The 144,179-nt window shown below is 39.9% G+C and overlaps 1 protein-coding gene, 1 long non-coding RNA gene and 1 other non-coding gene across 5 annotated transcripts; 2 read left to right on the forward strand and 1 right to left on the reverse strand.

Moving 5' to 3' along the window:
* Positions 1 to 42,350: 42,350 nt before the first annotated feature.
* LOC113600592 (uncharacterized) lies at positions 42,351 to 60,475 on the forward strand. Of its 2 annotated transcripts, none has more exons than XR_008292722.1 (3): positions 42,351 to 42,694; positions 59,666 to 59,779; positions 59,942 to 60,475. It is a non-coding gene; the product is annotated as an uncharacterized LOC113600592 (long non-coding RNA). The 2 variants fall into 2 exon arrangements; XR_003421652.2 differs by lacking the exon at positions 42,351 to 42,694 and adding an exon at positions 54,204 to 54,647.
* On the reverse strand, positions 60,256 to 60,362 carry LOC113600710 (U6 spliceosomal RNA). Its single transcript, XR_003421826.1, has one exon. It is a non-coding gene; the product is annotated as a U6 spliceosomal RNA (small nuclear RNA).
* Positions 60,476 to 77,688: 17,213 nt separating the features above from the next.
* TNFRSF11B (TNF receptor superfamily member 11b) lies at positions 77,689 to 106,967 on the forward strand. Of its 2 annotated transcripts, XM_015072855.3 has the most exons (5): positions 77,689 to 77,867; positions 96,308 to 96,677; positions 100,550 to 100,741; positions 103,289 to 103,513; positions 105,754 to 106,967. In XM_015072855.3, exons 1-5 carry the CDS (start codon positions 77,838 to 77,840, stop codon positions 106,140 to 106,142), a joined length of 1,206 nt encoding a protein of 401 aa, XP_014928341.2. In that variant the 5' UTR covers positions 77,689 to 77,837; the 3' UTR covers positions 106,143 to 106,967. The 2 variants fall into 2 exon arrangements, with proteins under 2 accessions (XP_014928341.2, XP_053064162.1); XM_053208187.1 differs by lacking the exon at positions 103,289 to 103,513.
* Positions 106,968 to 144,179: the final 37,212 nt, after the last annotated feature.

Raw genomic sequence — 144,179 nt, forward strand, 5'->3', positions numbered from 1 at the left:
GTGATTTCCCTAACTTTAGTGTTTCCAACATCCATAATAGTAAAAAGCTCCCTGTACATTCAGGTATCTGTTTCATTTGTGGGTATTTGATGGTTTTGCTTTGTTTTTTTTTTTTTTTTTATTTTGAAAGGCAGCATTATGTAGTGGAAAGATAAAAAGAAATAGAAAAAGATCTGGTGGCCAAGCCCTACTTCCAACTGTAAGACCTTATGCAAATGTTCTCTCTTGGATTCAGTATTTACCCAATTAAAACACAGGGATGGACTAAATCATCATTAAATTTTCTTCTAGCCCTTAATAGCCGAGGGTTTATATGCCCTCCAAATTTCCATTTAACATGTATGTATTTTTATGTGTGTACATATACATATGTGCATATATATATATATATATACACACACACACATGCCTGTATAAAAAATAGAGGTCAATTATGAAAAAATACATAAAGTTTCAAAAATATTAAATAAGAAAATAACCAGTCTTGCGTCTGGAATATGCGGTTGGTAATGTTATCTTTGAAAAGAAAGCGAAATAGTTTATCTATATTGCAAGTCACACCTAGAGACATGATGTTAGAGCAACTTGGTAGTTCAGTGACAGACAGGAAATGTTTTTTCATGTGTGTTTTTGGCAAAACTCTACAGTTTGGGATACTGGTGGTTTTTTTGTTATACAAAGTCTTTCATGTGGCAAAGTCACATTAGACGCTGTCTGGTTGCTCTTGGTTACCAAGGCTTTTCCTATTTGACTCACCTTCAATTTTTAGGCAAATTCTCCAGCTTCCTGCTATTGTTTCTGGATGTCTGCAAGTTCTGGCAATCTTTTATGTGTCTACTGAAAGGAAAGACTAGGTGGGTGATAAAAGACTGTTACATGGCCCATGTAACTTTAGAGGTGCGAATTATTAAAAACATAAAGGTAGTTGGATAAGAAATAGAATTTATCATAAAGTTTAGATCCTTATCTAGTTTAATAAATCCCCCCTTTTAAATTATAAGCGATAAGCCTTATCTGCCTTCTGCATATGTCGCAGGCACAATCTAGGGCAGTGTTTTGTCTTTCCATATTGCTTGTCTGAACTCATTTTGCAACTTCCTCAAGTAATCTTGCTCAGCCAGGGAGACAAGCGCAAGCATGGGTGGTTTCTCCCTTCTGCTACGACTTTTTTTAAAGGTTTTATTTTATTTTAATTTTAATAGTCTCTACCCCCGACGTGAGGCTTGAACTCACAATGCCGAGAACAGAGATCGCGTGCTCTACCGACTGAGCCAGCCAGGTGTCCCTGCTATCACTCTTCGTTGTGAATTTTAGGCACAAGATTGCTTCTTCATACAATTACTATAATATATTCCTACTCAAGCTGCAGCAAAAGAATAGTTTTTTACAAAAGAACTTCTCAAGCTATGAGCTTGACAATGTGTTAAGCATTTTATACAAATAATCTCGGCCAATCCTCAACATGATCCATTACACAGATGAAACAAATAAGGCTCAGAAGTGTCAATTACTCAACCAAGTCTGTACAGCTAGTTAGTGGCAAAACCAGACGCATATGAAATCCAAAACCTGTGTCCTGAACAACTGTAGTATGTTATCTCAGGGTATACTATGCGGTAACAACTCTGTTGGTTACTTTTTGAACAGAATCTCATACTTTAAAAACTCTTACTGGCACATCCATTTAGCATATTTGGTCCTCAAGATGCTCTATGAGGGCAGCATGAAGGGCATGTGCTAAGGTTCGTTTCATAGATGAAGAATCAGTACTTGGAGAGGATGATCCAGTGTCCCCAAAATAGCAAGCCATAGTGCCATCAGCCATCCCTCTGTTTTTGGGCAGCTGCTCTAGTGCAGAAATCCCTAAAACCAGAGTTATTTTCCCAATAAACTAAAAAAAAAAAAAAAAAAGAGGTAAGTAATTAAAACCTTAAAGAGGCCAAAATCTGAAAGCTTAATTAATCAATCTTAAATAAGGAACAATTGCTATATTAATCCCATGCTGGAGGAACCACTTAACACATCCTTCTCCCTCTCTCTTACCTATTTCGCATCCCACACAATGACTGGCCAGTCTGAATTTGTGACAACCCCAGGAATGGTGGTTAATATAACCCAAATCTCTACGATTCCCTGTTTTATCATGCACCAGCTTATATGGAGTAGTCTGGTTTTCCTACTAAATGCTAGTGTTACATACAGAAACCGTTCTTCATAGGTCTTTCCATCGAGTGGGTACTCACTAAAAGTGTGTTGACTAAAAGCAGAAGGTATTTTTACTAAGGCATGTAATAACAATATTTATTAATCCTTAATCTTTAATATATGCCGGAGCTTTGTAAGTACTTTAAGTGTATTAAAATATTTCATCCTGACAGCTACCTTATTTTACCCCAATCTCCCAGGTATGAAAAATGAAGCATAGAGAATTTAAGCAGTTTGCCAGAGTCATAACATACTAAGGGGCAAGGTGAGACTCTGAACACAGTGCAGTTTAGAAAAATTAAGATTTCTAACTCATTGGCACTTAGGGATTCTGTTAGGGAGTATTCTTTTTAGTCTCTGATTCATTTCATAAAAATAGAGACAATGCATTCCAATAGTGTTTTGCTACTGAATTGATGTACTGGATGTAAAATCATTTTTAAAAAGAACTTCAAGTTTTTCTACCAGAATTAAATGGTACTCGATCGTTTGGGGATCAGAGCAGGGGGAAAAAAATGCTGCTTGAACAGATTCTCGGCTGAGTATCTGACAAGAGCTGGGCATCAGGCAGTAGACAACAACAGGGGCCTTAGAGCAGGCGAAGCGAGGACAGGGACTCAGCTCCATCCCTGTTTCTGGCCAAGTTTGCCAGAAGCAGAACCCTTTGGCAAGGATGTGTGCACCTCTTTGGCCTTGTGCCAAACTAAATGTGAAATTTTACTCCAGTTATGTCCGGGCACACAAACTATAATTTTCTGTTTGGGACTCATTCTATGTTACTGATTCTTGATTTGCCCCTGTTCTTTTATCCTGTCCTTTTTAGATGGTAGCACAGGCTCATTTGCCTTGTGGCTTCCAGGTTTGAATTTTCCCAGTAGGGAAGCAGCACTGGTTGGAGATCAGAAGGTGGGAAGAGAGAGAAGTGAGGTATTCCCTCCACACTCGCCCTGTGGGCCAGAGGGACATGTTCCTGCGAAGGACCTGACTAATATATCCCATATCTGAAAGGGTATCCTCATTGTGGATTTCAGCAGAGAGGAGAGCCACCACATGTCTATTTTTTTACATGCTTCTCTTACACCCCGCCCCCTCCTCCTGTGCCACTGGACCAGAAGGAATGGACTTTCCCCCTTTCTTTTGCGATAAATACATCTTTTACATCATATCCTTAATTTCACTTCCCATGGTTTGGAATAAAGCACAATTTGCAACCTCCCACTTGAATCTTCTGTAGAAACAGATGTTTCAACTGCTGCAGGGTGAGCAGGAGTGAACTGACCTTGGGACCGTCAGTGAGATTGGGATTTGGGGTGAGAGAGATCCAAGCAGAAGGAAGAGCTTATTCCAGAATAGAAAAAGGGTCTTAGTGCATTCAAAAGGAGATTCTACATGGCTGGAGCAAAGGCTTAAGGGGGAGTGTGGTGAGAGATGTGGCTGTCAGGGTGAGTAGGGGCAAAGGGACCATGCTTTACATGCTGAGACTGTGACTCCTGAGCCTTTGGGAACAGAATTTTGGTGATACAATTTGACACTATTAGCATGATGGTTACTATTACATATATGTAATCATTTATATTGTAATTTTGTGTATAATACTAATTAGATGGTCATGCAAAATTGCAAAGAACTTAAAGCAAACTAATGTGGCTGGAGTTGGCTGGTGTGGGGAGGCCTCGGAAGGGTTGGTGAGACAGCAGAGCCAAAGAAGGCAGTGTCTGAAGGTTGGGAATCTGGTTCTGCAATCTGGTGATACCACCTCATTCCTGTCAGAATGGCTAAAATTCACATCTCAGGAAACAACAGGTGTTGGCAAGGATACAGAGAAAGGGGAACTTTTTTGCATTGTTTGTGGGAAGGCAAACTGGTGCAGCCACTCTGGAAAACAGTATGGAGGTTCCTCAGAATATTAAAAACAGAACTACCCTATGACCCAGCAATTGCACTATTGGGTATTTATCTAAAGCATACAAAAATGCTGACTCAAGGGGCACATGCGCCCCAATGTTTATGGCAGTGCTATCAACAACAGCCAAATTATGGAATGAGCCCGAATGTCCATCGACTGATGAATGGATAAAGAAGATGTGGCATATTTATACAATGGGATATTACTCAGTGATCAAAAAGAATGAAATCTTTCCATTTGCAATAACATGGGTAGAACTAGAGTGGAGTATGATACACGAAAGAAGTCAGTCAGAGAAAGACAAATATCATATAATTTCACTCATGTGGAATTTAAGAAACAAAATATATGAACATAGGAGAAGGGAAGGAAAAATAAGATAAAAACAGAGGGAGGCAAACCATAAGAGATGCTTAAATACAAAGAGCAAACTGAAGGCTGCTGGCAGGGGGTTGGGTGGGGGCTGGGTTAAATGGGTAATGGGTATTAAGGAGGGCTCTTGTTGGCAAGAACACTGGGTGTGATATGTAAGTGATGAATCACTAAATTCTACTCCTGAAACCGTTATTACACTATATGTTAACTAACTTGGATTTAAATAATATTTTTTAAAAAGAAGAAAATACTGATCTAAAGCTTCACAAGGACTGGTCATAAGATTCACATATGGATGAGAGCGAGGGTGTTTCCTCCCCACTTAGGCTCCAACATCCATTGATCCAAATACAGTCCTAAAACAGTCTTAAGTAACAGCTTGTACAGAGAAAGGGGGAGTGAATGTACATAAACTCCTATGGTAGTTTCTTTAGTTGTTTATTCAGTTAAAATATTACTAACGTGAAATTTCCACAGCCTTAACTGAAGGGCAAACTTACAGGAAAAATGCTGATTCCCATTATGTCATGCCCTTTTTCTAAAATTACAAAGTTCTTAAATCCCCTATTCAAATCCACTGCCCCAGCCCTTGACTTTAACCAGAGCAGTTTTTGATATCCTTTAGGGAAAGGTGATAGAGGAAGGGAAGCTAATATTTCATCATGTCAGTGAATTTACTATTTATGTAATCCTATACATTCTCCTCGCAACCTCAGAGAAGTTGAATAATGCTCAAGGTTATCAAGCAAGGAATGGCAAAACTGTGTTGTGAGCTCAGGTATGCTTCCTATTAAAGCCCAAGTTTATTCTATCCTACCATGTTGATTTTCATGCTTTTCTTCAGCAGCAGAAAAGAGGAGAATTAATTTTCTTGCTGCACATCTGAAGTCTAGGGATATATCAGGAAAAGGGAAGGAGAATGTTGGACTCTTGAATAAATTCTGTTCTATTTGATGAGCCTCTATTACGTGTTGAGCTCCATGAAAAAGATGGAGTCCAATCCCTCAGGTAGCTAGACAACAAAGTTCTATATTTAATACAGTCGTTCAAGGAAAAAATGCAATTCAACATGATCAATGCTTTTATGGAATGAGCATTAACCAAGTCCAGAGAAAATTTCCAAGAATAATAATCTACATTTACATGGGCAAAAGAAGAAAAGTCTTCATCATGAAAATTGAAACTATGGGAGCGCCTGGGCGGCTCAGTCGGTTGAGTGTCTGACTTCGGCTCAGGTCATGGTCTTGCAGTTCGAGCCCTGCATCAGGCTCTTGCTGACAGCTCAGAGCCTGGAGCCTGCTTCGGATTTTGTGTCTCCCTCTCTCTCTGACCCTCCCCCGCTCATGCTCTGTCTCTCTCTCTCTCTCTCAAAAATAAACATAAAAAAAGGAAAAAAATTGATACTATGTATAGATGCTTGCGATGATCAGTTCAGGGTTCAGAAAACTTTGGAGACTGAAGATCTGATGTACAGCATAGTGGCTATAGTAACTATGGGAGGTGATGGATGTGTTAATTAACTTGATTGTAGTAATCATATAACATCATCACACTACACTTTAAATATATACAACCTTGTCAACTCTCAGGAAAGCTGGAGGAAAGTAAAGCACTTTGGAGAGAGAAGGAATCCCTGCCATTACCTAGAATGCCATTTATGCATCTGTAATTATTCCCACCAATTACACTCACTGTGTGGCTAAAATCCCATACACGTGGGCTGCACCACATAGGTGAACACATTGGAGGAGCAGACTTAAGTATGATTTCAGGTTCTAGAAGTCCAGCCATTCTCTAGAAGGAGATTGTTCATCACCAACACTGAAAAGTTCATTAATAATGAAGAGATTGGCTTACTTAACAATATAAAATGTCAAGTTCCAAAATAAGAAATATTTTTTTCTGGCATTTATTTATTCACCCATTTATTCAACCTAGTTATTAAGTGCTTCATCTGTGTCCGGCACTGTTCTAGGTTCTCCCAAAAGTGTAATGAATAAGTCCCTCCCTTCAGACAATTAGTAAAGTGAGATAAGTAGATAACAGACAGGATAATATTGTACCAAAAAAATTTTACAAACTTTGCTTCTCGATGTAGTCTTTATCTGGTTTGAGATGGTTCATTCTTTATTATTATTATTATTTAAATCCAAATTAGTTAACATAGTGTAATAATGATTTCAGGAATAGAATTTAGTGATTCATCACTTACGTATAATACCCAGTGCTCATGCCAACAAGTGCCCTCCTTAATGCCCATCACTCATTTAGCCCATTTCCCCCCCAACACCTGCCAGCAACCTTCAGTCTGTTCTCTGTATTCAAGAGTCTCTTATGGTTTGTCTCCTTTTATGTTTTTATTTTATTTTTCCTTCCCTTTCCCTATGTTCATCTGTTTGGTTTCTCAAATTCCACATGAGTGAAATTATATATTTGCCTTTCTCTGACTGACTTATTTCACATATCATAGTACACTTTAATATATCCACGTTGTTGCAAATGGCAAGATGTAATTCTTTTTGATCACTGAATAATTTTCCATTGTATATATATATACCAAGTCTTCTTTATGCATTCTTCAGTCGATGGACATTTGGGCTCCTTCCATATGTTGGCTATTGTCAATAGTGCTGCCGTAAACGTTGGGGTGCACGTGCCCTCCCAAATCAGCATTTTTTACCCTTTAGATAAATACCTAGTAGTGCAATTGCTGGGTTGTAGGGTAGTTCTATTTTTAATTTTCTGAGGAAACTCCATACTGTTTTGGAGAGTGGCTGCACCATTTTGCACTCCCACCAGCAGTGCAAAAGTGTTTCTCTTTCCCCGCATCCTTGACGACATCTGTTGTTTCTTGAGTTGTTAATTTTAGCCATTCTGACAGGTGTGAGGTGATATCTCATTGTGGTTTTGATTTGTATTTCTTCAATGATGATTGATGTTGAGCATCTTTTCATGTGTCTGTTAACCATCTGGACATTTTCTTTGGAAAAGTGTCTATTTATATCATTGCCCGTTTCTTCACTGGATTATTTGTCTTTAGGGTGTTGAGTTTGATATGTTCTTTATAGATTTTGGATACTAACCCTTTATCTGATATGTCATTTACAAATATCTTCTCCAATTCTGTTGATCACCTTTTAGTATTGCTGGTTGTTTCCTTCTTTGTGCAGAAGATTTTATCTTGATGATGTCCTAATAGTTCATTTTTGCTTTTGTTTTTCCTTACCTCCAGAAACATGTCAAGTAAGAAGTTGCTGTGGCCAAGGTCAAAGAGTTGTTGCCTGTTTTCTCCTCTAGGATTTTGATGGTTTCCTGTCTTATGCTTAGATCTTTCATCCATTTTGAGTTTATTTTTGTGTATGGTGTAAGAAAATGGTCCAGGTTCATTCTTCTGCATGTTGCTGTCCAGTTTTCCCAACACCATTTGCTGAAAAGACTGTCTTTTTTCCATTGGATATTCTTTCTTGCTTTGTCAAAGATTAAACAAAACAAAACAGATGAACATATGGGGATGGGGAAGGAAAGAGGGAAACAACCACGAGAGTCTCTTAAAGATAGAGAACAAACTACAGGTTGATGGAGGGAGGTGGGTGGTGGATGGGCTAGATGGGCGATGAGTATTAAGGAAGGCAATTGTTCTGATGAGCACTGGGTGTTGAATGCAACTGATGAATCACTGAATTCTACTCCCGAAACCAATATTGCACTGTATGTTAACTACCTAGAATTTAAATGAAAATTTGGAGAAAAACAATACCACCTTTGTTGTCTCTGAAGTTTCTATCCTTCATTTACTTATCTGCTAACATTGACTGATACCACACCTTCAACCAGGTGTAGAGGAGGACACATGGATAAAGACAAATAATGCCTGCCTAAAATAAGCACTCTCATATACTCTTAGTGGGAACTCAATTAATATATCTGTCAAAATTTAAAAATGCATTTACCCTTTGCCCCAGAAATACCATGCAAGAAAACTTACCCTTTTCATACAGCATTATTTGTAATAACAGAATACAGAAATCACTGGTTAGATACATTATGGTACATCCAAACAACAAATGATATGCATATGTTAAAAAGAATGTAATAAATCTGTATGTCTTAATATTGAAAACTGCCCAAGATACAATAAGTGAGAAATCAAAGTATTCGACAGTTTGTTTATATACTGTTTGTGTAAAACAAACAAAATATATATGAGTAGGTTTACACATAAAATTTGCTTTGGTTTTGTTTTGAAGTTGGGTATTGGGATGGGTTTGTTTTCTTTTCTTATCTATTTATTTATTTATTTATTTGACATATAGAGAGAGAAATTTTGAAAGGGATACTTTTGGGAAGCAAAGCTAGGGAAGGGAAATCACTACCTCATATTCTTTCCGCTTTCATTATCTGTTCTATCTTTTAAAAACCATGAGCTTAAATTAACTTCATTAAACAACATAAAAATAGGACTAGAAATGAAATCTCAATCCTCTATTTTGTTTAGCTTAATAAAGTAGTTCTGCCTTCCAAAGCAGTTGTAATTCAGAGGAAATAAAGAAAGTCCCTAAAACAAACTTACAAGAAACATCAGGATGTTAAACAACATCACTTGTAAAACCTAAAACAGGAGCATATTACTACACTTATTTCTCATGAAAATCTATTGAAATTGACTTCAAAGGCTGAACCACATGTCCTTGACAGCCACCAGGGGCCTGTTAACATAACCTCGGCTTGTTTTCTCTCATATTATTCTTGCAGTACAATTATAACTGGAAGTCCTCAAACCTTGTAATTGTCAACTAACTTTTGGAAATGTGAACGGTTGACCAAGAATTTAAAGGGAAGGCCCCTCCTACCTTCTCTGAACTTTGTGGTGGTCTTTGGGTGCAAAATGATCTAACTCAAACAATCCTCAAATAGGAGCCAAAGAATAAAATAATTGTCTTTTCAGGAAAGGTTTCTCTGTGGACAGCAAAGTTCTCTGCGAAGGAATCTGTATAAGATGATATCCTTTTCCCAGAAGTTATTGGCATCCATCCAAGATTTTTCTTTGAAAATTAACATCCTCATATATACAGATAGGTTTGCTATCTGAGCTCAGCTGGATCAGCCCATTTTTTGCACAAAGTGTATCAATATTCTGTCTATGCCCCAGACACTCTTATTAATCCAGCACAATTTCTCTTCTTCCTGTGTCTGCTTTTTACAAACAATCATAACCAACCATAGATAGCAAATATTCCCAAAAGTGCACAAAATAATAGCTAATACACGTACAAAGCTGTTTGGAGCTCAAATTGCCTTCAAGAAGAATTCAGATCCTAAGCACTGTAATTTCTGACAGAAAGTCCCATGCGTATTAGCATATTGTGTTAATTATTTTCTATTTTTTTAATATAAGAAATTTATTGTCAAATTGGTTTCCATACAACACCCAGTGCTCATCCCAAAAGATGCCCTCTTCAATGCCCATCACCTACCCTCCCTTCCCTCCCACCCCCCTCTATTTTTTTTTTTATTGATAGAGCAGCATCTGTTGCTATTGTTACTCAGGTGTGCTGTATAGCGACTAAATATGCAAGGTGGGAGAACGTCTTGTAGACGGTCATGCCCAATGGACAGAGCATACTATGCCATTAGTATTACTGCTGCCAGGCACTGGCCTAAGTGCTTGACATATACTATTGCATTTCAACTTCCTGACGATCTTTGAAATAAAGGTGTTGATTCAATTCTACAGATGAGACATGGAGGTTCAAGAATATTATCTGGAATCACACAACTAGTAAGTGTTGTGACTTGAGTGTCTATGTATTTTCTTCGAAACCCCAAGAGTAGGACTAACACCACAGAGCTTTAAATGTCCAAAGTGGCCATTTTTTTTTATCTCCTAAGAAGAGGAATGACCAAAAAGCCCCAATAACTTTCCTGTAGCTGAAATAAAACATCAGTTTAAAGTCCAATGTAAAAGACCAAAGTTAGAAACAGTTAATATCTTCCCCTCCTCCCTTGCTGCCCCCATCTGCAGCTTGAAAAGACCCTTTCTGTGGGTTTTCCTGGAAATATTTATACTCTCCAATTCTCTAGTCAGAAGGGATTTTATTCTACCATATTTGGGCAGCATAACTACAAGGTAAAAAAAATAGATGACAAAATTCAAGAGAACACAAAAAGTCCCAAGATCTTTATTTAAAGGAGAACAAGATTTTCCTCCTCCAGAGAAACTGGTCTCACTCCTTTTCCTATAAAGGAAGTGGCAATAATCCAAATAGTTCCTAGCCAGGGGAAACATTGCAGGAACTTTAAAAAAAATGTCCAAATTAAACCAATGATCACATTTATTGGGCAATGTTCTGCCTTCTTTTCAGAGACATGCCTGTCCCCTCAGCATATTGTGTGGACCAGTCACCATATCCCTTTGAGCTCAGAGTCACTACCAGAATGAACACTCCACCATGCACATCAAAACCATAGAATGCCATCACTTGAAGGGGCTACAGAGGTCTTTGATTTCAACTTTTCCAATGTCTTCCTGCCCTAGCAACTCGTTCCTTGACTTATATTTTTGCAGATGAAGAAGGGTGACATGACTGTGTTCTTGCCAATAAATGGTGATATGAGGACTCTAAACCAGGTTTCTGAATTCCCAGTCCTCTGCTCATACCACAGCATGGGAGGACTTCACTTTGACTCCTGGCTAACTTCTTAACAGTGGGTGATCAAACTCTCTAAGCCTCAGATTTCTCCATCTGTCAATGGAGAGAATACTGGTACTTGCCTTGTAGGTTTGTTGCGAGGCTTAAATGAATTGATGTCTGTGAAGAGCTTAATGTTTGATACACAGTAAGTGCCAATTTAATATCAGTTTGTATTATTATTATTATTATTATTATTAATCCAATGCTTTCTAAATCAAGGTCTTATTCCCTAAGATGTGACATATATGGGCTTTAAAAATTGCATTTACACTCTACAAATGCTCAATTTTCATGGCAAGTGAATTAAGGTCAAGTATAACATAATAGAAATTTATATGTAATTCTTCCTCCTATTTACCCTTCCCATGAATTGATGTGAAACATGATCAGGAGAAAGAATTCTGGATAACCAGAAGAAGTATTTGCAGTAGGTCATAGGTGAGTGGGAAGGCACTCTGGAAATGGTCTAGCCCATCCCCCAATTTGCCATCTTTTTCAATTGTGTGCCCCATGTCAATCATCAGCATCTCTATTTACTAATTTATTTACTGATGTTAGAAATACGGTGATATTCTTTGACTCCTACTTTTTCTCTTTTCATTCAACACTTCTAGAGTTAATCAATGACTTAGTCCTATAAGTTTTATCACTGTACTCTGCGTCTAATCTATCCCTTATCTCCATTCCCACCATGACATAAATGCTAACCTCATCACCTATCATTTTAATTATACAAGAATCACCATAGCTCTCCCCACCCCCACTGCATTTTCTACACCACAACTAGAAGAATCTCTATAAAACAAAAAATAAGATTGTATTACTATTTTGTTGAAAATCACTCAGGGGTCCCAACTGTCCACAGAATAAGGTCTCAACTGCTCAACAAGATATTCAAAACCAAAGCCTTCTCCAGCCTCAATTACCACCAATATCCACTCCAGGTCATATGTCCTGGACATACTGAGACACTTGCAGTTTCCAAATATGGCATATTTCTGGCCTTTTTTCTTTCTAAGTAAAATGCTCCTCTCATGATAAGATCTTATTTAACAATTGACTCCTATTTGTCCTTCACAATTCAGCTCAGGTTCTGCCTCACCCTATTCTCACTTCCCTTGTCTCCTTGTCTTAAATTTTATACACCTCCATTATCATACTGTATGGGAAATTTTTACTTGTCTCTTTCCTCTATTAATTGGAACTTTTTTGGCTAGAGGGTTTTCTCTTTATTGAAACCCTTATGTCTATCCAGATACCTGGCAAAGAGTAGGTTCTCAACAGATTTATTTTAATGAATAAGAACCTTCCACATTTTGGAGACTGATTATCATTTGTTGCCACATGATATTTCATTTGGTCTACAATTTTCAGAGATGGAACTTTGAAGGAAGGTCCATGGGTCCTTGGTTGTGGAGTGCATACAACCATAAAACAGGGTGTGTACAACCACAACTCCAGAAACCTTTAATCTGGTCTGGAATATGACACAACACTGGCACCACCCTACGTCTTTCTTTCCAAAGAATACATTGGACCTTTAGATATGGGTTCCATGTGAGACGATCAGAGCCTAATGTGATGGGCTTCTCTCACAACTTCCCTTTCTGCATCCCAGAGTCATCCATGGAATTTTGAAATCTTCATGTAAAATACAGGATGAATAATTATAAATTATTTTCCATATAATAAGTCAGAATTGTGGGTGAAGAGTAGGGTAATAATTATCTTTAATATGAAATATGGTTAGTTCCACAGGCATGCATTCACATGTTCATAGCTTTATGGAGATTTATTAGCAGATAGGACCACATTTTCTCAAAATTTTCGAAACAATATAATAAATAAGTAATGTTTATGTGTCAAGTATTATTCTAAGCTCATGTATTGACCCATTTAATCTTCCCGACAGCTTAAGTGAGGTGACTACTCTCTTTACCTCTATCTTAGTGATGGGAATTGAGTCACAAAAGTGATAAGTAATCTATTTATGGATTCATATGATGAGTCAAAGTAGAACCCGGATTCAAACTCCAGAGCAAACCACTGCAAAGTACTGACACATTTTTATATTTTGAACTGTATTTTCTTTTTAAGAAACATTTAAGTTGCCTTATAAATATTAAATTATTACTGGTATCTTGAAAAGGAGAAACTGCCTGTGCTCTGAAAGTACATTTTTATTGCAGGAAAAATGTATGTCCAATGACTATATATCTGAGGTTCCTCAAAGTGTTGTTACAAATGACCACAATTAAGATATTTCCACAGTATCTGACCATGTGTCTTCACCCTTCTGCGCTGTCATATCCATTGTCTGCACTGGGGACAAGGAGGTAGATAATGTGGCTTCAAGTCCCAGTCATCTGAATGAGGGTTGAGTCCCACACAGCGAGAGGCTAAAGGAGGATGAATGGGGATATATTCCTATTCTATCCCTGTGTCTGTGAACGCCTCATATAGAGAAGAGGAAAATTAAGCATTTCTTCAGAGCAAGTGGTGGTAGGCCTCCTGGAGAAACTCTTAATACTGGCTATGCACTTATATAGGTTTGTTTAGAGCTGAAGCAGCCATAAAGATTTCCCATTCATCAGCGAGGGCATGGAAAATGTTTAGCTAGTGTAGTGGGAGCAAAATTAGCCTCGTATTCATTCTTTATCTTTGGCTTCAATTCACTTAAGTAGAGCTGTTTGTTTTCTTCAACCAGATTTAATCTTCCCTGGGATTAGGGAACATGCCTTCTATTTCTTTTCTCTTACTTTCAGGACATGGTACAATGTGAAGCACATGGGTTGTACCTAGGGAGTGGGACTCAGGTGAGATACTGGCCTTTGTGAGCCAAAATTTCTCCCTCTGAAAGAGAGAGTCACAGAAAAGACGGTTTCAAAATGCTCCTTTACAGGGGAGCCTGCCTGGAGTCCAAGTTCTGCATAGAGTTCTCCTCTGTCAACGCAGAGCCTGCTTTGGATCCTCTGTCCCCCTCTTTCTCTGCCCCTCCCCCACTTGCTTTCTCTCTCACTCTCTCTCTCTCAAAAATAAACAAATTTTTAAAAAGTATTTTTAAAAATGCTCCTTTACATGTAAGTATTTTTTTCTCCAGTAATCACAGAGTCACTAATTGTCATTACATCTATGGTACCTGCTCTCTATTATTGCAATACCGTAATACTCATTCCTTGGAAGACAGAGAAATAATGAACGGCCATCAGATTCTGAGGCTGAAGACTTGATTGTCCAGATTGTTGGTGGCCTCCCAGATGATTTTTCTGGCTTCAGTTTTGGACTTTTTAATCCAATCTCCATACAGAAGCCAGAGTGGTCCTCACAAAAGAGAAATATGATTATTTTATTCTCTTGCATAAAGTCTAAAGGCTGAAAATGGACGACAAAGCCCCTCCGGAATTTTGTGCTCTGAGCTACTATACTGTACTCTTCCCTCCCTTGACTACCTCCAGACTAGTTAGGCAGTCTGTTACATGGTAGTATGGCATCCTGAACAGCCCTGTGAGAGAGGTCTCACACTTGACTATTGTTTTAACAGTCATCCCCCCAATTAGACTGCAGACTTCATGAGAGCAGGAACAGTGTTTGCCTCTGTTCAGCTTCTAATTGTTCGCACCTAGTATGGTTAACATTTAGCAGATGTTCAACAAATAACTGTTGAGTGAATGAATGAACAAATACCATGCTACCATTAATGAGCCAAAATGACTTCTACTCCTGTCAGCAGAGGAAAATAATGTTTATCTACCTGAGATGACACAACCACATATGAGTTAACCTTTGAAACAGCTTTCATTTTTTCAAAAGGATATTATGACTCATCCTCACTTTAAAATGGAGATAATAACTCCTTAAGTTTCTGTATCATACACTTGACATTTCACTTTTTTTCCAAAAGTCTGTCCTTTACACTGCTGTGCAATTTCAATATGATATACGATATATATCAAACCTTTCTTTAGCCATGTATTCAGCAATTATTCGTTTAATATGCCAGACATTCTCCTAGATGTCAAAGTAATCAAGATGTGTATGATAAGGCTTCTTCTGTCAAGGAGCTTGTACTAAATAAAGGAGACAAGTAGACAAACACAACAATACTCATATCTACTAAATACTGAGTACACACTTTGTGCATCTGGTATACATTTTCTCACTTAATCCTTACATGTACCTTCCAAAGTAAGTTGAGAAAATCAAGAGTGGAACTGGTCAAAGGCCACTCCACTAAACGCTGAGTTAGGATTTAAATCTAGGACTGTCCCATTCCAGAGCTCACCATATCACATTATGATACAATATGTTAAGTGCTCTAAATCCAGACCTGAACAGAAGAGGCAGGGTAACAGAATCTGAGAGGAATATTATTATAAATATTATTATTAAATATCTTTATTTAATAAGGTAATAGAAGTTTTCCTACAGGCAGAGAAAGGAAAGTCTGTGCATTTGTACACTCATATGTATGAGTTGGAGAAGGCTCCATAGAAGAAAAGATATTTTAGCTAATGGGAGAAGTTAAACTCACACACAAAAAAACTGGTTAAGGTCCCAGAGTAATAATGCCAGAGCCTCATAATGTGAGTTAAGAGTAATTAGCTGTTGCTGTAGAATTCGCTGCATACGAGGGAGTGGCAAGAAATGGAATGATTGTCTCTCTAAGAAACTTGTACTTTGTCTTATTGGCAATAGTATTTTAAGTAGGGAAACGATGGTTGGATTTGAATTTGTATAGAAAATCACTCGCTATTAACAAAGAATTATTTGGAAGACAGAAAGACTGGAAGCAAAGACATGGTCCAGACAACAGAAAATAAGGATTTGAACTAGGAAAGTACTGTTGGAACTGGAGAAGAGGTCACAAATCAGAAAAAATATTTAAAAGAAAGAATCCATAGAATTTATGACTTGAACGTGAGCACGAGTCTAGGGCGAGTCCCAGGGTATAGCCTGACGACGGTCTGCTGAATTCAGCGCACTAACACACGCCGTCTTGAGTGGCTATGAAATAAAACAGTAATTTTACTGGGCATGTACTAAATGCCAGATATAATTTTAAGCAATCACAACAAACCCATGTGTTACGTACTATCATTGTTCCTCTTTTGTAGCTGTGGAAGTGAGGCACAGAAAGATGATTTCCTAAAGGATACAGAGCTGTGGTAATGGAAACTGTGAGGCTCTGCCCAGGGCATATTCTCCTAATGGGAGGCAGTGCTGCTGACTGACAGCCCTCGGCACTCAGACCCATTGCCCAGTGGAGACCCATTGCCCGGAGAGCCACATCGCCCAAAGTCATAATGCCCCTTCCAGGGCTCAGCCTACAATCAGTGATCGACAAATACAGGGTTACAAAGGCAAGGCCTCTTCTCCACAGCTGCAGATGATAACTCCACAAGCTTATTCCAGTTTTAGATCCCCACGCGATTACCTTTGATGAGCGACTGCACACAGCTCAACTTCTATTTTTGCCCAATCTTGCTTCCTTCCCATGGTCTTGGTCTCAAGAGCACTCCTTAATAAATCTACAAACGAATCATTTCAGAACCTGCTCTCTGAGGACTCCCTTCTGAATGGCCACCAAGTGGCAGAGCTAGCATTTGAACTCAGGTCGGTTGTAATAGCCATGGTTTTAAACACTTTTCTATGAGCTTCGCAAATTCAAAGATCCTAGGGCGATGCCTGAGACTGCAAAAATGATTCATAAATGGCCAAATTATGACTTCTTCTTTTGTATTAGTTAGTGATGCAGAACGGTCATTCAATAAAAAATTTACCTGAAATGAAAACGAGAGAATGAAGATCAGATGTTGAACCAGGTACTGGTAAAATCAAATAATTAAAACATTTAAAGAAGGAACTAGTCAAATACATCAAATACCGAAGGGAGATTAAATGAGATAAGGACTAAAAATTGCCAATGGTTTTGGCAATGGAAGTTTGAGCAATCTGAGTGAGTTCTGTTGACATGAAATGATGTAAGCATCACCATGTTGCTGCGTGACAGAATGGAGGCAAAATGTAAAGATGATTGATTGTAAACTGTGCTACCAAAGAGCGCAGGTTTCAAGGGAGCTACGATAGAGTCTTGATGGTTTCTAACGTTGCTACCTGTCCAGGTTGAGTGGGGTCCACATCTGCTGCATACACACAGGGAATCCAGAGTAAGTAATAAGGTTTGCAATAAATCTTGAGCAAACATCCAAGCCTCTGGGAACACTCATTCATCACATCTTCTCCTTTCTCAAGAACTGGAGGTTCCCAAAAGTGAATTCTCAAATCCCACACTGTGATGTGGTCAAGCCGTGTGCTTAGTCACTTCGTGCCCAGTGTCCACACTGTCGACTTTTTGGAAGCCAGAGCTTTCCTTAAAGTCTTGCCCTGCCATTACACGATGAAGAACACCAAGCTCTGTTTCAGGTGAGAAGTTCCTGACCTAAGGCCACAGGGGTGGGTGGCCCAGGGAAATCAACCACAGAAAGTGTTTCCCACGAACCCGCAGAGCACAGAATCCATGTTTGAAATGCCCGTGTTCCTCTGTGCTTGTTTATTCTCAGCAGGGTGCAGTACCAGGCATTATGTAATAGAGGCAATGGCAGCTAAAACTTTAAAAAATAATCTCTGTGGTAAATTTGAAAGCAAATGTTGAAGACTGGAACATTTCAGATTTTCCACTCAGAGGATTGAATAGCCAGATACTTCAGTATCACTTTCTCTCCATTTACCTTTGGAAAACAGAGATCAAATGCGTGACCTTGCAGTCAATTTCCACATTCTGGAAGGAATAGACAGTGTAGATTTGAGCCGGAGACCCAAGCTCTGAAAACTGACACTACGTAGATGCCGTTATGTGTTATTACAATTTCTATAAATATGATATAGAAAGTGAGATCTTTTTGTTAGTTATGACAATCCATGTACATTCCCAGCTTACTATAACCGGTCGAGAGATTGCATTGTCAATGGTCTTGCCCAGACCTCTTGTGGTTTAAAAAAGAGTGGTGTGAGAACTCTTAATTCATACATTATAAATCCTCCTTCAGTCTCCCTTTTGAACTATTATAGCAGGTGTAACTTTTGTTCCACATAACTTGGCCAGTAAGGAACTTTATATTGCTCACTTTTGGGAAACTGGGTGGTCTGTTCTGAGCCTCCATGTTTCTGGCAAAAGTGAGCAACGTATCCAGGCTTCACTATGCTCCCTTCTCCTCCTTGTTATGCAAAAAGAGTTGAGGCCTCACACCATCTAGAAAATGCAGTGAAGGACCCTCTGCCCACTATTCTTAAGAGGTGGCCATACGTCATCACAGATGTGTGTGCATGCAATGTGTGCGCACATGCGTATGTTTGTGTGACTGTCTGTCTTTGTGTGTGTGTGTGGGGGGGGGGGTTCTACCCTGGGAACTGGGCCTTGACAGTCAGTGTCCACCATCCCTAGATGCTCCATGCAGCCATTCCCGTTTGAGGCTGCACCCATAATCTAGGCACTACAAGGAGTCCCACTATAAGAAAACCAGTAAAATACAATCTGCCCCAATCTCTGGGGAAGCTCTAAAAATAATAAAAATATTTTTCCTAGTTTGTTCTACTTCCAACTTTCCCAATCCTTGAAGCTTTTCTTTATACAAGGAGAGACCAAACTGTCCCAAAGAATATCTTAGGAATGAATGAGAGATAACTTCTGGGTACCCACCAACTATGTCTTTTGTCAAAAACTAACATGGCCGCCCCCTTCCCAAGCAGAGGCATGGAAACACGAAGTTTAAAACACTTTCTTGGAATTGAGTGCAGAAAATCTGTGAGAACAAAGCAAATTTCCTGTCTAAACTGCACTGCGTTCTCTCTAGCCCTTATGTTAGCGTGTGAACATGTTTCTGACAAACGAGACTGTCCAGAAGGAAGAGGCTTCCGTGTCCATGTGAGGTTTTGACCTGCAGTGCCTCACTCTGGACAAAAGCAGCTGGGACGCAGGGCTGTCACATGGTCTTCTAAAACAAAAGCAGTGACAAAATCCTGCTTCTGCCTGTTCAAAAGCTGTTCTTCTGATTTCAAATGATGGTACATAATTGCAGCTTTTGCCAAATGTATTGACATCGAGTAAGTTGACTGAAAGATCGATATGGAAAGGGCTGTGGCTTTGGCTGTGAGATATGGTAACTGAGGTATAGATTCTAACAGAAACATCATTGTTCTGTTTCACTAAATGTCACCCACTCTTTCAACATAACAAAAATTTAAAACCAGACTGTTTTCCAATTTTCATAGAAAGCACAAAGGGAGAACTAAGCTGAATAATTAATATGTTTAGAAACTGGAGGTTTAAAAGTTTCTGGAACATTTATCATCTCAGTTTTAGTCCTGTTCGTTAAATCTGATGACACCATTTGTCTTTCTATAACTTGCCCTCTGTTTTTATTGGGTTTCCTCCCTTATTTACAAAGTACTCTCCTCCAGGCTCTGTGCTTCTCTCCGAAGTTACTCTTGAAAACACCCTCCTCAAAACTATGTGGTCAGGAATATCATCCAGTTATTCATTCTATAAACTGCATACATACATGAAATGCATAGACATATATATTCTTGCGTTCTTGGAATTTATATTAAGGGAAACAGATAGACGATAGGCAATCAATAATAAACATGATAAATAAGTAGATTATATGGTATATTACATGGTGACAAGTGCTACAGAAAAAGTACAGAAGGGTCAGCAATATCGGGAAGCAGGGAGTGGGTGGGCAGGCTGTAGCTCAGGGTAGGCGTCGAGATGGTGCTATTTAGGCAAAGACTTGAAGCAGGTGAAAGTATGACCAGGTGGGTGTTGGGAAAAGAGCGTGGATGACTGCAGCTGCCTCCAGCAGAGCAAGTGGCCAGCACGAAGGCCCTCAGGAGCCTTTGAGCTAATAAGGGATGATGTCAGAGAGTCAGAAGTGAGGTAAATACTGCCTTCTGGGCATTTTTGGGATTTTGGCATTCACTCTGAGTGAGATGTAAGCTAATGAAGGGTTTTTAACAGAAGAATAATGACATGACTTTTTTTTTTTTTTTAATCATTTTAAAAGGAGTACTCTGTTGCTGAATTGAGAAAAAACACAGTGGGGAAGACTAGTCCGGAGGCTACTGCACCGATCCAGGCAAGGCACTTTCTAATCTATTTTGAAGGAATAGCCAACAGGATTTCCTGAGAGACTGGATGTGGGTGTGAAAAACTGGCTGGCCTTCCTCCGGAGTTGTTACGCTACAAGAATGATGAGCATTTCTTTTATATTGTCCCCATTTTGAGCAGTTTCTTCTGCTTAGTGTTGCATTTTTATGAAATGCTAACACTCCACCCATATTTTTGTATCTTTGCTGTTTCATCCATCACAGACTTAGTAGGAAAAAAAAAAGCTCAAGGAACATAACTGCTAGACAAAGGAGCAGCCTGCCTCTCTAAAAGGGGGTGCTCATAGTCTGTTTCTCATCTGCTCCCCTTAAAAAAACCGGCTATTTAAGCTCTCACAGAAAAAATAAAACCCATACGTGTTTCACAATTTATGTAGCTGATTTAATTTGCTTTCAACAATTCCATCAGAGTTCTGACAGTTACAGCTTTTATTTTCCCTCTGAAACGTCTGGACCTTGTATTTGGATGTTGCCAGGAGACAGGTATGCGGAATCTTGGCATTGAGCAAGATGACTGCCAGGGGCAGGGACACCAACCATGGAATGGCCTCGCCAATTTCTGAGCCAGAGCCAGGTTTACGGGTAATGACGATACCACCTACCAAGTGTATACATTTCTCCTCAGTTGACTGAGCTGTTTTACGCACATTAACCTATGTAATCCTCAAAACCTCGGAGCTCTATGTCATTAGCTGCATCACACAGAGAAGCGTATTGTCTGAAGCAGGTGAACTGATTTCCCCAGGTCGTATCACCGATAAATGGCTGAGCCAGGCTCAAACCTGGGTTCAGAATTTGATTCTAGGCATATTCCCGCTATGGGGCCCGGGCATGTTCCTTCTTGTTGCAGTTGATGGTTCTGCAAAGACAAGGTGGACCGTAAACGAACACTATTCCGTTCCATAGTCTTGCTGTGGACTGGTCTTTCCAAGAACAAAAGGTGGTGGTGTTCAAGAAGTTTCTAGGGTGCCTCAGGCCTTGACCTGAGAGGCAGACTCTGTCAGGATGAAACGCTGACTATTCCATTCCCCTCCAGAGGAAAGCCTTCAGCCTGTACCAACTCCAGTGGGAATAATTGCTGCTAGCTCCTCTGCTTTGATTGTAGAAGACATTCATTCCTTGCCCCTAAACTGCACTAGAGAATCCCTGTCTTAGATATAATTGCGGCTGTAGTTCATCGGCAGGGAGTAAAGATCTGTGATGAATGAGAGGACCGGTTTATGAAGTCTGCAGTGCCACAAAGCCCTTTAAAAAATGTTAAGTCCTGTTAGTATAAATCTAGAAATAATTTGATACATGTCTCCATTACAGGCTAGAAGAATAAAGAGTCACCATCTGCCTTTCCACAAAATAATATTAATGGGGCTAACACCACGGATTTAAATGGAGGCAGCTTCTAAAATTAGGGAAATAGAAGGCACAAAACTCACTCCATCAGAAGTTTATTGATTTTTCAATTAACGTTGAAGGTTTGCTCCCCCAAATTTTGCTTACTGGCTCAGAAATGAAGTGTGCCGGTAGATAATAATTGACATGAATTGCTATATTCCATGTATCGCCCTCAGTGTCAAAATGACTGATAATGAGCAACTCCTAGTTGTTTACACACTCTTCAACTAAAGTAGCATCATTAGAAAAGATAAAGATTGCACAGCATGAAATTCTTGTGCATTTTTAATGATTCCAGCTTAAAACAAACTACAAAAAAATCTATTTCTAGGCGAATTTAATTTAAACATAAGAAAGAGGATTATTTACTTAAGAAGGACGAGGCATTTTTTTCAAATGAAATTTAATTAAGTACAATTTTAAAAACTGGTTCAAGATTGCCAAGCTCTTAGCCTTCTGACATTTTAGGGTGCTTATAATGAAAAAGTGAAGAGCACCCTTACTGTTACACTGATATCTGTGCCCAGAAATTATTTGCTAACTTAGCTTCTTCTTGTATTTCCATCCATTATTAAATACACATTTTCAGGGTACTGAGTTCATCCATTAAGAATACCAGTAAAAAGAAATGCCATTAAGCTTGACTTTTAATCACCACCTTAGAATTCAACACCTAGTATTTAGCAACTTGTACTAGCTGTCTATGTGCATGTCTTAGGTAAACAGCGTTACAAAACAAACCTGGAAACCATTTCTCTAGTTTTTGGAAAAGTTAATAACTTCCAAAATGCTTATTTGCATAGGGAATATTTTATTGATACATTCCAAGCACCTGAAACGTCACCTGGTAAATAGTGGGGCTCTCAATAAATATTTATTGAATGTTGGTTAAATGAGTAGACGTCCTATTTTTCTCACCAAGATTTCAATCATTTCAGCAAATGTGAGTGCTTACCCACTGCTCAGCAATGTGCGAGGTCCTAGGAAAAGTAGACTGAAGCAGAAGAGCCAGAGACCCAGTTCACCACCTTAGCTTGTGACCCGGTAAGACAGGATGAAAAGAATTGAAAAGAAACCCAGGCTGTGAGTAAGCACTGTGTGGTCATAGAAGAGAAAGCTTACTGACTGCCTGGGGAGCCGGGACGGGATCTCCAAGAGGATAGGATCTTGATCTGGACCTCTTGCAAGCCACATACTGAAGAATAAATGAAACTTCAAGAATCAATGATGACTCTGTTTACTTTTTGCTTCAATAGTCAATCCTCATCGTTCTTTAAGAAGCTAGATCACATCATATTGAAATTTCAACTGGGCTGTTTCACTCTATTCATCATTTATTGGGATAGACCTTCAAATGAACGAATGGTCCAGCACTGCCTGTGATGGATGTCAGGCCTCCATCCACATGGGACATGCCACAACCTGTGTCCTAGAGGATTCCCACTCTAGTGTATCATTGGAGCACTGAACAAGTGCACACCCCTTCACCTGGGCTGGGGGCTGGAAGGCCTCCCCTCCCACAGGAAAGCACTTGGAAACTGAGATCTGATAAGTAGAGACAAACAGGGAAAACGGGAGGGGTAGAAAGGAGGGAAGGACATTCCAGGAAGAGGGAAGGGCATGTATGAAACCACCCACTCCCAATAGGATCCAAAGACCAATTTCTTGGGAGCCTTTCAAATGAATGGCTTCAAGAATGAGTGGAAAACTGGTTTTCCTGTCACTCCTCCTCCACTCCGCCTTCTCCCCAGCCCCTTCCATGCAGCCTGCACTGACAGGCAGCCAGGGACACGGGCTGTCAGTTTTCCGGTATTCTCCTCCCACTGACCCTGAATCTGCAAGCCACAGGTTTCTTGGAACTGCAAATATTGTTTGAACTCCAGCTAAAACTGGCCATGTGTTTTGAGTCACATTATGCAAGCATATTTATACCATCTGTTTATGACACTTACAGGTGGACACTATGATTCATCACACATACAGCTCACTAAAGATAGAAGCTTGGAAAATCCTGGGCCCTGGGGAGTCACTGGGTATGGGCCAGGATGCAGAAGGAGAAGGTAATAGGGACCTTTTCTTAAGTTTTATGGCTTTTCACATAAAATCCTTACCTTGGTGAAAATGGTTTTGAGGGCATTTCATAAAATGGATTTGGTAGATAAGGATGGAGGAAAGGAAGTGAAAAAATAGGCTGCTACCATGACCAGTTGTGGAAGAGTTCCCTCTTCTGCAGGGTGTGTGCGTGTGTGTATACGTGTGCACAAGTGTTAAGGAATCGGAAAATATTTGCTAACTATGGAGTCAGAAAGAAGTCATCTTGTGTCAGCAGGAGGGATTCCATTCTAAAACAATTCCTTCCTTCTCCTAAGTAATGTTTCTATATGATTTGGACTTTTTAGGTTGTGTTCCTTATCTTCATATACAAGTCATTCCTTAGTTTTTTAGTTTTTTGTTTTGTTTTGTTTTTTTCAATCTTTCAGGATGCTTTGTGACAGTATACATGGACCTAAGATCAAGCTACAAGATTTATCCATTCTTTTGCCTTCAGAAACCATTCCCCAATCCATAAGTTAGGAATATTACCCCCACAAGCTAAGGCTGGTACCACTGCATTCTCTCTGTTTTAGTCAAATGTGCAAACTTTTAACAGCATCATAAATAATAATGGCTTTTAAAGTCATTTCGATAAGCAAGTATCTCAAAGTCAAGCTGTCCGATCGGGACCCTTCCCCTTGGGGTAGTAGAAACATCCAAAAGAGTCAAGGAAGAAGGAAGTCACTGCTGTATTCAATTAGTTGAGAAACCATCAAAGTAAATAAGGCAATACCTTTAAGAACATACAAAAAGGGAGGCAGTGAAGTAGAACAGATGAAAAGAAAAAGGAGAAGTCTGTTTTAGCTACCAAGTGACCCCAGGGGTGAGGAATAATTTCTTCTTCAGGACAATTTTACTAAAGGTCTCCTAGCAAGATGGCTCAGTGGAGACGATTCCTTTTCATGTCTGTGGGGAACTGATGAAGTTTTCAGGAAACACAGGCAGTGTAATTTCAAACAAAGTACAGTAGGTCAGTTAGAGAGAGCAAATTTAGAAGTCTTTTGTCGCCTCCTAGAATACTAATGGTTTTGAAAAGTCCCAGTGGTCATGAGGTAAGTAAGCCATTTGCATCTTAGGAATCAGATGCAGTGCAGAGAAAAATCTCATTAACTCTATGCCAACTCAAGATGGCTTTCACGGAATTCTCAACCTTCTTAAACTGACAGCTGATAATGCTCATCTTACAAAATTATTTTTAGCTCTAACATGTTCAACAACTATTTATTGAATCCTGCTATGTGCCAGGATTCATGTCAGGCTGAAGAAATATCTGGATACATGAGATCTCTGACTTTAAGAGTCAGAGTAAGAAAAATGTCATTAGATATTTATATAGTTATTAATACAAAACATAGAAGTATGAATCCAGTGATGTAGAATCTCTAAGGGGAATAACTCTACCTGGAAGAAGCAACATCTAAGACATCAACTGCTGGAACAAAAATCTCAATGAGAGGTCCAGTGGATACGCTATGGGTGCTCCCTCAGTCAGGGCACACGTACCTGGGAAGTCGGTCATTGCACTCATTCCCGAAGAGCTGAGTGAGAGCCTCAGAATCCATCTTAACACAATTGACCATCACTGACAGCTAAGAGCTGGTACAGAACCTACTTGCAAATCTGGCTCTTTACAAATGTAAGGCATTGTTACTAGATAGCTTTAAGAGCAAGTGCCCACCTACATTGCCCATTGCTAAAGGGTATAAGTTATCCAGATTATTTAAAGGGCACAGGACCAGGAATCAGATGATCCAAACGCTGGCTAGCTTTGTGATTGTGACTAAACCTTTTACATGAGAGCTTCTTTCCTCATCAGAAATGGCAGAAAATTCCCTCCCTGAGAAGTTTCTGGAAGTGTTAACTATAGAATTGTTACATATGTGGGTACTTTGAAAACTGAAGTGCTAAGCCAACACAAAATGTGAGCTTTTGTGACAATGTTTATTGTATTCTTTATATTATGGTTTTAACTAATCTTTCCATAGTATTCTGGGATTTCTCCCCTGCATGCCTCCCAGCCCCCACCTTGCAAAATCCAAGGTAAATACGTTCAGATGAAAATCAAAGTCATCCTTAAAAGGGAGAAGAAGTTTTAAAATGTGAAAGAAGGAAGAGATGGAGAGTTCCAGTGTAATAGTGTAGTGGTTGGGAGCAAAGGCTAGGGACCAGATTACGTGGGTTTAAATCTTGCATCTGCCACCAGCTGTGTGACCTTGGGCAAATTGCTCAATCTCTCTGGCCTCAGCTTCCTCGTCTGTAAAATGAGGTTGATAACAGAAACTGTTTCACAATAATGTGAAGCGTGAAGGAAATAATTCGTAAACTGTGTAAAGCTTACAGAACAGTGCCCATAGATAGCACATAATAAATATGAAATAGGTTTTTATTAATTAAATAGAAATTCACTGAGCAGAATGTGTTATATGCCAGATCCTTAGCAGCATGTAATGGCTTCCCCGACTCCCACCAAACCCCAGATTTATTCAGTTCGGGATGAACATATTACTATGCTGAAGCCAATAATAGTCTGTGTTTCTCACCTAGAAAGCTTTCCAGCTATGGGGAAAAGATCAAGACTGTGTACAAAGTCTATGATCTTAAAGCTGTCTTAATGTTGTGTTAAAAAGATGTCAACTTTCCTTTCCTTCTTTACTTCTCTTCTTCTTCCCTTCCTTCCCTGATGCCTCCTTCCTGCCCTCCCTCCTTCCTTCCAACAATACTCTTTGAGAGTTCATTGTACATTAGATGCTATGCTAGAAATTTCAAAAGTTTGTGTTATGGTGGATCCGTCAGAAATATATGTAACTTTGATATAGCCCATAAATCCAGTGAGTCTTTAGAAGGCAGTTTAAATCATCCTGTAAAGGGGGTGAAATTGATTCATTGAAATAAAGCATTAAAGGTTAGTTTCCTAAATTCTAGGATCTTTAAAATAGGGATCTCCAAACCTATTTGAATATTCACCTTTACAAAAAAAATTTTTGAGGGTTAATCTCCAATATAGGTTGAATATTAGTTTATAAATTACTCAGAAGGACTACTGTAACAATAAATATTATTTATTAAAAGACAGTAACAATGGAACATTTAAACAAATGATAGAATAAATAGGTGCTCAGGTGTTTTTTCTTATACCTTTGTGGATTGCCCTGTGCAGACTATTGTACTCACGCCGCACGTAGAGGACATCTTCTTTGGGTTTTATATAGGCTTAAAAAAAAAAAAAACATGTAGAAGAAAATGTATCACTATAGAAGAGAAATGTTTTACTTGAATAAAGCCAGCATCTTGTGACATAACTGCCAACGTTTATTCTCTGTCAAGCCAAATAGGACTTTGCTGGAAGTAAAATATGCAACAAAAATTCCTCAAAAGAATGCAGCATATTTTGAGAGGCATTGCCTTTTAATTAAGAGCTGCTACATGAACTCAGCAGTAGGGCATAATGGCTAAACTCAAAGTCTCTGGACCCACCTTTCTTGGATTCAGATTCTGTCCTCGACCACTCCCTAGTAATGTGTTCTCAGACATGTCACTGAGGCTTTTGTGTGCCTCAGTTTCTTCATTTGTAACAGGTAGGATGATAGGATGCCTGTATGGTAAGTGGTTGTGAGGAGTAGATAACTCCCTGGCACATCCTATGTGTCCTAGGATTAGTTATTATTATTAACTTTAATAAAGACAGCATTAAAAGCTAAGCTTTCTTGGCTTCATTTTTGAGTAAGTTGTTAAACTGCGTTACAACCATCAGAAGCCAAAGCAGTCTTCTTGAAGTGAGTTTAATCCCTAATCCGAGGATTAGCAGATCAAAGGTGATTTACCCAGCTCCCCAGAGAAACAGAAGAGGAAAGAAAAACCAGACCCCCATTTGCACTGTGCCCCATGAATCTGTCACTTCTGTAGGATTTATTTTAACTTCGCACAGAATTCTTTCCCAACAGGAAGAGATTTGTACACGGGATCTGAGTCAGTGGTCCTGTCCTCCCTCCCTCACCTGTCTGTATCTGTAGGGTTTTATCAGAAAGAATCTCAAAGGTGAATTTTATGGGTAAACGTTGGCAGAAACATGTATCAAGGTATGAAAGGCATGGTCTGCCTAAAGGAAGAAACTGAACAGTGTATGTTTGTGTTCAAGAATCCTAAGCTGGTACTCAATGAATTTTTTCTTTTATTAGTTTATTTTGTATTAGTTCATTTGTCTGTCTGCTTGTTTAACTAGGCTTCACACCCTACTTAAACTGGGCCCACAACAGGGCTTGAACTCACGACCCTGAGATCAAGGGGTGAGCTGAGATCAAGAGTCAGATGCTCAACTGACTGAGTCACACAGATGCCCCTTAATGATTTTTTAAATTGGACTTGTTCATTAAGGCCATCTCTTTTTACCCTTGCCTAATTCGAATTCGAATGGAATGGAATGGAATGGCATGGCATGGCATGGCATGGGGGGGAGGGAGAAATTGTTACTGAGTACCTATTAAGTGCCAGGTACTGTGCTAGATCCTATATGTATATTCATTCTCTTTCAATTATTACCACAATTTGATGGTGGAAGGCATCGTCATCCTTATATTGCACATGAGGAAACTGAAGCTCTGAAGATTTAAGTAAATTTCTCAAGTTTACAAAGATATTAGGAGGCACAGCCAGGATTCATTGTCTAGAATCCCAGATGTGCCAGAATGTAGGCCACCACACATACTTGTCTCAGTGCCTCCCATGGGAAACTCACCAGGGTCCTGAACAGTTCTAGGAGGCCAGGTTCCTAGAGTGATCATCCCACTGACTATTCTCTAGAAGGCTCTCTCTAAATAAATGCAAACCTTTGAGCTCTCAGGGACCCCAAATGTAAGCACAAACTGAATCCTAAAGGCAAAATATATATAATATACTCTTTGGATAATGATTTTATCAAGTTATTCCTTCCTTGGTCCTATAGTATTACACTTAATAAATTACTCATTTTCATGGGAATCATGACTGAAGAATATTACCTCAAAATATGGGATCTAAGAATGTAAGGAGGGGCATGGTATTCTGGGACTTTCCAGCCTTCACAGTTGTCTGAGTTCCCAGATTACTTTTTGCTATGCCTCTTCCACTCACTGCTTGCAATTAATTGAAGTCACACATGTTACAAAAATGTCTTTCCAGAGAGTCCCAGTTTGAGAAACTATCATTGTGTTCCACAACTCACTTCAAATTCAATTGTTTAAGTCTTAAACTGCATTTTTCCAGAGGATTCATGTTCTCAATTTAGAGACCAAAAATTCTCTGATCTAGAATATAGCTGAAATTTATTTAGTATCATCGTGGTAAAATGTAAATAATAGATATGAATAAGAAATGTTCATTTTTTTGTCATTACAAAAAATCATAATAAATATAATAATAATAATTGCAACCTTGTACCAGGCTGAGTATTTAACATAATCTCATAAAAATCTATCATGGTATCATATCCCATTTTTATAAATGAGAAATCCTTCCTGAACCAGATTAAGTAATTAACCTAAAGATACATAATTAGTAAATCATCCAGATTTGAGCTCAAATCTGGTATGTATTTGGTATTGTGGTTACTCAGTCTCTCTGGATTTTGATTAATAAAATACAGGTGTCAGAAACAGGATATTCAATTTTGCTAATATGCTTTGGGCAAGTTCTTTGACTTCCATAGACTTAATTACTTCACTAATAAGTTTAGCAGTTTGGACAATTGGTATTTATTTATTTATTTATTTAGTTAGTTATTTAAGTTTGTCCATTTATTTTGAGAGAGAGACAGCATGAGGCGGGGAGGGGCAGAGAGAGAGAAGGAGAGAGAGAAGCCCAAGCAAGCTCTGCACTGTCAGCGCAGAGCCTAATGCTGGGCTTGAACCCATGAAGCTGTGAGATCTTGACCTGAGCCCAAACAGAGTCAGACGCTTAACTGACTGAGCCACCCAGGTGCCCTGGTCTTTATTTCTTTAATGTTTATTTATTTATTTTGAGAAAGAGAGAGAGGGAGAGAACATGAGTGGGGAGGAGCAGTGAGAGAGGGAGAGAGAGAGAGAGAGAGAGAGAGAGAGAGAGAGAGAATCCTAAGCAGCCTCCTGCTGTGAGCACAGAGCCCACAGGGGGGCTTGATCCCATGAACCAAACTGTGAGATCATGACCTGAACTGAAATCAAGAGCTGGATGCTTAACCAACTAAGCCGCTCAGGTGCCCCTGGACAACTGGTCTTTAAATTCTAGGCCAACTAAGCCCCCCTGGTGATAAATTTCTCATCATTTCTATAAGCAGCCCTATACCATTGCTCCATGGCTACATTTTTTAAAACACTTATTTTTCCTAGTCAATCAAAAGACATCTCTCAATGATTTCTAAACATTTTTGTCCTAGAATCATACAGAATAAGTCTACATGCCCTTCTCCATCCATTCATCTAATCGGTAAGTATGTAGTATCATACCAGCATTAGAGAACCCAAAGATGTTGCATTAAATGGATGGAAATGAAATGAAACAATTAGAATTAAGTATTTATTTAATATAGTTACATTCTGTTTGGAATGTATTAGTTATGATATGTTAGGCTATGCTGAAGTAGAAATAAAGCCTGACATGTCAGTGGCTTAATATGAAGAAAGTTTATTTTTCACCCAAAAGTAAAGTCTAATGAAGAGTGGGGATATTTCTAGGCAACTCTCCTCCAAGTGATGAACCAGGAACCAAGATGCTTCCAGCTTATAGTTTGGCCAAATTCTATCCTTCATTTCCAATGTATGGACAGAAATATATGGAGAATGGAAAATCATGCAAATTGTTTTATGGCTAGGGTTGTAAATCACTTATATCACCTCAGCCCACATTTCCCTGGCTAGAACTCAGTCACATTGTTCAACAGACATACAATGCTGACTGGGAAAGGTGTTCTTCCAGTATCTGCAGAAATCAAGCTGTTTGATGAACAAATTGCATTATGTTTCCTATAGGAACTGAAGAGAGTTTACATCGTAGACTTGCAAACAAATTAAGATTTGACAAATGGGTAGGAGTTTTATAGGTGATAAATCTGATGGAAGTGCTTAGGACAGAAAAGAAGTTGCTGAGCAAAGAGCCAGACAGAGCCAAAGATACAGAAAGAACATGGCATGTCCAGGCACCAGCATTTATCACATAAATACTTATTGGGTCTGTACCCTGTGCCCATCGCTTCCCTAGGTGCTGTAATTATTTTGGTAGTGTTGTTTAAAGTAGATGCCTTAGTAAATTTTCCCCCAAAAAAGTTCCTGAGACAGATGTTTTAGTGAATATAGTTTATTTAGAAAACAATGTCAAAAAGAAAATGTGATGGACACGGGAAAGCAACATAGAAAAAGAAAATAAACTGCCAGTTTGCATTGTCTAGTAGGCCCTGATACAGGCAACTGTGGCTCGGGCCTGAGAGTCATTACTGGCAGCTTATGAAATGTGTCTCATAACTGCTCTAAGAGGATTTGAAGTGGTGCGCAAGATATATCCAACACCATCCATTTCCAGCGCCATCCACCTCTTATACTTGGGTCTTCCATTAGTCAATCCATTGCAAAGCCCCCTCTAAAGTAGAAGCCAGTTATTAAAAGTGGATTAGTGGAAACAGCCTCCGTCCCTGCTACTTTAACTCTCCTGAATCACATACTTCAAATGTATTCTCTTACTCTTACACTGTGCTGGGGACTGTATGTTTGGGTCCCTCCCAAAATTCATACATTGAAGCCTTAAGCCCCAACATGATGGTATTTGGAGATAGAGATTTTAGCAGGTAATTAAGGGCAAGACCACATGAACACACAGTAGGAAGGATGCCACCTGCAAGTCAGGAAGAGAGCTCTCACAAGGAACCAAGTGGGCTAACACCTTAATCTTGGACTTCCAGTTTCCAGAACTTTGAGAAGTAAATTTCTGCCATTTAAGCAACCAGTCTATGGTGTTTTGTCACGGGTACCTGAGAGGACTAATGCACTATTTAATATTGTTTTCATCCTTAGCCAGCACTTTGGCTGGTCTAGTAGTCTTTCCTGTGGTCTAGGCTGCTTACCTAGAAAGATGGCCTGCACCTTCAATTCTGAGGGTTTTGGACTCATTGTTGTTATACTTGCCCAGTCATTGCTTTCAGTGTGTAGAGAACAAGTAGGACATTTCCAAGTAATTCCCTGGCTATACTTCAACTTATAGCAGCAACCCTAGCTCCTCATGGCGATAATGATCAATTACCCACACTAGTACTGTAATCATTCCTTGTTTGCTGGCCCACTAATATTAAGAATCCGGAGTGACAAAGTGGTAGTCCTAGCTTCAAATAGAGTGGAACCCTTCCTGTGGAGGTAAACTCTTTAGGAAAATAGGGCCTTGGGTCCAGCAGAGCTTAAGAACAAATTTTACAGGTTGGTAAACCTGTAAAACCACTCAGAGAATGATGATCAGAGTGCGTAATTTTCTGTAAACCTCTTGCTTCCTGAATCCATGTATTCTATGCACTGGGGACCCAGCACCATCTTTTAACCATTGACTCAGTACATTTAAAATCCTAGGGTCAATAGTATTTATCTAACATATTACTTGAGTTTTTAATAGACCTTTCCACTATTAGGCTACTTACTTCCCGATGACTGGGTATATAATAATTCAAGTAGATCTCATGGTTATAATGATATTTCAGGCATTCTATAAGGCTCCAAATTGTGGGTGCTACTTACAGTATTGAAGAGATATAAGGCAACCCATATGCTTCCATTTAACAATTCCAGCAAAGAAAAGTCATCAAAAGAGGTTTGATGTAATCAACCAATCACCAAGACACTGGCTGGATTCATTGAGTTAAAGTACCATTAAAAAGGCTCAGCATTGGTCTATGACGCTTGCAGATACAGAGGTATCCAGATCAGCCTTTGGGAAAGGCATCTCATGTTATTGAGTCTGTACATATAGACTTTATCTCTGCCACCATGGCCACTTAATTCATGAGCCCATTGTGTCATCTCCAAGCAGAAAATGGAGCTAGCTGTCATCTTCTCCAATTATTATTAGGTGTCTCTTCTTTGGTTTATGCTCTTCTCATGGTTTGAGTCTACTACCAGAGGTCTATCTGTATGAATCAATGAATCTTATGAAGACTTCCTTTTTTCCCATCTTATCTTACTCATTCTCTGTTGATGACCAATAGGCAAGCTATTTTCTAATAGCTATGAATTAATACATATCCATACTTCAAGTCATTTCTCCATCCATACAAAGTAAACAAACCAAGCATTTTACTCAATCTCATTTAGGAATACCCATGACTGGGTCTATGGTGTGGCAGCTGTCCTTTTAAAGTATTGTCCATATAACATACCAACACCAAAATATTCATTAATATGTCAGTACTCTGAATCTTTGTGGAGTTTATTTCTCATCCGCTGGTTCTGGCTCACATGTCTCCTATGGGAGTATTTATATTTCTGGCTATTCATGATCTCAAGGTCCAGCTACACAAAAGTATCCAATGCAGTGTAATACAGAGAGGAATCTTTATGATTTAGAAAGCTCTAGGCAATGCTTCAACTACTCTATAGCCCAATGTTCCTTCTTCTTTTTTTTTTTAAAATTTTTTTAACGTTTATTTATTTTTGAGACAGAGAGAGAGCATGAACAGGGGAGGGTCAGAGAGAGAGGGAGACACAGAATCTGAAACAGGCTCCAGGCTCTGAGCGGTCAGCACAGAGCCCAACACGGGGCTCGAACTCATGGACCGCGAGATCGTGACCTGAGCCCAAGTCAGATGTTCAACCGACTGAGCCCAAGTCAGATGCTCAACCGACTAGGCCCCTTTAGCCCAATGTTCCTTCTACCCATACTTCATCACAATCTACCACATGTGATAATCTTAATAATTATGTTACTGCATGCCAAATATTATCACCACCCACTTCCCACAAGTAATTAGAGTTTTATTTCTTTCTTATGTATGAGTGATTCAGCTTCAAAATCTCATCACAGCGGTTTGCTTTATAAGAACTTTCTTAGTAACTACTAAGTCTTTCATATTTCTTTGAAAATAAATCCTCATTCAAAGACTTACATAAAAATAATCTATTTGGGAAGTAATCTCATGTATCAAGAATTATGGAAAGAAGGACCAAAAAAGGAAAAGAGAAAAATAAATTAACATGAATTGTTGCACTGGCCATTGGCACAGGTGGAACAATCTGAAACCTTCATGACTGGCAGTGGAAAGAGGCTTATAAAATATCTCTCTGAAATTTTGGCACAGGCTTCTATCCCCTGTACATCAAGGTAGTTCCATGTGTATGAATATCCCACACTTTGGGGCTACATCCCTGATAATGGGAGGCTTTCTCAGGGAGCCCCATGTTTTGATGACAGATATGCCCCAGGGAAGGAAGAGCTATGTGGCTTGAGCACAAGGTGAGGCACTTTCTGGATGCACCTGAGTGAAACTAGTCAAGTTCTATATAAAACTGGTCATGGTAACACCTCTGGAATAAGAGGTGAGGGTTGAGGAGATCTGACATAGTACACAACAAGTATCTGATGCAGTGTAATGTGAAAACGATTGAGAAAAATTAGGATTGGCACATAGAGAACTTATCCCAAGGATATTTCTATGAGATGAAAATTATTTCACATTTTACCCTTTAGCAGGTGTCATTGAAGGATTTTGAGCATGGAAAAATTGTGCTCGTATCTGAATGTTAAAACAATAAAAACAAGTTTGTAGGCAGAGTGAGCAGTGCTGGAATCAGACGTATAAAGACCAACAAATAAGACTTCTCAGCAAAGAAGTGAGATTTGATGATAGTCAAAACCTGGACAGTAAGAATTCAGATGGAATACCCACTTAAAAGCTATTTTGGGGGAAGAGTCAGTGGACTGGGTTTGGGTTGACCAAGAAGAGTATAGGAAAGAGGAATCTAGGATTACTCTGAGGTGAGCTGCTGTGTGATTTAATTGTGTCATACACAAGTTAGAAACATATGCTAGGAAAAGTTGGATGGTATAGGTGAAACTGGAAATATGGGGTTCACTTTGGGTACATAGAGGTTAAAGAATGGGTTGGAAATTTGGATGTGTATATTCAAGATAACTGGGAATATTAGTGTGGAATTCAAGAGAGAGACTTGGGCTAGAGTGGGATTCACAGCATACAGGTGGAATTCTGAGGAAACTAAAAACAACAGCTTCAGAAAGATTATGACTCATCATGGGGTTCCCTCAAGGGTAGTTCTCGGCAGCTATAAGGGAAAAGGGAAAAGATTGAAATTGAAGCAACAAGTCCATGACACTAGAAAAAAATGGCCTAGGATTCTTGGGATCATAGTTGTTGGTTTTCCCCCCTTGATTCTATAGTTGGAGTTGCTAGAATAGATGGTAGGCATCATGGCTGAACGAGTACCTCATTTGGAGAAAATTGTTTTCCTAGGGGTCAAAACAGTTCTTCCCACTTAGACTGTCCATAAATAACAGCAGCTAACCACTTTTTAAAAACTGAAGTGTAGTTGACATACAATATTACATTAGGTTCAGGTAAACAACATAGTGATTCTATAAGTCTATAGGTTATGCTATGCTCACCACAAACATAGCTACCATCTGTCAGCACACAACACTATTGTAATACCATTGAGTATATTCCCTATGCTGCACCTTTTATCCTTGTGAGAATATATCAGGTATTGTTTGAGTCTAGAGCTCCCCCAAAATGATACTGCTTGCTATGGATGGGTTATAGTTAGATTAAACATATGTCCTGGCTTGCCCAGTAGAATCTCAGTTTCTGCCTAATGTACTAATCCTAGTGTTATTATTACTATGCCCAATTCAACTCTCAGAAGCATCCATATCTGCATGATAAATTATACGATCCTCCTAATTATCAATGTGATGGAATATTGATCTCCTTAAGAATGCTAACCAGCTTAGCATACTTGAAAACCTCGAACAAGTTTCCTCTGGCCTTAACCATTTGCTTCACTGTGCCCGGTGAATATCACAATTCTCTATCTGTGTTAAGATGTGGAAAAGGCGGAGAATCTGGACAACTTGTGTGGTGTTATTATCTCAACTTTAGAGATAAGGATATATGGTAAGTGGCACAACCATGATCAAACAAGAGGAGAGAAGATAACAATGCCAGACCTCTCTAAAGTGTCCACACTCCTTTCCAAGCATCTTCCATAAAAAGGACATTCTGTTAATTCAGGTTATGCTCAATGATGCCAATCACAGACTCATTCTGTTTGTGGTAAACTTATTTTGTGATGACGACGTCACAAGGTCACCTTTTAAGAGGATTGTTTTTGGAAGCCATTTTGCCATTTGAGGCCCAACCAAATATTTCAGGGAGTCTTAAAACCAGTGAACTAGAACCTGATACAGGGTATAATTTATTCTGTACACCATTTTCGTTTATGTGGTTCAAGATTTTGAATCTTCAAATAACATTGAAATATAGCCTTCTTGTCAAGCATAGTCTTAAAGTCATCTGACTTAGGAGGTTTATAAAAAGCAGCTGAAAAATATAATTTGGTAAGAACTTAGACTTCTCTCTGTTGTACCTGGTCACACATGAGTTTTTCCTAAGCATTTACCTATACATTTCAGTTCCTAAAACTAGTTATGACATTCAGCCAGAATATTTCCCTTTGCAAAGTACAAATTCAACTGGAACTAAGTCTATGAAGAGACAGTTAAATAAATATGTTTATGTAAAGAACTTTTCTACCCTAACTTATTCAAGGTCACTCAGTTATTAAATGGCAGATCAGGGAATCGAAGCCAGGTTTAGATGATTTCAAAAGACCAGGGTTTTGAAATGGTGTTCATAGCTGTCTCCAATGATTTAGTCACTCACCCTTATGACACTTAGTTCTCTTCATATTTCTTTCCGTTAGTGAAAACAGGTACAGACTAATGTAGGTCATTTGCAAAAACAAAGTGGTGTAACTCAGACTTTCAAAAGCAATCTGTAATCTGTCTAGGATACACTTCAAATAAATGGAATGGATAGCTAGAATTCGAGCCTGGCTCTCTTGACCCACATACCAAGTGCTTTTCACTCTCTACCTTATTTTAACTGTATAAAACCTCGATTTGAGTCCCACATCAATTACTCCCTGGGCGGGCAACTTTGGGTACGTCAACTCACTTCTCTGATGCTCAGATATCTTTTCTTAAAATAGGGACATCTAATTTCCTCCTGAGGCTTTAGAAAGAGCAAACGGTAGAATGAATATCTGGATACCAGAGTTTTATTTTCCTGTTCCTGACGTGAAACATTTGAAAGTCAAGTAAGTAGAGGCTGATTGTCTAGCAAAATGGAAAGAGCGTGACCCCTGGGGATTTTCAGATCTAGGTCCAAGTTCTTGTTTTTGCCTTCCTAGCTTCACAACTTTACCCAAGTCCCTTATTTTCTGAGTCTCGGTTTCTTCGCCTGCAAAACTGGCACACACAATAAATGCTGCTCCAGGATCTACCCGTTATTACTTTTAGAAAAATGAAATGGCTATACACAGGTTTTAATTACATTCAGGATATTTGTTCCAAGAGACATTTAGTATATACTCAGTACAGGCATATTTGCTTTCTTGAGAGTGACTAAATTTCATTTAAAAAAAATTTTAATGTTTATTTTTGAAGGACAGAGGGACAGAGCATGAGTGGGGGAGGGGCAGAGAGAGGGAGACACAGATTCCAAAATGAGCTCCAGGCTCTGAGCTGTCAGCACAGAGCCCGACATGGGGCTTGAACTCACAAACTGCGAGATCATGACCTGAGCTGAAGTCGGATGCTTAACGGACTGAGCCACCCAGGTGCCCCTAAATTTCAGTTTTTAACTGCAAATCCCACTTTATGTTACAGACAGCCATATCAAATTGAGTTTAAAAAGAGGCCATTTATGTCCTTCTCAGTTAAAAACAAAACACACCAAAACCTGAAATCCAAGCAGATGATAGACCTAAGAGAGAAAAGATCTGTATGAAAATGAAAGCTTTGCGCGGCTGTAAAAGTACGGGGAGAAACACAGAGGCTTTGATTGCTGTGTGAAGGACAGGCTGCTGGTATTGTTTCCTTGTTCAAAGCAGTCCATTCGGGCCACCTGGGGAGGCATGAGGCCTTGGAGGAGCCCAGCAAGCCGCAGAAATGACTCAGGTGCTGTGAAAGATCGCAGAGTAACGTGCTGATGTGAATTAGATTCTTCCCCAGGCCCCATTAAGAAGGCCACCCACGGCCAAGTTCAAGCATTAAAATATATATTTGCCTTCCCGGTTTTGTGTTATTTGATTCTCAAACATTCCTTCTTGAAAAGTCTGTAAATACAGCAGCAGCCAGGATTCATACCTTGCGATCACTTTCCCAAACTACTTTGGAGGGGGACCTGTCATATCCCACCCATGAGACCTCCTGCTGAGACGCTGACCAAAAAACAGATTGCTTCACACATCAGCAGCCCAGAGTTATTTTGGGTCTGCTACTTACCAGCAATGTGGCCTTGTATGGGTCACTTAAACTTTCTGGGTTTCTGTTTTCTTATCTATAAATCTATGAGGCTAAGCTGAATGTCAAATATCTGCCAGACCCCTCCTGTCCCCATTTTCTCTGATACAACGTATGAACTGATAACAAGGATTCCCAAATGAAAACAAATTCAATGTTGCATCCAATTTGGAATGCACTGACGTGATGTGACTAGATTTAGCCTATCTGTGGAGAAGGGGAAAAAAAAAAAAACACCAGAGTTTACTGGCAGCCTGGGTGAGTCAAAAGGCCAAGCTATTTTTGGTAAAGACCACTAAACTGGTTCGGGCATTTATATGCATTTTCTCAGCAAAAGGACACAAGCATCCTGCTCAAATTCCAGGGAAAGACCTACCTACACTTTGGTGCAATTCAGTAGTAAAATAAATGTACTTAGCTGAATAAGGACAACACACACTGAATGCTGGCTTTGTAGCATTATTTGTTAGGCTTCTCAGTCTGCTGGTTGGTAAGGTCATCAAGTGACCTAGTTATATGGTAGGATGCATAGCTTCAGTAGGAAATAAATAAGCATTTTTAGACTCTTTTAATTTTTTTCTTTTTGCCCACGTTGAATTAATAACTTGTTGCCTTGCAAAGACATCTGTGGCCAGCGCTAGGAGATATAATGACCATTATTTGAATTTGGAAGGCAACTTTGCAAACTAAAGTCTTTCTAGTGCATGTTGATTAATGCTAATAAATAATAGTACTTCCTATTCATCCTCGACATGGCTGTCATAATAAAACCAATGAAATAAAACCAGTGAAACCTAATTTCATAATAAAACCAATGAAAATGATTTCACATGTGAAGCAATCAGCATAGAGTCTAACACATATACATACGCATATACGTATACACATATATGCACTAAATCAACAGTAGTATTATTAGTCGATTGCTAAAGTAGACTTACAATTATACAAAGTATACTTTGTATCTTTTGTATTAGATCACGTGACAACTTACCCTTCAAAGGCTGGAAATTCACATATTCTTATCCCTTCTCTATTTTGCTACTTAGGGTCTGTTTTTGCCACTTGACATTCATTTTGCCACTTTTCAGGTAAAAAAGTTAATCCGATTTACCCTTAACCCCACTAAATATGAACCTCTGAAGATGTAGGGCCTGGGTGAAGCCATCTTCCAACCACACGGGGACTGAGAAATGGAGACAACATCGAGAAAGCAGATGGAAGAAATGTAAAAAGAGAAGCCAGGCTATTATGGTATCATTTACACTATAGAATGAGGTTATGGTACCCTTTAGGCTCTTGATCCAACCTAAAACCTTACTCTCCAAATGCTCAGTTATTCGTTTTGGTCGATCCAGCTTGAAATAGGTCTTATGCCATCTGCAAAAGAACAACTCCTATCAGACACTTGTTAAAAACGCAGTTCCCTTGACTTAATGAGTCATTCTTCAGTAGTGGAGCTGAGGGATTCTGAATCTCTAACCAGGACCCCAAGTGCTTCTCCTGTAAAACTGGTGTTATGGACTGAATTGTGCCCCATCCTCCCCAGGACCTGTGCTGAAGTCCTAACCCCAGTACCTCAGAAGGTGACTGTATTTGGAGATAGAGTATTTAAAGAAGTTATTTTAGGTGCAAATTAGATATTAGGGTGGGTCCTAGTCCATTGTGACTGGTGTCTTTATGACAAGGGGTGATTGGACACAGACATGCATGGAGGGAAGACTGGGTAATGGATGACACAGGGAGAAGATGGCTGTCTACAAGCCAATGAGAGGCCTCAGGAGAAGTTAACCCTAACCTTGACCTGGGACTGGAGGAAATAAATTTCTGTTGTCTTGAGCCACCCAGCATGCGGTCTATGACATGGCAGCCCTTGGAAACACGTATAATCACTTGGGGAAACATCAGTTCTGGGACAACTCATCCTATGCTAACATCTGTTTTGCAACCTTCCAGGCAAGCAATCCTGCAGCCTTTCTTTTCCCTGCAGAGGGAATCCATAAAATTCCAGCATGGCCTGGTCCAAATTGGAACTGCTCTCTCTGTGCAAAAGTTGTCTTTACTTTATGCCGAAATTTATGTCGTGATAATTAAGGTTCATAATGATGAATCTAAAGTGGTTTCAGAACAGTCAAAGACAACAGTTTACTCACTGAAATCCTGACATTATGTATTCTCTTTACAGTATAATATTTGATATGTATATTCTAGAATTTAATTTAGGACATTTGACAAATATTATTTGGTTATAACTAGCACTTTCAATGCACTGATCATTCTGGATAAAAGGTAGTTGATCATAGTTTCTAAAGCAGAATGAGATTAAAATGTTATATGTGAAGTTTTCCTCCCCTAGGGATTTTGAACTTCTGAAGTGTAATCACCAAATGATGATAAAATCTCAATAGGTTTAGCTTCCCAGTCCCTTTTGAGGGCAGATCTTTTAGTCTGAGAAGAAACATTCCTTGCATACAGATTTCTATCTGCACATCACATGCAGGTAAACTTAGAGGCAACACTCCTGTTAGGAATTAATATTTTTACTGTTTTATTTAAAACAGTTCTACCAACTCTTTTACTGAAATAATGAGTATTTTGGACAGGTGCTATCCAATGGAGTTGTAGAAACTGATTACCTGTATAAGTGACCCCCCAAAACCTTTCCACTTTAGAGACGATATTTCTCACATTAAAGCAGACCCTGACAGGCTTAAGTTTAACAAAGGTCCTTTCACTTCCGCTAACTGTATTGAAACTCATATTAATAGTGATAATAAAGTAACAACAATAATAATAACTAACATTTACTGACTGCTTACTGTGATTCTAGTAGAAGGCTTTAAATATATTGCCTCATTTAATATAATTATCAACCGACAGAGGCTGTATTTACTATTTGCATTTTACAGATGAAACTCAAAGAAGTTTAATGACTCAAAATCATGCACTTCAGTAAGTAGCAGAACCAAGTTTGAGCCCAGCTGACACACAACGTTACATTAGTTTCAGGGGTACAACTTAGTGATCCCACGAGTCTATAGGCTCTGCTGTGATCACCACAAGCATAGCTATCACCTGTCACCATACAACGCTATCATCATCTTATTGACTGTATTTCCTGTGCTGTGCCTTTTATTCCCGTGACTTATTAGCAATCTTTTTTTCTTTAATGTTTATTTATTTTTGAGAGAGACAGAGACAGAGTGTGAGGGGGGCAGGGGCAGAGAGAGAGGGAGACACAGAATCCAAAGCAGCCTCCGGCCTCTGAGCGGTCGCTCAACACAGGGCTCAGACTCACGAACCGTGAGATCGTGACCTGAACCGACGTCAGACGCCTAATGGACTGAGCCACCTAGGCGCCCCTCCCATGGCTTATTTATTCCACAGTTGGAAGCCTGTATCTCTCAGTCTCTTTCACCCATTTTGCCCATCCCTCTCCCCTCCCCTTTCCAAACTCTGGCAACCCTCACTTTGCAGATCCAAGTTTCTTACCAAGTTTGATTTGTCTTTAAAATCCTGCTCTCAATTACTGTGTTCGTTCCATAAGGAGAAAACATAGTCTGAGGAAAGAAAACAATCATCCTCTAGGCAACATCTGTAAAACATCTGTAAAACAGGGATATTAACACCTGCCCCTTGAGAGTATGGTAAAGATTAAGTATAAATGTAATTTATCTCAGTAGCCGGCCATAGTTCTTGGCAGATATTTCGTAAGTGCTTTATAAATGTCGATTTCCTCTCTTTCAGCAATTGTTGCCATGTATTTCCAGGACACTAAACTGGGTCACACCAAAAAACCTGTACCAAGTGGAAGGCATAGTTGCTCCTGCCTTTCTAGAGTTTATATCCAAATGTAAATTCAAAAGACTGTGAAAGGAACAGGTTACAAAATACTCTATTTCAATGAGTGCTTCGTGTGGGCATTTTGTAGCCAGACTCCGCTGGATTGGCATCCTGTCTCCACAATTTTCTCTCCATCATCTGTAAACTCGTGGGCCAGTTACTTTCCCTCTCAAGATCCTTATCCATAGAATGAGGATCTACTTCATGGGGTTGACATGAGGCTTTTAAAGGTTATTCCTTATTGGTGTTAATTTGGACTAAGGAGGGTTGTGAGAAATTTGATTACTCATTGATGATGTCATTCCATCCTCACAATGACTTGGTGAGATGTGTACTAGTTAACTCCTCAGGTTGAGGTAACCAAGGCACAGGAAAGTAAATAGGTGACCAATGGCACCCGGCCAATTCAGTGTTGTAGCCAGGATACCATTCCAGGCAGTGTGGCTGCACAGCCCAGTCACTCCTCAAACCACACAACACTGACTTACAGATCATAAACGAGGTATGTGAAGTTCCAGAAATATTCAAATGCCAAAAAAGGAATATTTATTATGTTATCGATGTGTAAAAAATAAAAACATACTGATGAAAAAGTTTTCTTTCCCTTGGGCTGAAAGGAGAAAATAAAATGTCCAATTTGAGAGAATAATAATGCCCTTAAGGTACGCTAAACAACATTATGCTTTTTTTTTTAATTCCCTAAAAGAAAGGCCCAAGTACATGAAATTGATGACATTTCCAGACTCTTTACATTTTCCTTCCTCATGTCATTTCAAAGGATGACTTCTAACTTGATGACTTTTCCCATTAGCTCTGGGCCACTCAGCTGGCTTTTTCTGACAAAGGTCCACAGATAAATCATGTGTGGCTGACATGATTTCCTTGAAGTTCTCAGTGGTCTAATCTGCCTTGATGTGGCTCCTTTCATGGCTTCATGTGGCATTTGTGGTACATGAGTGGGCATAAGGCCAGCACGGTCATATTGCAGCCACTTGTTGTCTCTTCAAAATGAAGATTGTGTTTAAATGAAAAATTGTATTCCAGGCACAAATTATTTCTCTTTGAAGCTCTATCTCCTAACATGACATTTAAAGGTTTTGTGGAGAAGGGCGCCTGGGTGGCTCAGTTGGTTAAGCCTCTGACTTTGGCTCAGGTCATGATCTTGTGGTTCATGAGTTCGAGCCCTGTGTTGGGCTCTGTGCTGACAGCTCAGAGCCTGGAGCCTGCCTTGGATTTTGTGTCTCCCTCTCCTTCGGCCCCTCCCCTTCTCACGCTCTCTCTCTCTCAAAAATAAATAAACATTAAAAATAAAGGTTTTGTGGAGAGAAATAATTTGTACTTTTACATATTCATCAATGTTAATTTTGCACTTCAATTTACAGTGAAGAAGGAGAAATTCAGACCATCCTCCTTTCTTCAGTACAATCCTTATTAAAATTCCAATGACATTTTTCACAGAAATAAAACAAACAGTCCTAAAATTTGTATGGAGCTATAAAAGACCCCAAATAGCTAAAACAATTTTTTAAATATTTATTTATTTTTGAGAATGAGAGAGAGACAGCATGAGCAGGGGAGGGTCAGAAAGAGTGGGAGACAGAGGATTCGAAGGAGGCTCAAACTCACCAACCGTGAGATCATGACCTGATCATGATCTGAGCTGAAGTTTGGCATTTAACTGACTGAGCCACCCAGGCACCCGTCTCAAGCAGTCTTAAAAAGAACAAAGCGGGAGATCTCACATTCTCTGACTCCAAGTTCCAGCACAAAACTATAGTAACTAAAGCAGTGTCACGCTGGCATAAAAATAGACACATAGATCAGTGGAATACAATCAAAAGCCCAGAAATAAACCCGTGCATTTATGGTCTACTAATTTTTTGAAATGTTTATTTATCTTTGAAGGAGAGAGACAGAGCATGAGTGGGGGAGGGGCAGAGAAAGAGAGAGGGAGACACAGAATCAGAAGCGGGCTCCAGGCTCTGAGCCAGTAGCACACAGCCCGACGTGGGGCTCGAACTCATGAGCTGTGAGATCATGACCTGAGCAGTCGGTGCCTATTCTTGAGTTTTCTGTACATATTTCTGTAACGAAGTAATATGTTTATGACACTTAAAAAGAAAAGAAATAACTACTAGGATTGTGGTCATTTATGAGAGCCATATTTTGAAAGGTTCAATAACCACATATTTTTTTAAGTTTATTTATTGATTTTGAGGGATGCAGACAGAGGGGGAGGGCAGAGAGAGAGAGAAAGAGAATCCCAAGCGGGCTGTCAGTGCGGAGCCCAACGTGCAGCTCAATCTCACAAACCGTGAGATCATGACCAGAGAGGAGATTTAGATTTGGATGCTTAACCAACTGAACCACCCAGGCACCCCACCAAGTGGTATCTTTAAATAGGATAATGATCTGTGAGAGGAGGGCACAGTTCTTAAAACAATAGCATGGTGTCTTACTACATTCTGACTACTGTAACAAAAATACCACCAACTGGGTGATTTATAAACAGCAAACATTTATTTTTCACAGTCCTGGAGGTTGGGGGTTCAATATGATGGCACTGGCAGATAAGGTGTCAATTGGGGACCCTCTTTCTCATAGGTAGCATCTTTTGGCTGTGTCTTTACGTGGTGGAAGGAGCAAGAGAGCTTTCTTAGGCCTCTTTTTTAAGAGACTAATTTCTTATAAAAAGCTCTGCTCTCTTGACCTAACCTACTCCCAAAGGTACAACCGCATAACCTCTTGGGCATTATGATTTCAATGTATGAATTTGAGAAGAGACATAAACATTCCATTCAACATTCTACAAAACCATCATTGAAGTCAAAAGACAAACCAAAAGCTGACAAAGGATTATCATCTAGAAGACATAAAGAACACTTCTAAGTCAATTGTGAGTTCCAAATCCAAAATTTTTTAAATGAGCAGAAGATTTGGGCAGATACATCATAAAAATAAAAAAGATATTTGAAAGGTTAGAAGGCTTGTGGAAAGAGGCTCAACATCATTAGTCAGCAGATAAATGCAAATAAAAACACCAGTTAAATAAAATGTCGCTACCAACCATTAGAATAGCTAAAATAAAAAATACTGATGACACCAAGTGGTGCCAAGAATTTGAAGCAATAGAACTCTCTACATTTTGGGGAAAATGTAAAATCATACAGCTGTGTCTTATAAAGTTAAATAGACGCTTATTATATGTCTCAGCATATTGCATTTCTAGGTGTTTACCAAAGAGAGTTGAAAACATATGATCACACAATGACTTCTACGTAAATTTCCACAGGAATTTTTTTCATAATAATAAAAAAGCTAGAAACAACCCACATGTCTAACAGCTAGTGAGAAGATAAATATTGTGGTACATCCATACTATGGAATACTACATAGAAATAAACAGGAGCAAGCTACTGATACATATACAGAATAACATTGATGAATCTCAAAATAATTATGCTGAATGAAAAAAGCCAGGTATGAAAGAGTGCTTACTTTGTAATTTCTTATATTGAAGCAAAATGAATCCCCAGTTACAGAAAACAGATAAATGGCTGCCTGGGCAAGGGTAGAGAGATTGACTGAGATCAGGCACCAGGAAACTTCCTTGGGTAATGTATTTATTCTATATCTTGATCTTGATGGTGATTACGTAAGTGTAGATATTTATCAAAATGTATTCAACTGTACACTAAAGAGTATGCATCTTGTGTGTAAATTATACTTCAATAGAGCTGATTCAAATAAAAACAATAGCCTGGGAACAAATAAAAATGCAAATGGTTATCTTGGAAGAGATAGAAGGTTTCAGGAAAAAGAATCCTTTTTATGTAATGTTTGATTGACTACCATGTGTTGGATAAGTATTCAACTCGTTCTGTGGCTCCTCAGATGATAAATAAGAAGAAGAACTGTCTTAGGAGAACATAAGTAAAATATTCTGAAAACTGGTAACTTTTGAGTTGGATGTTTGAGAACTTTTCAAATTTTCTGAGTTGATAAAATGCAAAAGTCTTCTAACGTGAAAAGTTTTGACATCGTATTGACTTAATATAATCGCGTTACAACTTCCTTTGATAACATTGATGTTTTGTGATTTCCCTTGAAATACCTGAATTATGAAGCCAGAAATTAAAATTGCATTAAAATATGCATTAGAATGGGAAAATAATGGACCATGTTCCATCCTTGGCTCTGTGCTGGACTAGATATATGAACTTGAAATGAGTGGCCTTCATGCAACTTCTTTTGTAAGTTGTAAAATCAAAGTACATGTTAAACTTCTAGGTCCCTCCAGCTCTTAAATACCTCTACTAGTTGCCCTAATTAAAGACTGGGATTTTATATTTGACCCTAAGAGGATTTGTGGAACCATAAGAGGGCAGCATTCCATTTACACAATTTCTTACACAATTTTCTATAAATGCTCAGTACACTAAAATTATAGGACTTTGACAACAAAAGACAACTGACAAAAAGATTCTGTCACCATGAGAGGGATTCCTATGTTTTGAATCAGTGCTCCAATTGTTAGCTATGTTATCTGCCTTACAAGTTCATCATCTGACAAGGACAGAAGGCCATGGAAGCTTGCTCAGTTCAAGGTTACAATAATAAATTCCAGATTTACAGACTGAACACTGTCTTCTCTTTGTTCTGTCCTGGATCATCATCTCCTGGTCACTCATCTTAACCCGGGGATTGGAAGGTCCTTTTTTCTCTCACATTGGCATTCAGTTCATCCTTCTATACAACGTTGAAGTACCTTCTCATTCTCTTAGGAAATCGCCTCCATCTTCCATAGTTAGAGGAAAAGAATGTTTAATCATTGGGAAAGAAAGATCCAAGCACTGGGAAATTGGGGAAACTACCAGTTACCAGCTATGTCCATGCCCAAAGGACAATCTGTCATTCTGTTGGCTTCCATGTGTATCTGAAAGAATGCATTTGATTTGCTTCAAGTCACTACCTTCATTATACTAATTTGAGTATATAGTGTCTCATGCTAATGGAGTAAATACAAACAAACAAACAACACAACGAATCATAAAGCTTTTATTTGACATAGAGAAACTTGCTTGGGCAGGCAAAATAATCCATGAGATAAGACAGCAGAATTTACAAGTTGGGGGAATCTAGAAATGCTATATAAATCTGCACCTTGCTACAGGACCAGAGCAGTCATGCCTACAAATGAAAAAAATGTCATTTGATTACAAATGCTTTTCTAATTACACTCTGACTTCATTTTAATATGTAAAATCTATTTTGATGTAGTGTTAGGATGTTAATAAATGTAAATTGCTTTTATCCTGACCTTCTGTTTTATTGTTTCTCCTCAGCTTTTATTACAGAATTGTTATTGCTATGGAAATGTTAACTTTCTGTTTGTATTTCTGGAACCCTGAAGGGCATGGAAGTTGGCCAGTTTAGGCTTTATTAGGTAGCTACTGAGAGAAAAATGTCTGCAGCACTTTTGTCTTGTTTTGCTGCAGTTCACTAAATGAAAATCTGCCCATTAAAAGTAAACTTTGTGGTCAGTGCCTCAGAAATGTCTCCCTTCTCTCCCAGTAACAAACCATAAACCTTCAGCTCATTTAGGTTAATTCTGAAGATCTGCAATTGCTGCTTCTAAACAAATATGAACTTAAATCTAACCATTCCCAAAATGTACACGTCTCTCTGGAATACTGGATGATAGGAGTAGTTAAAATTGGATGACTTTTCCGGATGTGTTTGATCATGTCTGCCTCCCACTGGAGGAAGATTACAGTGAAGAGTTGAGTCCTTGGCTTTTGAGTTCATAAACTTGATTCTGTGAGTTTACTTAAATTTTAGCTCTGATACTACCTCATAAACAGGAATGTCGCTTTACTAATTACTAAGGGAGATACTGAGAACAGTAAGAATGAACAACTAGCTCTCTATTCACAGTCTTTCCTCAGAACAAGGCAATTACAAAACTGAATTAGTGATATAAAGCTGTTTGATGAGATAGCAGTAAAGGGAACTGAATGCCCTTGAAGGAATTCGCATCTTAATTAAAGGAAGATACACCTCTCTCTAGTGATTGGAACATAGTATGTCGGTCTCCTCTTTTGGATGATTACAGGATAATTATTAGAAGAAATTTGTGCTTTCTTTTTTCTCCTTCTGTAGTGCTTGCATTTGTTCTAACTAACATCCCCTTTATTTCACCAAATAGGTCATTTTCTGTATATTGCATGGACAAAATAGACAATCTTTGCTCCATGGAGCTTTAATTTAAATGATGAAAACAGACAATTAAATGTGGTATGTAATATTTTATGTGGTTAAAAAACAACATTGGGAATAAAAATAAGGAAGGGTAAGGAGGGAGACAGCAATGAAGGAATTATTGTTTTAAATAGCATGGTCTAGAAAGGCCTCTCTAAAAACATGACATTGAAGGAAAAGACTGACTTAAGTGAAAGGCAGGCCATATGTGTATGTGGGCAGGAGGGCTCCAGGCAGAATAATTTACAGTGCAAAGGCCCCCCAAATGGGACAGTGTTGTGTGGGTTTGAGAAACCAGAAGGAAGTCAGTACATCTGGACAAGAGAATACAGGGGGAGTGGTTTAAGATGAGATACGGATGGAACAAGGTCATGATGAAGAATTTGGAGTGTATTATGAGTTAAATAGGAAATACCTGGAAGGTTCGGAAGAGAGATATGACACAACCTGATTTGTGCTTTAAAGGGTCTCTCTGACCATTGCATGAAAAATAAACTAAAAATACGTGGTAGGCAATTTCTCAGATGCACCCAATGATTCTTGCCTCCTTCATGCTCTTATATAATCTCTTCCCCTTGAGTGTGGGCGGGATCTGTGATTTGAATTAACCAATAGAATATGATAAATATGATGGGAAAATTGCTTCCATGATTAGATTATATGAAATTGTAACTTCCATCTGGCTAGCAGACTATCTAGTGCCTTCTTGACTTACACACTTTGATGAAGAAAGAAACCATGTTGGAGAAGTCCATGTGGCAAAGGAGGGTGGATGAGGGTGGCCTCTGACTAGCAACCACATAAGAATTGAGACCCTCTGTCCAACAGCCCCTGAGGAACTGAACCTTGTCTATAATCACGTGAGCTTGAAAGTGAATCTTTTCCCAGTCATATCTTCAGATGAGACCTTTGCCCTGGATCACCTTGACTGCAGTTTTATTGGATTCCCTGAAGCAGAGGACCTGATGAGCTGTGTCCAGACTCCTGACCCACGGAAACTATTAAATAATAAATGTAGGTTGTTTTAAGTCAGTACAAACTGTGGTGATTTGTTATCCATCAACAGATAACTAATAAAGGAGATAAAGATAAAAGCTGGGAGAACATTTAGGTGAGAGGCACCAGTAACCTGGAATAGGGCTACTGTAGTAGGGAAGAAGATCGATTCAGAATGCAGAGCCCATAGTTTTGCTGATGTTTCAAATGTGAACTATAAGAGAAAAAGAGGAGTCCAGGCTAATGCCAAGGTTTTTAGCCAGAGCAATTCAAGTTCCTGTTCACTGACCTAAGGAAAACTAGAAGAAAAGTTTTTTTGTTTTTGTTTTGTTTTGTTTTTGTTAAGTTTATCTTATATTTGACCTTTGGGGGGGGGGGCGGTGAAGAGGGTACGTGTTGGAAATAAAAGTTTTAGCTTAAATGTGCCAAGTTTGAGATGTTTGTTAGACATTTCCAAGTAGATGTTAAATCTAGAGTCAAAGGGAAGGCCCAGGTTGGGTACACAAATTCAGAAGTTATGCAACTCATTCTCACATTCTCCTTGGGAAGTAGTAAAGAAGGAAAACCCTGGAAAGTAAAGAAGAAAGTAAAGCATGAAAATAGCTTTTTACTTAATTCCCTGAGGGTCATGGATTGAGTAAAACCAGGAGAAGCTACAGAGAAGGGCTCAGATTCCATTACTGAGAGTCTCTGGTTTCTTCTAGTTGATGAGTGGGCTGGGTGGGAAATGAAGATAAACAAATAAATGAATGGTAAAGTAAAAAATTTAGTTATAAGCCCAACATAATTCTTTCCATTCAAGAAAATATGGCCACAAAGTAATAAATTAAAAGTTTCAAGTCACCAATCAGGTGCCATTTTGTGAGGAGGGGTTAGGAAACAGACACACAAATGGTATTAACAAAAGAAGTGTGGAGTGCCTGGGTGGCTCTGTCAGTTAAGCCTCCAACTCTTGGTTTCGTCCCAGGTGATGATTTCACAGTTGGAGTGTGAGCCTTGTGTGGGGTTCTGCACTGACAGCATGTAGCCTGCTCGGGATTTTCTTTCTGCCCCCTATCCCCATCTCTCTATCTCTATCTCAAAACAAATAAATGAACTTTAAAAAACAAAACAAAACAAAACAAAACAAAACAAAAACAGGTGGTATCTGAGTTGCTAAGTTTCAGTAGAAACTGTACTTTAAATTTTGAATTGGGATCATTGCCCATTCCCCGGAGGGTACAAGCCTCTCTTGTGATACTGGGCAGGGACAGCAGGGTGCAGCCCCCAGTCAGCCACCTCATCGTGGGGGTAAATAACCCCTCCACTGACAACCTATCTGTACGCATACGACCATTCTGCTTTTCACCTTCAGTACAGTATTTAATCAATGGCATAAGATATTCGACACTGTATTATAAAATAGGCTTTGTGTTAGATGATTTTGCCCAACTGTAAGCATTGTAATGTAACGTAAGTAGTAGGAGCACATTTAAGGTTGGCTAGGCTAAGCAAGCTATGGTGTTCAGCAGGTTAGGTGTATGAAGCGCATTTTCAAGGGGTGCCTGACCGGCTGAGTTGTTAGGGCATGTGCCTCTTGATTTCAGGCTTGTGAGTTCAAGCCCTGTGTTGCGCACAGAGCTTACTTTAAAAAATAAAAAGAAAGAAAGAAAGAAAAAGCATTTTCGACTTAACAGTATTTTCAACTTACTATGGCCTTATGGGGATGTAACCCCATCATAAGTCAAGGAAGATTCATTCATTTAATTTGACCAGTTCTTGAGCTAATAAGGGGATGAGCTGGGAGTGGGGGTGGGAGGCAGTAAAGTAGGAACTCATCCTAAGATAAGAGAGGCTGGAAGTCTGGTTTCAGACGGCAGTGTGAGACAGAAGTATCTGAAAGCTGGTGATACAGTCCCCTCTAGGAGTTTTTATCCTAACATGTGGGTGATACTCTGACATTACTGAATAAGGCACCAACAGCTTCCCTGGAACGTGTTATATTTCTCTGGCAGAAGTCACTAGGAGGTGGGGCGCCTGGGTGGCTCACTCAGTTAAGCATCTGACTTCAGCTCAGGTCACGATCTCATGGTTTGTGGGTTCGAGCCCCGCATTGGGCTCTGTGCTGACAGCTTGGAGCCTGGGGCCTGCTTCGGATTCTGTGTCTCCCTCCCTCTCTGCCCCTCCCCTGCTCATGCTCTCTTTCTGTCTCTCAAAAAATGAGTAAACATTAAAACAAAAAAGAAAGAAGTCACTAGGAGGTGAGGCAAGGACACATACATATGAAATCATTCCAGGACAATTCGTGAAATGTGCTCTCTGTTTTGCGAAGCAATATTGCACAATAATTAGCATATTAACAAGGTGTCTACAGTTTCCATGTCACTTTAAAGGAATGCTGCCTGGTCCTCTATCACTCAGAGCATTTCAATGTTTTTGTTTACTTTCACCCGTATTCCTGAGGCACCTCACATACAAACAACTTCAGGAATATCTAATGGGCATATATTAGTTCATTTAATTCTTATAATAACTCCACTAAGCAAGATCTATTTTTTAATAGATGAAATTGAGGTACAAAGAGGTTAAGTAAACTGGGATTAAACAATTAGCAAGTGCTACTACTGAAATGTTCAACCGAGGAGATCTGACTCCATTGTTCTCACTACAATATTGCAATGGACTGAATGTTTGGGTCCTCCCAAATCCCCATGTTGAAGCCTTAACCCCAAATGTCACGGTATTAGGAGATAAAGCCTTTGGGAGCTAACTGGTCTTTGATGAGATCATGGAGGTGGAGCTTCTAGGATCAGTGTCCCTTATAAGAAGGGGAAGAGACCCTAGAGCTTGCTCTCTCTGCCATGAGAGGACACAGCAAGAAAGTGACATCTGCAAACCAGGAAGGGAGCCCTTAGCAGAACTCAACCCTGATGGCACCAGCTTGGACTCCCAGTTTCCAGAACTGGGAGAAATAAATTCCTGTTAAGCCACCCAGTCTATGGCATTTTGTTACAGCACCCAAGCAGATGAAACCAATTATATTCTACTACTTCTGAAGGTCAGCTGGGCAGTTGTTTGAAATTAAGTTCTATCAAAAATTATTGTGTCCACAGCACCAGCTCCCAACACTTTTTTGTATATAGGGAAAACCAAATGAAAATTACTACTTAGGATAATCTTAAAAGAGAAAAACCATCCTAAATGGATACAGTGCAATTGAGGACTTTGGTTTGGTGATGGGCAAAGAAACTGATATTGATGGTCCTTATCTACAGAAGGTATGTTTTTCTTATACTATTTGGAACTATCTATTGTGTCACTCAAGGTCCTATCAAGAAATTAGGCTAAATTGAGGGAGGTATAGTAAAGCATCATTTACCCTAATGTGCAGCACCCTGAGATTTTTACCAGTCCTAGGCCTCCTAAAATGAGGAGATGGCATGATTAATGGAACTCAGAAGAGAGTTAGACCTTGTGAGAAGCTGTGACTTTGAGTAGAGAAACCCAACCATCCAGAGGGGAACCTGCAAGGAGGGGTGTACTCCATGCCGATCAGCATCCCCAGGATGGGGTTGGGGTTTGCAGGTGACGGATGGGTAGATAGCAGACACATCTTTTTTTCCCCTTTAGTTTGCCTGTCAGAGGCCCTACCAAGTTTAAAATGTGTGTCCCAGTCCTACAGAATAAAGGGGCTACACTCAACCTAATACGTACACAACTCCCCCTTTCCCAGTGAAGGTTCAACATGTCTAGAGTTGACTTTAGGTCAAGATATTTCTAATGGCAGTGGAAATAGGAAAAGTAGCAGGCAGAGACAGTGCTAACCTGGCTTGATCTTTGGCCACTACAGATTTCAGGCTCCATGCAAACCCTGCAAATGTCAAAGAAGTAGTAAGGACTATGAAGACAGGGGGTTCTAGGTCCAATGACTTGAGTGCAAGCCATCCCTGTGACAAGTATTATCTCTGTGATCACTGGTCAAGTTGCTTAATCTCTTTGTCAGTTTCTTTACCTATAAAATGAGCATAATTTTAGTACTTACTTATAAAATTATTGGGAGAATGAAAAAATATGTATGTGAAAGAACATATGCAGAGAGCCACAGTGCTTTCTGATAAACTCCCAGAGACATAAGAACAAAAGCACTTAGTTAAACCTGCATTAGAATTCCAGAAAAAGGAGGGGCACCTGCGTGGCCCAGTGGGTTAAGCACCTGGCTCTCAGTTTCAGCTCAGGTCATGATCTCATGGTTTAGAGATGATCTCGCAGTTTTGTGAGTTCGAGCTCCTCATTGGGCTCTGTGCTAACAGTGCAGTGTCTGCTTGGGATTCTCTCCCCCCTCCTTTCCCTTTCTCTCTGCCCTCCCTTGCTCATGTTGTCTTTGTCTCTCTCACTTGATCTTAGCCAAAAGGCCAAGAAGTAATGTCTTTGTCCCAAAATAAATAAATAAATTTAAAAGAAAGAAGGAAAGAGAAAAAGGCACGAACATATATTGAGAGTCCGCTATGCTTCAAGCATTACTAAATGTTTAACATATACTATCTCACTCAATTCTTTGAACACCAGCTATCAAATAGGTGTTGATATTACTATTTTACAGTAAGAAAACTGAGGCTCAGAGACATCAAACAATTGGCTCTAGATCACACATCTTATAAGCAGGAAGGTCAGGATTTATACTAAAGCAATATGAATCCCAATCCAATGTATTTTGTTTGTCCCCCACCCCCACCCCCACCACATCACCAATCCTGCCTAGCGCTGCATCAGGAGTACGGAAAAATCACGTCTCTCATTTCAGAGTTCTCCTGGGCATGAAGAAGGAGACGGCCACCACCTGCTTCTGTGTCTCTGTGTGGTACCAAGAAAAAACCCCGGAAGCCCCAGAGCCCTCTGCTAGGTAGCAGCCAGGGCTGTGGCATCTCTGCCCAAGCTTCTCCCTGCTGGATTCAATATGAAAGGGTGTTCTGTCTCGAGTTTCAAAGTCCAACACCACCAACACTCCTTCTCATGTGGCAGCAAAAGTACAACAGGGATCTCTGCCTTCCCACCTCAGTGCAATGAAGCCCCACACCGCAGAGCTTAGGAACCCATGGGAAACCCATCATCACCATGCTTCACCAAATGCCATTTGTTTCCAGAAAGGAAGCGAAGTAAACAGCCCTTTGATTTGTTGCTTCTCAACTTCTAAAGAAATCTAGCCTGAGAATCTAGTTCAGGTGGGTCTAACACACCCAGAGTGGATGGGTGGTAGATCAGGAGGGTAAACATTTGGTTTTATTTTGATTTGGTGAATGTGAGTTCCTCCAGATGAATGAGGCATGAGTTCTATAAAGGAGGGCCATTTTGCTAAGTGCAATAGTGACATGTTGTGTTAGGGAACTCAGAGCAGAAGCATCAGTCAATAATGGTGCTATTGGCTAGGCAGGATGGCACTTTTAGGCATGCCCAGAACCAATATCGACCAGGTTACATCCTTATACGCATCAGATTTTGTCAGGCATAACTATTATTTGCCCTTATGTCCATGTATGAAGAGTTTTGGCCAGCCCATTTTCATAGCTTTTCCTCTCCCACAGGGATGTGAAATTTTCTGATTGCTTTCCTCAGTTTTCCAATGATAGTGAGTGGGCTCAGCAAAATCGAGAAGCTCATGGATATAAGGACTCTATCTGGCCCTCACCATGGAATTCATCACGTGTGGCATAAAGGATATAATCAGTAAACTTTTGTTAAATTAGTAAGCTAATCACCCCTGTGACCTCGCTTCTTATCCAAACTGACAGGTTACTAAGGGCTTTACATTTGGTTCCAGACTAGCTTGTGTGGTAGATATAAATAGTCCCCAAACATATCAATGATTTAAAACAACAAAGGCTTATTTCAGATGAGCTGGGGGCTCAGCACCATACTACCCTCACTTAAGGACCCCAGTGAATGGGGAGGCTACCATCTGGAATGCTGATGTTACTTGGAAGCAGACAATGAGACTGTGAATCTAACAATGGCTCTTTTTTTAATAGATTTTTATTTTATTTTTTTAATGTTTACTTATTTTTGAGAGACAGAGACAGAGCATGAGCAGGGGAGGGGCAGAGAGAGAGAAAGAGAGAGACAGAATCTGAAGCAGGCTCCAGGTTCTGAGCTGTCAGCGCAGAGCCCAATGCAGGGCTTGAACTCACCAGCCACGAGATCATGACCTGAGCCGAAGTCGGACGCTTAACTGACTGAGCCACCCAGGCGCCCCAACAATGGCTCTTAAAGACTTCTCCCAGAAGCAACAAATGCCAGTTATGCTCATATTTCATTGGCTAAAGTCAGTCACTCGCACTCTAAAAGAGATGAGAAAGTTCAGTCTTACCTACAAGGAGAAGAGAATGACAATATTTATAATGTCTCTATGACTGTCATCTGAGTGTTAGTTCATTTAAACCTTTTCAGCCAGAATGCAGACACTATTTTTGTCCCACTCTAAGGATTCCACTGAGGATCTTGAGGCTTAGCATGATTAACTGTGTTGATCAAGGAAATCAGACAGTGGAGCCTGAACTCAACTTCAATCATTTAACCAACCTGTTGAATGTTACTATTATCTGGCAAGTTCTATATGGAGTGACAGTGAAGTCACAAGGGTGTGTGTCTAGGACAGAGTCTGTGCTTGAAATCACTATGAAAGCCTCATAGATCTGTGCCCATGCAGGCGGTGCCTCTGCTCTCTGATTTATCCTCTCTCTTTACTGGAAGAACTTACTATTCCTTGAGCAGGGTGATAGCTGCTTATTTAAGGCGTCACATGCCGGCCAGCATCTCGTCCATGGCTATTTTTAAAAGCTAACCAACAACAGCAAATTTCCTTATTTGCCGATGGTAGATAATACTCATGGAAATTATTATGAAATTCATATTTACAACACAACTATTATTTCCATAACAAATTCTAGTAGCTCAGACATCAGAAGATTGCAAATTCAATCTGTGGCTCACATTTTTCTTTCCACATAGACAAAGAAAAATATTTCCCAAATGCTGAGATTAGGATGTGGACTTAGCTTGTTGAGGATAAAACATCAGTTGGCTAGTGACCTACAGACAGTTTCTGTGAAATAAAATGAGCTCACTAAAAATAAATCATTGGTCTAAAGTACTGTCAAAAAACTTGGACATGATCAGAGGACACTATCAAGTGACTCTTTAGGTAATTTACCAGAGTGGGCATAATGGCCATAAAAACACTCTTGCCAGCTTGCATAAATAAAGGAATTTATCATAAGGACCTGAGTGGCTCAAAAAATCAAAAGAAAAGCAAATTACCATACCTCTGGAAGGAATGGAAACAGCACAGCTCTGGGGATCAGGTGAACCACCATCAGAATTCATCAGTTCAGGGGTACCTGGGTGGCTCAGTTGGTTAAGGGTCTGACTATTGGTTTCGGCCTGAACTCATGGTTCGTGGGTTCGAGCCCCACATTGGGCTCTGGGCCGGCAGTGCGGAGCCTACTTAGGATTCTCTCTCTCTCCCTCTCTCTCTGCTCCTACCCCACTTGCACTGTCTCTGTCCCTCTCAAAATAAATAAACTTAAAAATTAAAAAAAAAAAAGAATTCATCAGTTCAAGCATCCTTCTCCTGAAGGGTAGTCTCTGTCCTGCACATTCTGATTCCCAGGGTCCCGAAGAAAGCTTCAGAAAGGCATAGCACGGGTTATATGCTTACTGTTAACAGTGTCTGGCAGATGTTAGCAGCTCAATAAATTGTTGTTGAGTGAGTGAATAAATGAATGACCAAGTTCTCTGGGCCTGCAAGAAATAACACCATCCTTAATTATCCAACCCAGTAATTTCTAGATGTCATTTTATGGTAGCTTAGGGTTTTATTAATGCCATTAAAAGGGACTCTGGCATTCTCAACGCTAAGATAATTACTTAATTAAAATATGGCCCCAACATTTGTAATACCATGGTCCCCAAACAAAATCCCGCTTTGTATCTCAGGTTCTTAATGTTCTATCTATCAAACAAAACACCTTTATTTACAATCATTCATGTTTTTTCATTTTTTAAAATCAGATGTACTATTAACTTCAAGTCTGAGCCTCTGAGCAGCCTGAAATAATAGCTGGCACTGTTTGAACAAATACTTTATGCTAGTCTATCAGCAAATACTTTATCAGTTTTAGTCTTATATGTAATATATAATTTAGCCCCCAAATGACTGCAAGTATTATTGTTATATTCATTGTAAAATGAGTAAACTAAGGCATAGAGTGGCTACTTAATTTGATGCAGGTCACACAGCAGAGCAGAAATTTGAATCCAGGGAGTTGATCTCTTAGCCCTTATCCCATGCCAATTCCCAGGGCTGCCACTCTGGTTAGGTGTCATGGGAGTCAGATGCAAGAAAGTGGCTATGCAAGTTTTGCTTTTCTTTCTATTTCTTTTCATTTTTTTTTCTTTTGGTTTCTTTTGCCTTTTTTTTTTCCTTTGAGGATAAATTCGATTTGAAGAGACTAATAATTCAAACCAGACCTGTACATCAGAATAATTCAAAGAAGTATTTCCAGGTATGTTCGCCAAGTCTAGCCCTAGAGATTCTGATTTGCTGTGCCAGGGCAAGTAGACACCTGTGTGTACGTAAAAGCTGCTTGTGTAACTCGACACAGACTCCTGAGGAACAGCCGCTGCACCAGGGTTCGTTAGGTGCCCAAAGAAGTGCAGAAATGACATCGTTACCTCCAACGACCTGGAGGAATCTAGGAAATCTAAGTGATGTTAGAAAGTTGATAAACAGGGGCACCTGGGTGGCTTAGTCGGTTCAGTGTCTCTTGATTTCGGCTCAGCATGATCTCATGGTTCCTGGGATCGAGCCCCTCGGTGCTGTTGGAATTCTCTCTCTCCCTCTCTCTCTGCCCCTCCTCTCTCTCTCTCTCTCTCTCTCTCAAAGTAAAGAAATAAACTTAAAAAAAAAGTTGACTAACAAAAAGCGTACCACAACTCCAAAACGATTGTGAATCCAGTCTAGGTGGGAAGAAAACTTTACAGCAGAAATGTGGTACAGCGCACTATGGTATACAGCATACCGCTATGAAATTAGAAACGTTTATAGAGGAGGCAACTGCCAATGGTCCTGTGTGGCCCCTTTTCCCGTGTTAGGGCATGCCTTTGTATTCATGAGAGGATAGGGTGGAGTGGAGCAAAATAATAAAACTCCAGATGAAAAAAACACTGAAAGTATATTGTGGTTAGAGTCAAATAGCCTCAGTCATTTAAAAATGGAGCCATCTCCTCCAAGAAAGAGCAGTGGGAAATAACTCCATACCTTTTATTCATTTCTAATGCTTTGCAGTCTCCAGGCAAGCTCTCGCTATTCTGCACAAGGGTTTAATGGACTTAAAAAGAAATGCGAAGAGTCATTTCAAAGGATCAGTGTGCTACAACGTGCTCATACTAATTTTGAAGTCTCTCTGCATTACTTCATATGAATTATTTAAAATAATTCACCCCCCTTTAACACGATGACTCATGTCTCTGTCAGTCTCTATGTGGTATTCTTTTTTGTTGTTGCTATAGTCAGAAGACAACTTTTTGGCTTTCTGCTTTATTTGTACTTGTGAGAAAGGCAAAGGAAGTTTTTCAAACATGTTAATGGCTGCTTGTTTACATAGTCAATTTTTTCAAATAGACTAATTTCATGCCCTCTTCCTTGTTGTGAGTTTCCATGTGTAATCAACAGACACTAAGTACTTTATTAGGATGTACTGAATTTTTTCCATAGCCCTGGGGCCATCTTACACTCTGTTTTTTTCATTAGAACTTCACACATGGTGTTTTCCATAAACTCTTACTTCCTAGGATCTGGTCTTTTTCCATTTAACTCAGGTTTGTCCCTGATTTGCTTTTAGATTATATAACTGTTGCCAAATAAGACATGGTTTTGTAAAACCATCACCACCTCTCCTGATGTTGAATTAATATTTTAGTTTACCCACCCAGGAGAAATATCAACAGTTACCCATTTGAGTGACAAAATTAAAAATTTTTTCATCCAGTCTTGGACTGGAAAGAATAACCTATTTTACTATTCACTTGCCTGACCTGACATTGATTTTCCATTCCCATGACAATGATCCTACAATCAACAAATATCAGTTGAATGCCTATAATTCAGAAAGCAAAGGATTGTGCCAGAACCTGACTATGAGATCCATTAATAACTCCCACACCTTCTTTTCCTGTTTTGAAGATGATGTTGAAGGCTGACCCAGCAACCACACCATTTATCACCTCCCTGCTTCACACATACACCTCCTCCTAGCGGACAGAATCTGCCATGTCATATGGAGACTGCAAATGACAGGTATATATATTATATATATATGTATATATGTATATATATTATATATATGTGTATATATATAAAATATATTTAAATTATATAAATATATACTTATATTATATACAGGTATATATATATATATATATATATATATATATATATATATACATTTTTTTTTCCCAGCTTTCCTTGCATTTGGAGCACGAACATGCAGCCCGCCATGACCACTGGGATCCGAAGGGAACTCTACTGAGAAAGGGGTGAGAAATGGAGGAAGCAAGGCAAGAAGAGCATAGTTCTTCTCTTTAATAAAAAGGATTTGGAGAACAGTTGTCCCTTTCAGCCTTTTTATGTACAATTGCTTAAAATACTATGCCAAATGACTTGGCTGCCATCTTGCAATCACGAGGGCAAAAAGCTCAAGAACAAAACCCAATATTCTGAAGAAGATGGAACAGAAGGTAGAAGATCTTGAGACTTCAATGATTTTTTTTTTTTTAAATATGGAAGGCTTCATGAATTTGTGTGTCATCCTTGTACAGGGGCCATGCTAATCTTCTCTGTATCATTCCAATTTTGATATCTGTGCTGCTGAAGCAAGCACTTCAATGACATTTTAAGCCATTGAACTAAACCCTTGCCTCTGTATTTTATATTATGTGGAATAACTATTGTACTTCTTATCAAATCCATCTTTAATTGGGTAGTCTATTTTGCAACTGAAGGCTAATATATAAGGTGATTAGCCAACTAATAGACCTCCTTATTATTCTTCCTTCAAAACTCAACTGAGACATTAATGCCCTCCAAAACTTCCCTCAAAAGCGTCTTTGACAACCGCCCCCCTGGCACTCCCCCCCCATCCTCTTCCTAGTGGAACAAAGCAAATTTTAGTTTCGATTCCTGTTACCCTGGCATACAGACACTTATTTTCCTACAAACAACTTAGGTTCTCAAAGCCACCTCTCATCTAATAGCCCTCAAATCCAATGCAATAGTGTCTAGTTGATATGACCACTTGCCCCAACTGTGGGTGGCGGGCGAGTTAAGTTCCTTTACTAAGAGGGGGACTTTGCTCACACCTGGAAGGGCAATAATAGTAGTTTAAAGTTCAGAAACAGAGGAAATTTTATGCTGCATTATATTTAAGTCATCAGTGTCCCAGTCTCTTCCTCAAGGTCCTAAATATCTTAAATGAATGTATTGTGCCTTTTTTCTTTCTTTCATCTCAATTCCTCCAGTGCCCTGTAGATAGGTTAAGAGCCTAGCACAGTAGCTCCTCAATAACTCTGTTAAAACGGACCAATAATTAAAGAACTTAAATGTTAAAGCTCAGTAACACTTTAGAGATCCTCTAATGTAAACTCTTAATTTTACAGGTACTGAGATCTGGAGAGTTTACACAACTTCTCCAGTATGTAAAGTAGGAGCAAAGCCAGAACTACCACTTAGGCCTACAGTCTCTTAATCCAGCGTTCTTTCTATTCTACCAGAAGCTGGATACATTTGTAATCTAGATGAACAGAAAGGATACCTGCGAAAATGTAACTACAAGTGCATACAGAGACAGTTAAGTGCCATCCATTGTTTCGAGAGGGGAAAAAATATTTTGGACTCTGATGGTCAAGATTGGCTATTATATATGTCAGGTAGCACAGTAGTCTGGATTCTTGAATTTATTGCCTTCACTCTTCTGACATCAGCTTGGAGAGGGCCTCTCTGGCTTCCCAGTCTAAATTTGGAAAGCACCCCATATTTTCTCTCCAAGCACCTTTAACATTTTCACTTCTCTCAACTCCCACCTCACATTTATTTATGTCTTTGTTTGTTTCTTTCACTTGAATCTCCTCCAGAAGGGTAAAGGCCATGTCTACTTTATTCCCCACTGTATATTCAGTGCCTCACACAGCTACTGATACATAAAGACACTCACTATCTAATTGGTCATTAATTTATTCAACAACATTCCATGAGATGGGAGTACAAAGATGAACAAGGCAGACAAATGTCCTGTCCTCTTAGAGCTTATATTCTGCTGGAGGAAGATAGAAAATAAGCAATATAACATAAGCACAATACTGCATATGACATCAACTTGACGCACTGTCATTTTTATGTCTAAACAAAGAAAAAGACATTACAAACTTTGCCATGCTATTGATGTTTCGATGAATAACTTTAAAGATACAAAAACACGAATAAAGGGGAATCTTAGAAATGATGAATATAGTATATTATATATTATATGAAGACAAACGCGACAGTGAAAATTAAAAGCAGGCATGGTGTGTCGAGAGAGTTCCCTGAAGTGATGAGTGAATTAGATGGGAATGAGATAGAGAGATAGTGGGATATCAAAGGAGCAGGTAGTCGTAGAGAATTGATACATGAATTAGGAACCAATTTTGTATTTACATGGTATGTAGTAACTTTAGTGGCAGCTATAGCTTAACCCCAGTCCTTCCAATCATTTGTTGTAAGGGCTTGAGCAAGTTTTTGAGCCAAGGTTTCCTAATTTGGAAAACGGATATTATAAAATGTGATATTTGAGATGAAGTATGTAAAAGACATTGAATTTAAGGGATACTTAATAAGTTGTAGTGTTTATTACTTTTATCATTTTATTCAGTAACTCCTGAATTGAATTCTAGTTGATTTCCTGCTTATTTGTTTGTTTATTTGTTTGCTTGTTTGAACTGTTAGACCCTCTCCTAGACTTGCAGTGCTGGGCTATTTCCCCCCTCAATAAACACTGTGTTTGTATTTTGCACCTTCTGTTTCAACTTGTCACTTATCTGTCTTCCCTACTAGATTACAAATTCCTTGAACGTGTGAACCCTGATCTACTCATATCTGTGATATTTGGAGTACAGTACTTGGCACCTAGAAGGTCCTTATAATGTTTCTTGACTGAATGTAAGAACAAATGTGTTGGGTAATGGGCCTTCCAGGCAAAGGGAAAGTTTTCAATAAAGCCCTGGTGATGAATGCACTGGGCATCCATCCATCGCTCAACAAAACTTCTTTTGAGTGTTAACTGGCAATAATTTCAGAGAATACTGCTCTTTGGAACACATAGGAATATCCCATGGAACGAATAGGTCAGTACCCTATCAGAATAGGGCTTTACCCATCACACTAGTTAATCTCAGTTACTCCTTTCAGCTTGATTTAGATGACCCATTCTAGCAGTATCTTCTCATGGTAAGCTGTTAACTTTATAAGGTTCTAAAGAGATTGCAAATGTTTCTCAACATTTTTGTATGTGTGCCAGGATTTACACCCGCCCCGTGGGAGGGTTGCCTTTTCGATATTGCAAAACAACAGGGCAATGACTGCTTTCCCTGTGTCATTTAGACAAGTATGCCCTGGACAGCATGAGCTCAGCTGTAGGCCCATAAGCTGACATGTCAACTGCAAAGCCACTTCTTTGAAAATGATTTAACTTTTTCATTTCTTAAGAACTGAGTAGGGCTTTAGAAAATGTCCAAAACCAAACTCCTCATTGAAATTTTGAGGTCTCTAAGCAAAAATAACCTCATTCTGGCTTCACAGGTCAAGAAACCATCAGAAAGAAACCATCTCAGCTGCCTGAGGATGGTCTTAAGTCCAGCCACCCAGGCGCCAAAGCCAACACCAGTTTGACGCAGATGGGTATTCTGCCAGAAGAGGTAGAGCTCCAGTGTCAGACTCTCTCTGCTTCTCCAGCCTAGGAGTGAAGGGAGTGCATGATGGGAAGAGAGGAATGCGGGCCAAAGACTCAGCAAATTGCAACATGTCTCATAGCCAACTCAGCTGGCAGAGTCCCTTAATGCTACTAACCAGTTTGGGCACCATGCGGAGAGCCAGCTCCTGTATCAGATGAGCCACTTGTAGTCTTCCATATTGACACCTGCCCACAGGCCTCAAATAATTAGGAAAGGAAGAATTCTAATAACAGTTGAAAATAACCTTTAGTCTACAGAAGTTTACTGTCAAATGATGGAATTGAATTAAGCAGAAATAGCTAGCAAAAGAATGTAATGTATATAAATATCAAATCATTATGTTGTACACCTGAAATGAATACAGCATTGTACATCAGTCATTCTTCAATAAAAATAACAAAAATATGATGGAGCATGAAATCTTTGAAATAATCGAGAGTTCAAGCTCTTTATTTAATTTTTAGCCCATTACTTGCTAACTGTGCCATCTTGGACTGGCCACTGGTCCTCAGAGTGTAACTTTCCTCACCATAGAAATACAAAGCATGTTTTAACCAATCTACCTGTCGGTTATTGGGAAGATCAAATGATTAAATGATCTAATGATATTTTGCTGACTTAAGAACACAGTGCACATGTTTGATTTTGTCTTATGGCTTAAATGATAAAATGATGGGTATATTTAAAGGTACTGTGACAATATAGATATACTTTATGAATAAGAACATCATTCCTATTTAAACATTTGACCCAGTTTGAAACAAAGGCAGATTCTGTTTCCAGACAAGTAACTTTGCAAAGTGGTCCACAGGTGGTCCACGTCATCCAGTCCCTTTCCTCCTAATCCTTATCTGGGTGTGAACAGGACAATATCTTGCTTTTTGGCTTTATTTGCAACGTGGGTGACATGGCTGGGCAGATATGCGACAAATAATGGCTGCTTTCCTATTGCATTGTCTCACTCTAAGCACTAAAAGAACTGAAGTATGTAAAGTACTTTAAAAAGAATAAAGTGGTTGGGGCACCTGGGAGGCTCCATCGGTTGAGCGTTCAACTTCAACTCAGGTCACGATCTCATGGTTCGTGAGTTTGAGCCCTGGGTCAGGGTCTGTGCCCACAGCTCAGGGCCTGGAGCCTGCTTCGGATTCTGTGTCTCCCCCTCTCTCTGCCCTCGCCTGCTCACACTCTCTTTCTCTCTCAAAAATATACTTATTTATATAAAATAGCATGCTATAAATAGCATTAAAAAAAAAGAATAAAGTGGCTTATAAACAGTGCCTTAAGGGGTATCTCAAAAATCTTCTGAGCCTCCACTGTTCATAAAGCAATAGTAGCACCTGGCATTCAAAATCATCCCCATTTTTCCTTCAGCCCCTCTCTTCCCTGCAGTTTCAGCCCCAACGACAAGGTGCTGTCCCACCTGCGCTGCTCACCTTCTCTTTGCTGGGACCATGCATCCCGCAGCACCAGCTCAGCCACCACCACCACTCCGACTGCCACACACACAACACCCCTGCCTGTCCCTGGGTCTTCAGTAGCCTCGTGTTTCCTGCCGGGAACCATTTCCTTCTCATATCTGTCTCTCCAAAGCCTGCTAATCTTTCAGAGCCCCTCTCTTTCAGGAAGCCTTTCCGGGTGCCTCCAATCCCATTTCAAATGCATCCTTCATGCCCCCTAAACTGTTAAAGACTTCATACCACGTTCACATCACTATGCCATCTGACCTCGTGCAGCACTTCCTTCCTGTAATTTTTTAAAAAGCATGTGTAACCGCATAAGCCAAGTTCTCATTAAGAGACCAAGTAATAAATTCCCAGAAGACAAGGAAGACACATGGACATCGGTGTTTGGTCAGTTTCCACGGTGCTCGGTGCAGGGCTGAACACACTGTAGGCACTCTCGGACACGTGTCCCAGCTGATTTCACTGCCACGGTTGCCAGATTTTCTAATTTGAATGTCTAGTTTATACTTTTAAACAGGTGGCACAAACAGTCTCTGGAACTATAAAATCTCTCCATTCAATGGCCTAGACAACCATGTCACACAGCCCAAGGTACAATCATTCTCAAGTAAGACACCAGTGAATTTGATTATAGATAATCGCTGAGGTTTGTGGAGAGCTTACTGCTTGCTAGGCATTGCTCTAAGCGACTTGCATATATTTGCCCATTTTTGGCAAATTTGCTCAGAAAAATTCTAACAGGTAAATAATATTACTAGCTTCTCCATTGTACAGATGGAGAAACTGAGACACAGACAAATGAAAGGGTGTAGAGCAAGGCAGCGAGGTTTCAAATCCTAGCAGTGCAGTTTCAGAGCCAGGGCTGAACTCTTGTTTTTCACCTAAAAGGGTCCCACATGACTTGACCATATTCGCTACTAAACTGCCAGATCTTCATTCTTTGCTATCTGAACTTTATCTTCCATGGTGTTTTGAATTTTTTTTATTTTAGAGAGTGTGAGCAGGGGAGAGGGAAAGAGAGAGAGAAATGGAGAGAGAGAATCTTAAGCAGGCTCCATGCTTAGCATGGAGTCTGATGCAGGGTTTGATCCCACTACCCTGGGATCATGACCTGCATGGAAACAAGAATCGGACGCTTGACTGACTGAGCCACCCAGGTGCGCCTCATGGGTTGTTTTTGTTTTTTGTTTTTTAAGGTGACCAAAACCCCTTCTTTCACTCTTCTCACTGTGCATGCCCCTTGTGACTTATGCTTTTGTATTCCTTTCACCTCCCTACTTCCAACAACCACTAAAGGAGCAGCAGAGTCTCCTTCAGATGTAAACTGTGGTAAGTACCAGGTTGTTAGGAAACCCAGGAGCTACTGAATCAGTCACTGTTTGCTGCTCCCTCTAACAACTATCTCTTTGAGATTCTAGAATGACTCAATCACACATCCCACACCTGCCAAATAGAATCAGCTACCCTGAGATCTGAGCTGTTCTGAGTGTACACAATTTCAAAGGGCAAGCCCATTTATAGTCTCGGTCAATAAAATGATGCACTAGGGAGGAGAAAACAACTCTCATCTATTAAACATCGAAAATTCAGGACAGGCATCTTAGACAAAAACCCAGGAAATATAAATATTGAAATATGACAAATGACAATACAACGATATTATTCTTAACCAAGGTACATCTCTTTAAAACTGAGCAGAAAAGAGTTTTATCATATTCCAAATCAATCTCCCTCCTGGAGTCAGAAGCCAGGAAGCTTCTAAAATTCAATGCAAAACATAGGTGAGCCCATGTACATATTTTTGGCCAGAAGTCCCACAGCCTTTGTGAATTTGAAAGTCCCAGCTGTGAGGCTTGCTCTTGACAAGAAAGCATCCCTGCTGCACTATTGACTGGAGTTAGAACCACTAAGTCGCCATTTCTAGGTCCAGCCTTTGGTTGCACTGTGCCAATTCCTGCCAAGTGGCCAGGTTTCGAAGTTCAAGAGTGCTTTTACCTCTACTGGAACTCCTTCCAGCAGAAGCAACATGTCTTTTGAGAGAAGAAATCAAAGCACAGATAATGTCCTTCTTACTGGGACCCAAAAGGTGACCTTAACTGTTTTTGGTTTTCATTGCTCCCACCTGCCTAATTCTCACTGACTGCCATGTGGCGCCCACGGAAATATGAACCTTCAAAGGCCATTTCACATACGTGAGGAGAAACGGTAGTGACAGAATTTGGGTTGTTTTTCGTTCACACATTGTTTATATTCTTCCAGAGCCAAACTCCATCCTTTTTCTCCTGTATTCTGAGCTACTTCCTGCACACAACTCTTTCCCCTGTCCACTCCCTTGCTCTGGGTTCTTGTTATTATGTCTGTAATTTATTTTAGAATATTTCAGCACAGTGTGATGTTATATACACATTAGTCAGGTTAATCTACCCTCTACAGGTAGACAGTTGACTTAACTAGGATAGCTACATTCTGAGAGGTGAGTTAGCATTTCAAGAGAAGGTCCACATTCCAGCAATTCAGCTCTATCCATCTCCTGACACCACCAGACTCTGTTACTTAGCATGATGGTGGTAAAATGGGTTCTTATTTGGTGAAATCGTGGATATTCAAGGCCCTGGATTGGCTAAAACATGCATTCTTAGTGGGAGCAATATATCCCACAAGCAGACAAAATTTGTTAGGGGGGTGGCCTGAAAAAAGTCTGAGATTTTGCAAGGGTTTTATGTTTCTTTGGAGAAACATAGGCACAACCCTACCTGAAAAAATCTTTTACCTTGGTATTTAATTTCTTTCTTTAAATTAAGTTAAATTAAAGTTTTCTCCTTTGGGGGCAATAATGAAAAAATAAGTGGGGAAACACTGGGCTAAAGTATTTTGGCCCCCTCTATACCCTTGTAGGAAGACAGAATGTAGCCAGTTCTTTGCTCTTTCTTTTTAGAATTGGTGAATATGATAGCTGTGGGTTTGTCTGTATATGGCCTTTATTATATTGAGATACTTCCATTCTATACCTAATTTGTTGAGAGTTTTTATCATGAAAAGATGCAGAATTGTGTCAAATGCTTTTTCTATAGCTATTGCAATTATCAAGTGGTTTTTATCTTTCTTTGTATTAATGTGGTTTATTAATTTGCATTAGTCAAAACATTCTGGCATCCCAGGGATAAATCCCACTTGATCATGGTGTAAGATCCTTTTAATATGCTGTTGAATTCAGTTTGCTAATATTCTGTTGAGGATTTTTGCATCAATTTTTATTAGGGTTATTGGCCTATACTTTTCTTGCAGTGTCCTTGTCTGACTTTGATATCAGGGTAATGCTATATAATATAATAAGTTTGGAAGAGTTCCTTTCTTTTCAATTTTTTTTCAAGAATTTGAGAAGGATTGGTATTAATTCTTCTTTAAATGCTTGGTATAATTACCTGTAAAGCCATCTAGTTCTGGGCTTGTATTTTTTATTACTGATTTGATCACCTTACTAGTGATTGGTCTGTTTAGACTTTCTATTTCTTCTTGATTTGGCCTTAGCAGGTTGTTTGCTTCTAAGAATTTTTCCATTTTTTTCTAGGTTGTCCAGTTTATTGGCATATAGTTGTCCAGGATAGACTCTTATAATCCTTTGTATTTCTTTGGTATAAGTTGTCATCCTCAATGGTTCAACTTTTCTTTAGGATCAGGAACAAGACAAAGATGCCCAATCTCACCACTCCTTGTCAACATAGGACTGGATGTTCTAGCATCAACAATTAAGAAAAAGAAATAAATAGGATATAAACTGGAAAGGAAGAAGTAAAATGATCTCTGTTTGCAGATGATATGATCTTATATATAGAAACCCCTACAGAGTCCACCAAAAATCTGTGAGAACTAACAAATAAATTCAGTAAAGTTGCAAGATACAAAATAAATACACAAAAATCAATTTCATTTTATACCCAAGCGATGAACTATCTGAAAAAGAAATTACAAAAGCAATCTCCTTTTCAATAGCACCAAAAACAATAAAATATTTAGGAATAAACTATTTTTAGATCCGTGCCCTAGGTTTGATCCCTGAGCAGTGCTGTATTCTTATGGCTGTATCCTCCCACTGGATATTGTCACATTTGCTTCAGGTCAACCTATAATACAAATTGTGCTTAGAAGATCAAATATTTGATGAGATCTGAGCCTTCATTAAAGTATAAATTCATGGGGCACCTGGGTGGCTCAGTTCATTAAGCAACCGACTTTGGCCCAGGTCATGATCTCTTGGTTCATGGATTTGAGCCCCCTGTTGGTCTCTGTGCTGACAGCTCAGAGCCTGGAGCCTGCTTCAGACTCCATGCCTCCCTCTCTGCCCCTCCCTCACTCATGCTCTATCTTTCTTTCTCTCAAAAATAAATAAACATTAAAAAAATTGTTTTTATAGTATAAATTCATATTACGTGACCATTGAGGGTCTTCTTGGTTATAAATATCTCTATATAGCAGATTCTGATCTAAGAAGAAAAGATAACCCTCATCTACTTTTAACTGTTGGCTGTTACTGATACACCAAATACCTAATTTTTCTGCAGGACAAAATTTACTTCTAGCTTTAGAAAATCCTCAAATTTATTCTAAGCAGCAGAGCTAGTTAGTTGCTGTTGATCTTGTGCAAGTTTCTTAAACTCTCAGAGCCTTAGCCCTCTTTTTAGTAAAATAGGAAGAATAATAGTTTCTGTATCATGGAAGTTAATAAATAGAAGACACTTAGCACAGTATCTTAAAAATTGTAGAAAAAAATGCTGCCATTATTATTATTATTATCATTATTACTTATATTACCATTACTTTGGGGAACAATTAAACCTCAAGTATCTAGAAAAATATGTAGAAACTTGAACAAATGTGAAAGTTTAGGTACTCAGCATAAATGCTTCTTTTTGCATATTTGCTTCTTTTGCCATTTAGTTCTCTTGTTTCCTTCTTACATCTTAGTCACTTACTCCAAACATAGGACACAAGGAAATGTCCTTTATTAGTAGTATTGGAAATTTACATAGCACTTTAAAACTAATGCGCTCTTCCACATATGTTATGATTCTCCTGGTATCCTTAGGAAGTACGTATAGATACATTAGGTAACTAGAATATTCATTTTACAGACTATGAAATCAGAGGCTCAGAGAAACTAAATGACGTGACTGAAGACAGCTGGATATAAATGATGAAGCTCAGGAGTTATGTCCCCTCCTTGGGCTGCTGAGAACAACAGACACTCTGTTATCGTCTGTTGAGATTTTTGTTCCTTTTTCCCAACTTCCTCACCCAGAAATATCAGAAATTTGGCACAACCTTTGACAGACATTGCAACAAGGAAATTGTGATGTGTGTTGTAAGCTCAGAAAGACTTGACATATGTTTTCCTCTGCTCAAGTGGGCAGGGTATACTTTTTAATGTAATTGAGCTCTTTTATTAAAAGCCTTTATCAAAGAATGTACATCTCAGGACCTAAGGGTTTGATGATGATTGTCCTGGTGACAACTACCTTCCTACTTCCTGTGGTCCTCTTGCTTCCGTTCTAGCGCATTACCACCACCAAAAACAATCCTTTTGCACGTATGTCAAATCACTTCACTCACATCTTGAGATAGGCCAGTGGCTTCCCTGCCCTTCAACTGAAGTGCTCGATCCTCACTGGGTATTGTATGAAAGCGATGAATCATGGGAATCTACTGTATGTTAGCTAACCTGACAGTAAATTGTATTTTAAAAAATAAAAATTAAAAAAAAAATAAAGTGCAAGGTCCTTACTCCGATCCTTTTGACACTGCATGGTGTGGCCCTGCCCACCTCTCTGGCCACATAGGGTTAAAATCTCCCTCTTCTTCCCTTAGCTCTAGCCCACTGATGTTTCTCATCTGGGGTACCCCACTTATCCTTCTCTTGATCCGGAAGACTTTCACCCCACCTCATGGAATAGACCTCATCATTCCACTATCTGATCAGAAGTTGCTTCTTCAGAGGGTTCTTCCCTAAGGAGAACTTGGTGAAAGCAGCCCCTTCTTAGCTAAGCACCATTGTACCAACTTACATTATGGGCTTCAACCCTCTTACCACTCTCTGCAATTGGCTCATCCACCATCCAAAGAATTTATTTCCAGGTTTACTTCATTACTCTCTCACCCTAACTTCACAGGAAACTTCAAATGTGTGGGAACTATTTTTGTCTATATCAGGGGTACAATGTCTGGCAGCTACTAGGTACTAAGTAAATATTTGTTGTATAAATGAAGATAAGTTACTTTATTGGTACTGAAATAGATTTCCTTTCTCGGTTTTCTCAATGGTATCCCTTCAGCTGAATATTAAATAATTACCTTCTGCCCTTTAGATTGTATTCACCTAAAGAGACTCCTTTAGGCTAAACGTTTCATAGGCAAACTCTGGTTTCAGGAAGCATTTCTCTCTTGCAGGCTAGTTTCTCTGAAGACTATCTCACCAAAAGCTTTATTTCTAAAGGTTTGTTTTAGTTAAAGGAGGGGAGTTTCCCAGGTAGAAGCACCTAATTGACTATTAAGAGAATAGTTCTAAGAGTTCTTATCTATCATATTTGTATGAGCCAGGTGCAGACAAATTACAGGGAGGTTGGAGAAGGGGGAAAATCTTTGCATTGACGCTACAGGTGACCAAATTTCCTGAAGAATTTTTGAAGAGGAACTCTGAGTGCGTATGCAGTATTCCCTAACCCTCTTCAGATATAAACATTTATTTGTTCAGCCTCCCAGTGAGTAGTTGTTTGGGATATGCATCCCTGTTTAATTAAGGAACCAATTTCTTGGGAATGAGTAGGCACTGGATGTATATCTGAGTTTCAGGAAACCCTAGTTGAAGTGACTAGAACAACTGGCAGATAAAGGTCAAAGTATTTATAAACAGGAGTTATGTCCCTTCCTTGGACTGCTGAGAACAACAGATACTCTGTTATAGTCTGTTGAGATTTTTTGTTCCTTTTTCCCAACTTCCCCACCCAGAGATATTAGGAATTTGGCACAACCTTTGACAGAAATTTCAATGAGGAAATTGTGATTTGTGTTGTATGTGCAGAAAGGCTTGACATATGTTTTCCTCTGCTCAAGTGGGCAGGGTACAGTCTTTAGTGTAATTGAGTTCTATTAAAAACCTTTATCAAAGAGTGCACAAGATTTCCTCCCAGCTAGCGGCTTCCTGACCTCATACAGTCAGAGAAACCAGAATCCATAAATGGGTGATGTGTTTTATAAGATGATGTAGGCATAACTTGGAGCTTCCAGAACTATGGAGGCTATTTCATTAGATGGAAGAGGGGGAGAGTCCAGAGAAGGAGGAAAAAAGAAATGTAAGAGAGAGAAAAAGATTGACCTTACAGTTATATATCTATAACAGTAATGGAGACTTGTGGCAAAAGTCTAACTTCCCTGGAAACTTAAGCATGGGGTTGTGTCAAGAAAGAGGAAGGTAGACCCTATGTGGCTAAGGACTGAATTGCATTTCCCCCAATTCATAGTTTGGAGTTCCAACCACCAACGTAGCTGCATTTGGACATAGGACTTTTAGGAGCTAATTAAGATTAAATGAGGTCCTGAGAGCGGAGCTCTAGTCCAATGTGATTGGTGGCCTTTTAAGAAGAAGAAGAGAGATAGCTCTCTGAACAGGTACCAAGAAGAGGTTATACGAGCACACAGTGAGATGGTGGGCCACATACAAGCCAGGAAAGAGGACTCAACAGAAGCTGGCACCTTGATCTTGGACTTTCAGGCTCCAGAACTATAAGAAAATAAATGCCTGTTGTTTAAGCCATCCAGTCTATGGCATTCTTATATGGCAGCCCGAGCGGACTAAGACATGTTTCTACCCTCCACTTCTTGATGTGCTGAAAGCAGTTGCTGAGCACTGAATTGTGAATGAGGCAGCTTTCCTTATAGATCTCATTTTGAAAGATCCAGTTTTCCGCTCAAAATGTGCAGGGATCCTTCCAATGCCAGGGATAAGGGGTACAGGCAATAGTATTAACTGGTTTTACCGATCCCCCCCAAAAGTGGTAAGATTAATATTAAGAATAGTGACGTATTTGGGACACAATTTGGCAGCAGCTTTTGTAAAGGGGTGGGGGAGGTCTGAGGTGAAATGGAGATTTACCCTCCATTCTAGATGTGTCCATACTATTTGAATTTTTACCACCTGCAGGGATTTAAAAGGTTGAAACCTAGTTAAATTGATACAAATACTTGTGCACGTGTGCTGTGATTTTTCGTGTCAGAGGACTTTTTCTTGAGTGTCTATGTTTGGACCTAGAACCCTAAGAAGTTGGTAGGGAGAAGTTCAAAGAATTCCACCTCATGGCAGCTGTATTGATCATGTCACTTTCATGCCTAAAAGCCCTCTGTGCTTCCCACGGTCCTTTGGAAAAATGCAAGAATCGATGACACTTTGCAGCCTGACCACTGTCCACTCACCTCTCCAATCTCACCCAGTTCACACGATGCTTTGCCTTCTGTGTGTCAGCCATACTGGGCCACTTCAGGTTCTTTTAAATCGCACCCTGTTTCCTCCCGTCTCCAGGTCAGCTGGCCCCTGGCCTCCCTGCTCAAATGCTCTCCTTCCTACACCACCTTCTTAGCACTGATTAATACACATTTTGTTGTTTAAAATCATACTGGGTCAGGTGCTCCTGCTCTAACTTATTTCTTTCCATGTAGCACACCATCCTATTTATATTTATGCATTCGTGTGATTCTTTGCCAGTTTTCATCGAAAGGGTGATTACAATCGAATGAGTGACAATGCTGGTGTCACACCACTGAGTAGGGGATGTGGCAGTAATGGCTACTGACACCGGGTCTGACACTGCCAAGCAGACCCTTAAGTAACTGATGACTTACTCAGAAAGTGCTTTTGGTCCTCAACCTTGCTTTTTCATACATTATTTTATTGCAAAGCAAATACACGTTCTCTTCTGTACATAGTTTATAACACCTTAAAAGTCAAATAGCTTTTGTCTAGAATATTAACATTCTGAAAATCATGTGTGTTAGTGAAGAAATTGGCAAACATTAATAAGACAAAAGAAAATCAATAGGCAGGCTAGCTGCATCGTATTTCTCCTCCTTTCCTTCTGTTCTTTCTCCTGTGAAATCAGAAAGGGCTTCATTTTAATAGCAATGAAATAACAAGGAATATGTTTCTCTTCTCCAAGTTAATAACCTTTCATTTACATAACTCAGAACTAGTCTTTCCAATTTTCAGATGAGGGAACTTAGGCACAAGATGATCTAGACACTTGATTAGTCACTTCAGAGCCCACGGCATTCCTGGTCTCCCAGATGACCTAAATCAATTCCCGTCCTAAGTTTCAGGCATTTCCATTATGATGATGGTTAAGTGGCCTTCTGTAGCAGGTGCTTTGATGCTGTGCTAAAGAGATGAAGTGTCTTCCTCACGGGAGCTCCCAGTATGCGGGCGCTGTTTCTTAGGAGTGGCAGAAATGAAGGCAGGGGCAATCAGAAATACAGGCAGTGAAGGGGCGCCTGGGTGGCTCAGTCGGTTAAGCATTCGACTTCGGCTCAGGTCATGATCTTACGGTTCATGGGTTCGGGCCCCACGTCGGGCTCTGTGTTGACAGCTCAGAGCCTGGAGCCTGCCTCAGATTCTGTGTCTCCCTCTCTCTCTGCCCCTCCCCCCCTCACACTCTGTCTCTCTCTGTCTCTCAAAAATAAATGTTTAAAAAAAAAATACAGGCAGTGAAAATGTGTGCAACATGGGGCCTAAGTCAAAGGGTTCAGGCAAGTGAAGATGAGAGTTATCTGAAGAGGTGTCACCTAGAAAGTCAGCATCAGACATAATCTCGTGACCAAAAACAGAAGGTTAAATTTACGGGACACTCCATTTAATGTCACGAATGGCCTCTGCCAATGAGGGATCCATCACAGGAAGATGAACGTAGTCTGCCAAGTTACTGTTCGTTCAAACATCCCCCCTTGGGTTCAGACCCAACTCCCTGGGTCCATTCTAACTCAAGCTTCAGATGAACTCTGGCTTCAGAGTGTTCAGGGCCTGCTGCCCATAGCAGTGGGTCACATGGGATCAGCCAGATTGCTCCGGGAATATAACAAATGAGATGACCAATAACTCAGAGTGTCTGTCTGTTTCCTGTCAGTCAGTGATTAATAAATGATCCGGAGTCAGGCCCTGAAATATGCATACAACAGGCAACACAAGGTCGATTTTGTGATTCTAACCAAATGGTGCCCCAACTTTTCTCAAGATTACAGGTAATTATACCTCCCCACACACCAGCTGCCACCATCGCTATTCCCGTTACTATTATTTATAGTAATTCCCCATAGTTATAGGGAGCCAGATGCTGAGCTAAAAGCTTCAAGGAATATCACAAGAAGATACATGATTTCGGCTGTCAGGAGTTTATAATCTTAACTCACCCTGTGCTCGTATAAATGTACCAATGAGAACCTCAGATAAGAAGGATAATAATAGCTGGCAGGTAATGAGCACTTCCTATGTGCCAGGCACCATTTTGAATGCTTTACATGTTTTATCCAATTTAATCCTCATTAACAACCTTTGTAATCCTCCGAAGTAGGTGAGATTTTTATCCTCATTATACAGTTACAGGAACAAAACAGAAACACAAATAGGTTAGGGAAAACTTGCCTGAGACCACAGAACTGGGATGTAGTAGATCTGGGGTTCAAGGTGAGGTGTCTGGCTCCAAAGATCAGTTCTTAGATGTTGCTAGAAAAATCATAGCTGTAACTTAGTAAATATTTCCTATAAATCAGGCATTTTGCTAAGTTATCTTACATACATTACTCTATGTGATGCTCACCATGAGTGAGTAACCTCCTTTATGTAAGACCTGTTGCATGCTTTCATTTGTTCTCTCTTACATTTCTGTAATATCAGTATTATTTTTATCCTACAGATGAGCTTAGAGAGACCTGGAACTACCCCACAGTTGACACTGCAGGACTCAATCCTTGATCAGTTTTCTCCAAGGTTTGGCCCCTGCATATTGGCATTATATTTCAAGAAAAATGCCTTAAAGGGGCGCCTGGGTGGTTCAGTCGGTTAAACGTATGACTTCAGTTCAGGTCATGATCTCCTGGTTCTGAGATCGAGCCGCACATCAGGCTCTCTCTCTGCTCTCAGTGTGCAGAACCAACTTCGAATCTTCTGTCTCTGCCCCTCCCCAGCTAGAGGTCTCTCTCTCTCTCTCTCAAAAAATAAATCAACTTAAAAAAATGCCTTCAAATAATATCCTAGACAAACATCACCTTAATAAAAACAATAATATTGTAGTTTATAGAGTGGCTTCCTACTGACATTTGAATGTATTTGAGTCCCACGGGTAAGTCTGTGTTAGTTGCACACGCTGTAGACGTCAAAACCGAAGTTCCAAAGTTGAGATCTGAGATCACAGGACTTTGTCCTCACTCACTGACCTTCATTTATTCATAGTTCACTTAAGAAACCATCATGATGTTATGCTCCAGCACTGGGGAGACAAAGCTGAACAAGACAAGACCCTCTGCCCTCTGTCTTTTGATTCACAGACCAGAAGAGTTGCCATTTTCATCCTGTATGTTCTACTCTGTGGATCCTCTTTGAACTTCTGGTAGAAGGGCCTCCATTTGAAGGGGCAGATGCTCTGATCCCTGTGGGCAGTATTTACCCCTAGGGGGCTCCTTTTGTGAGTCATCCCCTTCCATCCTGGAACTCTGGCAGAGAGTAGAATTTGCCCATTTCACGAAAGCTATCAGGGAACACTTGGTCCTGATGGGGAAGCCGGCTCTGAAGTGATGTTTTCAGCATCTGGTGAAACCCTGGGAATCCGTGAACTGCAGGACCCCTCAGGACCGGACTAACTTTCAGACAAGCAGCTTGTGGGAGTCAGTGAGGAAGACAAGAGCCCTTTACGCAAGCACCAAACTTCTTTCAACAGCTTGGGGGTAGTGGAACGACCTTGGAGAGCTAATTCCGGAATTCCAGTACTTAGGATACTAAGGCAGCAAGAGCCCTTTGATGATGACGGTGTTGATGAGGAAAACAGTGGCCAAGGTATCCCACAGACTGCCAAGCTTTTTCCTGTCTTAGGCGGGAAGTTTTTCCTCTGCTGATTCTCTCTGTCCCGAACTACCCCAGACAGCAAGAAGTGCATGGGAGGAAGGTCCCAGCTCTAGAACCAGACAGAAGTTAGAGACGGTCCTTCCGCATGGTCTGTGCAACCTTGGAGATTCAGGACCGCTCCCAACAGGGCCTGGGAGTGCGGTGCGTAGAGGAGAGGTCTTGTTACCGGAGCTCTCAGAACCCGCAGAGAAAGGGCCCGGACGGGAGGGGATCAAGTGTGGGGGACGCACGCCTGACTGCGCCCCGATCTCGGCTGGGGCGGCCGTGCAGGGCGGACGAGAAGGGTACCGCGGCCCCCGGCGTGCGCCGGGCCCTCCCGCCGCCGGTGGCTGCTGCCAGGAGGCCGCCCGCTGGCGGGAAGCGGCCAGGAAACCTCAGGGCCGCGCGGAGACAGCGGCCTCCTTGTTTCGCAGCCTGGTGGCTTCTTCTTTTTTTTTTTTTTTTTTCCCCTGGGAGGGCCAGACATCCCCGCCCCACCCCCAGCCCCCACCCCTCCCGGCGGTTCTCCGCCCTGGCTCTGAAAGCGTTAACCCCGGAGCTCTGAGCACACCCCACGGCTCCCGCCCAAGTTCCTAAAAAAGAAAGGTGCAGAGTTGGGTCCAGATAGAGAATGGATGATCAAAGCCAAGCCGGTACTTCCTGTCGCCCGGACGCTATATATAACGTGATGAGTGCACGGGCTGCAGAGACGCACAGGAGCGCTCGCCCAGCCGCCGCCGCCGCCGCCGCCCAGAGCCTGAGGTTTCCCGGGGACCGCAATGAACCGGCTGCTGTGCTGCGCCCTCGTGGTAAGTTCCCGCCCGGGACGCGGGCGCCTGGGAGCCCGCCCGCCCGCTGCTCACCGACCTCCCCGCGGCCCGACGGGCCCCCCAGCTCAACGCCTCCCGGTCCCAGGAAAGATCTGGGCTCAGGTTGGAAAGGGGGACCTTCCTGGAGAGCTCATCGCGTGGCTCCTAGGGTGTCCCTTTGCCCTGGAAAGTTCCTGCTGGGTTTATGGAAGGGAGAGAAGAGTTCTAGACCTCTTTCCTTTGAATGATCTGTATCCATTGTATTTACTTTCTTCATTGCAGCTTATTTGACGCCCTCAAGGCGTTCATACCATCTTTGCTTAGTTAATTGGATATTATTATCATTATCGTTAGTATTAAAGTAGCCCCTTAGTAGCAGAGTAAGGAGATGGCAGTCCTTTTAAAACTATTATAACTAAAATAATATTTGGATGCAGTGAACACAATAGGGTACATGATCAGGCTCATTCCCTACTTAAGCAAATGTTATGGGAAATTTTGCATAAGTGGCACCAGAGAAAAGATCATACATACATATGTATGCACACACACACACACACACACACATTTCATAACTATGCGATTTAACATTCTAATAAAATTTTATTTTTAAAATGGTTCACTTCAGTTCTCAGTTCAATATAATGTGGTGGCTAATGTTAATTATGTTCTAAACTAGATTTAAATAATTGAAGGTCAGCACTAAATACAGCGACAAGTTATTTTTTTTTTTAATGTTTATTTATTTCTGAGACAGAGAGAGACAGAGCATGAGCGGGGGAGGGGCAGAGAGAGAGGGAGACACAGAATCAGAAGCAGGCTCCAGGCTCCGAGCTGTCAGCACAGAGCCTGACGCAGGGCTCGAACTCACAAACCATGATGAGATCATGACCTGAGCTGAAGTCGGTTGCTCAACTGACTGAGCCACCCAGGCGCCCAAACAAGTTATTTTTAATGTAGTGTTTGGAAAGAGTCTTTGTGACTTCACTTGGCTTTTTTTTTTTTAATTTAGATTTTTGACCAATCAAGTTAATAAGATTTGTATGTAGATCATTCTACACTATTGACTCATTTCCTTTATGTCGCTAAGGTGTAGAATACATTAAGATATGAATTGGACATTCACAAAGGCATAGGAAAACCCATATTTAAGTCACATGTGTGTTTTGAGCATGTTCGAGTAAATGCTTGAATTTCAACATCTAACCATGAATAGTGAGTAGTAGGCTAGGAAGTCTTCCAGTTAGTTCCCAGGATACACAAGCATAAATAAGTAGATAAACAGCAAAGTCACTAAAGAAAATGTAGGTGAGACAGGAGTGCACCAAGAAGTATCTTATCTACCACTACATGTGTAAGATGCAATATAAAAATTGATCCACCAATATTGGTACCATGGAGAACTTTTGAAAAAATAGACTTCATTAAAACATAACACACATAGGGAATTGCACAACTCATAAGTGCCTAATAAAGTTTCTCAAAGTGAACACTTGTGATCTAGCACCCAGATCAAGAAATACGGCATTACCAGCAACCCAGAAGTTCCCTGGGCTCCCTCCCTATCACTACTATGTCTAATGCCAGAGTAATCAATATTCTGACTTCTAACATCAAATTTGGACTTTATATAAATGGACTTTATTACTTTTCTGTTTCTGGCCACTTTTACTTAAGTTGCATTATGAGATCATTTGACTGTTGGATGTATAATAATTTATTTTCATTGGGTGGCATTCCATTGGATGGATGTACCACAATTAATGTAATTATTCTAGTGTTTGGCTAGTTTACGTAATTCTGCTCTTAATATGGGGACATTTTATTCTTCCTTGCCCTTTGTATTCTGTCAGAGATTTAATTAATAACAAACATATTACCAATGACTTTTAAATTTCAGAATTTCCACTAGATAATAATGTATGTACCTAATAATAAGTGTTCCTAAACAATACGTAGGTGAAAGTTTTGATATGTAGTCTATCTAGGGAGATAGATGTGTGCCTAGCTAATACTAATTGTAGATGATGCAGAATTATCAAAAGAGAAGACTTCATATGTTGTTGGAACATAGTACACACTTTCAATGGGAAACATTCTTGTTTCCCTTTCTGTAGTTTCTGAGATTGACTTTATTTGCTAAATGATCGGAAACGAACACTTGGAACTTACACACAAAGGGTCCAGATGCCCTTTTGCAGGCACCGAGGAGCAGCTGTAAGAAGTAGAAGCGTTATAGGAATTTGTCCTTTGTAGCAGGCGTGCCCCTAGGCACCAGGGACAGAATGGAAAGGAAGATGGACACCATTCCTGTCCCCGTGAACCTCCCAGTCTAATGGAGAAGGCAGACACTGGACTATTAATTCTGTGTCTAATGAGAATACCGAAAGGGGAAGTGCTCGGTGACCTGGGAGTATAAAAGATTCTGCTCTCCAGGTTCTTCTAAAGGAAGCCGCAGTACACATGAGTTATCAGTTGCACCAAACTTCAAATCCCATAGCACCACTACTTGATCAATGACTGTGGGCAAGTTACATCTTTCCTGAGTTTTAGTTTTCTCCTCAGTAAAATAGAGCCAATGATATGTACACATGCAAGATACCACATACATTTCCTGCTTCATGTTAGCATGAAGCTTCTAGCTTCTAGCATTTTGCTCACAGACAACTGTAGCTAAATCTAGACCCAAGTGAATCATGGAAAAGAAATGTTGAGGATGCTCAGTGGAGAGAGAAGGCTTGAAGAAGGAGTGGAATGTTTTCATTGTTGCAGATAAAACCCACGTGTCCTGAACCGAAGAAGTGAGAGAAAGGAAAATCGTGTAGCAAACTGGAATTCTAGATTCTTTTGGGGATAGCAGAGGATATACTGGTAGGCAAGGAATGTGGGGGTGTGGCCATGAAGGCCAATGCCAAAGTCCCCTCATAGGCTCTCCGGGATGCTCACCAATGTGTCAAGCAGGGGCCTGCACTGCAAAGTGAGGTAAGCATATCACCAGGCCGTTCCGTTCATGGTTGCTCAAGGGCCGGCTGAGACCCTGGGAACATCCTGGCCTAGGCCTAGATTTTAACTGGTGGCTGAAGCTTCCCATTGTGTAGTGCCCAACCATCCACTGGCCTTCTCAAAGCTAAGCTCCTAATTAATGTCTTGGTGATAAGACTTGGGGTGGAGTGTGAGGATGCTGGGTTTGGGGGAAAGCAGAGGATGGCTTCTCGGGACTACCGCCTGGTTGGCCTGTACTTTAGGATAATGCCTTTTCCGGTTTGTTTTGTTGTTGTTTATTTTGGTTTCCTTCCCCTCGCCCGGTGATTGAGGGTGTGTATTTGTCTAGCCTTTATTTGTTGGCTTATCTACTTATTTTAAGAAAATGATCACTCTGAAGTTTCTAGGAGAATCTGACATATATTCAGTCCAAAACAGTTCTGATCCCTGCCCCTAGCAACCTTCCTGACCTTTGTCACCTAGCAACCTTCAACACAATTCCCTAATTTATTAAAGTAAATCTTTAATTTTACTTCTAAGGCTTAAACCACAGTTGTCAGATTCCACTGGTTGGGGAAGAAAGCATTCCGTGCCAGATGTTTTATCCACTTAGTTCTAGAAGGAGAGCTATGGCCGTGTCTATCAAAGGGGCACTAAGCACACACCCAACTATTCTTGCTCTCCTATCCACTAACTTGCCTGCTGGGTTTTGCCCTAAGCAACCCTCAGCCCCCCTGCCTGCATGTTCCCTGTTCTGAAAGCTTCTTGTGAAAAGCATTATTTCCTTCAGCATCTCATTAACCAATAGCGTTTTCTTTAGCCTGAGTTTCTCCTTTGCAGCTGAAAAAAGTGGACTGGGAAATAGATTGCAGAGAAAGAGTAATTGTATAAAAATTTATGTTCGCGTTACTCACGGCCTTGACTAATGATGCCTGGCTGCCTATGATGGAGCTATGAAGGAGCAAAAACGCCCACATTATCAGTGTATTTGTATGTTTTGCCCTGTAGGGCAGTAATTCTCCATGCTATCACTTCTTCCATGCACTTTGAAAATAAATCCTTTGTAACAACTCTCTTGCTCTCCTGAAATGAAATTTAGAGTACATATATTTTACCTACATCCATAATTTTTAAAGTCAATATACTGGCATAACTATAAAGGAGAAATAAAAGGAAAGTAGCTAATAATAAAATAAGCTTCACCGTAAGAGATAATGAAGCGGTGATATGTTAGCATCTTGATGTGATGCCATGAACAGGCCACTAGGAGCAAAGGCTGAAGCCCATGTGATACACTGGGGTTTGAAACCAGGATCAATATTGGCTTTGGTGCTGTGCTTTTCTGAAATGGTGACCAAACCTTGCTAAAATTTTAAACAAAGCAAAGTACAACCTTCAAACCAATTTTATGTTGTTAAATCCTATAAAATTTAGTATGTGTAAAAATCATGCAAACACCACTTTGTGTATATAGAAAATGTAATCGGAATCTAGGTCAGGATAATGATAAATAGGTTTTTTGTTTAGATCACTTAAAAAATTTTTTTTTAAGTTTACTTATTTATTTTGAGAGAGAGAAAAGCAGAGAGAGTGAGTGAGTGCAAGTGGAGGAAGGGCAGAGAGAGAGGGAGAGAGAGAATCCCAAGCACACTCCGCACCATCAACACGGAGCCCTATGCGAGGCTTGAACTCACGAACTATAAGATCATGATCTGAGCTGAACCGAGTGGGACGCTTAACCTATTGAGCCACCCAGGTGCCCTTAGATCACTTATATCAGTTGTCAATAGGACATTTTAAAGGGTGTGAGACGTGAGATTATTCTTTATTGTCCAGGACACTTAGCAGTCTATAGTGATTGTGACAACGAAATCCCCTAGAAATTTTTCCAGAACTGAAAGGGAATAACATCACCACTTTCTGAGAAACAAAGTATAAGCTCTTTGCAAACACAGATTTCCATTTTCTTCATAACTGTACCCTCCCCAGGTCTCCACAGTGTATGATACTAAATGTCTGTTTGTGGAATCAAAGGAACTATATAGTGAGATTTGGTGGGGTGTTATATAATCTACCGACAGTTTCCATGAGTGTCCCAACAGAATTTAGCTTACTGCCAGAGATTTAACATTCTAATGTTGGCTTTGATCTCTTTCAAAATATAAACATGACATCCTATCCACTTGACCAATATTTTAGATATTCTTTTGTACATTTCTACTATGAAAATACCTTAGTGAAGACCCATTCTTCTTTTTTATTTTTAATGTTTATTTTTGAGAGAGAAAGAGAGAGAGCAGGGGGAGGGCAGAAAGAGAGGGAGGGGCAGAGAGAGAGGGAGACAGAGTATCCCAAATGAAGCGGGTTCTGTGATGACAGCAGAGAGCCTGATGTGAGGCTGGAACTCACAAACTGCAAGATCATGACCTGAGCCAAAGGTGGACGCTTAACCAGCTGAGCCACCCAGGCGCCCCGAAGACCCATCCTTAAGTAAGCAACGGAAATGAACTAGATCCATGTAGTGACCCCTGGAGGTGCTACCTAAACTCAGTCGAACCCACTTTCTGACCTACCCATATGGTTGGTTTGGACATCAAGTATTTGTTTTTTGGTTGATCAGTTTTACATGTTTGTAAAATGTGCCAATGGAGATGTCAAGTAGACATTTGGATTCAAAATGTCAGAGCACAGGAGAAGCCTGGGCCGAAGGTAAAAAAAATCTGGTCATCGGCATACAGCGGGTGTCTAAAGCTGTAGATGTGGGAAGGGTGATTTCACACGGCGAGAGAGGAGTGGGGGAAGCAGCCTCAGCATGCGTTTCTGATACTGATAGTCCAGTAAACAAAATGCAAATATGAACAATAATAGCAGCCATGTTTAGAAAAGAAAACAAAAATCAAAATAAAACTGAGCAACCCACAATAGCAGGAACTAGTGAATCGGAAATCCTAGCAACATCTGTAAACTATCTGTGCAAGAAGAAAGACTGAGGTATGGCCAACTTGAAATAGATACAAGGACGGTATTTTTATGTGACATGTAATTAGTTTTTGGAACTCACTACCACAGAATATTTTGGGGTGACTAGCATAGAAAGTCTAAAAAAAGAATTCTTTTAAACGGTTGTAAGGGATAAGAATAGTGTGACAACACATTAGGTACGAAGCTGTGTGGTACCCACTCCCTCTCACATTTACCTGGCTTCTCTAAATTAACCTTCCGAAGGCCAGAACAGTCTTCAGACACACTAAAATGGTTCCTCCCAACTACAAGGTGACATGACTTCCCTGCCTGGGTAGATTGTTTTCACCCCAATTTCTGAGAAGCACCTGAATCAGCCAGACCATTATAGGTAGAGGATGCAGGAGAAAATGAAATCTCTTTCCTAAAAAAGTAATGTGCTCTAATGGCCTTGATTTATTACTTTCTTATTTTGATTTTTTAAAAAATTTGCCTCTCTAAAATTATGTTTTAATACTGTGAAGACATTGTTTAATTTCCTTGAAGCATCTTGTATAAAAATAAAAAGAACAGCCTTGGGATTTTTACTTCAATTTAGTCTGTACCTTGGAAGCATTTTCTGTAAGAGTTTCTTAAATAATCAACTATAAAATAGGGAAACGGGTGTCAGGATGAATTTAGATTTAAAACAAGACAGTAATTCATCTAAACTTTCTGACTGCCTTTAGTCAATTCAATTTTCTTCTCTGGTCTTTGATTCAGAAACTTCAATTCCCTTCCCCATGTAATGTTGCTTTCTTGTTCAAAAAAGTGATTTCTTTTTTTTTTATTCTTTGAACATATGGATATCAGGAACCTATTCTTTAAAAAAGTTCCCCCCCCACCATCAATTTGCAGTAACAGCACCACCACCACCAACAACAATGTAATTTGGGAACTCATTTGGACATAGTGACAGTAAGATCGCTGCAGTGGCAGACAGGAGGCAAAGGCTCTAATTTCTCAGTTGTGCCTTAGTCTGAGGTCCGGTTGGTGATTCCAGCGCTGTGAGTCTTGGCTTTACCCATCTCTAAAAATTGTTGCATCATTATATTGTATGCCCAAAACTAATACAACCCTGTGTGTTAATTACACTTGGATAAAAAAATCATAGTAATATATATAAATAAATAAAATAAAATAGGGGTATTGGACCAGGTGATATGTGGGAGGACTGCTTTAGTTTTAAGCTTTTGTCATTAAAAAATAATAGTAAGAAATTGATGATATACTACTCGACACTCCAAACACGCAAAAGTCAAAAGGACTTATTTATCTATAAAAAAATTACCTTTAAGGCATGGGCTTTTTTTTTTTAATCTATTTTGTTGCCGTTGTCTGTTTCTTCCACCCAGCTGGTTTCACATAGAAATTCTGTTGAAGTCCATGAGATCCCAGAGGACTTACTAAAGAGGTATAATTTTGGTTGCTAGCAATCTCCTTAGACTCACTGGGAAGAATTTTCTTTGCAATTGTCTTCACAAGGAAGTACTTGTCAACTGCACATGGCTTTTTGGAATAAATGTCAAACCTGCGGGCAGAATAAGCATGATAATGGGCTAAATACTACCCTTGAGAATTACACCAGGCTGGTAGACAGAAATCCTGCTCCCACATTTTCTGTTTTCTGTCCCTTCTTTTAATATTCAGTAAAAAGAAGAGAAAATTACCTAGATTGTGCTAAAATAAAGGTCTATGAGAAAGTATGAGTGATGTTTATTGAGCAATGATGTAGTTGTTAGTGCTATTTGTAAATTGTTCTCAGTCCTCCCTTCCGGAAACTTGTTAAGACTGTGCTTTCCAGCCTCCTGGTGAGGGTTGGGGGTTGGGAGAGGACATGAATAGTTCTGGCCAATGACTTGTGAATTAAAAGGGTATGCCACTTCCAAATTAGAATACTTAACTGTGGACATATGACCCCTTCCCTCAGCTTTTTTTTCTTCTCTTTCTCTCCTCCACAGCCAACCAGCCATGTTCTAGACATTAGTCGCTTTATCATCCTAGGTCCTGGACAAAGGACAATGTCAGTTGGCTTCCGTGGACTCACTAGGAATGTAGCATGAATGAGAAATCAACCTTTGTTATTTTTTTTTAAAAATTTAAATGTTTTATTTATTTTTGAGAGCAAGCAGGGGAGGGGCAGAGAGAAAAGGAGACACAGAATGGGAAGCAGGCTACAGGCTCTGAGCTGTCAGCACAGAGCCCACTCTGGGGCTCGAACTTGTGAACCTCAAGGTCATGACCTGAGTCGAAGTTGGGCACTCCACCAACTCAGCCACTCAGGCACCCCAAACCTTTGTTATTTTTAAGCCACTGAAAATTTGAAGTTGTTTATTAGCACAGCATAAAACCCAGCCAGTCCTAACTGACACATTAGCCAAACCCCAGGTCTGTCTGATCACTGACAGGCAGGAACTTTATGGAGCATGTAAAATCACAAATGCTTAAACTTATGATTTAAAGGCTTAAATTCCTTCTTCGTCAAAGATATTAGAAGTGTTTATGAGGAAGGACCTCTTCTTTCTTCTGATGCTGCGCGTTCAAAATTTAGTCAGCTAAAATTACACAAAAGCTTAGCCAGGCTGCAAAAGGGAAAGGTGAACAGATACTTAACAATAGCCTCTAAATGAGACACCCTATTATGCAAGACTAAGTGAGCAGGGATCATGTTTGTTCCTCTTTATCACTTCCAACGGATCCTTCCTTCATAGAAGTTCCCAGTCATCTTTCATCAGGGTAACTTCCACCCATTTAAGCTGAGCTAAAGAAGGAAATCATAAACTAGAAAGACACTAATGATTCTTAGAACGTGTTGGTATATGGAAGTCACACATAATATTTCACTTAATTTTCATAAAAATGCAATAATGTGGAGATTAGTGTCTATTTTACAGATGAAGAAACTGAGGTTCAGAGAGTTTAAATAAATTTCCTTAAAGTTACCTAGCTGAGTTTTTTTGCCCTATAGGAATTTATATATAGTAGCTGAGTCCAGTGGGGGAGAAAATATCCATTAAGTCAGAGCCAAGTTTCTGTGGGTGCCTTCAAACCCAGAGATCTCTTCTCTGCTGAGGTTAAGAAAGCCCCAGATGGGGTTCAGGAGGGTCAAATCTTTGGACAAAGATTTCATCCTTTTTCAGCTCCTCCCTCAGCTCCTGGGGGTCACCATGCTTGTCTTCTTTTGAAATTAAATGTCCTGATCTCCTTATTGGACATGAGTTCTAAGTCCAGATGCTTCAGGAAACACAGCATGAGGCAAACACTTATGTTTTAGTACCTTACTAGAAAGTGCAATCTTAGGGAAAGAGAATGCATGAAAGAAGACTAAGGCAGAAAAGGAAGGAGAGCAAATTCAAGAGGGTGCATTACCAAGAAGCTACTACTCAGTATAAAGTACTGCGGAGTGTCACAGAACCATCCTGCAGAGAGGCTGCGTGAGTTACTGCATTTCATGATAAGAGAGGGAGAAGAAATTATTCAACAGGATAGATAGATGTCTGGATGGACAGATAAACAAGCCGGACAGATAGATAAGATGGATAGATAAAAGATAGATCTTATCCAACTTTATATTGTGTTGCAGTTGATTATTTATATGCCTGTCTCTTTCATCAGACTGCAAGTTCCTAGAGGGAAGAATCATTTGTTAAAGGCTGAGATTCAGAGAGGATTGGCTTGAATCCCGGCTCAAACGTGTGTTGGCTCTGTGACTTTTGACAAGTCACTAAACTTCTCTGACACTCTGTGTCTTCATCTATGAAATGGGGGTAATCCTGACTCCTCAATGCTGGTGGAGGGGATGGGTGATAATAGCATGGAAACAAAGAGCCCAGTATATAATAATATAATGTACTGTGCTGTTATCATTTCCATGTCCCCGACTTCTAGAATTTCACATGTTGTAGGCACACAGTAAATGCCTCCAGGTTTAACTCACATCCTATTTGGTTCCATTTTGATTTGTAGTTTCTGTTCCATTTGATAACCACCATGGCTTTTCATTTCTTTTTCTCACCAGCTGCCTTTAACCATATGGTGATTGGACCCCAATCCATATCATTAACAACCAAAAGAGACTAATAAAATGATGGGAGTGATATATTATCATCAAAGAAAAGCACTGTAAAAATAAAATGGAATTTAAAAATTGATGTTCAAAAATATCAGCGTACCAAATGTATTGCCAATTCTGAGCCCCAATGCCAGGCACCATCGCTGGAATACTCTGAAGTAATGCTTATCAAGTGGGCCTGAATGGACATAATTATAGAGAAAACTGCAGCCAGCCCTGCTGTTGAGCTGAAGTTTTCAGAATTCATGTTCAATCTCAAATCTGGTGATTAACAGAAGCCCGAGAGAAGAAATGTTAAGATCCTGGGGGCCAAAATATGTGAGATCTCTGTATAGCTTTCCTGGAAAGTTTTAAGTGTACCTGTATTACTTTTTTTCTCAGAGATTTTTTTCTCCTTTTTATTTTTTAATCCATCAAACTCAATTGTCTGTAAAACTCCTCTGAAGCACCAAAAGCCTCCTCAGCAAATCTGTCCTGACAATTCTAGTTGATTCCAAACATAAACAAGGTACTGCTAATTAACTTTAAAGGCTTCAAACAGCTAAAGGAAAGCTCTGAAGGGAACGCAAAATCACATTTAAAGTTAAAGTTTACTTGAGACAGTTCTTCAGCCCCAAGGGAAGCAAAATAGTGTAGAAACTGGCTCAGCGATTCATCTAATAAATCATAATTGCTGTGTTTCCTTTCCCGATTGCCTGGCGTTAGCTGTTGGCAGCAAATGAGTTCTGTAGAGATGAGCAGATTTAATTCATTCATGCTTACTTCTTGGAGACCTAATTCTCAACCAAACAACTGGCTATTGTGAAAATTATTATGCAGTGGGAGAGAGACCCTTAGGTGTGGACCTGGCAGCAGCAGATAAACGTCTCTGATGAACTACCTGCTTTTTTTCTACATTCGCCTTTAAAGTGGAAGCTAAATGCAAATAGAACAGTACCTATAAAATGCCATATAAGATGAAAGGTGCTTTAAACATTTTTTTCCTTCAAGGGTGCCTAGGTGGCTCAGTCGGTTCAGCATCCAACTCTTGATTGTAGATCAGGTGGTGATCCAAGGATCGTGGGCTCGAGCCCCAGGTCAGGCTCCGTGCTGAGCGTGGAGCCTGCTTAAGAGTCTCTCTCTCTCCCTCTGCCCCTTTCTCTCAATTGCACGCTCTTACTTTCTAAAATTAAAAAAAAAAAAATTCCTTTAGGTAAATTCTGTCGTCAGTATTATTTTACAGATGAGAAAATTGCAGATTTTTTACTTGTTCTTGCAAATTTACTCTTTATATATTGGATATTTGTCTGCATGCATATATCATCACCAGTAATCCTAATTACACATAGTAAGCATTCAATGTATCTATTGAATTGCATAAAATTAAATTAGATATATTGAATACCTGATATGTGTAAGATACCATGTTAAGCTTGTGAGGAGTATGGAGACAAATACTTTTCTATCTGGTCCCTCTAAGCAAACCCATGAAACTGCCTTGAAATATTTGATATGGAACAAGAAAATGATATCAGATGGGCAGATACTGAAACTAATTTAAAAAAAAGTCAGGGGCATCTGGATGGCTCAGTCGGTTGAGCGTCCAGCTTTGGCTCAGGTCATGATCTCATGGCTCGTGAGTTCGAGCCCTGCTTTGGGCTCTGTGCTGACAGCTCAGAGCCTGGAGCCTGCTTCAGATTCTGTGTCTCCCTCTCTCTCTGCCCCTCCCCCGCTCATGCTCTGCCTCTCTCTCTCTCAAAAATAAATAAACATTAAAAAAATTTTTTTAAAAATCAGAGACACTTTTTCTAGAGACAAGAATAAGGTAGAGAATCAACTTATGGCACATCATAGGTGTGTTACTTCCTACTGAACAAAAAACTTCAACATGTCTTCAGAAAGAAGTCTGGTTCAATATGTCTCCCATTTCCCCCCTCCTATGTAATTAGTATATGTAATAATGCCTCCTACGTGTCTGGAAGCTTATTTACCAAGTGTATTTGTGTCCCTCCTTTTATTCATTTGAAATACAACAGTTGTACAGGGATAGTTAAAATAAGGAGTATCCTCATCTTAGATGTAAGATAGTGGCTCAAGGTTACTAAACCTGGTGGTTGAACTGAGCTTGGAACCCCAGTATTTACATTCTAAATGCAAATCCCCAGCTGAAAGTGCTCTTCATAATTAACATTGATCTAATGGCCAAGCTGTATACTTTTTAGAACTTATTAATTATCCATTTGGCATTCTTTTTGAAACACTGTGATATCCCTATCTTTTTCATCTTCTGTTTTCATCTCATCTTGCATATGTTTATAAGTTCAAGGGTTAACTTTTTGTTCTTTTATACTTATATGTAATATCCCTGGGTAATGCCATCTGATCTCTCTGCTTCTAGAGCCATTTGTGTGCTCTTAACATTGAAACCTATGTCTTTAGCTGCCTTTCTGTCCTAAGTTCCCAATACATATATCCACTTATCTAGTAGACATCACTTGAGTCTCATAGATGGAAGATGTTCCAAACCAAATTCATTTTCTTTCTCCATAACTGTCTCCTCCTATTGCTGTCAGCAATTAACGACAATACTTCGTACCTAATAGTTAAAATTCATGGGCATGTTCGTCAATTGCTTTCTCTAGGACATCCCCCTATGCAGTCAGCCAACAGATCATATCTATCCTTTCCTCTCCTCTATCACCAGTGTCTAACTTAAGCCCCTCATAATTTCTGACCTGTTGCTCTGCTGAGTGTTTTCTTGATCCCCTATCTCCTCTCTTCTGTTTCTAATTGTTTTTCACTGATTTATGAGTATTTTACATCAGGCTGGGCTTTTAGTTGAATGTTCCCATGAAACAGGAACATTAACTTATTCAACTTCATTTAGTAGTATTTCCAGAGCATAGTAATTGTTTTGTGTTTGCTGAATGAATATATAAATGAATTATTTAAGGAATAGAGGAAAAAAGGGAGTGGACTACTACACTATAAAACTATAGAAAATCCAATACACTAAACTTCATGAGAAAATAGTTTTTTTAAAAATAAGCTTTATAGTTTATACTACGAGAGATCTTTCGGAAACTGAATGACTGTGTCCCTTCTTGGCTAAGTTGAACTGTAAAATGGCATGCTTTCCAAACTACCAGAGGTTTAGCTAACTCTGCATAGTCCTCAAATATTTCTCTGTGGCAAAGATCATGACAAGAGATCACAAAAGGAACTCCCAAACCAAGTAGTTATTTCAAGCTGTGCGTGGGCTCCTTTTAATGAATTTTCCATAAATGGAAACCCACTAGGTCACTCATGGTTCTGTATACCAGGGAGCAAGCCCAGTAGTATGGAATTGGCTGTACTGCATAATGCAAAAATAAATTTGCTGGAGGAAGTATATTCTTCGTTCGTCCTTTAGGATGAAGCATATACCAGTAAAGTGCTCTAGTCAAATCACCATCTGAGAAATTTCTATCTTGGTAGCTTTGGATGAGTAAGAGCTAGTCTCTGTACAAAAAAAAAAAAAGAAAAAAAAAGTCAGCATCAGTTCATCTGGACTTCAGAAAGCCTTCGTTGATGTTTTGTGTTCTCCTAACTCTATGCCCTTGAGTCTAAATGAAATATTAGTGTGTTAGGTCTCAATTTTAGACTATAGCATAAATGAGAACATTTGGTAAATGTTAAAAGGTTTGACAAAAAACCCCAGTATTCTATGGAACATGCTCTGGGTTTGAATTGTGCTTCCACTAGTTAGCGTGACGTAGGACAGTTACTTATTCATTCTAAGACTCATTCTTGTAGCTGGTAGAAACTTAATAATAATAATAAAACATCCTAATGTAGATACAAACCAAATATCCTAAAGATTGTTTTTTGTTCTACTGCCTATCACAGAGTAGAGATTTCATGCATACATGTTAGAATGGAATAGACAAACCAGAATTCCATCTTCATTTTGTCCGTTTTTTGTTGCCTGCACATACCATTACTATACTACTCAACTTCCTAAATATTGGGAATTCTAATTAGAAATTTTGTATATTTGGGACTAAGAGTTAGATGATTAATAGATAAATCAATTAAAACCTTTAATAATTAAAATTGTGCACATATATCATAAACTAAAACATTTAAATAAAAATTTATCCACCTGTGTTTTGAGATTTGGCCAAGGCTTTTCCTGGAATCTGTTTGCTAACTGAAATCCTATGTTGTCTTTCTTCCAGAACCCTGATCTATGATGTATTGCCCATCCATTTCAACTCTGGTACTTAAAGACCAGTTTATGAAACAAACTGATTACTCTAGATATTCCCCCCATTTTGTTATTATAATTGTCTCAGCTACTCCAAAGTCTATAGTAGATTTTTGTTTTTGCTTCTTTGTGGTTCCTCTTTATCAAGTTATTCCCAAATCTTTTTCATGGAAAAATAATTTTTTCACACCCATGTTTGTTGATTTACATAACATTTCGTTGAATTACCTAAGGATAATTACAACTAGAGCATATACAGATATATATGTACAACTGGCATAAACAGATTCAGCAACAAACGTACAACTGACTTTGGTGAAGTACCAACTCCATGGTAAAAGCAGATGAAAGATGGTGTGTTAGAGAAGTACCTGAGAATTCAGGGTACTGGGGCATCAGTTGGTTCTACAGAGGGAGTAGAAGGCATGCGTGAGTGTAAGAAATGCAGACTGGAAAAGAGGATTCTCCTGTAAAAAAGTGGTTTCACAAATAAACTGGTGCAAGAAGTAGGAAGGGAGTTAAAGCAAGACACTTGTTGCTAAGTCCATTAGCTAATTAAGTGCTATCAAAGCACAGAATCTTACAATGGTAGAGCTCCAAAAGGCTTTGGAGAGCAACTAATTCAAACCACTCTCCACCATCCTCCACTAACATTTGATAAATGAGGAAAGATGTTTGGGTTGAGATAGAAAATTCTTTTAACCACTGTCCACCAGTGGCTTCAGATCAGGGCGGGGTAGGGGAGGAAGCATGAGATTGGAGGCCTCTCAGATTCCCTTCAAGCACAGGTGCTCTACACCAAAGGATGGATGGATAGAGAATGGGAGGAGGAAGAAAGAAAAAATAGAGAAAAATCCCATTTACCTTTTCTTTAAAAGTCAAACATAAAACACCAAAACCAGAAAACAGAAAACCCTTCTACAGAAAGCACTTTGTGCTTCTGCAGACACACCTATGCATCTTTCCTAGCTTTTGCAGATGTTCATCAGTGGTTATGCATTTTACACAGAAATTTATTTTTGAACTCCTATATTTAAGTGCCACCAACTGACAAAGGAGATGGAACCAATGTTAAGATGATGTGTTCTCCTCTGGCATGTTTTTCATTGCTTTTCCAGGAAGTGCTGAAGAAACTAAGAGACAGGACTGAGATGAAGAGCCCTATTGATCTTGCCCATCCTCTGTCCAGTAACTAGTTCCAGAAATTCTGTGCGGGAATTGGGGCTAACCAGAGATTGAGACTTAACCATCCAGTTTTGGCCACACAGTTCTGTCTTTTTACCAAAGTGGAAAAGCTTCAAATAAAACACAGAGGCCCAATAGAAAGTTGCTAAAAACAAGTTATTTTGTAGTTCCTTAAGGCTTTCTGATTTTTAAAAATATATATGATAATCCCATGTGGTAGCCTTGGAGAAATGACCTTCACTAATATAATTGCCCTCTAATCCTTAAGTCAACCTTATTTATTCATTTCTCTGTGGATTCCTCTTACCTCAACTTCCCTGTATTTTGAAGAAATGGCAACCAATTTCCAAAGCATGGTTTCAGGAAACCAACAGTGTCACTTCCAGTTGCCTAGAAAAATATAAATTGCATCAGTGTTCTTGGTCAGATCTTCTATTTGTGTGGCTCCTTCTAGTGAGGAACACAGGCAGCATGTGGGGGGTTTCCCATCCCATACTCGTCACATCTTGGTCAGGGAGAAAAGAGTCAGCTCGTGAGTAAATGGGCACAAGTCAACCATGTTGAAGTGAGAAAGGGGGAATGCTGGGGAGTCAGGCTGGAGGATGGTCTTTCAGGAAATCAAACGTGAACAGCAAGAGAGAAAAGCATTTCTTCTTGCTTCCGTGCGTCTGCAAATCGAATCAGGAAAACTTCATTCCCTAGCATTGAAGATTTTAGAAATATTTAAGCCAAATCTACACACGGTAGCATAATACATTCAAATGACCAGGTAGCCACAAAGCTTTTTCTTCTTGCCTTGTTTCCTTCAAAACGTTGAGCGCTATTTGTAATTATTTATGTCTTCGCTTCTTGCCATCTGCCCCCTCACTAGACCGTAAACTCCTTAAAGGCAAGGACCATCTTTGTTTTGTGCATCATTATATGCTGAGTATGCTGAGTTATGCCTGGTACACAGCCAGTGCTCAACAAATGTGTGTTGAATGAAGAAATGGATTCCGTATTTCTGAAAGTCTCAGAGCAAACCAGAATTTCCACCCACTACTGGCTCATTTTTTCTGTCTCCTAATGTCAGTGTATTTCGTTTGTGCCAATAGAAAGCCCCAGGGAAATTCAAGAAGTATTTTCCCCAGAAACCCTCAGGTCATGAGGGTATCTTGAGAAGGCCCCTGGAGCAGCCCTGATTTTGCCCTGTATTCTACTTTTTGTTGGTTAGGAGTCCTTTAGGTCACAGAACTCTGAAAATTACTCTTGGTTCAAAGGTCCATGGCCCAAGGTGAGATATTTTTTTCTTTTCTTCTGGTTTATTAGCTCACGTTGGGTTCAGTCAGCCCTGACGCCTGTCATGTTCCAGTAAGAAGTGAATGATGTTAATTAGATTAAAATGCCCAAATGCTTATGCAAAAGGCCATTCTTCACCTTTGTCACTCCTACTTCAAAAGGGAGTGCTGTTTCCCTAGCTTGGCATACTTTTCCCAGGTCAAGGGGCTCACTTCTGTGAGATTTTCTGTGTTCTGCAAAGAAGAGGAGTTTGGAAAAAATTATTGTGTTTGGTCTGCCACCTCCCCAAAGCCTGAAAATAGTCAGTGTCGATCCCTGTACCGTAAACAAACAATAAAAACCAAATAAACCACCCCTACACACAGACAACACTGTTTCTTCTGAGCGTGTACTTTCTGTAGTTAGTGCGAAGAACTACTCCAATGTTCCCTTGAAGACATTTTCAGATCTAGAATACAAGACAGAACACCCGTGGGCACTCTCCCCCACAAAATTGTCTCTCTCCTGCTGCACTAGGCCTCTTCCTGACATTATGTATGGAAACTTCCAGAACCCTGGCTGGAAAACCCTGAGGTTTTTCCCAGTCAACATGAAGAGAAGTGGTCATTTAATTTTCGAGACATTATTTACCTAGGAGAGTCCAGAGTAGGCCATATGATGTTCTGGAGGAAATATGAATCTTAAAATTCTAGGAATCTTTCCAGCGAATTGCAGGCTCCATGAGGACAAGAGTTAGGTCTTACTTATCAGCACATCCCTGGTATATTCCTGATAGGCATTCAGAGCCTAGCTGCTGCATGAATGAATGAATGAATGATCAGGATGACTGTTGATGTAATCATGCAGTCTTCACACATCACCAACTCTTTATTTCACTATACATTCAGAATCAAGTCTCGGAATGGGAAAACTGAAAGAGAGATAGCATCTAGTCCTAAATACAGCTACTGTGACCTCCCATTTAAATGTCATTAATCACCCACCTTCCCTTCCATGTTTCCAGTCTCTTTGCCTTGCTTGTTTTTTGTGTTTTTTTTTTTTTAACAACACTTACCTTCTAGCACATAATTTATCCATAATTTGTTATTTATTCTCTTGCCCACCCCCCAAGAGCAGGGATTCCTGAATGTTTTACTTACTGCTGCATTCTGATTGCCCAGCACAGAGCTTGGCACATATTAATGGCTCTGTAACTATTTATGAAGTGGATAAATGAAAGAATCATTACTGAGGATGGACTCCACGCATCGGAGTCACTGCGGGAATATTTTTAAGCCCCCTGATCTCACCTTCACACCCGTGGAATCTGAATGGGCAGTAGAAGTATGAGTGCCAAGAGTCTGCATTTTATCGGGGAGTCTAGGAGATTCTGGCATAGCTGTTTTGAGAACCACTAATCCATCCAACTCACTAATCGAGACATAATCCTGAAGCCCAGGGAGATAAAGCCTCCTGTCACCCATGAGCCTGGGTTTGCTTACTATAATGTGTGTTGCCAGCCCCGTCTTGGCCTTTGAGAGTAAGCTACTGGAGGCGAAAATCATGGCTTCTGAACTTACTTTGTGTGGTGCAGCCCTGCAGGCAGGAAGATAATGAGGCTTCATGTAGTAAAGGACTTTGGAGTCTGACGGCACCTTTGCCCCGAAGAGCCACCCTGTCTCCATGCTAATGTGCCGCCGTTTCCCTCTCTCCTAGTTCCTGGACATCTCCATTAAATGGACCACCCAGGAAACCTTTCCTCCAAAGTACCTTCACTATGACCCAGAAACCTCGCGTCAGCTGATGTGTGACAAATGTCCTCCCGGCACCTTCCTAAAACAGCACTGTACGGCCAGGCAGAAGACCATGTGTGCGCCTTGTCCCAACCACTACTACACAGACAAGTGGCACACCAGTGACGAGTGTCTGTACTGCACAACGGTGTGCAAGGAGCTGCAGTACGTCAAGCAGGAGTGCAGTCGCACCCACAACCGCGTGTGCGAGTGCGAGGAAGGGCGCTACCTCGAGGTTGAGTTCTGCCTGAAGCACAGAAGCTGCCCCCCCGGGTTTGGAGTGCTCCACGCTGGTACGCATTGGCTTTCAGCGCGGGCAAAATTAACGAGATCGCACAAAGCCAGGTAGTAGCGAAGGTTTAAGGGAACACTTCTGCCCCGATGATATAGGATAGCAAATTGCAAAGGTAATGGAACCTGCTCGGTACGTGCTATGTGTCTGGATTGCTGCCAGAGGACCATTTCTCGGAGGAACACTTTGCCACGCTGGGGCAATTTGGTGACCTATCTCAAGTGTGGCAAACTGCCCTCTAATGAGATGCGTGATGGATTGCTCTTTTTTAAAGGGGACACACTGTGAGTTGCACTGTTCATAGCTGATATATGATACCCCTATGTTTCCCTTCAGCATGGACAGCTTCAGACTGCTGTGCTTTTTGACAAACATCAGAAATGATAATTGATACCAAGAGAGTAATTAGACTGATATTAATGAGGCTCTGGAGTGCTAACAATGAGCAGTTACAATTAATTATGTAAAAAATGAGAATGGTTAGGGGAAATGCATTTCATCATTAAAAATGAAGCTAGTTCTTCCCTTGGTGTGGGAGTCGAGTGTCTGTGAGGGTAAAGACCAGCAGCATCTCTAAAATGAGCTTATTCTTTATCTGAGACAAAACAGATTGTCAAGTCAAGAGTAAGTGCTTGTCTACAAACGAAGTACTTTCTCGTTTTGCATTTTGAACAGCGTAGGTTAAGATCAGCGTGCATTGAATCTTTTAAAGCTGCAACCTACATTTTTCCCTATCACATTCATGAAGCTTCCGATGTAGTGTGTATTCTCGAGTGACTTGGGAAAATTAAGAATATTCCCTTACTTTAGCAGTATCCCTGGTCTCTACCCACTAGGTGCCAATAGCACTCTTCCCCCAGTTGTGATGACCAAAAATGTCTCCAGACATTGCCAGTTGTCTCCTGGATGCCAAAACTGCCCGAGGTTGAGGACCACTGGTTTAGAGGATGCTAATTATTTGTAATTATTTTAACGTTCAGAAGTTGTGATACACACAGCCTAAATTACTGGATGGCAGATACTTTCGGTTTAAAGGCATACATAGGAAACATGCATAAATTGAAATCTGTTTCGTTTCCTAAGTTGTGAATCGTAGACAAACAATTGTAGGAGGTGCACACCGAATGAGTGTTCCTTAAAATGTCTCCAGCGTGACTATTTGAGGGAGAAATTGGTGACACTTCCTAGCTTTTATCAGATGATTCTTTCGGATTCAAAAGCTAAGCCAAATTGTAGGGGGTAAAACTCACCCAACAAAAACAAATCCATTTAATGCAATTCAGTAAGTTGCATGCATATGCAGGAAAATTAATTAAGCAGGGACCATGCAGCTTGGAAACTAGAGAAGTTTGGGAAATAATGGCAATATAAGGAAATTTTCTCACGTAAGCGTGAAAATGTGTTTGTGGAATGAAGTCAGCACTCAGTCAGAAGAGTTAGACACAGATACACATTTTATTTTGTGGCACCACCATGGGGTTTATTTACCTGTCCCTCCCTGAAAACCCACGGAGCAGTTCCTCAGGGAATATAAGAGGTTTCCAGCCCGAAGAGAAGGAAGGACTATGTGGTGTTATTCCAAAGAGTATTAGCCATTCCGTGCTGTTGTTGCTTTGAAGTCAGATCATCTCCTCTCCACGTTTTACTGACTTTATTCTGTCTGTGAGTCCTGTAATTCCTGTGCCGTTCCTTATGGCTGGAATGGTGACATCCTTAACTGGAAAGCAGAGCTCCTCTCCCCATTATGGTATCTCATATTTTGCCTGTCAGATTATACCTTTTATATTTCCACTGATATTAATAAGGCAAAATCATTTACTTAGATAGATAAATCTTTATTTTTCCATAAAGCTCTAACAATGGTAGAAGAAGGAAGTCCTGCTCAGGAAGGCCATTACATAAGGCCTCCAAATGTATTAAGAAACATTTACTTCCATTAGTCTTGGATTCTGTTTGTTAAAGAACTTTACAGGCGACATCACCTGAAAGAATGTCTTATATCTTTGACTTTCTCATCGGGATGCATGGCCAGACCCAAGCCCTCAACACGTATCTGAAGAATGACAAGATTCTTCTTCGTGCAGTTTGCTTTCCAGAACATGTGGCAGTTGGCAGAGGGAGACTTGGATCCAGATGGCCAAGTCCACTGATTCCCAGTGTGTTAGCAATGAAAGAATACTATGGAATTCTCGCCCAAACACCTCTGCTTATGATTTTGTAGGAACTGGTGTGGAGCTGGATCCCACTTAAGGGGAGAGGTGTAGTAAGAAAGTACTTAAAAAATTAGACCTCTGTGTAAGTTTTTTTCCTAACACGATGTCACTGCAAAGATGGAAATGGCATGTGAAAGTTTTGGGCTTGTAGTTTGACCCTTCCTCTTTTTTTCCTGCCAGCCCTTTGTCATTTTTACTGGTCAATGCATCATCATCAATCCCGCTAGAAGAGGCAGGAGCTAAAACTAGAGCCAAATCATTTTGCTCTTTTCCTTCCTTCCTTCCTTCCTTCCTTCCTTCCTTCCTTCCTTCCTTCCTTCCTTCCTCCTTTCTTTCTCTCTTTCTTTCTTTCTCTTTCTTTCTCTCTTTCCTTCTTCCTTCCTTCCTTCCTTCCTTCCTTCCTTCCTCCTTTCTCTCTTTCTTTCCTTCTTTCTTTTTCTTTTTCCTTCCTTCCTTCCTTCCTTCTTTCTTTCTTTCTTTCCTTCTTTCTTTTTCTTTCTTTTCCTTCCTTCCTTCCTTCCTTCCTTCCTTCCTTCCTTCCTTCCTTCCTCCTTCCTTCTCTTTCTTTCTTTCTCTCTCTCTCTCCTTCCCTCCCTTCCTTTCTCTTTCTCTCTTCTGGTTTTGATACAATTAAGTGGGAGGTTTGCATCTTTAATAAATGAAGTTTATTAACTTTCTGTAGCTTTCATGGTGTCTCTTTTGTATTTGTTATCTCCCCTGAGCCAGAATTGGCCTGGAAAAGCTACATTTGAATACTGAAGTCTGAATCTGTTCAACTAGCTTACACTAGATGGAGGTATTTTCATATGCAAATACCCTATAATGTATAATCTAGCCACGCATAATAGAGCCAAGGCTTTGAAGGTATTTATCTTTAGTTGTTGACTGGTTGAAATTTTTCTAATCAGTGAGTTCTCCAAACTTATCAAGTATCTTTCCACCATGAAATAAAATGCCCTTGCAGTCACCCTTCCCAGAAATTTTAACGACTGTGCTCTTTTAAAACTCAATAGTTTAAGCAAACGGTATATCATCTCCCATTTACCGTGTAGCTTAACTGCAGTCTTAAGCTTTGGAGTCACTGACCAACTTTATTGCCACCTTCAAAAGTTTATTATAATGTTGTAAATTTTTACTTCTCAAGGTTAGCATACTTATGCGTTGCTTCACAATTAGGATTCAGGAAAGACAACTTCAGTGGGCACCGCTTGGAATTTAACGACATGGCATTCAGTGGGTACTGATCTCAAAGAATGACATTACCGCAGGTACACAGCAGTTATCTTCATGATTTTCCAGCAGAAATGTGTGAAGAATTATGGTTGACAACAAGACTTTACCAATGCTTCGCACAGGCAGGACAGATGAACACCCCTATTCTTTCCTTTCCTCTTGTTTCCTGTTTTGTAGGTAACAGCAAAACACATTTGTGTTTGGATGACAGGGATGGGAGAGGCTGTAGCCTGAGGGGCTACTGACTGCAGAAGTTTTGTTCTCTCTGTCTAATGAAGGGAAAAATCAAAATGCCTCAAGTCTGTGCAACATAATAGTAGCAGTAAAAACCAAGTGAAAAGTCTTTCCAAGACTGTCTTTATTTAGAGAATGTCTGCTGCAAAAGTGTTTGGGAAGAGGGTGCTAAATTGCTTGGTATTTTCTGTAGGAACCCCGGAGCGAAATACAGTTTGCAAGAGATGTCCAGATGGGTTCTTCTCGAATGAGACGTCATCTAAAGCACCCTGTAGAAAACACACAAACTGCAGTGCATTTGGTCTCCTTCTAACTCAAAAAGGAAATGCAACTCACGACAACGTGTGTTCTGGAAACAGTGAATCGCCTCAAAAATGTGGAATAGGTAATTATATTTCAAAATATCAGCCTTGTTGTACCGCTTCTGAATTGAATTCAAGACCCTCTGGCTCCCTTCTTAGCGAAACTCCTGTTTTCCCATTCTTGAATGTTAACCAGAGAAGATTGTTCTCTGTTCTCTATGGGTGGCTGCTAACACCCTAAGTCAAAATCTCCCCAGAGGTTTCCCCATGTCATGATCGCACTCCCAAACTTGACTTTCTGCCTTTCACACTTGAATCAAACCTTACCCATGGGGAAAGGGGTGGTGTAAAGATTATGTCCAAGGCCAAACGAGCAGTCCAAATTGTAGAGGTTTTTGGTAAGTTCTGCATTTTCATCACTTTAAAAAAAAATTTTTTTTAGCGTTTATTTTTCAGAGACAGAGATAGTGAGCAGGGGAGGGGCAGAGAGAGGGAGACACAGAATCCCAAGCAGGCTCCAGGCTCCGGGCTGTCAGCACAAAGCCCGATGAGGGGCTTGAACTCAGGAACCGTGAGACCATGACCTGAGCCGATGTCGGATGCTTAACCGACTGAGCCACCCAAGCGCCCCATGCATTTTTATCACTTTTAAGAATAAAAAGTGACAGCTAAGAGGCACCATGACATAAATCGGTAACAAATCAGAAAATGCAAAAATCGGTTTTGTCATGTATGGTGTTATGGCCTACTGCCATATGGCGCAGAGAGGTTCTAAGTTCCTCTGGTTGTCCTAAACTCTGTATTCATGAAAGGCCACTAACTCCAAGCTCATGTGAATGCATCCCATGTTGGTGAGGACGCTCATCAGGATGGTGTCCTCACCTTGTCATTCTTACCACTAGACTAATGTCAGACCTTCCATGGAGGGTGCGGCACACTGACGATGACCTGCCTTTCGGCATTTAACCAGCTCGACTCTCCCCCAGCATCTTTTTATCTGACACAGAAGAATATGGAACATGGGAATGGGGCTGAGACATTTAAGATTCCAACCCCGTTCCAGCATTTTTTCCCCATGGAGTCAGAACCTTAGACAGATCATTCTTAAACAGTGGAACGAGGGAAGGGGGGACAAGAGGAGTGACTTCTAACTTTTACATTCTCTTTATTTCATTCATTTATAATTTTATTGTTTTAAATCTTTTTTTTTTTTTTTTTCAGAGAGAGAGTGTGCACATGTGTGCACACATGAGCAGGGGAGGGGCAGAGGCAGGGAGAGAGAGAGAATCTCAAGCAGACTCCATGCTCCGTGCAGAGCCTGATGTGGGGCTTAATTCCATGACCATGAAATCAACACCCAAGCTGAAATCAAAAGTCGGACACTTAACTGACTGAGCCACCCAGGCGCCCTAATTTTTAGTTTTATCATTCATTGAGCACTTAGTATGTGCCAGGTACCTTTGCTACATGAGCTTTAAACTTTACGAAAACATGGTGAAGTTTGCTCAGGTTCAATATTGGTGGTGAAGAGACAAAGTCAGAATTCAGACCCACGTCTGACGAATCCAAAGACAAACGCTTAATCCCTGGGATAAACAGATTCTACCCCCCTCAGGCCATTGTACCTCTTTTCTTTAAAAAAAATTTTTTTTTTAAATTTTTTTAACGTTTATTCATTTTTGATAGAGACAGTGAACGGGAGAGGGGCAGAGAAAGAGGGAGACACAGAATCCAAAGCAGGCTCCAGGCTCTGGGCCATCAGCAGAGAGCCCGATGCGGGGCTCAAACTCACAAACTGTGAGATCATGACCCGAGCAGAAGTCAGATGCTTAACCGACTGAGCCACCCAGGTGCCCCCATGGTACCTCTTTTCTAAACAACATATTTTTTGTGTTTTCTTATTTTGCCATGGAATATATGCTTATACATCTATATCCCTCCTTATTCTTAAAGGTAAACTATGTGTTTATGTGTGTGTAGAAAACAAAATACTACTCCAGATTGCTTTTCCAGGTCCCGTAAAGACAGTAATTATATTTGTTTTGACATTGATCTTGAAGTAACCTGTGGATGCCAACTAAACCTTTAATAGGATATTTAAGGTCTACATTAAAATATGTTAATGTGGGGCACCTGGGTGGCTCAGTCAGTTAAGCGTCTGACTTCAGCTCAGGTCACGGTCTCACGGTTCCTGAGTTCTAGCCCTTGTCGGGCTCTGTGCTGACAGCTCAGAGCCTGGAACCTGCTTCAGATTCTGTGTCTCCCTCTCTCTCTGCCCCTTCCCTGCTTGTGCTCTGTCTCTCTCTTTCTCTCCAGAATAAGTAAAAAACACTAAAAAAATTTTTTTTAATGTTAATGTGTACATTAGAATGTTCGCTACAATTCATTCATAGCAATATTTTTATTAGACATTTGTTTAAACTATCCCCCACAAATGCCCTAAGGACATAAGCCCATTTGGGTTGACATTCAGCTACCAAGACCAGCCAACAGAGGGTTGATTTTATTCAAATTTCACATTTTAACATACTGTATTTTGAAAAACCTTATGGTGCTGGCTTATTTATTTATTGTCCACTAGACTTCCAAGAATCCAGTTGTTAAGTAAATCTTGGTTTTCCCACCTTTAGATGTCACCCTGTGCGAGGAGGCATTCTTCAGGTTTGCTGTTCCTACAAAATTCACCCCTAACTGGCTTAGCATCCTGGTAGACAATTTGCCTGGCACCAGGGTAAATGCGGAGAGTGTGGAAAAGATAAAGCGGCAATACAGTTCACAAGAACAAACTTTCCAGCTACTGAAGTTATGGAAACATCAAAACAAAGATCAAGATATGGTCAAGAAGATCTTCCAAGGTAGGGTAGCCTGAAATAAGCAGATTGATCAGAAATCAAAGACACTCATTTATCATAAACAAGAAGACGACAATGTACATGTTTAGTCGTGTGGATGGTGTTTGCCTTTCGGAATTATTCTTGGATTAAAGATGTTTTCACTAAGTGATCATGTAGAAGCTATCCCTAAAACAGTCCTGCATTGTCACCTCCTCAACACCCCAACTTTTTTTGTTTTTCAGCTTCTTTATTTTGAGAGAGCCAGAGCGAGTGAGAACAGGGAAGGGGTAGAAAGGAAGAGAGAGAGAATCCCAAGAGGATCTTTTCTCACTGGCAGCGCAGAGCCCCACGTGGGGCTCAAACTCACAAACTGCGAGATGGTTACCTGAACCCAAATCAAGACTTGGATGCTTATCCGACTGATCCACTCAGGCACCCCTCTTTTTTCATACCCCAACTTCTTTTTTAAGTGTATGAACACTCTAAAGTGAGAGACAGTTCATGTCAAATACTGGACCTCAGGAATCGCACCTCCACATCCCTTAGCAGTCTTATTAGCATCCCCTCTGTCCTACCTGGATGTCCTTTAGACACGTTGGATTTTCTCTTTCATTTCCACCAAGAAGCTATGCTGTATTTATTTGTTAATTCTCTCCAGAGAGCCTCCAAGTGTCTTACAGATGTCCTCTCATTAATCCTCACAACATAGCCTATTTTAAAATTACCATTTTAATAGCATATGTTGTGAGGATTAATGAGATGAGGTCTGTAAAATGTTCGGGCTTCTTAGAGAAAAGGGCTGGTGAAAACCAAGTGCTCTCATGTTTTAAAGTTTTATAAAGAATCTTCTTTAGAAACTGCGTGTGGGCACCTGGGTGGCTCCGTCAGCTAAGCGTCCAACTTCGGTTTGGGTCATGATCTCACAGTTCATGTGTTTGAGCCCCACGTCAGGCTCTGCGCTGATGGTGCAAAGCCTGCTTGGGATTCTCTTTCTCCCTCTCTCCGCCCCTTCCGCACACACACTCTCTCTTTCAAAATAAACGAATAAAAAAAAAAAGAAAGAAAGAAAATAAGAGAAATTGCATGGGGTGTGTGTGTGTGTGTGTGTGTGTGTGTGTGTGTGTTTGTGTGGACAGAATCCAAAGGGGAAAAGGAAGCTGCATGCAGTGTGGACTATAAGCTTTAGGATACACAGTGGAAAGAGTTCTGACTTCAGTTAGCATTGGGAAGGCATGCCTGAAAGAAGGAAGAAGGTTTTCATGATGCAGACGATGTCAGTGAGAAACCCATCTGCTCTTTACCTGTCACTAGTTAGATGACCGTGGAGTCCTACACTTCCTGAAAAGCTTCCACCATCTGAAACTGAGGCAGCAGATTTTAGGACACTGAGATCTTTGACAGCTGAATGCTTTCACTTGAGCAAAGAGTAAAGTTTTCTTCTGTTTTTGGCAAACAAAATGTATTCTTTGAAAGTATAATTAGCCCCGAAGCAGGAAAAAAGGGGGGGGGGGCGGTGAGTGGGTGGGATACAGAATCAGAGACTGTTAGAATTGGAAGGGGCCACATTCTGTTTCATAAATAAGGACATTTCATCCCCAAAAGATGAACTGACTTGCCTTAGGGCTTACAGACAGTAAATGACTCATGTCATTAATGGAAATGTTAGATACTCCCTCTTAGGTTTATGTCCTAGCTCGTTACCAAATTATTCTCTAGGCCATATGGATCCTACCATTCTTTGTCCTCATATTAGTGGGTTTTCAGATCTTCTCTGTAGTAATCCTCAGGTACTATTTATTTTAAAGACCATTCGTCACACCTAACTCTTCAAATATCAACTAGTATATATCAAATATCAACTAGTGAAAGTTTATATTACAAAATTGCTAACTTGAATACTTATATTTCTACTTTTCTGAAATGTTATGGTTTTAATTTTTCTTAGAAAACAGAGAGTGATGCATTTATAGTATTTTACTGTTCATTTCCAAAATTAGGGCTTTTCACAAAGCTTTGTCGGATGCCTAGAATACATAAAGCATATTATCATTTATAACAAGAAATAATATTTAACTCATTTCTCACCAATAACTAGCATTACTTAACCTTCCTTTGCCACCATAAAAAGGAAGGAGAAGGTTATCCTTAAAGTAAATTTATGAAATTCTGGGAGAACCTTCTTTTGCCTCACAGTAGTTTTGTGGTGGTGGCCTTGGAGTATGCATTATGTGAACGTCTCTTTGGGCTTTGGCTTTCTACAGATATTGACCTATGTGAAAACAGCGTCCAGCGGCACCTCGGACACACAAACCTCACCTTCGAGCAGCTTCGCAGCTTGATGGAAAGCTTGCCGGGGAAGAAAGTCACCACAGAAGACATTGAGAAGACAGTGAAGACATGCAAATCAAGTGAGCAGATTCTAAAGCTGCTCAGCCTGTGGAGAATAAAAAATGGCGACCAAGACACCCTGAAGGCCCTGATGCACGCCCTGAAGCACTTGAAAACGTACCACTTCCCCAAAACGGTCACTCAGAGCCTGAAGAAGACCATCAGGTTCCTTCACAGCTTCACCATGTACAGATTATATCAGAAGCTATTTTTAGAAATGATAGGGAACCAGGTCCAATCAGTAAAAATAAGCTGCTTATAACCGGAAATGGTCACTGGGCTATTTCCTCACAATAGACCAGATCCAAGGAATGAGTAAACTGTTTCTCAGGCACTTGACGGGGGTGCAATGATTTCTTTCTCATCACCAAGGACTAGATTTGGCCACAGGGCACAAAAAGAAACAATGGTGTGGAGAAAGAACTAACATCTCCCCCAAAAGTTCAGTAAACCCCAAATGGTTTATCCAACTGATAGATCTGGTCCACTATCTACTGACTATATTTTCCCTTATTACTGCTCGCAGTAATTCAACTGGAAATAAGAAACTAGATTCCATTGTGCCTTACTAAATATGGGAATGTGTAACTTAAATAGCTTTGAGATTTCAGCTGTGCTAGAGGCTTTTATTAGAAAGCCATATTTTTTTCTGTAAAAGTTACTAATATATCTGTAACACTATTACAGTATTTCTATTTATATTCATTCAGATATAAGGTTTGTACATACTATCATCCTAAGGGGAAACTGTGTAAGACAATTTTAGAAAGGAAAATATATATTCTGTTTATAATTATGACAAATGAGAGATAAAATATATTTTTTAATGGAAAGTTTATAGCATTTCTTAATAAGTACTGCCATCCTTCCTGTGTGGAGTATTTTTGTAATGTACTTTTACTTATATAAGTTGTAATATCATTTTTTAGAAAATGCATTACTTAGTCAATTGTTTAATGTTGGAAAGTATATGAAATATAAATTATCTGAATATTAGATGCTCTGAGAAATTGAATGTACCTTATTTAAAAGATTTTATGTTTTTACTATATAAACAATATCATTAAAGTTTTCAAGTTATTTTTCATTGCTTTTCCTTTTGCTTTTATTTGAATTGGACGTTAAAGGGTCTGAGCCTTCGTAATTTTTCCTGTTCTTTTCTCATTGGACCACCTGAGAATTGTTAAAATGCAGATTCCTGGACCAATTTATTGAGAAACTGGGGTGGAAGGCAGAAACTTGCACTTTCAGTAAGTTCCAAGGTAACACTACATTGAAATTGCAGAATTTCTGAAGTCAAGCTTAGTATACAGGTGGTACAAACCACTTACAACTGTCATGGCTAGCATCGAGAGACCCTAAACTAATTTTTTTTTTTGGTTGCAAGTGATGGAAACGGGCACTGCTTAGTTTGAGGAAGTAATTGGAAGGGTGGGGTATTGGATTCAATGATGGTAGCCCCCCCAAAATACATTCACATCAGAACCCCCAGAACCTGTGAATGTGACTTTATTTAGAAAAAGGGTCTTTGTTGAGGTAATTAAGTTAAGGATCTTGAGATGAGGAAATAATCCCGGTGGGCCCTAAATCCAATGGCAAGTATCTCTATAAGACACACATAAAGGGGGAAAGACACGGAAGAAGATGATGTGCAGACAGAGGCAGAGATGGGAGTAATGGAGCCATAAACCTTGCCTAGGGAAGGCAAGGAAGAAATTCTCCCCTACAGCCTCCATAGGGAGTATAATACTGCTGACAACTTGATTTTGGACTTCTGGCCTCCAGAACTATGAGAGAAGTATTATTAATGTCTATTAAGGAACGAATTCATGTTTTTTAGCCACTCAGTGTGTACTAATTTGCCACAACAGCTACAGAAAACTAATATAGGCTGTATCCAAACCACAGAGAAATAACAGAATTAAAATAACTCTGGCAACTTTAGGGGCAGAAGTTCCTACACTTTCTACTAGTCTTTCATTTCTGTATCTTTCAGCTCAAAATTTCAAACTCTTTGGAATAGACACTCTGGTTGTCCTAGATTGGCACTGGTGTAGAGACATGGCCAGTGAGGGTCTGTCTTCTCAGTTGCAATTCCCAAGAAGGGAACATCGCTGTGAACAGGGTCTATTCCATTCCATCATTTTGCAGGCTGCAAACGTATGACTACGACTTAGAGCGTGACATTGGCGCTGATCAGCCCTACCTTTGTGAGATCACATCCGTTATGGCCACTTTGACAGAAGGGCAGATCCATGTGAATGCCACACAAACTCATAAATCTGGGGAAATGAAAAGCAGAGGCAAAGTCAAGAGACTCAAAACCTGGAGAATCAGAACCCCATCACTGCAATACTTGAAGTGGAAAAAAATCGTGGGAATTAAGTGCTGAAGGTTTAAGCAGCAGAACATGAGTTAGCAAGGAGCTTGCATTTCCCCTTCAGAAGCTCCAGTTCTTCCATCAGAGTTCCTATTTACAGAAAATGAAATGGCCCACTGGCACCAGCTAGGTTTAGGAAACATTGGAAAGTTAATGGCATCAAGTATAAATCACTGAAATGCTAATTTGATGGGCTTCCCTGGTTGCTACTTTGGGTTCACTCTACCTCAGCCTTATCCTCAAAGGGAGATATGGTGTATGACTTCACGTCTGTTTCTCTTTATTTCTTAACTTTCCATTTTAAAACAACTTTAGAGTTATAGAACCACTGAAAAGATGATTTAGAGTATCCCTAGTGAGCTGTTTTGTAAACTCTGTCTCAATATCGGTCTTTCTGATGTTTTCTCACGAATAGATCAATGTTACGGATCTGGGGGAAGAATATCGCGTAGTTAATGGCCCTTTTCGCATCGTATCAGGGGCCAGTGATATTAGCATGAGTAATTACTATTAACATTTACCTTTATAACTGAGTTAGTTTCTATACAGGATGTGAGATATGCATTGAAGCCCTCCCACCCACCTTGTTTACATACGGTTTGGGTTGTTTCAACATGATTTGTTGAAAAGATGAGTGTTTCTGCATTTAATTACCTTTGCATCTTTGCTAAAAGTCAGTTGATTATATTTGTGTGGGTCTATTTCTGGATTCTCTATTCTGTTCCATTTGTCTATAAATCTGTCCTTTCACCAATACCACTCTGTCTTAATTACTTGCAATTTATAGTAAAGCTGAAAATTATTTCTGATGATTACTCTGTCACGTGGTAGTATACTGGCTTTTTCTTGCCTTTTTGTATGTCTCATTTTTTTTTTTTTTTTTATTAAAAGCCAAATGTGTTGAGTAGGTCAGTGGAAATCAGGGTAAATAGTTTATATACCTGGATATGGGCATGCCTTTCCTTCTTCTAGAATTGTAATGGAAGGCTTTGCATTAATCGAGTTAGTAATTCACCAATTTTGTCCAATTCTTTTTCTTTCTCTTCCTTCCCTTCCCTGCCCTTTCCTTCTCTTTCTTTTTTTCTTTTTGCAATGGTGATACTCAGTGCATCAGAGGTTTCAAATTCCTATAGATAGTTTGTTTCTAGGGTGGTGGATGTGTATCAGGGCAATACTTGTTTGAGTTTTAGATCTTCCTCTTGAGCTGCTCCAAAAATCTTCTGTCTGAAAACAAACAAACAAACAAACAAACAAAACACGGTGCTTGGGTGGCTCAGTCAGTTGAGCATGGACTTCGGCTCAGGTCATAATATCATGGTTTGTGGGTTCCAGCCCCACGATGGGCCTGCTGCTGTCAGTTTGGAGCCCGCTTTGGATCTTCTGTCCCATTCTCTCTGCCCCTCCCCCACTCACACTATCTCTCTCAAAAATAAACATTAAAAAAAAATGCTCTGTCTGCACATTCTTATTCCTTTCCCATCCCTTGCCCAGCAGCATTTTGCTGTTACTTGTCTTTTGACGTTCACTGATTGTGGGCTGCACTTAATTCTGCCCCTTGTCCCAAGAATAGACTTTCCTCACATCCTGCTCCCTTTCCTCAGCTATAATGAGTGGGCAGGACCAACATACCAGAACCAGCCAGTTTTCTCTTTCCCCTGCTACACTGATGTTTTCATTCGTCTGTCTGGGGGGTCTTACTTCTCCCTACAGGGCTACTGCCCCTCCCTTCAAGATCTTTGGTTCATTCTGATCTATTCTGTGAGTGCTCAATGGAGTTCATGGAGAAAGAGCCTGCAAAAGTGCTGAAGGAGGTTATCAAGTGGCTGTGATCACTGGTTGACCTGAGAGCTGAACAGAAGGCAACTGGAGACTCCTCACCTAGTCCCCTGTCCTTGGAACATACGTTCTTCCCACCATTGCCACACTAGGAGCCATTTCTAGGGTAGCCCAGGAGAGCAATGGGTTATTGGGACCATCTGGGCTGAATGCACAACAGATCCCCCATTAAGGCCTCTATATAAACGTTAAGAATCTGGCGGGCAGGTGCAGAGATCTACTTATCTTACAACTACCCAAGACAAGCCTTGTATGTAATTCTCTTACTAATTAAGACTGACACCTACCACCTAGAGTGGTCTGTGTCTTTCTTCAGTCTCCCCTCACTCTCCATGTATGGGGACCAATTTCTGATTTCACCTGAGAAGCTCCCAAGGTTGCAAAGCAACAAAAAGGGTGCAGACCCCTTCAGTTTCTGCAGCACCCAGTTCCACTCTATTCCACCAGCCCACACATAGCCTTAACCAACTTCTGAGCTATCCTAGCTGAGCTCTTCCAATTCATGTTCAGTTGCATCTACCCCCCAGAGAAGCACATATTTGTGTGCCCTCTCTCCCTGGAATCACTATCTCTTTTTAGATTTGGGGCCATATTTGTTCTGTGACCTCAGGTCTCTCATGAGTGGTTGGCTTGTTTGTTTGTTTTAAGTTAAGACTATTTTTTAAGAGAAGTTTTGGGTTCACAGAAGAATTGAGAGGAAGGTACAGAGATTTCCCACATCCTTCCTGGGCCTGCACATGCACAGCCTCCCTTACTATCAACATGCCCCACCACACTCATGCATTTGTTGCAACTGATGAACCTACACTAACACATCATTATCACCCGAAGTCCACAGTTTACATTAGGGTTCACTCTTGGTGTTGTAGAGCCAATGGCTTTTTTTTAAGTCATGAAAGTGAATTTAGTTTGTTTTTTTGTCATAAATTTGAGAACAACACTAATTCCATGTCTCTACATTCTTCCCAGGAAGAAGCTAGAACTGGTCAATTCTGTTGTTTAAAAATTTGATATGACAGTTTGGGTGGGAGTTTAAACTATCCTCATGAGTACAAACGCACTGTGTCCCCTTGTTCATCCAGAAACCTACACCAGTTGTGAAGTATTTTTGATGGATTAGTATTGTGGACTAAAGAATACAGACTGAGAAATAGTTTTGAAATCCTTATTCTAGACTGGTCATGTAAAATATTATATGAAGTTTTTACTTATGAACCAGGATTTTCTATTCTACTTATTTTATTAAGTATCTTATTCAATAGACTATCCAGTATTTTATTCATATGTTGAAAATCTAATTTGTTAATTCATTGAAAATAATATTTTTGAGTGCCAAATTATAGTACTCAATACAGTGCACTTTGTACCCAGTTCTTTTTTTTTTTAACATTTATTTATTATTGAGAGACAGAGAGAGAGCATGAGCATGGGAGGGGCAGAGAGAGGAGGAGACACAGAATCCAAAGCAGGATCCAGGCTCTGAGCTGTCAGCACAGAGCCCGACACGGGGCTCGAACTCACAAACCGCGAGATCATGACCTGAGCTTACCCAGGAAGTTGGACTGAAGTCGGATGCTTACCCAACTGAGCTACCCAGGTGTGCCAATTTTATACCTAGTTCTAAGCAAGAGATAAAGTGGCAAGCCATCATTACTCCCAGGAGCATAGTTTTGGGTTGTTTTAATTTGCTATTGGTGAAACCATCCCTGTCAAACACAAAAGTGTTTATGCTCGGGTGTAGAAATCGGTGTAAGAGAAAGGGAGAGCTTTGAGAACAGAAAACTCTATGCTTTTCTTTGCCAATGGGGAGACTGATAGCCCTGGAAGTAGCTTCTTTTCAAAATACTTTGTGCCTTTGGAGATGTTTCCTAACCGATACCCAAACTCAATCTAAGGGATAAACTTTTATTATTATCTTCCCTTGATCAAAGCTCAAAACAGAGGCTGACACCAGTTCAATTACTGTATGATTGTTGATATTGAATACAACTATACTATCTAATTCTTTGACTGTCTTGCTGTTATTTTCCAAATTTCTCTTTCCTCAAACCTAGGAAACTATAAAACAGGAATTTAATAGTAATAATAACCAGAAGCAATTATTTCTGCAGCTGAGTTTAAACACATCTGTCCTGAAGATGGTTCTAAGAGAGTTGGAGAGAAAGGATATACACGTGGCAGAGTAATTTCTAATACCAGATGATATATACTTAGTACCAATTGAATTGCATAAACATGGCACATTCATCAAATGTCATCTCTGAAGCCCAGGGCAGGCCAAGAAGCAGTAACTTCAGCTAGGTCTTGTGGTCACATCTAGGCAGAGAGAAGGAAGTGGGATGTAGACATAAGGAATTGTACTGGAAAAGCCATAGTGGCTAAAATGTACATAACATGTTGAGGAAACATTGTCTAGACTCATGTAGTTTATATAAAAATTCAAAGAGTAGAATAAAATAAGCTCAAAGAAGTTTATTATAGCACACTGTGGGTTGTAAAACTAACTTCTTTATCTACCCAGAACTCTTTGGTTTAGTCTGGTCAGCACCACCTTCTTTTAGGGAATTGCTCTCTCCCACCCCCACCCCCAACTCAACCACATAGTTCCAATGGGGTCTGACAATAACAGCCTCTGTTTCTGTGCACCCAACTCTTCCCATTGTTACAGCAGGGCATTCAGTGAGAGACCTTCCTTAGGATGTCTGCATTTGGAATTAAAGGCAATTTTTTTTTTTCTGTACAATGAAAATCTATAAAAGTGTGAGCCTAAAGTTGCCAGAGGCCACAGAGAAAGGGAGCTATCAGAGAGAACTAGGAAAAAGAGACAAGCAAAGAAGTCTGATGATGTTCAAGCTCCTGGTTCCAGCCACATCTTTTCTTCCTGTTAGTTTCATGAACCATTGACCTTCCCTTCTCACCCAAGCCAGATTCTGTAATTCATAAACAAGAGTCCTGATTAATATATAGAGTAAATAAGCTGTCCTTGATTGCCAGACAAAGGTATTTGGATTTGGGGAGCTAACTGCAATGACTGTGAGGTTCTATCCTTCTGATAATCTTCAATTTCATAATATTTACTTATAAACACAGTAGGAACCATTGAAGTTTTAAGAAAGGTATTGATGTCTGCAAAGCAGAATTTCAAGATTATTGTGGCAGGAGTGTATAGAATGGATTGGAGTGGGGATAGGCTAGAGACTATTAAACCAGAAGAGCTGACCATTCGAACAGTTCAGCCACGAGGTAAATAGGCAACTCAGACTGCAGGTGGGAGCCCAGAGTGGAAAGGAAAGGTCACAGTAAAGAATCATTAATCTTTCCAGGATAGTCATCAGAGGTGAAGCACCATCACTGGGCATTTGGTTATGACTAATGGATTGAGATTCCTGTCTTTTTCCAAATATTTAATACAAAATAAGTCTCCCATTTCCTTGGGTTTTCTTGAGTCTTTTCCCAGGGAAATCCACCTCATCTTCTGAGACACAAAAGCTTAAGTCATATTTCCACAAAAATCCTTCTAAGTAAAACAAAGACGTTCTTCCAAATTGACATTTCAATAGCAATTTTGGTTTTTCATGACTCACTGACTTCAGACAAGAGGAGGTAAACAGGACAGATCATGCATAAAACCTGTGTCGTTCTCATGGAATCACAGGTTTCTGAAAGACAACACGAGGTCATCTGTTTATCCCTCCTGCCTTGTCCAGCCATTCCTAAACCCTCCTGGAGAGTGATGACCTCTGATTTAAGCATTTTTAAAGCATCTTATTGCTATAGTGATTCCCCCCAACACACACGCACACATGTACACACATGCACACCACACATGCATGTGCACACACACACACACATATACACATGTCCACACACGTACACAAGCACACACATACACACACACACACACACACACACAGCCAATGGAACCTAATTTCAGGACTTAACAGCTCTCATTCTGATGTTGAGATTGGGTAAAAAATGGTGTCTTTAATAGAAACTCCTGCTTTCTTAGGATTTTAGAGTAGGTGGCCTTTATAGATTGTTCCATCCTAGTGTTTACCAACCTGACCTAATCAAAGGCATCACTTGGGATGTTTGTTCAAAATGTACATTCCCTAGCATCCACCCAGGATGAATTTTGAGTCACGGGTCAGGACTGGAGTGCTAGAGCTCTCATTGGGAAATTTTGGGGAATACTGTATCTAATCCTTGAGGATCCAAATGAGGCTGCAAGAAATTAAATTGCACAGCAGCTGTCAGAACTCAGAGCTCCTCAGTCCTATCAAGATTCTTGTTTAACTTTGTGCTTCTCATAACGAAAATGGGGAACCACCAGTTTTCTCTCTTGGAGTGGGTTTAATCCCACTGTGCATGTAACTATCATTGCACTTCACACCTGACAGTTTAACTGTCTCCCTTGATGCTGATGTCATGGCAATAATATCAACAGCAATAATAATACTCTCTACAATTTACGAAATACTTTCCTGTTAGATCTGAATCCATTTAGGTTCTGAGAAACAATGTTCTATAAAGGCAAAAGCTAGGAAGTCACTGATTCATCTGATTTGCCCTTGTTTCTACATTGACTCTGGTACTCACAGGAAGGGCCCTTTATTGAGAACTTGTGAGGAACAGAGCCCTACACTTAAGACCATTACAGACATCATCTCATTAAATCCCAATAACCCAGTTATCATATCATCATCATTTTCCTAAAAGCCTACTTCAGCTGAATTCCCCTGACATCCACCATTCTTTTACTGGGACCTCTATTATTGTCTACTTCTTGGGCTGGATGTAATATTTGCCTGACCTAGTCATAGCTATCTCAAGTCTTATACATCCTTCCAATGGTCTATCTCGATTACATCTTTGGATTTAAGCTTGAGATACCAAACATTACTCCTGAGACAGAGGGACAGCAAGAGTCAAGAAGGAAAAAAAAAAAACCCACAATTTTGAAAAACAGAAATCCACTAGCCAGGAATCCAAGAGTAATGGTTTTGCATGGAAAACTCCATCTGTTTTTTGTGGGATCTGGATTGTATTTTTCCCTCCAGCCACGGGAATATGCCACTCAAAAGGATCTGCCTTGGATGGTGACAAGATGTACTCTGCCATTAAGCACTCGTGGCAAGGAAAGCATCCAGGATTTGCTTACTAAGAGGCGATGGCAAAAGAAGTAAGCTGTGCTAAAGCCTCCAGAATAAATTTCTGTTTAAATCCAAGCCATGGATTTGAGACTGGGTATAAAAAAACTTAAAGCCAACAGACTGGCACTTGGGTGTAGCTGGCACTGTATGTTCTCCTAATTATTTGAAAATATGCTCTGTTGACTAAGCCACACTTAAAGAATAGGGAATGTCATCATAAAGGTTCTAGAAAAAATAAAATCTGATCAGGTCTTGGAATAAAAGAAAAATAAGAGCAAATTCTACCTCCAGATGAGTAGTTGTCTTTCTCAGAAGCAGGCCCATGTGGGTTAATGAACCTTCAGTAAAGGAAAAAGGGTTTGGAAGTGAGACGCACCTAATTTTAAATCCTGTCTCTTCTCTAAATAGTGTAATTGCTTTGGGGCTCAGCCTCCCTGTCTGCACAACTGATAGAATGAAACCACAGAAGCTTATCCAGTCACCCCACGGAAGTTACTATCACAGCACTTGGCATAGTAGGCAAGTGTTTTTTAAAACCTATTCCTTCACAAGAGAGAAATTCACATGAGGGATGGCACCCAACCATTTTGTGTGATCATTTGAGGGAAATGAAACACGGGCGTTCCTCCAGGAAACGATGCTGGTTATTTGGTTCAGAGCTGAAACCACTTTACCACAAAATGGAAGAGAGGCGAGATCGGAGGAGGCAGCTGAAGGGACATGGAGGCATCCACAGGCCTGGCTTTCATTCTGGGCCCCAGACATGCTGGTCCTCCCTGGGCAAGTCACCGAAACTTATGGTGTGCCGATGGCAATGGTGCTGTTCAGAGCATCCACACAGCGCACCTGCAGCCGGGATGAGTTTGGACAAATGTGGCACCAGGCCGTTGCAAGCATCGCAGAGACCGCAGATACAGGCGCTGTAGGGATGTTCTTTCTCCCTTCCGACGCGTAGCAGAGATGGTGAATTTTTCAATTACAGTAAGACCCTCTTAAAGACAAAACTCTCTAACAGCCACTGACATTTGAGAGGTTGAGTCAGCATATCCCCCCAAAGTCCGACAGTTCGCTGAGTGTTCAGTGAAGCCACATCAATCACTTTGACTTCCTTTTGATAAACTGGATAGAAGGAAATCTCGCTCAGAAAGAACCATTCCAATTGGAAATAATCTTAAAGGACAGCTGAAAATAACAATCACTGAACATCTCTCATGTGCCAAGATCTTACCGTTTTATGTTCATTCTCTTAACAGTTTTCCAAATTAGGGCTTAATATTCCCATTTTAAAGATAAAGGGCTATGGCCCAAAGAGAATAAGTTACATGCCCACCATTTCACAGCAAGTGAGTAACAGAAACTCCATTTGCACTGCATTTTGTCTTTAAGACACCCTGATATCTCATTCCATCACACTGGCTCAAGGACATTGGGGAAGTCAGAATGGACAATTAAGAAGTACGATGTGAGTATTTTAATGTTGTATTTAATGTTCTCTGCATTTTCTTTTGGCCTTAGTGTTGAGGGGGAAACTAGTTTCACATACTTCTGAGTTTTGCCCACGGATATTTATGTCATGTAGTATCTCCCAAGAAGGTGAGGAGGAATTCAATTCTGACACTAACTAGCCGGAGGCAGCACAGACCTCGCAGGTTAAGGGCAAAGTCCTCCACCAGATTACCTCCATTTCAGAGGTTAGCCACCAGCCGCAAGTCTCAGGGATCTTCAGGCCACAGCAACTTCAGACAGACTGGCTACAAAAGAAAGGGGTGCCCCATGCCCCCAGATTCAACGATTTGCTAGAATGACTCTCAGAACTCAGGAAAGCACTATACTTATGATTATACTTTTTATAAGGGATCCCCCTAGAGGTTAAGATCTGGGAAGGTCCTAGACGTGGATCTTCTGTGCCTTTTCCCAGGGGAATCACAGGCATCACCCCCCCCCCCTTCCCCAAACACACACACACACATCACAGCAATAATGTGTATACTAACCAAGAAGCTCCACTGTCTAGTTTTTACTGGGGTTTCATTCCATGAGCATGATTGATTGGGCTCAATTTCTAGCCCTCCTCCATGCCATAGATGTCAAGGAAGCTCAAAGTCCCAACTCACTAATCAACATGGTGGGTCTTTCTTGTGACCAGCCCCTATGCTACAATTAAGTAGGGGCCTACTGGGAGCCATTTCATTAACATAAAAATGATACTCTTCATCACTTGGGATAGTCCATAGATTAGAGTCTCCTTCCCAGTCAAATTCTTTATTGTAATGCCATCACCCTGTACCATCCCAGTCCCCAGATTTGTTCTGTTTTCTAGCACCTTCAATTCTATCAGAGATACTGCCCACCACCCTTTAAGCCTGCCACAGCTGAAAATCTGTAGATTTCTTTGGCTCTGTCTTTCCTTTGTCCTTCTCAAGTAGCCTAATTTCCCCTGGGCTGATTTTCATCTCTAGGTTTCCTGGATTCATCCTCTCCTCTCCACTTCTACTACCACCATTACCACTGACATTTAGGATCCAAACCGTCAGGATCCTAAGTTGTTGTGGAACTTCCTGAGGAAAAGTACACAGTATGGTAATTGGAAGGAGTGCTGATTCTAAAGTCTTGAGTGTGAAGTCGAGCTCAACTGCAGGCTACAGATACATCGTAGAGTCACTGCATAGGGCAGAGATGTGAAGGGTGCAGCACATAGATACTTATACACAGAAAGTCAGATCTGCAGTTAAATGGGTATTTTTCACACTCACCACACATTTCTCTAAACCCATCCTTTTTAAGGCACTGTATTAATTTCTTATTACCGCTGAAACAAATTAGCATGAACAGGGGTTTAAACAATATGAATTAATTTTCTTATAGTTTTAGAGGTCAGAAGTCCAAAATGAGTTTCACTAGGCTAGACTGAAGGTGTTGGCAAGGCTGTGTTCATCCTGGATGCTCCGGGGTAGCACCTGTTTCCTTGTCTTTTCCAGCTAGAGGCCACCTGCATTCCTTGAGTCTTTTCTCCATCTTCAAAGCCAGCTGAATTGGGCCAAGTCCTTCTCATGCTACCATCTCTCTGGTTCTCCCTCCTCTGCCTGTTTCTTCCACAGTTAAGGGCCCATGTGATTACATTGGGTCCACCTGAATAATCCAAGCTAACTCCCCATTTTAACATCAGCTAGTTAACAACCTTAACATCTCTGCACCCTTACTTCCCCTTTGCCATATAAGGTAACAGAAATTATTCCCAGAGATTAGGAAATGGACATCTTTGGCAGGGGAGGGCATTACTCTGTCTCATGCCAAGTTCAGGTGAAATATTACCTATGAAGCTTATCCTGATGACTCTCATTTATATTGCTCTCTTCCCTCTAATTCAGTAGTTTCCAATTTTGTCAGCTGCAACACTTTAAAAAATATTGATGTTTGGGTTCCGTTCTTGAGTCTGGGGGATTAAATTGGTCCAAGGTGTGACCTGAGCAAAGGACATTTTTACAAAACTCCCTTAATCATTCTAATTTGCAGCCAAGATTGAGAACCACTGCTCCAGTAAATGTCTGTGTTTTCATCTTATCTGTCAATGCAGAGAGGAGGTATCATGTGATAATTAAAAGGAAGACTGCACAATGCCTGCATTCATATCTCTTGGCTCCACTTCTAACTAGTGGTCAGACCTTGAGCTGTTTAAGCAATCCCTCAGTGCCTGTGCTTCTTCACTTGTAAACTGGAAGGAAACATAAGGCCCCCTAGAGTTGTTGAGAAGGTTGAATAATTCAATGTATATAAAAGTGTTTAGTAGCCTTATCTTTGAAACTCACCTAAAAGCTTTGCCTGGGCATAACCAGCCACTCTTTCTGTGGTTCTCAAAAAATACTTGTTATTTGATGGATAGAAAACAAGCAAGTGTGGCCAAACCACATGATTGCAGTTCTTTGAGCCATAAATCTTATTTTAGTTTATTTTTAGAATAGTTCTGTCATATCTTTGCTCTCCAAATATCTTTAACCAGTGTAAGCTGAATGCACATTAGAATCTTTTTGGAAGCTTTTTAAAAGTAGTAGGCCCAGGATCCCCCTCCTCCCTGAGATATTAACTCAACTGGAGCCCAGGCATCAGTATCTTTTAGCTCTCTAGGTAATTACAATACAGAGCAAAGGATTAGAATCTCAGACCTGGACTAGATGCCCACAACTGTTGTACTCTGAGTACATGTAACAAAGGTAATGACTTATGCCTGGGAATGACTAGGAAACAGTGTAATAAAAGGGAAGTAGGAAAGGGAAAGGATTTAAAAAGAGAAAAAGGAAGGGAAAGAGGGAAAGGGAGAAATAGAGGGGAGAGAGAGAGGGAGACACACGGAGACACACACACACACACACACACACACACACACACAGAGAGAGAGAGAGAGAGAGAGAGAGAGAGAGAGAGAGAGACCAGAAACAGAGAAAGTAAGGAAAGAAAGATGGTCAAGTACACCTAAAAGGTATGTCTTGATGACTTCTTCATACTCATGCTATGTGTTAACTATGTTCTTCCATCCCAACTGGGTCTTAAGGAGAGATGGGTATCCATGAACAGAATCTCATTAGAGAAGTGGAAATTCTATGCCCTTCCAGAGTATGTACTCAAAATATATTTCAGCAAACATGAATCCAACAGCAGCACAGATTTGTTCTGTGGCTATTCAGGTAAGTAGTTCTAGAAGTTGTGTTAAAAAAAGACTAAGCTGAAAGTTTGGGGCCATCCCTTAATTCCAGAGAAGAAATTCCTTGCTCATCCTGAGTAGCACACAGGTCACTCTGGGGATCGCAAGGAACATGAGTCAGAGGAGACAATTACTCAAGAAAGTTACCCAATCTCCTAACATCCGGTGGTGGAGAGAGGCTTTGAGTAACCTCAAGGTGACTCCCAGACAGGTGGCCACAGCACAAAGACATTTCCTATCGGCTGCAAAAGGATCTATACCAAAAATCATGTCATCACTTGAATTTACTTACCTGTTATGATTTAGAAAATCTTTTCCCGCTTATGATCTTACCTGATTTTTTTTTTTCAGGGGCAGAATAACCTTTGTAAGACACATGGGTTAAATATTATCCCCATACTGACAATGAAGACTCAAGTCTTAGGCAATGAGTGACTGAATGATAGAGATAATCCTCTCTCTTTTCAGAATGCACCCTTCCTTAAGAAAAGCATAATTAATCATGGTATAGATGATTATAAAATAAACAGTAAGAATTCAGCACCAGGAGGGCACTGGTGAGGGTCCATCTAAGAAAACTCCCTAAGGAAAGGTGAGCCTGGGGAGGGGTTTTGATACAGCAAGTTCCACTGGGAAATGGAAACTTAATATAGACAGTATATTTAGCCAGCAAAAGATTATATATAAGATACCACTACATATATATTTCTGGAGTGAACATGAAATCTCACTTACCAAATGTTACCATGTTAAAAGTCAGTCACTTTATTAATACTAGTGACTGATTACTAAATATCTGAGTAGCAGAATAGGACAAGATTCTTGACATGCACTAACAGTCCAACTCTAACAACTGCCCTACGATATGGGTCTTTATTAAATTATTCTCTATTCATGTACAAGGAGACTGAGACCCACCAGGCCAGGGCCCCACAGCTGGTGGACGGCAGGGCCATGATTCAGACCCAGGTCGCTCTGACTCCCGGCTCATGCTTTTTCCGCTGCTCTACGCCATCTCCTCAAAGCCCATAATTAAGCAAAATAATATGCTCTTCACAAATGAAAAGATCTCATGCATGAAAGTGACGAGACGACTCGTTTGGTTGATGGGCTTCCAAATATGCGGCGGATCCTTTTTCTGGAAACCGCATTTGGCATAAGGGGGCCTAAAGTCCAGACGGTTTTCATGACGTAACTCAAGGTCTCCGTGAATGTCAGCCTTGAGTCTGAAATAGCTCTGAGCCCTCCCATCCTGGCATCTTCCCTGCGACACCCCCCGGTGCCCCCGGCCGAGCTCAGACTGCCCACGGAACCTGCGGGTGGGTGAGCGGACAGTGCCGGCGGGGGTTTGAAACAAGGTACATCGTGGTCCCCTCCTCCATCCCAGTAACTATTTCCGACGCTCTCACTCCCTCTCGGAGCTTATTCTCGGCTCCGTAGGACTTCATGTTTGTTTGTTTTGCTTTCAGGTTTAAAAAGGACTCTTAGCAGCAGTTCAAGATTTTTATAAAATTAATCCCTTGTCACTTAGAGCAATCCAGAGGGCTGCTGGAAAGGAATGGCACTCTGCGAGGTGGTGCCTGAGATCGGATTTTGAGTGTGGTCTGGTCTTGCATAAAAGTCATTTTCAAGGTGTTTCTGTCTCCATTCCTATCTACCTCATCTTAATCAAACAGCATGTTCTCTCAAGTCATAAAGTCACCCAACAGTACACCCCAGGGTTCTCATTGCACCCAACGGCCTTACCTGTGAGCCCCAGTGATTCTGCAGCTCCAGTGCCTCGGCAGGTCGCTGTCTCCCTCAGTCTTCCTTGGCCCCATGCCTTGTCTCCCTTGGGACCCTTTTCCTACCAGGGTTTAGTTTCTGTCAAATGGAAGCAATAAAAAGTAGTGAAAAGGGGCACTGGGATTACAGCCCTAAGAACTCGGTCTGAGTTTACTTGCCTCTGCCCTCACATAGCTGACAGGCGACCACGGACTAGTCAGAAACTCCTGTTCTCATATAGAAAGCAGAGATCACAGTCATATGCGTCTTACTTATCTCACAGACCTATAGTAAGGATAGGAGGACAGAGTGGACAAAAAAGAACTCGGAAAATGTGAGGTAAGCATTAGTTCATTCACTGCCACTCCTGTGACTGGAGGCTATCTCTTTGACAGAGGGGAGGCAGAACCGGAAGAGAATTATTGTGTGTTGCCATGTGATGGAATAAGGTTCAGAGCGTCAAGGGGGCCTGGAGGAGGGATCCTGGCCAATGTCCAGGGTTTGGGGATGCAGCCAGGTGCCAGGAACTATCCCCAGAGGAAGTCAGATATGAGCTCGGCCATGATGGCTGAGTGGGTGAAAACAAAGGCCCAAAGAGTATCTCAGGACAAAAGACCAGCACATATAAAGAGCTGCTGGGGCGCCTGGGTGGCGCAGTCGGTTGAGCGTCCGACTTCAGCCAGGTCACAATCTCGCGGTCCGGGAGTTTGAGCCCCGCGTCAGGCTCTGGGCTGATGGCTCAGAGCCTGGAGCCTGTTTCTGATTCTGTGTCTCCCTCTCTCTCTGCCCCTCCCCCGTTCATGCTCTGTCTCTCTCTGTCCCCAAAAAAATAAATAAACGTTGAAAAAAAAAATTAAAAAAAAAAAAAAGAGCTGCTTATGCTAACGTCAATTTCATCTCCTAAGTGCCAGGGAGGGCACAATGGCTTCAAGTAGATAGTGGAATAAGAAGAAGCATGTTTTAGGAAGATGATTTTAGAGGCCATGGGGCAAGGAAAACATGAGAAAAATTAGTTTTTGTTGTTGTTATTATTATTATCATTATTATTATTATGAGATTATCTTTCACATGAGCCTGAATAGAAATTAAGTATGAATTGAGTCAAGAGTTCAGTTATCTAGTCTCTGCACGAAGGAAAGAGAGTGAGCCCTGGGGCAAGACTGGGGGGGGGGGAAAGAGGATTGGCCTTCGTTCCAAGGTCAGGTGACACCCTGGAGTAGGATAAAGGCTCCCTTTCTAGGGAGTGGAGATTTCTACTATCAGTAACCTCAAGGAGGAGTTGATGTTGGAAAATGAAATGGAGCCTGGGATGACAAAACTTACCTCTGAGCCTGGTCTCAAAGGAGTCTAGATAAGTTCAAGGACATCCTTTTGCAGCAAAAACATTTTTTGTCATAGAAAGACAGCCCTGAAGGCATGCCAGGAAGCCCCTGAGAGGGACCCCAGGAGACAGCACTTGGGTCTATCATACCTGAGCATCTCCATATCAAAGAGCAGTTGCATTTCCCCCTTTCTCTTATCCCAGAGCCATCAACCATGTCATGAAAACTTGTTAACTAACTGGTCTCAGCTGTGCTGAAGCCTGAAGCTTGCCCAGGCCAGAACCATTATTCTGTGAGAATAATATTGTTCACTGAGCATTTTCTATGTGCCAGGAATAGAGTTAGGAGCTTAAGTGGATGACCTTATTTTCTCGACAATCTTGAGACTATAGAACTCCAGTTAACCTCATTTTACAGGTAAGAAATCTAAGGTGTAGAGCGGTTAGAGAACATGCCCAAGTCCCACAGCTGATATGAGGCATTCTGTCCAGAGATAATTCCATTTGCTGCTACCCTAGACTACCTCCCAGCTATGGCCCAAGTGAGCAATGGCCATACCCGTGCATGGAGTGGATATGAAGGAGACTGGTAGTGTCATGGGGAGCTGTCTGAGATGAAGCAGCCATCGTGGGTCCATGGCTGAAAGATGCCAGTACAGGCAATAACATGCATTAACACTGGGGACAGAGGCAGATGTGGCCTGGTGCTTCTTTGACAGCCAGAAAAAAGGTCAGGAAATCTCAGAATGAAAACTAAGCCCCTGGTCACGGTAATGAGTGGCACCAAGCTGCCAGACTTTAGCCTAACCAATGTGGCCGTCTTCATGCCTACTAGCTGGTGAGCCCTGAGGGACTTCCAGCTTGCCATTGTATGGCCATGAGACCATTTTCACAGAGGAAAACATCAAGAAGTTACAAAGTGGCCCATAATCCAATTTCAAACTTGAAAATTCCTGAGAAAATGCTCCATTCTACTTGGGCCTAAACAAATTACATGCTGACAGCATGCTGTTTTTAGAGTCCTCTGACTTACTGCACTGTTCTATTATCAACTCCACTGTTACTAATGGATTTTCTTTGGAACTCAATACTCGCAGGGCAAGGAGGAAACTAGCAGCAGCACCAGATGCTTCTTTATTTTATTAAAAAAAAAATTTTTTTTTTTACTGTTTACTTTTGAGAGAGACAGAGACAGAATGTGAGTGGGTTAGGGGCAGAGAGAGAGGGAGACACAGAAGCAGAAGCAGGCTCCAGGCTCTGAGCTGTCAGCACAGAGCCCGACACGGGGCTCGAACCCACGAGCTGTGAGGTCATGACCTGAGCCCAAGTCAGATGCTCACCCGACTGAGCCACCCAGGCGCCCCGTCCAGATGCTTCTTTAAAGGCAAACAATATCAATGTCTACCCCAGGGGCCTCAGAGACATGTGGTTGCCTTCAGAACCAGGCCCAAGGGAGCTGTCTGGAGTCTTAGCCTCTCAAGGGGAAGCCTCTTCACTTCCACAATCCCTGTAGAATGTTCCACAGTTCACAGATGACCCCACTACGGGGAACTTTTCCAAATAAGGCAGTGGAATCTCAAGATCCCTACCACTCAAAATACAGAAATCCAAATTGTCATCAGCAGAAGCATCTGGAAGCTTGTTAGAAATGCAAGATCTCAGGCCCCACCAAAGACATAATAAATCAGAATCACATTTAACAAGATCCCCAGGTGATTTGTGTGCATGTTAAAATTAAGAATCCCAGCTTCAGATTGCTTGAGATCTCTAAAGAGCAAGCACCACATGGATTGTAATAGCCATATTACAACATTCACTTGCGTATGGGATTGTGCTGCTCAAATAATTAATGAATCCATTAACTACTGACATCTCAACATGTGTCCCCTGCTCTGCTAAACACTGTTGGTGATACCAAAAAAAAAAAAAAAAAAAAGTCAAGATATGATTCCTGTTGACTGCATGCTTACAATTCTGTCAGAGAAAGAAAATATACACATGCTCAGAATGACCTTTCAGAAAAGGAATAATGACCCTAGCACCATCCTTCATAAAATAACCAGGATTCCCCAGTGCGAACTGGGTGAAGTCTACCCTACAACAGAGCATCAGAAGCCTTCAAGAGCTCAAAGCACACCTTCCTCCCCCACCTTATCCACGGCCACAGCCTTCCCCCCGTGCTTTGCCCCAGCCACACTGAACTTGAAATTCTTAGAAGGTGAAAACCTTGCTCCTATGTCCATGCCTTGCCCTTGCAGAATGACCCACCCCTTTCTGCCCTTCCCTCTTTTTTATGATCTCATCATTGAATTTTTTAGACTTAACACGAAAAGCTTTTCTTTGTTTTCAAATTTGAGGGAATTGTTGCCCTTCTTGAGTATTCCCACTGCAAGTTCTGTTTATGACTGTTTCCTAGGTATAAAGGTCTGATTGAAAGAAATAAAAATGGTATATGAAACAGCTACAAATCATTAATGCAATCCATCACATCACCATCTTCACCTCAGACACACCTAAGAGCCCAGTCCCAGGATGTATGTGCCCTGATCCTTCTCCCTCAGACGTCCCTCCACATCATCTGACTGGTGGCTAAGTCAGTCCCTCCACATCATCTGACTAGTGGCTAAGCCCAGTGGGAACTAGAAGCTCAGTCCTAGGCCTGGGATAGCCTCCCACACCTTCTTATTTGGGAGACTCCTGCACATCCTTTGTATCTCATCTCAAATGCAACATTACTGAGCTTCCCCCACTTCCCAGAAGCATACTGGTCCTTCTCATCTCAGTTCCAACATCACTTCGTACCTGTCTCTATCGAAGAGCTTACCTGCTTGATTGTGTACCTTTGCTTGCCTGTCTCTCCCACCTGACTTAGTTTTTCTAGGACAGAGACTTGTCTTCTAAGGCATGAATAGGACTGCTTGTGCATTCTCAGTGTTCTGCAAATGTCTGGCACCAGATAGACCAGTGCTTCCCAACCCCTGCTAATTAATCATCAGAATCAACCACATGTCACACCCATATGCTTGTGCTTCATCCCAAAAGATCCTGCTTCCACAAGTCTAGGATATGGTTCGGGTATCTGTATTTTTCAAATGCCCCCCCACCCCCCGATAATTCTATGTGCCACCAAGATTTAGAAACACTGCAGTAGGCCCTTACTAAAGTTTGTTAATGACGGAATTATCCATCCTCTACCCCTGAGCATGACTCCTTGCTTTTCTAGATAAACCTGAGGTCCCTTGATTGGATTGCCTTGGTCCTTCCTGGCTAGATACACACCTTATACCTATTCACATCCTGATATCACTACACTGATATGTACTGAGCAGTATATGTACCTATGGGCTCAATTGTGTGTGGCCATCTTTATGTGTAATTGGAGGCAGACAAGAAAATGATGGATATGTAATTGCAGTAGAATAATGGCAGAGACCTTTCAGGCACACCTAGTTTTCCCTGTCCAATGTTCTCAAGATATCATGCCCATACTTCTATAACATCATCCCTTAACTTCCCTAGAATGAGCATATCTGTGCTTGAAGTAGACTGTGCCCCAGCTAGACTCCTTGAAGGCAGGCTCTTCTCTCTGGGGCTGTTACCTCAGCTCCTATCCCAGTGCCTGCCACAAAATAAGTGCTCAGTAGAGGTCTAATGACTCCCTGATTCCATGAAAACTGAATGTCTGAATGAATAAATGAATGAATGAGAGGATTTGGATTGATGGAAAGGAGGAAGAAAAGCATTCCCACAGAAGTGAGGATTCAGAATCAAGGTGTTCACAGGTCTGGAGAAGAGAATGAGCTTGGTACATAAGACAACTAGATAAGAGTTTTTGAAGATAGCTCCTCCTCTTTGGAGAAAGTCGGAGGCCTCTGTTGTTCCTTCCCATGGGATTTCTAATAATGGACTGTTGTCCTGTGCAGGAGGGAGGTGTCCTGGGAGTCAAGCAGAGTTATTCCTAACTCTGCTATAGGGTTTCTGTGTTGCTATTAATAAAGGGAAGAAAGAAAATGAAAAAGAATATTTACTTAGTATCTATTTTGCCTCTGACGCTTTGCTTATGTTGTTTCCCTGGATAGCTAGGACAGCTTCTTGTGCTATTACTGCCACTTGTCTGGTGATGGAAATTAAAGTAAAAGAGTTTAAATGACTCTGACAACTTGTTCTTTTCCCTGTGTACTTTGCTGCTTCCATTCACTTAAGCTATCTGGGCCTCAGTCTGTACTTGAAAATGAATGGATTGTGTTACATGATGTCTTAGGCCTTTTTAGTTCTAAAACCAATGGGTTTACCTTATTGTGGGGTTTCTCAACCTCGAGGCAACTTCCTTTGAAGCCTGTCTATTACTTAGTACTACCCTATGTACCATTCAATAATTGTTTACTGAATGCAAGAATTGAGTTTAATCACCTGGGCAGCTCTGAGAGATAAAGACAGTATAACATTTTGCTCTAGTTAAAAAAGGTTTACTCACCATCCCTAAGCAAACTGCATATTCCTGTTTCTTCACTTTTGTTTGTAATTTGCTGTCCACTTATCAAAATGCTACTCTGTCTTCAAAGTCTAGCTCGATTCTCCTCCTCCACCAAGGCCTCTCTGGCTGCCAATGAACCAATCAACATGGAAAGGAGGATGGGATTATCACAGTTAATCTGGGGATGGAGTCAGTCACATCTAAACCTTGGGCTATTCCATAGTTAGGGAATGATGATGGGAGGCTACCTCAGGGTCCGATATATTTCCTCAAGGGGATTTAAAGAAAGAATAGTTGAAAATTGTTCTTCTCTAGACTCTCCGGGCTTCAAAGAACCCCACTATTGCCTTAGAAATAAAATGACTATATCTAGTTTTAAAATTTATATCACCTGTAGCTTTTAGAATTCTTCACAGACTTTTCACAACCAACCTCTGCCGTCACATACCATTGAACTTGCACGCACCCAGCTTCCTTACATAGAAGGCATCCCTTCTGGGGTAGTGGTGGAAAATTCCTGAAGAGGACTGACTTCATGCATTACATCTCTGCCTGAGGATGTCCTAAAGAGGCCAGGTCACTATCCGTGCAAGCAGAATCGCCTGCCTTATGGAAACATTTCTTCCTTTTAATGCACCTTTGTTCATTCTTAGTAAAACAAGATGGACGTAGCATTACGTACCTACAACCAACAAAACTGAAGTGCTTACTCCCATGTACACACGTGTATTATGATCTCTGACATTCAACATAGATGACTAAGTAATATGTTAAATATTCTGGCTCAACGTGCTATATGAATCATAGTGCACAAAGCTCCTGAGAACTTTAAAATCAGACAATAATTTTTTGTTATCATTTAACATTTGCTTACTTCTATATCCCCGATACACGGCCCAATGACAAAACGAGTCATTCAGTAAATATTTGTTGACTAAATACAACAATCAATGGATTCATCTCTATTTCTTTTATTTTCTCGCCCCTAATATGACTCTGAAAATGTGTCATCAATATAATAAACACATTAATTTAATACTGGAAAACCTGAGTCACATAATGGAAGAAACCTGTGTCCCCAGGGCTTTGCTAATGTTTCTGTAGTAATTCTTGCAATTAATCTGTTTTTACACAGCTCTCTCCTCCACTGGACATGTGTTTTTTAAGGGAGGTGACTGTCTTACTCATCTCTGTATCATCAACATTTATTACAGTGCCCAGCTCATAATAAGTTTAGTAATTGTTTGTTAAATGAGTGAGTAAATATATTTCTAAAATGATTGCTGTGCCTCCAGTGACTTCCTGGCCCCTCCTCATCCCTGTTCTAGTATTTTTTTTTTTTTAGAATTCTCAGCTACTTCTCTGTTATATTTAGACAAGCAGCTTGTGGGAAAATTAAACCCCTCTTACAAAAAGTAGAAACTCCTGATAGAAATAATTTTTAAATGCCTTTTAAATCACAAAATTATAAGGCTTGAAGGAACATCACAAATCTTTCAAACATAGGGGTGCCTGGGTGGCTCAGTCAGTTAAGTGGCCGACTTCAGCTCAGCTGACGATCTCACCATTTGTGAGTTTGAGTCCCGCATCGGGCTCTGTGCTGACGGCTTAGAGCCTGGAGGCTGCTTCAGATTCTGTGTCTCCCTCTCTCTCTGCCTTTCTCCAGCTTGCACTGTCTCTCCCTCTCAAAAATAAATACACGTTAAAAAAATTTTAAAAAAACAACAAATCTTTCAAACATAAATATCAAGAAACTTCCCTAGCAATAAGGTGAAATTGGTATAGCTTTTTTACAAAGAATATGTGAGATACATTAAAAATGAATACTTACAAAAACATATGAACAATCATTACACAGGAGAAATGAACACACAAGGGATAAGCATATAGAAAACCTTTCGTATGGGTGTTGGTAGGGAGTGGACGAGGGGTAAAAGAGCTCTCAGGCCCTGTTTATAGGAGGACAGGCTGGTGCTGCCACTCTAAAGACCCAAATGGCATTAATGGCTTTATAGGCATATAACCCAAGATCCTGAATGAATACCCCAAAAAAGTTCTTCCATAACAAAGGAGAAACGAAGAGAATTTAGCAGCGAGTCAGAGGCAATCTGAACATCCATCTGTTGGAGCATGAATAGGTAAAATATGATACACAGACCCCAGGAAATTTCGTATTGCAGTACAAGCTACAAATCAGATGTTCACACAGCAACAGTACTTATTGAGACACATGATACAAAATCACTTATGTAAATGAATCATATATGTACATGAAACAAATGATCTTTTTCAATAACATACACAATAAAAAACAAAGCAACCCACTTTAAATACATGATGATGGCAACCTATCATGGGAAGGGGTTAGGAATATGGAATAACAATAGTGATAACTGGGAACAAATAAGTTTAAAATAAGAGGGAGCCCACATGGCCCATAGATGACAAAGTTCCATGAACTAAGCAATGTGATCAACTCAAGCCCAATACAGGAGGTCCAACAGAAAAAATTAAATGAAAAGAAAATGTTAGAACTTGCTAGTAATAAAATTAAGGTAAATTAAAACCAAAATAATAAAAGATGTATTTCACTTGAACCAGCAGCTCCGTTTTTGTCATTATTCAGGATAAATAATGATCAGCACAGCTATTTAACTTTAATTCTGTAAGTATAATCCAATATAATTAAGCAAAAGAAAAATTAAAGGTGTAAAAATTAAAAATGTTGTATTTATTATTTTATTGTATATTTGAAAAACCAAAGAGAAACTGAAAAAGTTTTTTTCATTTTTTGTAGGTTTTTTTGGGATAATTAAAAAAATATATTTATTTTAGAGAGCACAAGAGCATGAACAGAGGAGAGGGGCAGAGGGAGAGAGAGAGAGAGAGAGAGAGAGAGAGAAAGAGAGAGAGAGAGAATCTTAAGTAGACTCCATGCTCAGCCCAGAGCCAAACATGGGGCTCAGTCCCATGACCCTGGGATGACTTGAGCTGAAATCAACAGTTGAACACTCAACAGACTGAGCCATCCAGGTGCCCCGGTAATTTTTTTATTACAAAGAACAAACAAATTTGCCAAGAAAACAGGGTGCACATTTCAAATCTATAAATTAGTAGCCCTTCAGTTGGAATCAACACTAGTTTGTGGGTATAAAGAAAAAAGACTCCATCCACAATGGAATGACAAAAACAAACTTACCATTAGTGTTTAAGATCTAGATAAAGAAAACAGTAACATTCTTCTGAGAGACAAAGAGAAAACGTGTTCAAATGACAAGGCATGCCATGATCCTGGATGGAGAAAACCTATGTCAATTCTTTCTAAATCAATCTATATGTGTAGTGTCATTTTACTGAATATACCAACAGACTTATTTGAGAAACAAAGAGCTGATTTCAAAGCCAATACAAATGAATAAATAATAACATCCAAGTAAATTCTAAAAAGGAAGAATATTGAGAAGGGACAACCCTTAATGTTAAAATACTGTATAAAGCAAAATGATTTGGAAAGATCATAGATCATAACTACATGAATAGACACACCCGGGAAACAGAAAACAACTCAAATAAATGGTCCCAGATGTACACAGGGATTAAGTATAAGATAAAAGTGGCTTCAAATCAGTAAGGAATAGAAAGATTATTCAACAAATGGTACAGAATAACCAGATGGCTGTGTGAAAGAAAAGACTAGTTGGATCAACAGTATAATTTAAAAATGAAATTTAAGAGTACAAGAAAACATTGTAGTGATTTTTGATAAATAGTCTCTAAGTGGAAAAGGTCTTCCTAAACATGACCAAAAAAACAACAAACAAACAAAAAAAAAACCAAAAAAACCCACACCAGATGTAATGAAACAAAAAAAAAATGTGAAAAATTGACAATGAAAAATTTTGGCATAGCAAAGCCCACAGTAGCCAAAATCAGAATTCTCAAGGGCAAAGTGAGAAAATATTTGCAATTTATATCTTAGGAAATGAGGACCCACTTCCCTAATATATAGTTAAAAAAACAAACAAACTCCCATAAACATTAAGAAAAAGATCAACAATCCAATAGAAAAATTAAAGGGATGTTTCAAGAAAAAATAATAGCCCTTAAACATATGTAATTATGTTCAAACTTTTAAGACAATAAATACAAATACAAATTACAGTGAGATACCGTTCCCACTCATCATATTAGGAAATACATTAAAAATGTGTTACTACATGGGTTGTGAAGAATGTAGGAACAGCCACTTTCCTACACTGATGGCGGGAATGTAAACTGGTGGCACCTCTAGGGAGGACAATTCATCAGTAGCTATCAAAATTACAACTGCCAAGTATTTTTGACACAGAAATACCACATCTATATATTCCTCTACAAATATACTTGCACAAGTATATTCACTGTTGCCGTATTTATAAGAGCAAACGATTGAAAACTATGTTTTTTCCAATACTCCACTGAAAATTTTTTCTCTTTATTGCTTTGGGCATGGTAACAATGTTGATTTTCAAGTTAGTCTCTGAATTTCTGGGACCCCTCTGGATCTGTGTTTATTTCCTATTGTTTCTATTAATTTTTCTTTGGCTTTCTTGGTTGGTTTGGGTGGCTGGGACTTTCTATTTGTAAAACTGTTTCTAAAAATAAGGGGAAGCCATCTGCGGTTCTATTCCAACAGAGAAGATTTACCTTTGCTTCCACCAAGAGCTATTAGCAATCTTGAATCATCTCAATCCAATTTCAGAATTAGGAAGATGTGATCAGTCCCCATGAGGGCTTGTCACTTGGGGTTCATTCATTCCTCAGGTTCATCCCTTTGCAGTCTCAGCCCAAAGTTGAGAGGTCACCTTGGAGTGTCCATAACTCCTTCTCGTCCCAAGAGGTTGTCATGAAGTCCTCAGCATTTTTTTCATTCAGGTATAAAGCACCCTCAGAGGCTGGGCTCACTCACAGTCCTGGATTTCCATTCCCCTCAGCTCCTAACCAAGTAATTCCTGACTCTCTTTTTAACCCTCTACTATCTTCAGGTAGACATTTTTTTTTTTTTTTAACATTTAGCTAGCTTTTCTGGTTGTCCTAATGGTTATTTATTCCATATTATCTTTCATGATGACGGGACAAAATTCCAAAAAAAACCCATAGGTGTTCTTCAATCAATAAATTATGGTACATTTATACAACAGAATAAATTATTGCATATTTATGGGTAAATAACATTATGGTTAAATAACAAAAATGTTAAGTCAATTACGGTACATTTACACAAATACAATGCTATTTGGCTACAGAGACTTTTAGGTGCTGATATAGACGAATCTTCAAAATATATTGCTTAGTGAAAAAGCAAGGTACAGAGCAGTGGATGTGGTATGCTATCATACCATATCATATGCTAGAGGTATGCTATACCTCTAGAAGGAGTCAAAATAATTGAATACTTAGATTGTTTGGGGCCTAGAAAAATGTATAGCCAAGGCATGGAAGTGAGAAGAAAATTCTTCATTGTTTTTATCATTTTATACATTTGAATTTTGACACTGGTAATATATTATCTGTTTGATATAAAAGATAAACATCAAATGATAAAAAATGGGTAAAGCTATGTGCATGAACCTGTTTGTCGCCGCAGTACTTACAATAGCAAAAAATTAAGGCAAACTAAACGCTCGACTGTAAGAAAATAGTTATGTCGGGTGCCACTGATGGCATCTTCTGCAATGATATTAAAAATAAATAGGGAAGTTATGGAGAAGCCTGGATACACTACTTTTCTACTGCTGTGTGATAAATGAACACAAACTTAGTGGCATGAGACATCATTTATTCTCTCATAGTTGTAGAGATCAGAAGTCTCTCCCGATAAAGCTGGGTTCTCTGCTCAAGGCTTCACAAGGTTCAAATCGAGTTGTCAGGTGAGCTGAATTCTCATCCTAGAACTCTGCCTACCTCAATGGAAAATGCATTATCATTAAAGAAAGAAAAGAATGATGAGTCTTAAACATATGCAAAGATATTCAATCTTACTAGTAAGAGAAATTACACTGAAGTACACTTTTTATCAGTCAGACAAAAAGTTTTAAAAATTTGGTAACACATTCAATTGGAAATGGTATATGGAGAGCATTGCTTTCTTACATTATTCTAACTTGTATTAAAATATTGTATACAGAAATATACATAAACTATGATAACAACCAGGTAAAAATAGGTGTGTGTGTGTGTGTGTGTGTGTGTGTGTGTGTGTGAAAGAGAAATAAAAGGGAGGGTACAAAAATGTTAATAGTCACACAAAAGAATTTGTGTCACTTAATTTTTCATTATTTTTGAGATTTTTAAGTAAGGTTATTATTTTCTTCTATCATTAAAATTGTATTTAAAAGGAAGAACAGTAACTTTTTCAGTCTGTTTTTACCACTGCACACACAAAAAAGAGTAGATTTATTGCAGTGTACCAGATCATTGCTATTTGCTGGTATTGCTGAGATTAGGACATAGGTCCCCAACTCTGGGTCCTCATGTGCTATGTTGTCCAGTCTTTTGCTGGAAAACTCCAGGCATACGAGACTATGACAATTATGGAATGCCTGTTATTTCCTGTGTGCTCACTACTTGCTAGGTACGTTTATGTGCAGTTAACCCTCATGACAATCCTATATGATAAGTATTATTTCATTGTGTCACTGGGTTTTTAATTGCAGCTCTGCTCCAGAAAAACTGAGGGACTTGGCAAGGATTCCACCCCTCCTCGCTCAGTTTCCTCCTTTATAAAATGGAACAAGAGTCATAAGAGTTGTAACTAAAATGAGCCAGATACCATCAATACCCTACCTGTATCCTCTCAGCACTTAACCACACCCATGCATGCTTAGTTAGCTTCCAACTGGCAGCACCTATGACTTTTTACCTGAGGTTTTCCTCTGACCAGGAAACCCCTTCTATTCACACGTGGGAAAGTCTAGAAGCCTTCTACCTTCCTCCAACAGCTCTTAATCAACGAATAACTGTGGAGTGCATACATAGTCCCTGAGCTACCTCAGCCCCTGGGCAAAATGACTGAAGTGCTTGTTCTATTCAATTTCCCATTGTTCTACTTACCCCCAGAGTAATCCCTTGACAATATACTTTCTTTTTCTTTCTTTCTTTTTCTTTCTTTCTTTCTTTCTTTCTTTCTTTCTTTCTTTCTTTCTTTTTCTTTCCCCTTTCTTCCCTTTTCTCTTTCTTCCTTTCTTTCTTTCTTTCTTTCTTTCTTTCTTTCTTTCTTTCTTTCTTTCTTTCTTTCTTTCTTTCTTTCTTTCTTTCTTGTAGAAAGAATATTTAACATGAGATTTACCCTTTTAACAAGTGTTTGACTGTACAGTACAGTATTATTAACTATAGGCATGATGTTGTACAGCAGATTTCTAGAATTTATTCACCTTCCATAACTGAAACTGTATACCCATTAAACAACTCCCCATTTCCCCTTCTCTAAAGCCTTAGCAATCACCATTCTACTCTCTGTTTTCCATGGGCTTGGCTATTTTAGATATCTCATATAAGTAGAATGATAAAGTATTTGTCCTTCTAGGACTGGCTCATTTCACTTAGCATAACAACCTGTAGGTACATCTGTGTTGTAGCATATTTCAGGATTTTCTTCTTTTTTAAGTTAAGGCTGAATAATATTCCATTGTACATTATACCACATATTCTTTATTCATCTGTCAGTGGACATTTGGGTTGTTTCCACATCTTGACTATTCTGACTAGTGCTGCAGTGAACACGACTTCAATCAAGGTTTGATCAGGGCTGTGGTCTCATCTGAAGACTTGACTGGGAAAGGATCCACTTCCACACTCACAGTCTTGGAAAAATTCAATTTTCCAGCAGTTATTGGACTGAGGGCCTGTTTACAGCTGGCTATTGGCTAGAAACATTCCTGAATTCCTTGTCACATGCGCCTTCCCACTTGGCAGTATGCACATTGAGAAGGCAATAGAGAGAATCTGCTAGCAAGATGGAAGTCAAAATTTTATGTCACCCAATTAAAGAAGTAACATCCTATAATTTTTTTTCTTATTCTAATGGTTACAAGTCACTAGGCAAGCCCACATTCAATGGGAAGGGATAGAAAGAGGGTGTGACTGCCAGGAGGCAGGGACCATTGGAAGACATACTGCAATATACCTGTCACATCAGTCAATTTTAGATCATTCTGATAGGAAGGAAAGAGCCTAGCTCTTTCACAAAACATTCTTTTTCTGTTTCTTTGAGGTATTCTTGCAATCTTAACAGGAGATTTCCCTCATGAAATTAGCTTTTACTTAAGCAAATATATTCCAAGAATGTGATATAGCTCTAACATTCTAACATGTTATGGGTAACAATAAGAAGCCAGAAGGAAATCAAAGTTATTCATGAATAGCTGAATTGCAGAAAACCGGGAGAGTACATTCAATATTGGTGGACCAATATGGATACTGGATGTTGACAAACTTAAATCAACATATCTGCATTGAACATACTCTTTTCTATACAAAAGTAGAAACTTGAAATGTATTCGGAAAGAAATCAAATAGAATTAGACTTAAATGTATATATTTCAGTCATCTTTGCTGATATCGTTCATGCTTTCATTTTTAGCAAGAGCCATTATGCTTCTGCTTACAAATGTGGTGAAGAAGAACTTGTTCCTTAAAGTAGAAATAAAAATGACTATAAAAATCAGAGTCCATGCTATTATTACTCACTCCTGACAGAGGTGTGCTTACAGAGTACAAAGGGCTGCCTTCCCTCTAATCTGAGGGGATGTTCCAGCCCACCAAATGAAAAATAAAGCTACCTTCAACAGCAGCCAAGGAGTTAAGAAGCTGGGTATGAAATTGTGTCTCCCTCATTACCTGCAATGCATGGCTGAAATCATTTGAAGTAATGCCTGGAAATCTCTACTAAAACAATCACAAGGTGGGTTGGGAGTTTATGCCTTTTGACCAGGTCCACAGCCCACATTTGCCACAGAGAATTTTAATTGATATTATTCTAGAGAAGAATTCCTATGCTAGTATTAAATCAGGAAAAAAAACAATTGAACGCTGCATTATTCATCTTTCCAGCATAAATGAAAATAGAATGGATTTAGAGTAAAAAACTACTTTTCAGCAAGGAGAGGGCTTCTAAGTAACCAGACTATCAACTACAAGGATTGGGCCCAATATTACAAAAATATATGTGACAAATGAATAAAAATGTTATTTCTTTTCTGTTTTTCTAACAACTGCACTCAGATATCTGTAGGCTTTTTGAGGAGTTGTTGACTTTTTTTTTTAAGTTTATTTATTTATTGTGTGTGTGTGAGAGAGAGAGAGCATGGGAGGGGCAGAGAGAGAGGGAGAGAGAGAGAATCTCAAGCAGGCTCTGCACAATCAGTGCAGAGCCCAATACAGGGTTCAAACTCATGAATCCTGAGATCATGACTCAAATGGAAGCCTGATGCTCAACCAACTGAGCCACACAGGCTTCCCTAAAAATGTTATTTCTAAATCACTTTTTCCATAGCACAAATAAGGCAACTGCTTTTTCTTTGTACTATCTATGATTCCAAAACATTGCTTTTATCTTTTTATTTTTTAATTTCTTTAGAAAGAGAGAGTGAGCACATGTGCAAACACAAGTGGGGGAGGGACAGAGGGAAAGAGGGAGAGAATCCTAAGCAGGTTCCATGCTCAGCTCAGAGCCCAAAATGGCGCTGAATCTCATGACAGTGAGATCATGACCTGAGCTGAAACCAAGAGTCTGATGCTTAACTGATTGAGCCACTCAGGCACCCCTCCTTTTATTTTTATAAGTTTGGAATAAAAATTGTCAGGAGTGCTTGGGTGGTTCAGTCAGTTAAGTGTCGACTTCAGCTCAGGTCATGATCTGACCTGAGTTTGAGCCCCACATCAGTCTCTATGCTGACAGCTCAGAGCCTGGAGCCCACTTCAGATTCTGTGTCTCCCTCTCTCTCTCTCTCTGCCCCTCCCTGGCTTGCTCTCTCTCTCAAAATTAAATAAACACTAAAAAAGAGAAAAAAGAATAAAAATTATCAAGCCATTGAGTATACATCTATATGTATATGTATATCTATAGAGACAGATCATCTTACTGTAAGTTTTAATTAGTACCATTGTATATTATATGTCTTTGTGACCTGTCTCCAACTTTGTCTTTATGTTTTTATTGTGTCCTTCCAGGCAAAGTGGAGAGCTAAAAGTGACCCTGAATCCAGAATGTAATTATTCATATACGTAAGATTTCTTTTCTTCTTAGAATTTATCAGAGAAGTTATCTTTGCCAATGAAGATAAGAAACCATTTACATTTTCAAAAATTTAAAAGGCAAGGGGATTTGACATTTATTGAGCACCTAGTATGTGCCAACCATTTTTTGATGTATATCCTTTTATTGAATGATCAGTCTTACGAGGAAGTACTGTTATCCCAACACGATAAATGAGAAAACAGAAGCTGAGAAGACACAGAAGGAAGAAAATGAACATTTGTTGAGCAAGTGAATACTAACATGAGGTGCACTCTATATTTATACACTCATTTAAATTTTCCATATGCATACCCATGTTATGGCTAAAAAAACCTGGGCTCAGAGTTGTTTAATAATTTACACAATATCATACACATAGTAAGCAATTAAGTTGAACTAGAACTTGAGTGGATCTGATTCCTCATATTTTTCCCAATTATATCAAAATACTCCAGCATAAAATCCTTTAAATGTAGCCGCTAAGCAGAGGCACTGAAAAATTTAGATGGCTTCCTCCTAGCTTATGAGGGAAAGGTTGCTATTTATAAAACTGTTGTGTTTCCCACCAGGGAAAGGCATCTGGGAACATTTCCAGAATTAAATTCATCCATAATTAAATAAATAAAATTAATAAGAGTAAATATTAGAAGCATCTTTCTTGGCTCAATTGTACATTCCAGTACAGGTACAGTCCCCAAATCTACTCTATTATAATTTCTTTGGCTTCTTTTTTCTTCCTACTAAAATTATTGAACATTTATTCCTTCATTATAATTTGTTTTTAACTCACCCATCTCCTGCTCTAGATTAAGAGTTCCTTGGAGTCAGGTACCTTGGTATATCTTAGACATCTAATACTGGCAATGACTGAATAAACAGATGAATTAATTAATAAACAAACAAGAAACAACAGGATACCAAGCCAAACTCATTACGTAGCTCTACTAAGCTTTGGAATAGTCTACAATATGGCACTCCCATTGAAGGTGATGTGATACCTCCAGGCTGCTTCAAGTTGTAGATTTAGCCTGGCAAGTACTTAGGCAGGATTCAGTTTACTTGAGTAGTACCCACCTCTGTCCCAGCACCATTCAAGATGCTCCGTTCTCAGTCGCTGAGAGACTATAGTCCCTCTGACTCTTTGGTTCTCTAGGGCATACTTCTCCAACTTCTCCTCATTCCTCTATTCCAAATACATAATTTTGTTTTGATGTTTGCAAAAATGTTAAACGTAGGCTTTCCTTTTGCTTAATAGAATGCCTACAGGAAATGGGGTAGAGGTTAAGAGCATGTCAGGTCAGACTAAACAGGTTCAAGACTAACTATCATTTATTTATTAGCATGTGACCTTCAAAAAGCAGTATATCTAAGTTTCCGCTTCTCATGAGTAGATGGGGATAATACGAGTACCTACCTCCAAGGATTACTGTGGACATAATATGAGATGATGAACCAAATGCAGTGAGCATGACTCCTGACATATTAATGTTTTAATAAACAGAATGAGAATACAAAAGTGTCTTTTTTCTTTGGCTGTCTGGTTTATAAGTACTTAGGAATTAAAACCAAGAGAAAAGAGAAATCCCCTTTATCTTCCAAAAAAAAGTATTAATTGTGTAGTCTGGTTGCAAGGACAGGAATACCTATGGTTTGGCCCACCTTTAAATCCTGTGCCCATCCTGACACTGAGGCTGAGTGCTTTGGTTGGTGATGTAGGTGTTGGGACCTCCTCAAGGGTCTGGGGTGGGTAAGAGGGTGGAGAGGGGAGTGCTGTCTTACCCAAACCACATGGAGGCACTCACTAAGGGAAAACCAGACCAGAAAGAGCCTTAAAAGCTGCTCTGCATCCCTACAGGACTAAACTAACCAGGAATAACCAACGCAAGATGATGAAACCTTCAAATACCTGTTTTCTCATATTTAAAACCAAAATATTAAGATAAAAAAGAGAGACAATCCAATTCAAGGCCTGTTCTGATTTAATTTAATGGCCCCACAAAGGAATTTTTGCCGTAGAGGTTACAGAGTTGGGTCTAAGCAGTGTTACTGCAACGGACATATCCAGATATCCAAGTAGGTTAATAAGGCTTTTCTTTAATTGCCAATTTAGCTAAGAAAGAATTTCCTTGTAAGGACTCTTTCTACCATCTCCCATAAACTACCTAGATGCTTACTTCAAATTTCCACTTTGCCTATAGAGTCACACAGCCTTGAAAGGCATAGCTCCCCAAATTCACGCTAATCACTTGCCCCTACAGGAAGTATGCAAATAAAAGGATCAATTTTCTTCTCTATGTGTCTGTTCTTATTATATTTCAATATGACCACATGTATTCCCTTGTTGGAGTAAAGAATAAGTAACAAAATTCAGAGAGACATAAATTGCCAATACATCCTAATGTAGCTTTGTTCTAGAAGTTGTTACAAAAGTAAAAGTCATATTGATGCCAAGCTCCATAGTACTTAAATCAGGCCATTTAACAGTCTGAGAATCATTTACCCATGAGTGGTAGTGGTGGTGGTGTTGTGTAAGTGTGTCAGTGCACCTGTATTTGTGTTTCCCTTATTCTCTCCCCTCACATTTCTCCTTACAAGAAATTTCTTCTCTCTATGATCCTATACCACTCAAGCCATCAAACATGGTGGAATGAACACAATACTTAGAAAATGTAACTTTGTTTCTTGAATAGAATATCAGACATACAAGCAATTTTTTAATATGTTCACGTGAAAAGAGAAATAAGTAAATGTAGAAGGTAATTATGGAGGTCACAGAAAGTTTCTTTTCTCCTTTTGTTTTTAAATGAAACGTTCATTTTCTGGTTACAAAGTACAAGAAAATTCTGGGAATATATTGGGATGACCATTAAAACAGGATACAAAATATGAAAATCTCAAGTAATAAATAACAAACACAAATAGATGGTCTGCCAGTTTGTCAACCTCGAAGCCAAGCATTATAGTCTGGGATCTAAAATGAATAAAGAGGTCATAGAAAATGATACTGAGCCACACATACAAAGAAATCTCACTGAATTCTATTGTATTCTTAAAACATGGATATTTGTGTGGGTAGTGCATACACTGAAACATCACTTTTATTTAGTACCACCAATTTTGGAGGAGTACAGCACAAGAAATGAAAACCTGGAACCAATTAGAGATGTTCCCAGTTCTGGGTCGAGCCTGTTTTCCCTGGAGGTTCTACAAGCCTACAGCCAACATTACTTTTATCAAATAAAACAATGGTTTCACAAAATGAAAAGATCACTGGATATTGTAGACTACCTTTGGAAAAGGGTCTTATGAAAACATATCTCAATCATTTTACTTGACAGGGCAACTCCATTATTAAAAGTGTATCTATCTTTCAACAAATCTTGATTCATATCGGTAGCTTCCTTCCTAGTTCCAAAAGAGAATACTATCACCATGTGTTTACTATAGTAGAAAGGTTCTTATCATTGTATTATAAGTGGCCTGCTTCCTTAAAATTTGATCTTATTCCTTTCTTAAAGTCTAACTTAATATAATAATGTAATAGAATGTAACATAATGAATATAATACAATATAATATAATATAATATGTACCTATTACATAATACAATGTAACATGTTTATATTTAAATTATTTAGATTATGTTTACTGTTATTCATATATTTATTTAACAGATAATACTTATATCTTATAATAATATAATTTATGAAATAGATAACATAATATAATCTATATTACTTACCTAATATGTAGTTATAATATATTAAAACATATATTATATAAGTATCTATATATACATGCTTAATTATACCATTATGGGATGGACTGGAAATAGGGTTGAAAAAGAGTTCCCACTGAGATGTAATTCAGTGGGGTCATGGATTAAGACATCGCAGTTTTAGTAATTCCCCAATCACCAGTATCTCATTCACAAAGCCTATTGCTTATAAATCTACCTCAGTTATCATCTTCTCTGAAGACACTTCCATGCCCATACTCTTACCACCAGAAAGATAGAGCTACTTTAAAAAATTCCACCAATATTTTGCACAACGAAGTAAAATGCCAATGAAATACAGATAATTGCAGTCTTGCGCCAGCCATCTTGTACAAATTCTTATGATTACACTTGTCACATTGCACTGTAGTTGTTTATTTAATGCCAGTCTACACAGTGGGACTCTGACTTACCTGGGCATAAAGCCACATTCTACTCATTTTTGTATCCAGTGGCAGATACTGCCTGAACCAGGCCGCCATTACCGAGCCAATGCACCTATCTCTCAGCTGCTGGCAGTCTCAGCTGCTGATGGCCCATAGCAATCTTTCTCCAGACGGTTCTCTTTGGCCAATAGGAGCCCAGAAATGCCCAAGAGGAGAGCCCTCATCAAAGGACTGGATGATTGAAGGATACATGGGCCAACCTCTTGATTCAAGGTGGGAGGAGTCTGTGGTATTTTTCATGCCCTGCAGTTCCCATGGAGATCAGGGCTAGAGACTGCTGAACCCACATGCCTGCCTAGCTTTCTCCCCTTTCAGATCTGCTTCCTTCATTTCCTTCCAGGCTTCTCCTGGAAACACCTCATCAGCTATCACTCACACAAAAACCCCCATGTCAGACTATGCTTTTAGGAAATCTGACCTGAGACAGTGCGCAGTGATTTCTGTGACAAATGGTCTTTTCCTCCTATTAAACTCTGAGATCCATAAGAACAGAAAAGATGATTTATTCACCTCTTCATATCCAGTCCCTAATTCAGTGCTGATAGTAAACACTCAAAAAAAGTTTATAAATTTGAATTTATGTGAGTATATTCACCTTATTCCTTATTCTTTTCTTGGATTGAATAGATAAATCCTAGGAAAAGAGAGCCATGGGTTTAAGGATTATAATTGCCATTATCATTTAATACCAACCTTTCTCTAAGACCTAATGAATACGAATTGTCAGGAGAAGTAGTAAGCTCTGAAATGAGGGTGGTGGTAAAGATACCCCTCCTCCCAATTCTATCTTATAGTAATAAACATAATTAAACAGTATCTCATTAAATGGATAGATTCATTAACAGTAGCTAATGGCCATATATCACACTGAATTTTCTTTTGTTTTCTTTTTCAGCTTCCCATGAGAACATTTTCCCATTCCTCACTTTCATCTTACTCCCATATTAAATCAGAATTAGGTTGGTAAATACAAAGCCAAGTCTAGGAAGTAAAGATTTCTCAGTTGCATTTTCTCAGTTCCAACACAATATATCACCAGAGATTAAAACAAATATGGGGCTCTGGTCTCTACTGTATCTCTTGGAAATGGTCCTATTTCTCTTCACTATGGAAGATAGATCAGATTTCACCAATGAATTAACAAAATCATTTAGAAGGACAAGAACTCCAACATTAATAAAAAACATGTATATATCTAAATTAATCCAAAGGCACAAGTTTCTCCATCAGTGTTTCTGCTTAGACCTATGTCTTACTGAGAAAGTGGCAGAATTGCCATGGGCAGAAAATAGAACAATACTCTCAACGTTCTAATTATAATTCCTGTTACTAACTGATTGCCTCAAAGTCTGGCCAAGAAAGCATAAAAATAATTGACTCTTCACCAATACATTTTGTTTTGAGGTAGACATAGCTTTCTGATGAGAAAAGGCTCATTAGGTTTCTATTACTCAAACTTGTGTCCAATAGACAAGATCCAATTCTTAACACAATGACAAAAAATGACTCAAATACCATCTCTAAGCGGATTCACTCCTTGGGAACATTGGTATTTGGTCAGCTCTTCTGCAAACCTCCAGCTATCAACTGTATCTCAATTACAGAGCTATGAACAAAACACGTGAGATGAGGTGGGGCAGGGGAGGCATGAGAAGGGCACAGGAATTCTAAAGAAAATTGGTCTTCAATATTGAATCAGCTGCCATTGCACCCAAGCGTGGGGCTGGATATGTTACGTTATCTCATCTACTCTTTACTATAACCCTGACAGGGCTGTATTTTTATCTTCATTTTATAAGTGATAAAAGTTGGCTTTACAGAGACCAGATAGCTTTTACAAGTCACATGGCTATTAAGTAGCACAGCTGGAATTCAAACCAGGGACTATCTCTTCCAAAGCCATCATCTTTTTTATTTTTTTTTAAATCATGTTTTAAATCTTTTTCCCCACATTTTATTTATTTTTGAGAGACAGAGAGAGACAGAGCATGAGCAGGGGAAGAGCAGAGAGAGAGGGAGACACAGAATCTGAAGCAGGCTCCAGGCTCTGAGCTGTCAGCACAGAGCCCGATGAGGGGCTCGAACCCACGAACCATGAGATCATGACCTGAGCCAAAGTCAGTTGCTTAACTGACTGAGCCACACAGGCGCCCCAAGCCCATCATCTTTTGACTTT

The sequence above is a fragment of the Acinonyx jubatus genome, chromosome F2 (assembly GCF_027475565.1).
Source record: "Acinonyx jubatus isolate Ajub_Pintada_27869175 chromosome F2, VMU_Ajub_asm_v1.0, whole genome shotgun sequence".
In the NCBI taxonomy this organism is placed as follows: domain Eukaryota; kingdom Metazoa; phylum Chordata; class Mammalia; order Carnivora; family Felidae; genus Acinonyx; species Acinonyx jubatus.

Bases quoted from the DNA above. Each gene is read 5' to 3' on its own strand.
- TNFRSF11B (XM_015072855.3), top strand. From the start codon at position 77,838: ATGAACCGGCTGCTGTGCTGCGCCCTCGTG. The intron at 77,868-96,307 runs GTAAGTTCCCGC...CCTCTCTCCTAG, and splicing joins TGCTGTGCTGCGCCCTCGTG to TTCCTGGACATCTCCATTAA. The intron at 100,742-103,288 runs GTAATTATATTT...TCCCACCTTTAG, and splicing joins GCCTCAAAAATGTGGAATAG to ATGTCACCCTGTGCGAGGAG.